The sequence below is a fragment of the Phocoena sinus genome, chromosome 3, assembly GCF_008692025.1.
Source record: "Phocoena sinus isolate mPhoSin1 chromosome 3, mPhoSin1.pri, whole genome shotgun sequence".
NCBI classification, from domain to species: Eukaryota; Metazoa; Chordata; class Mammalia; order Artiodactyla; family Phocoenidae; genus Phocoena; species Phocoena sinus.
This window is the reverse complement of record NC_045765.1, coordinates 71,126,281-71,270,459: the sequence shown is the minus strand read 5'-3', so window position 1 is coordinate 71,270,459 and position 144,179 is coordinate 71,126,281. Positions and strand designations below refer to the sequence as shown.

The 144,179-nt window shown below is 37.5% G+C and overlaps 1 protein-coding gene across 1 annotated transcript; it reads left to right on the top strand.

Annotated features, from left to right (window-relative positions):
* The first annotated feature begins 69,375 nt into the window (after positions 1–69,375).
* Positions 69,376–130,522, top strand: SNX2 (sorting nexin 2). Its single transcript, XM_032627922.1, has 15 exons — positions 69,376–69,582; positions 91,289–91,406; positions 103,826–103,989; positions 105,350–105,416; positions 105,751–105,794; positions 107,494–107,635; positions 111,592–111,670; positions 117,361–117,436; positions 118,368–118,481; positions 118,738–118,831; positions 120,142–120,347; positions 126,681–126,824; positions 128,031–128,111; positions 128,236–128,307; positions 130,037–130,522. The coding sequence occupies exons 1-15, from the start codon at positions 69,475–69,477 to the stop codon at positions 130,085–130,087; spliced, it is 1,560 nt and encodes a 519-aa protein (XP_032483813.1). The 5' UTR covers positions 69,376–69,474; the 3' UTR covers positions 130,088–130,522.
* The last annotated feature ends 13,657 nt before the right edge of the window (positions 130,523–144,179 follow it).

Here is a 144,179-nt window from a genome sequence, read left to right as displayed (position 1 = left end):
TACCAAGAAAAAAAGAACAAGAACTCAAAATAAAATTATAAATGGAAAATGAAACATTACAACTGATACCATAGAAGTACAAAAGATCATAAGAGACTGCAATGAAGTATACATCAACAAATTGGACAACCTAGGGAAAAAATGGAAAAATTATTAGAAACATACACCCAATCTACCAAATCGGAATCATGAAAAAATAGAACATCTAAACAGACCAATAAGAAGTAAGGAGATTGAATCCCAAAAAAGAAAATTGCAGGACCAGATGGCTTCACTGGTGAATTCTACCAAACACTTGAAGAAGAATGAATGCCAGTTCTTCTCAAACTCTCCCCAAAAATAGAAGAGGAGACAACATTCCCAAACTCATTTTACAAGGCCAGCATTACCCTGATACCAAAGCCAGCAAAGGACACTACAAGAAAAGAAAACTACAGGCCAATATCCCTGATGAATATAGATGCAAAAATTCTCTATAAAATACTAACATACCACATTCAACAGCATATTAAAAGGACCATACACCATGGTCAAGTAGGATTTATCCCTGGGATGCAAGGATGGCTCAACATACATAAATCAATAAATGTGATACACCTATTAATAGAATGAAAGACAGAAGTTATCTGATCATCTCAATAGATGCAGAAAAAGCATTTGACAAAATCAACATCTTTTTGTGATAAAAGCTGTCAACAAATTGAGTATAGAAGAAACATACTTGGGAATTCCCTGGTGGTTCAGTGGTTAGGACTCTGCACTCTCACTGCCAGGGGCCTGGGTTTGATCCCTGGTTGGAGAACTAAGATCCTGCAAGCCACACAGTGCAGCCAAGAAAAAAGATGTAACATACTTCAACATAATAAAAGCCATATATGGCAAACCCACAGCTTACATCATACTCATTGTGAAAGACGGAAAGACTTTCCTCTAAGATCAGGAACAAAACATGGAGGCCCACTTTCACCACTCTTATTCAACATAGTATTGGAAGTCCTAGCCAGATCAGTTAGGCACCAAAAAGAAATCATAGGCCTCCAAATCAGAAAAGAAGTAAAATCGTTTCTCTTTACTGATGATATGATCTTGTACATAGAAAATCCTAAAGATGTCACCAAAAAAATGTTAGAACTAATAAATTCAGTAAAATTTCAGCATACAAAATCAGCATGCAAAAATCAGTTGAGTTTCTACACAGTAACAATGAACTATCTGAAAAATAGAGAAAACAACACTATTTACAATAGCATCAAAAACAATGAAATATGGGTAAATTTAACCAAAGATGTGAAAGATCTATACACTGAAAACTATGAGACACTGATAAAAGAAATTAAAGAAGACATAAATAAGTGGAAAGCTATTCATGTTCATGGGTCAGAAGAGTTAATATTGTTAAAATGTCCATACTACCCAAAGCCATCTATAGATTGAATGAAATCCCTATCAAAATTCCAATGGCATTTTTCAATTCTAAAATTGTATGGAACCACAAAAGACCCCTAATATCTAAAACAATCTTGAGAAAGAATGAAGCTAGAAGCATCACACTTCCTTATATCACAAAGTAATAGTTGTCAAAACAGTATGGTAGGAGACCTTCAAGATGGAGGAGGAGTAAGATGTGGAGATCACCTTCCTCCACACAAATACATCAGAAATACATCTACATGTGGAACAACTCCTACAGAACACATACTGAATGCTGGCAGAAGACCTCAGATTTCCCCAAACCAAGAAACTCCCCACATACCTGGGTACGTGGGCAAAAGAATAAAGAAAAGACAGAGACAAAAGAATAGGGACAGGACCTGTACCTCTGGGAGGGAGCTGTGAAGAAGGAAAAGTTTCCACACACTAGGAAGCCCCTTCACTGGCGGAAACAGGGGGTGGCCGGGGGGAAGCTTCGGAAACACGGAGGAGAGCACAACAATGGGTGTGCAGAGGGCAAAGTGGAGAGATCCACACACAGAGGGACGGTGATTACCAGCACTCAGCAGCCTGAGAAGCTTGTCTGCTCACCCACCAGGGCGGGTGGGGGCTGGGAGCTGAGGCTCTGGCTTGGAGGTCAGATCCCAGGGAGAGGACTGGGGTTGTCTGCATGAACACAGCCTGAAGGAGGCTAATGTGCCACAGCTAGCCAGGAGGGAGTCCGGGAAAAAGTCTGGAACTGCCTAAGAGGCAAGAGACCATTGTTTCAGGATGCGTGAGGAGAGGAGGTCCAGAGCACCGCCTAAATGAGCTCCAGAGACCAGCGCGAGCTGTTGGTATCAGCACAGATACCAGAGATGGACATGAAATGCTAAGGCTGCTGTTACAGCCACCAAGAAGCCTGTGTGCAAGCACAGGTCACCATCCACACCTCCCCTCCTGAGAGCCTGTGCAGCCCGCCACTGTCAGGGTCCCGTGATCCAGGGACAACTTCCCAGGGAGAACACATGGCATGTCTCAGGCTGTTGCAAAGTCATGCTGGCCTCTGGCGCCACAGGCTCACCCCACATTCTGTACCCCTCCCTCCCCCTGGCCTGAGTGAGCCAGAGCCCCCTAATCAGCTGCTCCTTTAACCCCGTCCTGTCTGAACGAAGAACAGACACCTCCAGGCAACATACACGCAGAGGCGGGGCCAAATCAAAAGCTGAACCCCAGGAGCTGTGCAAACAAAGAAGAGAAAGGGAAATCTCTCCCAGCAGCCTCAGGAGCAGCAGATTAAATCTCCACAATCAACTTGATGTTCCCTGAATTTCTGGAATACCTGAATAGACAACGGGTCATCCCAAAATGGAGCTGGTAGACTTTAGGAGCAACTGTTGTCTCGGGGTTTGCTTTCTGCATCTAATTTGTTTCTGGTTTTATGTTTATTGTAATTGAGCATTTAGAGTTATTATCACTGGTAGTTTTGTTTATTGACTTGTTTGTGTTCTTCCTTTATTTTTTTATACATAAATTTTTTTTTCCTTTCTCTCTTCTGGTGACTGTGTATGTGTATGCTTCTTTGTGTGATTTTTGTCTGTATAGCTCTGCTTTTCCCATTAGTCCTATGGGCTCTGTCTGTCTGTTTTTTGTTGTTGTTGTTTTATTTTTTTGTATAGGTTTTAGGTCCTGTTATCTTGGTGAATTTGTTTTTTGGTATGGTTGCTCTCTTCTTTCTTCCTTTTTATTACTTTCTAATTTTTTTATTTTTAATAGTTTATTTTCTATTTTTTTTCTTTATTTCTTTCTTGTTTTCTCCCTTTTATCCTGAGCCATGTGGCTGACAGGACTTTGGTGCTCCGGCTAGGGGTAAAGTCTGAGCCTCTGAGGTGGTAGAGCCAAGTTCAGGACATTGGTCCACCACAGACCTCCTGGTTACACATAATATCAAATGGCAAAAGCTCTCCCAGAGACCTCCACCTCAATGCTAAAACCCACCTCCACTCAACGACAAGTAAGCTACAGTGCTGGACACCCTATGCCAAACAACTAGCAAGATAGGGACACAACCCCACCCATTAGCAGAGAGGCTGCCTAAAATCATAATAAGCTCACAGACACCCCAAAACACAACACCAGATGCGGTCCTGCCCACCAGAGAGACAAGATCCAGAATCATCCATCAGAACACAGGCACCAGTCCCCTCCACCAGGAAGCCTACACAACCCACTCAACGTACCTTAGCCAGTGGGGGCAGACACCAAAAATAATGGGAACTACAAACCTGCAGCCTGTGAAAGGAGGCCCCAAACTCAGTAAGTTAAGCAAAATGAGAAGACAGAGAAATACACAGCAGATGAAGGAGCAAGATAAAAACCCACCAGATCAAACAAATGAAGAGGAAATAGCAGTCTACCTGAAAAAGAATTCAGAGTAATGATAGTAAAGATGATCCAAAATCTTGGAAATAGAATGGAGAAAATACAAGAAACGTTTAACAAGGACCTAGAAGAACTAAAGAGCAAACAAACAATGATGAACAACACAATAAATGGAATTAAAAATTCTCTACAAGGACTCAATAGCAGAGTAACTGAGGCAGAAGAATAGATAAGTGACCTGGAAGATAATACAGTGGAAATAACTACTGCAGAGCAGAATAAAGAAAAAAGAATGAAAAGAATTGAGGACAGCCTCAGAGACCTCAGGGACAACATTAAAAGCACCAACATTCAAATTATAGGGGTCCCAGAAGAAGAAGAGAAAAAAAAGGGACCCAGAAAATATTTGAGGAGATTATAGTTGAAAACTTCCCTAACATGGGGAAGGAAATAGTCAATCAACTCCAGGAAGTACAGAGAGTCCCATCCAGGATAAATCTAAGGAGAAACATGCTAAGACACATATTAATCAAACTATCAAAAACTAAATACAAAGAAAAATTATTAAAAGCAGCAAGGGAAAAGCAACAAATAACATACAAGTGAATCCCCATAAGGTTAACAGCTGATCTTTCGGCAGAAACTCTGCAAGCCAGAAGGGACTGGCAGGACATAATTAAAACGATGAAAGGGAAAAAGCTACAACCAAGATTACTCTACCCAGCAAGGATCTCATTCAGATTGGACACAGAAATTACAACCTTTACAGACAAGCAAAAGCTAACAGAATCCAGCACCACCAAACTAGCTTTACAACAAATGCTAAGGGAACTTCTCTAGGCACCAACAATAACAAACTGAAAACAATTAAGAAAATGGTAATAGGAATACACATATCAATAATTACCTTAAACGTAAATGGATTAAATGCTCCAACCAAAAGACACAGGCTGGCTGAATGGATACAAAAACAAGACCCGTATATATGCTGTCTACAAGAGACTCACTTCAGACCTAGGGACACATACAGACTGAAAGTGAAGAGATGGAAAAAAAATATTCCATGCAAATGAAAATCGAAAGAAAGCTGGAGTAGCAATGCTCATATCACACAAAATAGACTTTAAAATAAAGACTATTACAAAAGACAAAGAAGGACACTACATAATGATCAAGAGATCAATCCAAGGAGAAGATATAACAATTGTAAATATTTATGCACCCAACATAGGAGCACCTCAATACATAAGGCAAATGCTAACAGCCAAAAAATGGGAAATACACATTAACACAATCATAGTAGGGGACTTTAACACCCCACTTTCACCAATAGACAGATCATCCAAAAATGAAAATAAATAAGGAAACACAAACCTTAAATAATACATTAAACAAGATAGACTTAATTGATATTTATAGGAGTTTCCATACAAAAACAACAGAATACACTTTCTTCTCAACTGCACATGGAACATTCTCGAGGATATATCATATCATGGGTCACAAATCAAGCCTTGATAAATTTAAGAAAATTGAAATCAAATCAAGTATCATTTCAGACCACAATGCTATGAGACTAGATATCAATTACAGGAAAAAATTAGTAAAAAGTACAAACACCTGGAGGCTAAACAATACACTACTAAATAACCAAGAGATCACTGAAGAAATCAAAGAGGAAATCAAAAAATATCTAGAAACAAATGACAATGAAAACATGACGACCCAAAACCTATGGGATGCAGCAAAAGCAGTTCTAAGAGTGAAATTTATAGCAATACAATCCTATCTCAAGAAACAGGAAACATCTCCATCTCAAATAAACAACCTAACCTTACACTGAAAGCAATTAGAGAAATAAGAACAACAACAAAAAAACCCCAAAGTGAGCAGAAGGAAAGAAATCATAAAGGACGGATCAGAAAGAGATGAAAAAGAAATGAAGGGAACAATAGCAAAGATCAAGAAAACTATAAGCTGCTTTTTTTAGAAGATAAACAATATTGATGAACCATTAGCCAGACTCATCAAGAAAAAAGGGAAAAGACTCAAAATCAACAGAATTAGAAATGAAAAAGGAGAACTAACAACTGACATTGAAGAAATACAAAGGATTATGAGAGATTACTACTAGCAACTGTATGCCAATAGAATGGACAACCTGGAAGAAATGGACAAATTCTTAGAAAAGCACAACCTTCTGAAACTGAACCAGGAAGAAAAAGAAAATATAAACAGATGAATCACAAGTACTGAAATGGAAACTGTGATTAAAAATCTTCCAACAAACAAAAGTCCAGCACCAAATCACTTCACAGGTGAATTCTATCAAATATTTAGAGAAGAGCTAAGACCTATCCTTCTCAAACTCTTGCAAAATATAGCAGAGGGAGGAACACTCCCAAACTCATTCTACGAGGCCACCATCACCCTGATACCAAAACCACACAAAGATGTTACAAAAAAGAAAACTACAGGACAATATCACTGATGAACATAAATGCAAAAATCCTCAATAAAATACTAGCAGACAGAATTCAACAGCACATTAAAAGGATCATACACCATGATCAAGTGGGGTTTATTCCAGGAATGCAAGGATTCTTCAATATATGCAAATCAATCAACGTGATACACCATACTAACAATTGAAGGAGCAAAACCATATGATCATCTCAATAGATGCAGAAAAAGCTTTTGACAAAATTCAACACCCATTTATGATAAAAACCCTCCAGAAAGTAGGCATAGAGGGAACTTACCTCAACATAATAAAGGCCATAATGACAAACACACAGCCAACATCATTCTCAATGGTGAAAAATTGAAACCATTTCCTATAATATCAGGAATAAGACAAGGTTGCCCACTCTCACCACTATTATTCAACATAGTTTTGGAAGTTTTAGGCTTAGCAATCAGAGAAGAAAAAGAAATAATAGGAATCCAAATCAGAAAAGAAGAAGTAAAACTGTCACTGTTTGCAGATACATGATACTATGCATAGAGGAACCTAAAGATGCTACCAGCAAACTACTAGAGCTAATCACTGAATTTGTTAAATTAGCAGGATACAGAATTAATTCACAGAAATCTCTTGCATTCCTATACACTAATGATGAAAAATCTGAAAGAGAAATTAAGGAACTAATCCCATTTACCATCGCAACAAAAAGAATAAAATACCTAGGAATAAACCTACCTAAGGAGACAAAAGACCTGTATGCAGAAAACTATAAGACACTGATTAAAGAAATTAAAGATGATACAAACAGATGGAGAGATATACCATGTTCTTGGATTGGAAGAATCAACATTGTGAAAATGACTATCCTACCCAAAGCAATCTACAGATTCAACGCAATCCCCATCAAACTACCAATGGCATTTTTCACAGAACTAGAACTAAAAATGTCACAATTTGTATGGAAACACAAAAGACCCTGAATGGCCAAAGCAATCTTGAGAAAGAAAAATGGAGCTGGAGGAATCAGGCCCCCAGACTTCAGACTATACTACAAAGCTACAGTAATCAGGACAGTATGGTACTGGCACAAAAACAGAAATATAGATCAATGGAACAGGATAGAAAGCCCAGAGATAAACCATGCAAATATGGTCACCTTATTTTTGATAAAGGAGGCAAGAATATACAATGGAGAATAGACAGCCTCTTCAATAAGTGGTGGTGGGAAAACTGGACAGCTACATGTAAAAGAATGAAATTAGAATAGTCCCCAACACTATATACAAAAATAAACTCAAAATGGATTAAAGACCTAAATGTAAGGCTAGACACTATCAAACTCTTAGAGGAAAACATAGACAGAACACTCTATGACATAAATCACAGCAAGATCCTTTTTGACCCACCTCTTAGAGAAATGGAAATAAAAACAAAAATAAACAAATGGGACCTAATGAAACTTAAAAGCTTTTGCACAGCAAAGGAAACCATAAACAAGATGAAAAAACAACCCTCAGAATGGAAGAAAATATTTGGAAATGAAGCAACTGGCAAAGGATTAATCTCCAATATTTATAAGTAGCTCATGCAGCTGAATATCAAATAAACAACCCAATCCAAAAATGGGCAGAAGCCCTAAATAGACATTTCTCCAAAGAAGAAATACAGATTGCCAACAAACACATGAAAGAATCCTCACCATCACTAATCATTAGAGAAATGCAGCTCAAAACTACAATGAGGTATCATCTCACACCGGTCAGCATGGCCATCATCAAAAAATCTACAAACAATAAATGCTGGAGAGGGTGTGGAGAAAAGGGAACCCTCTTGCACTGTTGGTGGGAATGTAAATTGATACAGCCACTATGCAGAACAGTATGGAGCTTCCTTATAAAACTAAAAATACAACTACCATATGACCCAGCAATCCCACTACTGGGCATATATCCTGAGAAAACCATAATTCAAATAGAGTCATGTACCACAATGTTCATTGCACCTCTATTTACAATAGCCAGGACATGGAAGCAACCTAAGTGTCCATCAACAGATGAATGGATAAAGAAGATGTGGCACATATATACAATGGAATATTACTCAGCCATAAAAAGAAACGAAATTCAGTTATTTGTAGTGAGGTGGATGGACCTAGAGTCTGTCATACAGAGTGAAGTAAGTCAGAAGGAGAAAAACAAATACCATATGCTAACACATATATATGGAATCTAAAAAAAAGAAAAAGTGCTTCTGAAGAACCTAGGGACAGGACAGGAATAAGGACACAGATGTAGAGAATGGACTTGAGGACATGGGGAGTGGGAAGTGTAAGCTGGGACGAAGTGAGAGAGTGACATGGGCATATATACACTACCAAATGTGAAATAGATAGCTAGTGGAAGTAGCCGCATAGCACAGGGAGATCAGCTCGGTGCTTTGTGACCACCTAGAGGGGTGGGATCGGAAGGGCAGGAGGAAGATGCAAGAGGGAGGAGATATGGGGATATATGTATATGTATAGCTGATTCACTTTGTTATAAAGCAGAAACACACCATTGTAAAGCAATTGTACTCCAATAAAGATGTTAAAAAAAAGAAAAGAAAACAGTATGGTACTGGCATAGAAACATAGACCAATGGAAGAGAATCCAGAGCCCAGGAATAAACCCATGCATACGTGGTTAACTAATATTTGATAAGGGAGCCAATAAGAGTCAATGCGGAAAGGATAGTTTCTTCAATAAATAGTGTTAGGAAGACTGTATAACCACATGTAAGAGAATGAAACTGGAACCCAGTCTTACCCCACTCACAGAAATTAACTCAAAGTAGATTAAGTACTTAAGCATTAGACCTGAAACTATAAACTCCTACAAGAAAACATGTGGGGAAAGTTCCTTGACATTGGTCTTAGTACACAAGCAACAAAATCGACAACTTGGACCAATTCAAACAGAAAACTTCTGAACAACAAAAGAAACAGAATGAAAAGGCACCTATGGAATGGGAGTAAATATTTGCAAACCATCCATCTGATAAGGGGTTAATATCCAAAAATTATAAAGAACTCATGCCACTCAATAAAAAATCTAATTAAAAATGGGCCGAGGGCTTGAATAGACATTTTTCAAAAGAAGACATACAAATGGCCAACAAGTACATGAAACGGTGCTCAACATCACTAATCATCAGGGAAATGCAACTCATAGTCACAATGAAATATCACCTCACACCTGTTAGAATCAAAAAAATAAGAGATAAGGAGTGCTGGGGAGGGTGTGGAGAAAAGTGAACCCTTGGGCACTGTTGGTGGGAACGTAAATTGGTGCAGCCACTGTGGAAAACAGTATGGAGTTTCCTCAAAAAATTAAGAATAGCTACCATATGATCAACTATCTCAATAAAGCTGAAATTAAAAAAAAAAAAGAATTACTTGGGCAAACAACAAATTCTCCCTTTGTTTGAGGAGACAAAAAAAATTCTGATGGAAGAGCATAGAGGTAGGAAAAAACCTACTTGGAAATGAGAAAAGTACTTAGTAAGATTAGAGAAAATAGTGCGAAGCCCATGGCAAGGAAAGAGTCTCTAAACTGACTGGTGATTGGGGAAGGGGAAGGAAGAAAAGGAGAGCAAGGCTATTCCTAAGAGGGAGTCGTGATGGAAGCTCATTAAGAGAGCCGAGCCAACTACATAATTGAAACCAGAACTGGTTGGGATAAAAGTAGAGGTTTAAAAAGTGAGATCATAAAACCAATCCCAAGTAGGCACAGTGTTTATACATAGAGATGGAATGTGTCCTAAGAGACTTCAGAGGTCTCTTGCCTGTTTTCTAAGCAGGACTTGAGCTATAATGCCCAGAAGGGAGACTTCGGGGCAACAAGTAAGCACATTCCCATTTCACAGTCCTCTTAGATGGGAAATTCCTACATGCTTTATATGTGGGAAGCTTTCTTTTAAAATGCAACAATGTAAATGAAATTAGGATGAAAAGCAGCTATTAAAGCTCCTGCAATAGAAACATTAAGTTCTACTTGATTAGGGAGTTTGTTTAAATAATATGATTTGTACTTACCTTAAAAACACATGGGGCTCCCCTGGTAGCGCAGTGGTTGAGAGTCTGCCTGCCGATACAGGGGATACAGGTTCGTGCCCTGGTCCAGGAGGATCCCACATGCCGCAGAGCGGCTAGACCTGTGAGCCATGGCCGCTGGACCTGCACGTCCGGAGCCCATGCTCTGCAACGGGAGAGGCCACAGCAGGGAGAGGCCCGCGTACTGCAAAAAAACCCCAAAAAACACATGAAGCAATATGGTCCCTTCATGGACTTACGGGCCTGTCATCTATTTACAAACTGAACTAAAACTAGATATTCACCATATTGGTAAATATTTCTTTCTTCTTATTCCCTTGAAACTCTTCTCCTGCTGAACACAGTCCGTTACTCATTTTAAAGAATACTTATTGCCAATATCCTAAATGTAATATTATTTAAAGATGAAAAGAGGCAGTAATTAAAACAATGGTTATAAAATAAAATTGTAACTGAATTTTAAGAATATAAAATGGAGTAGTCTAGGTAAATTTTGTATATTGATTTCTAAAAATACTTTCTTACCAATGTATGCTTCTCAGTTATAAGTTTCAGCGTCCTTTTCTCTATAGTAACTGGGGAATTAGCGCAGTCAATTTACGTATTGCAATGTGAATTTTGAAAATGATCACCATAATTAGGTCAGAAAGCCTGGTTTTGTGATTTGCTCACCAGAAATTAATTCTAAGACCACTTCCTCTCTATATGACCTTGCACAAGCCACTTAACTTCTCTGTTTTATCACTTTTAAAATGAGAATAAAAATATCATTTTTACCTACCCACAGAATTTGGGGAAGCAGAAGTGAGAGAATATTTGTGAAACTGGACTATAAACTGTCAAGTACTTGTGAGCTTCAGGGTTTCAGTTTAGGTAAAGCTGCTTCTAAGAGCTTGGGATCTCCAATTCTTTTCCTTGCTCAGTCCTGTTCCAATAATGCCAGGCTCCCTTTTGCCTTTTGGGTTCTTACATTCTATCTCCCTCAACTCTGTGTGAAAAATGGGGATTCTATTATCTACCTTTTGAAATTAGCATAAAGACAACCTGGAAAGTCCCTCGTGCAGTGCTTAGCACATGGTAGACTCAAGAAACTCAACTAGAGATGGCCAGGAGCCTCAGAGACCATGTAATCCACTTACCTCTTTTGCACTTACCTCTTTTTGCATTCACTTCTGGAAAGTGAAGTCCAGAGAAGTAAGGAAATTGCCCAGAGTTATACATTGAGCTGTGGATTTAGATTCAATCCCAGGTCTCTGGAGTCTCAGAGCTCTTTCTGCAGCAGAAAGCACCTGCAGACTGTGGCAGCGTAAAAACAAATGCTTGACAAGGGGCAATCATCAAGGAACGTATCCTACTGGAGTCTTCCAGTGAAACTAGTATGAGGATAAATTGGGGGGGGGGGAAGAAGAGACATAAAATAATCTCCTTTACCCATGTATTCAGTGATATATTATAGGTCCCCTCCTGCCCAAGTCTTCTAATTAAGGGTTTTTATTTTTTGGTAAAATATATTCTGATACATTCGCATAACAGAAAAGTTTCGACCACCAAAAAGAATGAGATAGAACTGAATGGGAAAAATATTTACAATGATATGACCAACAAGGGGTTAATATCCAGAAATGTATAAACAGCTCATACACCCAACATCAAAGAAACAAACAACCCAATTAAAGGATGGGCAGAAGACCTGAATGGACATTTTTCCAAAGAAGACATGCAGATGACCAACAGGCACAAGTAAAAGATGCTCAACATTGTAAATCATCAGAGGAAATGCAAATCAAAACCACAATGAGGGGCTTCCCTCGTGGCACAGTGGTTGAGAGTCTGCCTGCCGATGCAGGGGACACGGGTTCGTGCCCCGGTCCGGGAAGATCCCACATGCTGCGGAGCGGCTAGGCCCGTCAGCCATGGCCGCTGAGCCTGCGCGTCCGGAGCCTGTGCTCCGCAATGGGAGAGGCCACAACAGTATAGACCCACGTACCACACAAAAAAAAACCACAATGAGGTATCACAAATAAAAATGTTGGCGAGAATGTGGACAAAAGGGAACCCTTGTACACTGTTGGTGGGCATATAAATTGATTCAGCCACTGTGGAATGGAGGTTCCTCAAAATACTAAAAATTGAACTACAACATTATCCAATAATTCCACTCCTGTATATATATCTGAAGAAAATGAAGACATTAATTTGAAAAGATACATGCACCCCAACGTTTATGGCAGCATTGTTTACAACAGCCAAGATATGGAAGCAACCTAAGCGTCCCTTAGCAGATGAATGGATAAAGAAGATGCAGTATATATAGCCGATAGAATACTACTCAGCCATAAAAACAGAATGAAATTTTGTCATTTGCAACAATATGGGTAGACTTGGAGGGTATTATGCTTAATGAGATAAGTCAGACAGATACAAGTACTACATGATATCACTTATATGTGGAATCTAAAAAATAAAACAAGCTAGTGAATATAACAAAAAAGAAACACATTTACAGATATAGAGAACAAACTAGTGGTTACCAGTGGGGAGAAAGAAGGAGGGAGAGGCAAGACAGGAATAGGGGATTAAGAGGCACAAACTACTAAAAATAACATAAATAAGCCTCAAGTATATATTGTACAGCACAGGGAATATAGGCAATGTCTTATTATAACTATAAATGGAGTGTAACCTTTAAAAATTGTGAATAACTATGTTGTACACCTGAAACTTATGAAATATTATACATCAACTATACCTCAATAAAAAAAGAAAAAGAAAGAAAACAGAGCTAGATCAACAAGCACTAGCATAGAAAGCTGTGCCTAATATATTTGGGGAAAAAAGAAAACAGCTGCATAGTATCCACAATCCTGGTCCTATTTTTGTTTTATGTGTATATAAACATGGTAATAAGTCTGGAAGGACATCTTCCAGACCATTAGTAGTGGTTATCCTTCCACATTTTAAAGACTTTTCCCCTTTTATTTTATCTCTGTATTGTTTAAATTCTCAGGAGTATCTATGACTTTGATCATTAGGGAAAAATAAAGCTTTTATTTAAAATTTTAAAATGCTATTGAAACAATTAATGATTAATTGCATAAAAGTGCAATTATCCATATTTACACTAAGCCAGAATGGAAATGAAATTAAAAAGTACAATGAAAGATTAGAGCTTTAAGAAAAATAGAAATATTCAGCCCCTTCCTTTCTTAAAGATGATTGCTATGTAATAGCATTTCCTTTATATGAGGAGAGAAAATTAAACAACAGACGAAGCACATTTAATACTTCTAGTGGAACATCTTTTCCCCATATCTCTGATTTAACCAAAAAAAAGCAAAGCAGGCTATCTTGGAAGCAGATATGAAAACTTTCTCTGGCCCCAGATCTAAAAAGGAAATAAACCCAAATTATGCCCCACAGCACATGCACAGCTGCCCCGCAGTGTTTTCATCTACTGTTACTCTGTGTTTTAGTGCTAAGGCTCTTTAGCTCGTCTGGAAATCCCTTGAAATGGTCGTCCAAAGAGTGTACATAAGTGCATGCATACATTTTTCTGTGGAGAAGGACTGTAACCTTCACCAGTTTTGCAAAGTAGTCTTTTTACATTTTTTTCACACCCACAAATATTAACCACAGCATTTATCTATTCATACATATCCAAATATTCAACAGACATTGAGAGTTTTCCCTTCCCTTTATTGTTATACATGTAATAGGAATGTTATTACCCAAATTACATGGCTCATTTCTTACTCTCACAACAATACTGTAAGTAAAGATTATCCCTGTTTTCCCAGTGAGGAATATGGAGACTAAAAGGTGATCACATTTTTTATATTCCTGCCATTGAGAGTTGGGGGTCTATGCCCCTTCCCCTTGAATCTAGATGGGCACTCTGACCATGCTGATCAATTGAATATGATGGAAATGAGACTGTGTCTTAAGAGAAAGCAGCTTCCATTTCTTGTCCTTTGGAATCATAGTCCTTATAAGCCAGCCACCATGTTGTGAGGAAGCCAATGCAGCTCCATAAGGAAGCCCACATGGAGAGGAGCTGAGCTCCCAGTTGACACTCAGCACCAACCTGCCGGCCACATGAGTGAGCTGTCATGAAGTGGACCCTCCAGACCCAGTCCATCTGACCCAGCTAATGCTGTGTGGAGCAGAGAAGGGCCATCATCTCCATTGAGCCTGTAGTAAGCAGAATGATGGAGAAGTATTTACTTCCTAATCTTCAGAACTTATGAGTATGTTATCTTACGTGGCAAAGAGGAATTAAGGTTGCAGATGGAATTCAGATTTCTAATCAGCTGACCTTAAACTAGAGAGATTCATCCTGGAGTTTTTTAGGTGGGTCCAATGTAATCATGAGGATCCTTGAAAGAGAGAAGCAGCAGAGAAGGTCAGAGTGATTCACTGGGAGAATGACTTGACCTGCTGTTGCTGGCTTTGAAGATGGAGGAAGGGTCTTGAGCCAAGGAAGGGAGGCAGTCTCTAGAAGCTGGAAAAGGCAAAGAAATGGATTCCCTCTTAGGGATTCCAGAAGGGAATACAGCCCTGCAACACTTGATCTTACCCTACTGAGAACTGTGTTGCATCTAACCTCCAGAACTGTGAGACAGTAAATTTGTGTTGTTTTAAGCCATCAAATGTGTGATAACTTGTTATGCCAGACATAGAAAACTAATACAGACCCCCTCCCAAACTGCACCTTTGTGAACAAAATAATGTTTAAATCTAAACATATAATTTCTTTAAAATGATGACTATTTTAACAGTTAATAGTGCATAAAGAGAGCAACTAAAAGACTCTTTAGTAGGCTATTGAACATTTTATGGGATGCCCAGGGCCTTTTTTTTAACCTGTTTGAAGATGGTTTATAGATTTAGTTTTCTATGTTTAAGTATCTTTTTTCAATGTGGCCATAAATGCCCTTTTAAATTAGTGACAGTGAAAATAGTTATCCTGGAGATATTATATCTAGTGATTAGGTTTACAATAAAGCTATTTTAATCAGTTTAAATACACTCTTTACTGATCATTATAGTACCAGATAAGAAGAGTTAAGTTTTTCAGGTGGAGATGAGACGCAAGAGGGAAGAGATATGGGAACATATGTATATGTATAACTGATTCACTTTGTTATAAAGCAGAAACTAACACACCATTGTAAAGCTATTATACTCCAATAAAGATGTAAAAAAAAAAAAGGAAAAAAGAAAGTCAACGGAAACACCCCATTCCAAGAACAGTTGGGGAAAACTATCATTATACAAAGATGTAAAATTCACTGGGTGACAGAGTGACTGGTCTTTGTTTCCCTAGAGGCTGCCCATCAAAATAGCTTCAGCAGCAAGTTAATAAGGACACATTTAAGTCACAGGAAGAACTTTCATTGTAACCCAAAAAGAACTTACAACTGTGATGATTTAAAATCATTCTATAAGTTAGGACTCTTTCCATTGCATATGATGGAAAATCCAACTCAAGCTTAATTCAGAAAAGGAATTTGTTGGTTCATTTGTTTGCAGGCTCAGGGACTGTCTAGCTTCAGGGATAACTTGCTCCAAGGGGTTATACAATGTTCTGTATGCTCAGTTCATCTCCAAATGTTAATTCTGTCCTCCTCTGTGTTTTGGCTCCATCCTGAGGTTATCTCCCAGGATATAATGGAACAGGGGAAATGGTCCTTCCAATAAAATAAGGCTGAGCAGAGGGGAGAGGCCCTAGATAGGGTGGGAACGTACATTGGGCAGCATTGTGTTCACTATGATAGTACTGGCATAACATGTTAGTAAGAGACATTTTCAATATTGTTTATATTTTTTTAAACATAGAATCATTTAGGCTCATAAGCATTTATGGTCTGATATACAAGTATATAAAATATCAAGCCCAGCCATTTGGATACCTAATGAGATAATGATTTCAGTCCTCTGTAAGTCAGTTTATGTTCTTTCCAACCTTGTCTCCCACATCTGTCCAGGCAAACTTTGCTCCAGCCTCACAAATCTGCTCTTCTGGATTGCTTATCTCTATTCCGTGATCTTCCAGATTCCTACTGCCTGGAATGTCCCTTCCCTCTTCATTCTTTGGATCTAAATTCTCCTTTTCCAAGGCTAATTCATAGTTATTTCTTCTGTGAAACAGTTGAGAAATAATGATCCTTTCTCCTAAATTTTCTCATAATTTTTATATTAAAATTTGCAATTTTACCACCAATTTCCACTATCTAGACCATGGAAGATATCACTTTGATGGTGGCAGTTCTGTCTGCTGACCTTTAATGTGGCCCTAGATTTCTTTTCCATATAGCACTCCTGGAAGTCCTAAATAACCATCAAGTTTGTCATAAAATGAAACTAATTGGCCATTTTGAATGCACTGGTTACTATATCTTCACTCTTTCACATTTGTAACTCTACCAACTCATATCTTATGAGCATAAAGCTTTTGCCTCTAGAAAATATTCAATAAATGTTTGGGAAATAGAACTTAACTGAATGGAGGGCAAACCCTAAAAGCAAGTTGACAGCGGTAACTGGTCAAAGCTAATATGAGTTAAGGATATACACTTCTAACATGAACATTTAAAATGTGAGAACTCAGTCTCCTTTCCCAAAAAGTGTGTTTTCACAAAATGTGAAAATAAAATCTTACTATATAGAAAAGTTTTCCCAGAGGGAAATGGTTGAAAACCATTTAAAGCAAAATACTGGCATTTAACTCTTCCAATCCTAAGAATAAAATATTGTAATAGATTTGCTTATTTAGAAAATATAATATGTGGCAGGTGATGCTTTTAAAGAGCGGGGGAAATCCATTCTCATAACTAGAGCTTGCTGGGAATAATTTCTGGAGTTGTGGAAAGTTATTGTGTATATTTTTAGCCATAATTTTAGATGACCATATAGCTTTGGGAAATGCACCATTTTATAGCCCAGAAGTGATTACATAAAATCGTATTAAGTGATTACAATAAGAACTACATAGGCAGTAATGTTTGCTGCTTTGCAAAACACTTAGCCCAGGAGACTCTTTAAAGCTGAATGGAACAGAAAGTGCTGGTAGTCATATTAGACCTATTCATCCAGTAAACATCAGCACTCACTGGCAACTACAACCCAGCACTATTTTCTCTGAATCTCACATCTCATTCACCACTGAACATCAAAGCAGCCAGTTGCATCCTTGAAAAAACAGAACAGATTATTTAGCATCATTTCATAAATCTCCCCTCACCTTACCCCCATGTAATTTAATTTTAAATGTTTCTAGTTTGAAGGCACTATTTCTATTCATTTAGGCCACTATGAAGGAGATATAAAAAACAACATAATATTTTAAAAATTTAAATGTCTCTTAATTTAGCCTGCATAAAACTTCCAAGTTTTTAAGAATCTCAACTAATAAATATGGAAGAAATTTTATACAACCCTCAATAAAATAATAAATCTAGTCAGTGAACATCAATGACCATTAACACCATTAGGTGAAATATTCATGGAGAACTTATAATGGATAGGTCAGGTTGACAACACCTGAAACCATTGATCAATCTTAGTGTCATTAAAGGTATGTCAAGCAAACTGTGACACATTGGTGATTTTTTTTCTTCTATTACTGTATAACATATTACTGCAAAGCTTAGTGGCTTAAAACAACAGTAAACATTTATCATCTCACACAGTCTCTCTGATCGAGAATTCAGCAGTGGTTTAGCTGGGAAGTTCTAGCACAAGGAATCTTGAGGTTGTAGTCAAGACATTAGCTAAGGTAACAGTCATCTGAGTGCCCGCCTGGGGTTGGAGGGTCCACTTCCATGATGCCTCACTCACATGGCTGTTGGCTGTTAGGGCCACTGGAGTGTGTGCATCTGCCTTAGCATCTGGCTGCTCCCAGATTGATTGAGTCATCCAAAAGGAAGAGAAGAAGACTCTACAAAATCTTTTATGTCACATAGCATCACTTCTGCTGTGTCCCATTGGCTCACAAGTCAGTTCTTCTATTCAGTGTGGGAGAGAACTGACTACACAAGGACATTAGTATGAGAAAGTAGGGGTCAATGGGGGCCATCTTTGTGGTCAGCTACCACAAATGCGAAGCAATCCTCTAAAGTATTCTTGCCGCCTCCCCTGTAAAACCATTCCAGAATCTAATCAAATACCTAGGTCTAACTACTAATTTATAGGAAATTAGGGAGGGGTGAGGAATGGATAGAGGAACAAATTAAACAACACAACAAGGGAACAATCAGTCAATTCCAGAATGTGGGACAATCTAAAGAACAAGATTTGATTTCTTCAGTCAATAAATGGTGTAGGGATAGAGTTACAGATTAAAAGAGATGAGATATCATCTCACACCAGTCAGAATGGCCATCATCAAAAAATCTAGAAACAATAAATGCTGGAGAGGGTGTGGAGAAAAGGGAACACTCTTGCACTGTTGGTGGGAATGTAAATTGATACAGCCACTATGGAAAACAGTATGGAGGTTCCTTAAAAAACTACAAATAGAACTACCATATGACCCAGCAATCCCACTACTGGGCATATACCTTGAAAAAACCATAATTCAAAAAGAGTCATGTACCAAAATGTTCATTGCAGCTCTATTTACAATAACCAGGACATGAAAGCAACCTAAGTGTCCATCAACAGATGAATGGATAAAGAAGATGTGGCACATATATACAATGGAATATTACTCAGCCATAAAAATAAATGATATTAAGTTATTTGTAGTGAGGTGGATGGACCTAGAAACTGTCATACAGAGTGAAGTAAGTCAGAAAGAGAAAAACAAATACCGTATGCTAACACATATATATGGAATCTAAGAAAAAAAAAAGGTCATGAAGAACCTAGGGGCAAGACAGGAATAAAGACACAGACCTACTAGAGAATGGACTTGAGGATATGGGGAGGGGAAAGGGTAAGCTGTGACAAAGTGAGAGAGTGGCATGGACATATATACACTACCAAACGTAAAACAGATAGCTAGTGGGAAGCAGCTGCATAGCACAAGGAGATCAGCTCGGTCCTTTGTGACCACCTAGAGGGTGGGATAGGGAGGGTGGGAGAGAGGGAGATGCAAGAGGGAAGAGATATGGGAACATATGTATATGTATAACTGATTCACTTTGTTATAAAGCAGAAACTAACATACCATTGTAAAGCAATTATACTCCAATAAAGATGTTTAAAAAAAAAGAGAGATTAGGGAGATGTTAACAGCTAAATGATAATGATTCCAACATATCAATTATAAAAAGACTTTTTCCACAGCTGTGAAAATTTCAAGGACTGGGTATTAGGTGATATTAAAGAATCGTTGTTAGGCACATTCAGTGGGACAATGACATTGTGGGTGAGTATATGTATGCCCTTACTTCTTACAGTTACATGTTAAAGTATTTACAATTGAAATGCTATGGTATCTGGGATTTGTTCTTATTTTTTAATTTTTTTGTTTTGCTTTTTTAAATTTTTATTTTTTATTGGACTATAGTTGATTTACGATGTTGTGTTTGTACAGTAAAGTGGTTCAGTTATACATATACATATATCTATTCTTTTTCAAATTCTTTTCTCATTTAAGTTAATACAGAATATTGAGCAGAGTTCCCTGTGCTATACAGTACATCCTTGTTGTTTATCTATTTTAAATATAGTAGTGTGCATAAATAATCTAACAAAAGTAACCAAAAGTTGGGGGGATAGATAAAGCAACATTGGTGAAAAAGTTGAAAATTGCTGATACTAACTGTTGGGGTTATGGGAAGGAAGGAAGGAGGAAAAAGGTAGCAAGCTTCAGTCTCCATAACTGAAATAAAGTTAATCACATAGCCAACTATTCAGAACATAGAAAAACACTTCATTATGTATATAATGCTTTTGTTTGGGGAATTTCTTTAATTTCTTTCTATACCCTCTACATAGGGATGTCACAGTGATTTCAAATGAAGAAGTCAAAACCTGCACCTCTAATAAAAAAAAAAACGCATTAATTGTGAAACTTAAAATTCTGTCAAATTGATCACTTGGGGTTATGTAGAACCATATAACCTGATTTAATTAAAATGTGGTGTTCAATAAGGAATAATTAAGTAAAAGAACACATGTTTTCTTACCAAAGGGACCCTGTTTCCTAACCCATTAGTGAGCTCAAATATGTGTGTTCATATAAGACCAATGGCTGGCTTCTTTCTAGGCTGCAACAAGGATTGCATCTGTCTCTTGATACTCCCAATGTGGTCCCCAGCACCTTCTGTACTGACTGGCAGCTTGTCACATATGCAGACTTTCAGGCCCTACCCAATACCTACTGAATCAGAAACTATATTTTAACAGGATTCCCAGGTGATTGATATGAACAGTGTGTGTGTGTGTGTGTGTGTGTGTCACACTCCGCAGCATGTGGGATCTTAGTTCCCTGACCAGGGGTCAGACCTGTGCCCCCTGCAGTGGAAGCACAGAGTCTTAACCACAGGACTGCCAGGGAAATCCCTGAACAGTATATTTTGAGAACCACTGCTCTAGAATTCATGAGAATGCTTCAGATTCCTATTCTCATCTTTCACGTCAGATCTTACCACTGGATGTTTTCCTCTCCATATCTGACCTAGGCTTTCAGGATGTCAGATATAGCATCCTGGCACAGACCCTAGCACCTCAAAACTGTAAGTCCCTCAAGGGCAGGAAACAGGTCCAAAATCATGTTTATATCCACTTTAATTCTTGCCACATAGTAAGGACTCTAGTACTTTTTGGAAAATGAATAAAATGGATGGCTAAAAATCTGTCTTTTGATATCAAATGAAGGAAGTATGAAGCTTGACTCCTCCACTTACTAGCTGCACTAAAAGGGAATCACAATCCCTATCTCAAAGAATTATTTTGAAGATTAAATGAAATTAAATGTACCTGGCATTATGTATGCATTCCATTATAAGGGCTCTGGGGCTTTTTAATGTATTAATAAAAATAGTACTGTATCTTTTCCATTTTTAAGTATTGTCCTCTGTCTTAGTCAGCTTGAGCTACCATAGAAAATGCTGTAGGCTAGGTGACTTAAACAACAGAAACTTATTTTCTCACAGTTCTGGAGGCCAGAAGTCCAAGATCAACATTCCAGCAGGGTTTGGTTTCTGGTGAAGACTCCTTTCCTGACTTGGGGACAGCCATCTTCTCACTGTGTCCTCACATGGTAGAGAGAGAGCTCTCTGGTATCTCTTCCTCCTTTTATGAGAATAAGAATCCCATCAGGTAAGGAATGCACACTTCTGACCTCATTTAACCTTAATTACCTCTAAAAGGCTCCCATCTCCAAATACAGTCACATTGAGGTTTAGGGTTTCAACATACAAATTCTGGAGGGACATAGTTCAGTCCATAGCATCCCCAGTACATGGCATTGCAGTATTCATAACAAATATTTTCCATGTTAGGTATATCTACATTGATTATGGCAACATGATTTCTGTTTCTTTGGCTCTATAATGTCTTAATGTTTCCCTCATTCTAATTTTTGTGTTTACTTAGTGTTATTTGGATCTCTTCTCTAATAATTACTCTTTCTGCTAGGTTCCTCAGAGTTCTAATAACACAATTCAGCTATTTATGCTTCTTAAAACTTTAAATCTTGGATTAAGTAATACGATGTCAGAAGTGCAAGTAATATTATGCACATTTTCCTATCCTACATCAAGATAAAAAGTTTAAATATATAATTAAGACATTCTAAAATTTTACTTTCATAAAGAATATACAAACTAAAATTCCTCCTTTAATTTTTGAATTCATCTCTGACTATTCTTCTGCTCCCTATTCTGATCTAAAAAAATCATAAAATTCTTTAAAAAGAGGTACTATCCATCTGTAACTGGCAACATTTATTTTTCAAATGGACAAGCTTTTCACCTAATCTCTAAATACTGATGTGTTCTATAACTGCTGTGATCATATGAATACCATTCCCATTTGAACTCTTAAATATTCCCAAGAACTGCATAGAAATAGATAAAACTCAGAGAAACACTTAATGAAAGATGGTTATTATTCAGTAAACCTCTATTTCATGCATTGTGCTTGGCAAGAAAAGAAAGATAAGAAAAACAGGTTCTCTCTGGGAGCTGGTTGGCTAGTAGGAAAGGCATACATATAAACAAAAATTAAATAAAATGTCATCCTTGATTCTTTAATGAAAATGTCTATAAGATACAAATGATTCGTGGTGTTTTAAGTATACATTGACTGTGGTTATAAATCAATATTAATGAAAGGAAAACTCCTCAAGAGCATTGTCAAGGTTTGCTATCTTTTTTTTCCTATTTTACCACACATATATTCAATACTTGAAGCAAAGCAGTGTGTGCTGATTATGGGATGTACAATGGTGAGTAACAGCAGTCTTATCTCTGAAGGACAAGGAGATAAAAACGTGTGTCCAAATATTCACAACCCAAGGCACTGTGGGTTACCTGCCACAATGATGGTCTGAAAAAGAATGTGTAGGGGAAGAGAGCTTACCTGAATTCGTCTCTAAGGGAAGCTTTCCTAGAGAAGGTAGACTTCATTTTTTTTTTAATTGAAGTATAGCTGATTTACAATACTGTGTTACTTTCAGGTGTACAGCAAAGTGATTCAGCTATACATATACCTATATACATAAATATATATATACATAAATATGTATATACATAAATATATATACATTCTTTTTCAGATTCTTTTCCCATATAGGTTATTACAAGATATTGAATAGAGTTCCCTGGACTATACAGTAGGTCCTTGTCATCTATTTTGTATATGGTAATATGTATCTGCTAATGCCAAATTTCTAATTCATCCCTCCCCTCATTTCTTGTTTGGTAACCATAAGTTTGTTTTCTATGTCTGTTTCTGTTTATAAATAAGTTCATTTGTATTATTTTTTAGATTCCACATATAGGTGGTATCATATGATATTCATCTTTCTGTTTCTGACTTACTTCATTTAGTATGGTAATCTCTAGGTCCATCCATGTTGCTGCAAATGTCAGTATCTCATTCTTTTTATGGCTGAGTAATATTCCATTGTATATACATACCACATTTTCTTTATCCATTCATCTGTTGATGGACACTTAAGTTGCTTCCATGTCTTGGCTATTATAAATAGTGCTGTTGTGAACACTGGGGTGAATGTATCTTTTTGAATTTTCATCTTTTCTGGGTATATGCCCAGGAGTGGGATTGCTGGATCATATGGTAGTTCTATTTTTCATTTTTTAAGGAACCTCCATACTGTTTTCCATAGTGGCTGCACCAGTTAACACTGCACCAGTTAACACTGCCACCAGCAATGTAGGAGGGTTCCCTAAGTTTTCTGTGTTCAATTCCTTGGCTCCTATTTTCTCTTATATACATGGAACTAAGCTTTGATCCCCACTACTCCACTGAAATAATCCTTATCAAGGTCACCAGCTCCCTAGGTAATCTCAGTCTGCCCCATGGTTTAAATTCCACTACAACACGTCACAGATTTATTTCTCCAGCCTGGATCTCTCCTCATCTGAACTCTAGACCATCCACTTGAATGTGAAATAGATGTTTCAAAATTATCATATCTAAAACCAAATCCTCAATTTTCTCCCGCAAACCCTCTTCCCTGACCATTCCCCCATCTTCCTATTTACCTAGGTGCTCAGGCCCAAAACCCTAGAATTATCCTTAATTCTTCTCTTTACCTTACATTCTTCATTAAAAAAATCACCAACAAGGGCTTCCCTGGTGGCGCAGTGGTTGAGAGTCCGCCTGCCGATGCAGGGAACACGGGTTCGTGCCCCGGTACAGGAAGATCCCACATGCCGCGGAGCAGCTTTGCCCATGAGCCATGGCCGCTGAGCCTGCGCGTCCGGAGCCTGTGCTACGCAACGGGAGGGGCCACAACAGTGAGAGACCCGTGTACCGCAAAAAAAAAAAAAAAAATCACCAACAAATCCCATTGACTCCACCTGCAAATAATATCCAAAATCCAATGTTTTTCATCACCACTAATGCTCACCCTGTTCCAAATCATCATTATCTCTTGCCAGAATCCTGCAATAGCCTCTTAACTGGTCTCGCTGCTTCCCACTCTTTCTCCCTTACAGTTAATTCTCCCCACAGCTGCCAGAGGCATCCTGCTAAAATTTCAGGCAAATCAGGTCACTCTTCTGCTCCAAAAACCTCCAATAGCTCCCCATCTCCCTCAAAGTAAAAGCTAATGCATTCAGTGGCCTACAAGGCTCTACACAACCAAGTGTTGCCCCTCTCCCTCCCCTTTACCTCTCTGAACTCATCTCAGCTCCTCTCCCTACCCTTATTGTGATCCTGCCTCGCTGGCTTCCTTACTGTTTCTCAGTCACACCAGTCACAGCTGCTCCTGCTTTAGGGCCTTTGCTTTGCTCCTCTCTCTGCATGGAAATGCTCTTATGCCAAATACCAGTATGCACAGCTTGCTCTCTCACCTCTTTTAGATCTTTGCTAAGATACCAGCTTTTCAGTTAGGCCATCTGTTTCAGACAGGGTTCAATTAAATGAGCATAATCACTTGAAACTAGATAGATAGATGATAGATAGATAGACACATGTAGGAGGGGGGAGAGAGAGAGATTGATTTCTTATAGGGATTTGACTTTATACAATTGTGGGAGCTTGTTAAGGAGTCTCTCTAAGATTGTTTTCTTTACATCTGGTGTTGGGGCTTGATGTCCACAGATCAGAGAGCGGGAAGGAAAAATAAATATAAAACTGGAGAGCAGGGGGACCTTGAAGATGGCGGAAGAGTAAGACGCGGAGATCGCCTTCCTCCCCACGGATACACCAGAAATACATCCACACGTGGAACAACTCCTACAGAACTCCTACTGAAGGCTGGCAGAAGACCTCAGACCTCCCAAAAGGCAAGAAACTCCCCACGTAACTGGGTAGGGCAAAAGAAAAAACAGAGACAAAAGAATAAGGACGGCACCTGCACCAGTGGGAGGGAGCTGTGAAGGAGGAAAAGTTTCCACACACTAGGAAGCCCCTCCGCGGGCGGAGACTGCGGGAGGCAGAGGGGGGAGTTTCGGGACCGCGGAGTAGTGCACAGCGACGGGTGCGGAGGGCAAAGCGGGGAGATTCCTGCACAGACGATCGGTGCCGACCGGCACTCACCAACCCGAGAGGCTTGCTGCTCACCCACCGGGGCGGGCGGGGCTGCGAGCTGAGGCTCGGGTTTTGGTTTTGGACGGAGCTCAGGGAGAGGACTGGGGTTGGCGGCTTGAACATAGCCTGAAGGGGTTAGTGCACCACGACTAGCCGGGAGGGAGTTCGGGGAAAAGCCTGCACCGGCCGAAGAGGCAAGAGACTTTTTCTTCCCTCTTTGTCTCCTGGTGCGCGAGGAGAGGGGTTTAAGAGCGCTGCTTAAAGGAACTCCAGAGACGGGCGCGAGCCGCGGCTAAAAGCGCGAACCCCAGAGACGGGCGTGAGCCGCGGCTGAGGGCGCGAGCCCCAGAGACGGGCGCGAGCCGCGGTTGAAAGCACAAACCCCAGAGATGGGCGCGAGCCGCGGCTAAAACCGCGGACCCCAGAGATGGGCGGGAGACGCTAAGGCTGCTGCTGCCGCCACCAAGGGGCCTGTGTGCGAGCACAGGTCACTCTCCACACCCCGCTTCCGCGGAGCCTGTACAGCCCGCCACTGCCAGGTTCCCGGGATCCAGGGACAACTTCCCCGGGACAGCGCACGGCGGGCCTCAGGCTGGTGCAACGTCACGCCGGCCTCTGCCGCAACGTCACGCTGCCTCTGCCGCCCGCAGGCCGGCCCCGCATGCAGTGCCCCTCCTTCCCCCACCCCCCAACCCCCGGCCTGAGTGAGCCGGAGGCCCCGAATCAGCGGCTCCTTTAACCCCGTCCTGTCTGAGCGAAAAAACAGACGCCCTCCAGCGACCTACACGCAGAGGCAGGGCCAAATCCAAAGCTGAGCTCCTGTGAGCTGTGAAAACAAAGAAGAGAAAGGGAAATCTCTCCCAGCAGCCACAGAAGCAGCGGATTAAAGCTCCACAATCAACTTGATATACCCTGCATCTGTGGAATACCTGAATAGACAAGGAATGATCCCAAATTGAAGAGGGGGAATTTAGGAGCGAAATCTATGATTTTTTTCCCTTTTCCTCTTTTTGTGAAGGTGTATGTGTATGCTCCTGTGTGACATCTAGTCTGTATACTCTAGCTTCCACCATTTGTCCTAGGGCTCTATCCGTCCATGACCTTTTTTTAAAAATTCTTTTTCTTAATAATTAAGTTTAATTGTAATAACTTTATTATACTTTACCTTCGTTCTTTCTTTCTTTCCTTCCTTCCCTCCCTCCTTTAGACAACGAATCACCCCAAATTGAGGAGGTGGTCTCAGGGAGCAGGATTTATGATTTTTCCCCCTTTACCTCTTTTTGTGAAGGTGTATGTGTATGCTTCTGTGTAAGATTTTCTCTGTATAGCTTTGCTTCCAACATTTGTCCTAAGGTTCTATCCGTCCCTTTTTTTTCTAAATATTTTTTAATTCAATAACTATATTATACTTTATTTTATTTTTACTGTATCATCTTTCTTTCTGTCTTTTTTTCCTTCTTTCCCTCCTTCCTTCCTTCCTCCCTCCTTCCCTCCCTCCCTCCTTTCTTTCCTTCTTTGCTTCTTTCTTCCTTCCTTCCTTTCCTCCTTTCCTTCTTTCTTTCCTCATACTTCTACTAATTCTCTCTACTTTTTCTCCCTTTTATTCTGAGCCGTGTGGATGAAAGGCTCTTGGTGCTCCAGCCAGGAGTCAGGGCTCTGCCTCTGAGGTAGGAGAGCCAACTTCAGGTCACTGGTCAACAAGAGACCTCCCAGCTCCACATAATATTAAACAGCGGAAATCTCCCAGAGACCTCCATCTTAACACCAGCACCCAGCTTCACTCAACGACCAGCAAGCCACAGTGCTGGACAACCTATGCCAAACAACTAGCAAAACAGGAACACAACCCCACCCATTAGCAGAGAGGCGGCCTAAAATCATAATAAGGCCACAGACACCCCAAAACACACCACCAGACGTGAACCTGCCCACTAGAGAGACAAGATCCAGCCTTATCCAGCACAACACAGGCACTAGTCCCCTCCACCAGGAAGCCTACACAACCCACTGAAACAACCTTAGCCACTGGAGACAGACATCAAAAACAACGGGAACTACGAACCTGCAGCCTGCAAAAAGGAGACCCCAAACACAGTAAGATAAGCAAAATGAGAAGACAGAAAAACACACAGCAGATGAAGGAGCAAGATAAAAACCCACCAGACCTAACAAATGAAGAGGAAATAGGCAATCTACCTGAAAAAGAATTCAGAATAATGATAGTAAGGATGATCCGAAATCTTGGAAGTAGAATGGACAAAATGCAAGAAACAGTTAACAAGGACCTACAAGAACTAAAGATGAAACAAGCAACGATGAACAATGCAATAAATGAAATTAAAATCACTCTAGATAGGATCAATAGCAGAATAACTGAGGCAGAAGAACGGATAAGTGACCTGGAAGATAAAGTAGTGGAAATAACTACTGCAGAGCAGAATAAAGAAAAAAGAATGAAAAGAACTGAGGACAGTCTCAGAGACCTCTGGGACAACATGAAACGCACCAACATTCGAATTATAGGGGTTCCAGAAGAAGAAGAAAGAAAGAAAGGGACTGAGAAAATATTTGAAGAGATTATAGTTGAAAACTTCCCTAATATGGGAAAGGAAATAGTTAATCAAGTCCAGGAAGCACAGAGGGTCCCATACAGGATAAATACAAGGAGAAACACGCCAAGACACATATTAATCAAACTGTCAAAAATTAAATACAAAGAAAGCATATTAAAAGCAGCAAGGGAAAAACAACAAATAACACACAAGGGAATCCCCATAAGGTTAACAGCTGATCTCTCAGCAGAAACCCTACAAGCCAGAAGGGAGTGGCAGGACATACTGAAAGTGATGAAGGAGAATAGCCTGAAACCAAGACTACTCTACCCAGCAAGGATCTCATTCACATTTGATGGAGAAATTAAAACCTTTACAGACAAGCAAAAGCTGAGAGAGTTCAGCACCACCAAACCAGCTTTACAACAAATGCTAAAGGAACTTCTTTAGACACGAAACACAAGAGAAGGAAATGACCTATAGTAGCGAACCCAAAACAATATATAAAATGGAAATAGGAACATACATATCGATAATTACCTTAAATGTAAATGGACTAAATGCTCCCACCAAAAGACACAGATTGGCTGAATGGATACAAAAACAAGACCCTTATATATGCTGTCTACAAGAGACCCACTTCAGAACTAGAGACACATACAGACTGAAAGTAAGGGGATGGAAAAAGATATTCCATGCAAATGGAAACCAAAAGAAAGCTGGAGTAGCAATTCTCATATCAGACAAAATAGACTTTAAAATAAGGACTATTAAAAGGGACAAAGAAGGACACTACATAATGATCAAGGGATCGATCCAAGAAGAAGATATAACAATTGTAAATATTTATGCACCCAACATAGGAGCACCTCAATACATAAGGCAAATACTAACAACCATAAAAGGGGAGATCAACAGTAACACATTCATAGTAGGGGACTTTAACACCCCACTCTCACCCATGGACAGATCATCCAAAATGAAAATAAATAAGGAAACACAAGCTTTAAATGATACATTAAACAAGATGGACTTAATTGATATTTATAGGACACTCCATCCAAAAACAACAGAATACACATTTTTCTCAAGTGCTCATGGAACATTCTCCAGGATAGATCATATCTTGGGTCACAAATCAAGCCTTGGTAAATGTAAGAAAACTGAAATTGTATCAAGTATCTTTTCCGACCACAACGCCATGAGACTAGATATCAATTACAGGAAAAGATCTGTAAAAAATACAAACACATGGAGGCTAAACAATACACTACTTAATAATGAAGTGATCACTGAAGAAATCAAAGAGGAAATAAAAAAATACCTAGAAACAAATGACAATGGAGACACAACGACCCAAAACCTATGGGATGCAGCAAAAGCAGTTCTAAGGGGGAAGTTTATAGCAATACAAGCCCACCTTAAGAAGCAGGAAACATCTCGAATAAACAACCTAACCTTGCACCTCAAGCAATTAGAGAAAGAAGAACAAAAAAACCCCAAAGCTAGCAGAAGGAAAGAAATCATAAAAATCAGATCAGAAATAAATGAAAAAGAAATGAAGGAAACAATAGCAAAGATCAATAAAACTAAAAGCTGGTTCTTTGAGAAGATAAACAAAATAGATAAACCACTAGCCAGACTCATCAAGAAAAAAAGGGAGAAGACTCAAATCAATAGAATTAGAAATGAAAAAGGAGAAGTAACAACTGACACTGCAGAAATAAAAAAAAATCATGAGAGATTACTACAAGCAACTCTATGCCAATAAAATGGACAATCTGGAAGAAATGGACAAATTCTTAGAAATGCACAACCTGCCAAGACTGAATCAGGAAGAAATAGAAAATATGAACAGACCAATCACAAGCACTGAAATTGAAACTGTGATTAAAAACCTTCCAACAAACAAAAGCCCAGGACCAGATGGCTTCACAGGTGAATTCTATCAAACGTTTAGAGAAGAGCTAACACCTATCCTTCTCAAACTCTTCCAAAATATAGCAGAGGGAGGAACACTCCCAAATTCCTTCTACGAAGCCACCATCACCTTGATACCAAAACCAGACAAGGATGTCACAAAGAAAGAAAACTACAGGCCAATATCACTGATGAACATAGATGCAAAAATCCTCAACAAAATACTAGCAAACAGAATCCAACAGCACATTAAAAGGATCATACACCATGATCAAGTGGGGTTTATTCCAGGAATGCAAGGATTCTTCAATATACGCAAATCTATCAATGTGATAAACTATATTAACAAATTGAAGGAGAAAAACCATATGATCATCTCAATAGATGCAGAGAAAGCTTTCGACAAAATTCAACACCCATTTATGATAAAAACCCTCCAGAAAGTAGGCATAGAGGGAACTTTCCTAAACATAATAAAAGCCATATATGACAAGCCCACAGCAAACATCATCCTCAATGGTGAAAAACTGAAAGCATTTCCACTAAGATCAGGAACAAGACAAGGTTGCCCACTCTCACCACTCTTATTCAACATAGTTTTGGAAGTTTTAGCCACAGCAATCAGAGAAGAAAAGGAAATAAAAGGAATCCAAATCGGAAAAGAAGAAGTAAAGCTGTCACTGTTTGCAGATGACATGATACTATACATAGAGAATCCTAAAGATGCTACCAGAAAACTACTAGAGCTAATCAATGAATTTGGTAAAGTAGCAGGATACAAAATTAATGCACAGAAATCTCTGGCATTCCTATATACTAATGATGAAAAATCTGAAAGTGAAATCAAGAAAACACTCCCATTTACCATTGCAACAAAAAGAATAAAATATCTAGGAATAAACCTACCTAAGGATACGAAAGACCTGTATGCAGAAAATTATAAGACACTGATGAAAGAAATTAAAGATGATACAAATAGATGGAGAGATATACCATGTTCTTGGATGGGAAGAATCAACATTGTGAAAATGACTCTACTACCCAAAGCAATCTACAGATTCAATGCAATCCCTATCAAACTACCACTGGCATTTTTCACAGAACTAGAACAAAAAATTTTGCAATTTGTATGGAAACACAAAAGACCCCGAATACCGAAAGCAATCTTTAGAACGAAAAAAGGAGCTGGAGGAATAAGGCTCCCTGACTTCAGACTATATTACAAAGCAACAGTAATCAAGACAGTATGGTACTGGCACAAAAACAGAAAGATAGATCAGTGGAACAGGATAGAAAGCCCAGAGATAAACCCACACACATATGGACACCTTATCTTTGATAAAGGAGGCAGGAATGTACAGTGGAGAAAGGACAGCCTCTTCAATAAATGGTGCTGGGAAAACTGGACAGGTACATGTAAAAGTATGAGATTAGATCACTCCCTAACACCATACACAAAAATAAGCTCAAAATGGATTAAAGACCTAAATGTAAGGCCAGAAACTATCAAACTCTTAGAAGAAAACATAGGAAGAACACTCTATGACATAAATCACAGCAAGATCCTTTCTGACCCACCTCCTAGAGTAATGGAAATAAAAACAAAAATAAACAAATGGGACCTAATGAAACTTCAAAGCTTTTGCACAGCAAAGGAGACCATAACCAAGACCAAAAGACAACCCTCAGAATGGGAGAAAACATTTGCAAATGAAGCAACTGACAAAGGATTAATCTCCAAAATTTACAAGCAGCTCATGCAGCTCAATAACAAAAAAACAAACAACCCCATCCAAAAATGGGCAGAAGACCTAAATAGACATTTCTCCAAAGAAGATATACAGAATGCCAACAAACACATGAAAGAATGCTCAACATCATTAATCATTAGAGAAATGCAAATCAAAACTACAATGAGATATCATCTCACACCAGTCAGAATGGCCATCATCAAAAAATCAAGAAACAATAAATGCTGGAGAGGGTGTGGAGAAAAGGGGACACTCTTGCACTGCTGGTGGGAATGTGAATTGGTTCAGCCACTGTGGAGAACAGTATGGAGGTTCCTTAAAAAACTACAAATAGAATTACCATATGACCCAGCAATCCCACTACTTGGCATATACCCTGAGAAAACCAAAATTCAAAGAGAGTCATGTACCAAAATGTTCATTGCAGCTCTATTTACAATAGCCAGGACATGGAAACAACCTAAGCGCCCATCATCGGATGAATGGATAAAGAAGATGTGGCACATATACACAATGGAATATTACTCAGCCTTAAAAAGAAATGAAATTGAGCTATTTGTAATGAGATGGATAGACCTAGAATCTGTCATACAGAGTGAAGTAAGTCAGAAAGAAAAAGACAAATACCGTATGCTAACACATATATATGGAATTTAAGGGAAAAAAATGTCATGAAGAACCTAGGGGTAAGATAGGAATAAAGACGCAGACCTACTGGAGAACGGACTTAAGGATATGGGGAGGGGGAAGGGTGAGTTTTGACAGGGCGAGAGAGAGTCATGGACATATACACACTAACAAACGTAGTAAGGTAGATAGCTGGGGGGAAGCAGCCGCAAGGCACAGGGATATTAGCTCGGTGCTTTGTGACAGCCTGGAAGGGTGGGATGGGGAGAGTGGGAGGGAGGGAGACGCAAGAGGGAAGACATATGGGAACATATGTATATGTATAGCTGATTCACTTTGTTGTAAAGCAGAAACTAACACACCATTGTAAAGCAATTATACCCCAATAAAGATGTTTAAAAAAAAAAAAAAAAAAAAAAAACTGGAGAGCAAGGACCAACTGGAATCCAACAGGACGCATTGCAACCCATATCAGTTCTCACTGCCTCCAACCTGTTGATGTGGGTGTCCTACATGAGAAACTGGTCCCCTTCATCACAGAACTAAACACACACCTGGCCCAGGAGACAGAGAAGCTGAAGCAGAATGCAGTCCTGGCCACTGCCCCCTATTAATGAAGTGAGCCCCCAGATAAGCTGCAACACACCTGAGCTACAATAACACCTGTACAGACCTTTCAAGCATAAAAAACAGTGTGGTAGCTCTTTCACATCTTCCCTCTGAATATTACACAAGAAACATACAGGGAAGGGGAAAATTCAGCCTAGCTGAGTCACATTACAAAGCTGCCTCCCCTTAGTATAAAATCACAATCTAGCCTTCAGCACTTACTGTCCTTCTCCTCTGCAATATTTTTCTCTATGGCACTAACATTCTATATATTTTACTTTATGTTTGGTTTACTGTCAGTCTTGCCCCACTTAAATGTGAGCTTCGTGAGGACAGGGATTTTGTTTGTTTGTTCACTGTTCTCTGCCTACAGCCCAGAAGAGTGGCTGGCACGTAATAGGCCCTCTGTAAATATTTGCTGACTAAATGAATTATGTAAGCATTCTGATGAACATTTTTAATAGAGCTGTAATTATTATTGTCTATCGGACAGTCACAGACAGATTTTCTAACTGAGCAAATGAGAATTAGAGGTATAGATGATAAATTCACAACCTGTGGGCTATAACTTATTTCCATTCTCTACCCCTTAGGAACAAGGAACAAATTTATAGAAAATAGTGAAGGAGCAAAAAGATGCTTTTTAACATCTTTCAGGTAATATGAGGAATAGTGAAGATAAGAGTTTGTTAATGTAAAAAAGAATGCTTATCACCAGATTTCTCACGTTAAATTAGGCACTTGATAAATGTACTTGGCTGCTACTGACAACTTTCTTTAACATCTTGCCTTGTCTTCCACTCTTTTTTCAAAATGCGCACAGTAGATGGAGACCCGTGCTCAAACATGATCATGAGAAACAGAGATCAGTGCTTCATTTTCCCCTGCACATTTTACAAACGCCCCTCCTCAAGGAAAACTCCTCCATCACCCAATGGTAGCATGAATTGCTCCTTTTTATAGAATCCTATTATATTGGTTCACCTGCACCTTTTATCTCTTTATGAATCTCTGTCTGTATGTCTCACAAGCCCACTATAACAGTCAGGACCCCAATACTACACTGATGGCACACACACACGCTGGGATAATTCACAATGAACTTGTTACATGGGTCTGGGCACCATATAGAGGAACCACAAGAGATAGCCTAGAAACCTGGGCTAGCTAAAGGGTGCTGTCACACCATAGGCTCACAGGGAGAAATGGTTACCAGAAGGAGAGAGAGTTATAAACAGGGAGCCTCTTTGGGAGGAGCTGAGACTTTCTGTTACAGCCAGCCTAAGGTGACTTCACAGGGAGGTCACCAGGGTCATACCCTGACCTCTTCTCCTCCCTTCCTCTAATTTCTTGTCAGGACAACCCATTGGCTAACCCCAACCAGGAACCAGGAACCACAGGAACTCACTGACGGAAGCCCTACCAGTCAGCTTCTTGGGACAGACAGCATGTTGGAGAAGAGTGTGGAACGAACCTAGAATGGCACGTGGAAGCTATTCAGCTTTCACCCAGTGAAAGCGGGGACTGGGTCTCCTGCTTCTCTTTTTATCCCCCAGAGCACCTTTCACAAATCACTTGGTCTGTACATTGTATATGCACAACAGATACCAGTGGGGTCCACTAACCTATCTCAGAACAGTTGGGCAAAACTTCCATATCTGTAGAAGGGATCATAGTTTTATTTTAAAGACTGCAGTGAGTCCTGACATTACCTCTGAAGGATCAGAAACAGCCTGAAAGGCAAGAATCTTCCACTAAGAGGCATTTGTGACATGATCAGAGCAGGATTGAAGAGTAAGGCCCTGAAACACCTTCAAAAATATTATTGGTTAAGTTAGTTGGTGTGGTGACCTGGAGGTGCCAACACTGCTCTCTAGGTGGGAGTCATGGAAATGATGCAATGAACTCTAAGAGCAATAAAAAACTCAGTTCCTTCCATAGCATGCCTTATGGTCTAATTCAAGAGGGTATGAATTCATGGACTGGGCTCACAATACAACATCAGTCACTGGAAAGCAACTCCCTCACACAAAGAGGTTTTTAACCAGAGTCTAGCAGGTTTATCTTATTACTTGTTCTATTACTCTTTTAGCCTTGTAACTTTATATGTATGATTTATGTCTCGTGTTTAAATCTTGGTCAGTGACAGATATAAAGGAAGATCAATAAGGGAAGGAGAAAGGTGCCTTAGAACATTAGAACTTAATTTTTTAAATGTCAAGCTAAGGAAATCAGAGAAGGCAACTAGGAACATGGTATATATCTTAACAACCAATTAATATTCTACATGCCTTTTATTAAATGGATACCTCTTTTAACTAGCTATATTGCTTTCACTCAGCAGCCTAATAACCCAGAAAGTAGTAAAACTAAATGCCTACCTTATTGATTAGCTGTCAAAAATAGTATAATATTTCACCTTTCTCATAAAATATGTGCTAAAAAATTTATTTGGACATTAATATACAAATTTACCTCTTGAGTGGGATGTGCTATGAATCCAAAATAATATGCTTCCTTTGGTCTTTTCAAAGGTAACATTCTTGTACAGAACTTCAGAAAATACATATATATATATATATATATACACATAGCAATTTTCATAAATAAGAATTTGTCTTTGAGCCTTTCACATATGTTCTTAGTTCTCTTTCTAGGGTTTTAAAATAGCATAATTTCTTTATGATCACATTAAATATCTTTAAAAAAGAAATAAACTGCATTAACAAGTATTAAGCAAAGCTCATTTTTTCATTCCTGGAGACATATGCTAAAAATAAAAAATACTGGGAAACAATCGTGTTTTTCTCCCAGAGGGAAAGGGCCCTGTTTTACTTTCCTTTGCGTTCCCAAAGCTGAGGCTAATGCCTACCATATTATAAGTGTTTTATAAACGTTTTAACCAACTGTAAACCATATCTGCTAAATATATAGCTGTATACATCTATTGTCATTAAAACTCATGCTCTAAGAATTATCAAATGGCTGTAATTGTACCACACATGACTTACTCCAAACTATTTGGAATTAATTAGAACACTTTCCACTTCTGGGAACAGAAGGCCTTGTCTTAATGGTCTGAACAATAGGAAAATTGGAAAACTTATTCTCATGTGATAGGAAGTCATGAGATAGGATGGGCTCAGGATTGGTAAAGTTAGCAGCCCAAATACATTTCCAAGGACCCTTATTCTTTCCATCTTTCTGTTTTGCCTTCTCAGCACATCAGCCTCATCCTTACACTAAGTCCCTCCACGGATCATTCTAGAAATGAATACAGTATTCAGAGACAGAAAAGAAGAGGAAAGAGAAAAGAAAAGAAAAGACCTTTTTCTTCCCTGAGTCTCTTTTTAAGATCAAGAAAAAGTTTCCCAGAATCCACCCCTTACACACCTAGCAAGCTTCTCCTCAAATCTCATGGGCCAGAAGTGTGTGTGTGTGTGTGTGTGTGTGTGTGTGTGTGTGTGTTTAAGGAGACTACAACATCTTAATTCTTTCAAAAATAATTTTCCTCCTACAGATTAATAGAGCAATCAAGAATATAACTAAAACTTAATTGTAAATAGCATGTTTATTATAATTCAAAATTTAAGAAAACTATGATTTTACTTGTGCAGCAGACATTGTTGACTGCCTACCCAACAGCCATTCCCTTTTCTCCATTTTTATAAAAATCCTCATTTTGTCCAGATGTCCTTTTCTGAAGTAGTTAAGATATTGTAAAACAATATCTTAAAAACAAACAACACTTGTTCCTTTTTTTCTCAATAAATTTCTGTATTGTTAGCAGAGGTCTTCAAAATCATCTCACTGCTCTTGGTTCATACTAATATGTATTCACAATATTATTTTGTTTCCTTCACTGAAAAGCAGGGTGTTTTTGTTCACACTGCTCTATAGACCTAGGATACAATTGTGAACAATACAGACCAAAATTCCTGTCCTCCGGAGATTACATGCCGTTACTAGTGAGATACACCTCATATGAGAGGCATTTTAACATTAGGTAACTATTTTAAAATAATTAACATTACTTTTTGATACTCTTTTACAGAACAACCCAGTTTCTCAAAATTTATCCTGAAAAAAGTCAAACATGGGTACAAACATGTTTATTAAGTGAACTACTGAGTTCACAATAGTCTACAAAACAAGAAAATTGGAGATAGCCTAAATGTCCAAAATCAGAGAACTTGTTAGGAAGGAATTATTGTGCGTCTATAGAGGTAATCATTAAAAATAATTATGCTGTTTATTATTTAGAATAGTAGGTAGCCAGTAAACATAATTGTGTGGAATAATATTTATCTGTAAAAATGTTCATGATAGAACACGAAATGAAAAAGTGAGCCACATAGCAGTATGGAAACTATAATAATGTTTTGTTACACATGAATATGAATAACACCAAAGTGTTAACAGTAATTTTCTCTGGGTGATATGATTTAGAGGGAGGTTTTCATTTTTGAATGTGCTCTGCCTTGATAAATAAAAAGGGAGAAATTAGTTATCAGTGCTGATTTTAAAGTCTCCTGTAATAGCATCAACCATTTATCAAGTGCCTCCCATGTGCTAGCCAATGCACTCAGAACTCTACATGTGTGCTCTCACTTAATGCTTTCAACAACTCTGTAAGTTAGGCATTGCTACTTTCTCCATTTTCTCCTCAGGCTGTAAAAGGGTTTGAAGGAAGTTAAATATCTTGGCTGAGACATACACTAGTAAGTGGTTCACCCTGAATTCAATTCAAAGTAGTCTAACTCAGAGTCCAGTCTTTTAACCATTGGTGATCGTCTACGAATATAGGCAGTTAAAAGCAAGTTAAGGGACTTCCCCGGTGGCACAGTGGTTAAGAACCCACCTGCCAATGCAGGAGACACAGGTATGAGCCCTGGTCTGGGAAGAAACTCTAACATGCCATGGAGCAACTAAGCCCGTGCACCACAACTACTGAGCCTGCACTCTAGAGACGGCAAGCCACACTACTGAAGCCTTTGTGCCTACAGCCTATGCTCCACAACAGGAGAAACCACCACAGTGAGAAGCCCACACACGGCAACAGAGAGTAGCCCCCGGTCGCTGCAACTAGAGAAAGCCCGCATGCAGCAGCGAAGACCCAACACAGCCAAAATATTTTAATTAATTTAAAAAATCAAGTTGAATATGGCAGAAAATCAATGAATTAGATCACAAAACTTAGGGGGAAATAAAAAAGGATAAACAGAACTGTATCAAGAAGGCAGATTAACTGCAAGAAACGATTTCCTTCTCCAAAAGAATATCTTGGAAAAGAACAGAATAAGAACAGAATTGTATACACAAGAAGTAGTAGTATATCTTTAGGAAAACTGGAAAACAAAATTAATTGCTAGCAGTGAAATATTTATGATTCCCTGTAAAAAGGAGAGCAGACAGTATACAATTCAAAGTATGTCCATCCTGAAATATGTACCAAAGAGGGACTACTCAGAAGAGTGGGTGTGGATCTCAATCACACTAACCCCATAGGCGAAGAATATAAAATTAAAGGAGAAGCGTTAGCTACTAGATAACCACCAGAGTAAGTGGCTGGAGACCAGCATTCTTCAAAATACTTTGAGGTATTTCCCCCCATTCCAGAGTAGCAGATACTCAGATGCAGGGCCCTGGGCCCCTGGGGATACCCAGGAGGACCCCTCATCCAGAAGACAACTGCTGTTGCACCTGGATGTTTCCATTTCCTAACACTCTCTAACAAACCACCCCAAAATTTAACAGCTTAATCATGATTCTTTGGTTTGACTGGGCTCAGTCAGGCGGTTCTCCTGATGATCTTGTTTGGAATCTGCAGTCAGATGGTAGCTGGGGCTGGAACATGCAAGATGATTCAGTTACATGTCTGGTGCCCAAGCAGGGATGTTTGCAAGACTGGGATCCCTCTCATTTATCACCCTTTACTGGTCATTCATGAGGTCCTGCTAGCTAATTCTCTTACAAAACTATACACAGCTTCAGTCAAGAACCAAGTCTGGTTTATCATCGGATACTGAATATAGTTCTCTGTGCTATACAGTAAGGCCTTATTGTTTATCCATTCTCTATATAATAGTTTTCATCATCTGGGAACCCTAACCTCCCACCCCACCCCTCCCCCAACTCCCTCCCCCTTAGCAACCACAAGTCTGTTATCTATGTGAGTCTGTTTCTTTTTTGTAGATAGTTTCATTTATGTCATACTTTAGATTCCACATGTAAGTGATATGATATGGTATTTGTCTTTCTCTTTCTGAATTATTTCACTTAGTATGATAATCTCTAGTTGCATCCATGTTGCTGAAAATGACATTATTTTGTTCTTTTTTGTAGCTGAGTAGTATTCCATTGTATATATGTACCACATCTTCTTTATCCGTTCATCTGTTGATGGACACTTAATTTGCTTCCATGTTGTGGCTATTGTGAATTGCGCTGGTATGAACATAGGGGTGCATGTATCTTTTTGAATGAGAGTTTTTTCTGGATATATGCCCAGGAGTGGGATTGCTAGATCATATGGCAATTCTATTTTTAGTTTTCTGAAGAACCTCCATACTGCTTTCCACAGGGGCTGTACCAACTTACATTCCCACCAATAGTGTAGAAGTGTTCCCTTTTCACCACATCCTCTCCAGCATTTGTTATTTGTAGAGTTTTTAATGATGGCCATTCTGATCAGTGTGAGGTAGTACCTCATTGTAGTTTTGATTTGCCTTTCTCTAATAATTAGCGATGTTGAGCATCTTTTCACGTGCCTATTGACCATTTGTATTTCTTCAATATCCTATGATAAACCATAATGGAAAAGAATACATTGAAAAAATGTATATATGTATATATACATATATATGTTTAACTGAATCATTTTGTTGTACAGTAGAAACTGACACAACATTGTAAATCAATTATACTACAATAAAAAAGGGAAAAAAAGGAGAAAAACCTTTTGTAAAAATTAAACTCCCTATGCTATATCAAAATTAAACTGAAACAAACCAGAATTAAAAGTTTGCAAAAAGAAATATGACAGACAGGGGATTTGTATTCTTAATATATAAAGAGACTTTACAAACAAACATGGAGAATATGAGCAAGTGACATAAATACACAACTCATACAAAATACATGTATATGGGAAAATTTTAACCCACTAGTAATTAAAGATAACAAATTAAAACAATAAGACTTTTTTTTCTGCCAAACAAAACACAAATATGTCTGGTTCTTTTTATTCTTTTATTCCCCAAATAGCTAGTACATTACCTCCAACCTAAAAGCTGCTTCAAAATAATAATAATAACAACAATGACAAACAAAACACCTAAAAGCTGTTCCATAAAAATTTATTGGATTAATTAATACCTGAAACAGAACTGGTGTGTCTAAAAATTATAAAAAAGATAACCAATTTTTCAGCGTATTATCCCCCTGTAGAGAAATACTATCCATTGCTGCTTTCTTTCTTCCTGTCTACTGCTGAGGTTAACTCTTTAATAACTGAAGATGAAGCACAATGAATTTATGTGTTCTGCTAATTAACTTCTGTTCTACTGTAATGGTTTTATGAGGTGAAGGTTAAAACTATCCTAATAGAGAAAACTGTTTTTTTGAGATTACTTGTGGTTTTCACTCAATGCAAGAAATCATGAAAAGACAAATGGGGTATATACACTGATAAGTAAAGCAGACGTGACCCTTCCACTCACACCATCTACCATAGTTTAGTTGGGAAGAAAGACCAGAGCTTATGCTCAGTGCTGTTACAGAATTGTACCAGACACCTCCTGTGCACCACTGCTCAGCCTCTTAGCCCCACCTCCTAATCCTGGCGCAGCTGTGGTGACCAGTGACAGTTCCACCAGCTTCCCGTTCAGCCTGTTAGGAACAGCACCTCACCTCAGTCTGTTCCAAGTATCTCTTGCTCCCTATTCTGGGGCTTCTCGGACACTGTCCCAGGGGTGCCCACAGAACCCGCTTAGTGCTCACACATACACAATTGCACATGAGTGAGTCCTCTGCCCCCCAGCAGAGCTGCCCTCTGTAGACTGCATCACCTACACCCCATTGTCCTCTCGCTGCTAATGGGGCTTAGCCAATGAGGGGGCATTGGCAGGAGATCAGTGAGCAGGAGAAAAAGGTGGACTTTTCTTCCTTCACTCCTGCCCTGCTTCAGTAGAAAGTTCTGGAGGAGGCTTCGTCCCTTTACAGCTACAGCTCCTGTTGGGCGACTCCTCTTGCTTGGTTCCAGCACCTACCAGGCCATTTCCTCCCCTGTTCCCTTCAAGCCTAGGGCAGTAATTACTTTGAATTGTGGCTGGTCCCTGAGTGCTTCAGCATTTCTTGTTGGTTCCCGTTGCCCTATCTTCACCTCTGTAAATGGCCCCTTCAGTAAATTATCTTCAAAATCCCAGCTGGGGGTGCCTTCTGTTTCCTGCTAGAACACTTCTGATAAAATTATGCTTACTGAGAGTCTTATCTAAGAGCTAATTAGCTACCTCTTTTGTAAGAAAAGTACAGGCAAGAAGAACACGGACAGTAAATTGGCGTAATTTAATAAATAATGAAGTCTATGCTGGAAAGCTGAAAGAAGGAAATCAGGATGAAGAAAGCATAGCAGAAGGAAAAGGTCTTGCTCTAACAAATACAAACCACAAGTTTGATAGGAAAATGAGAAGAAGACCATCCTTATTTGTAAAACTAAAGATACAATTACAAGGCTAGTGAAAATAAATCTAAATACAAGAAATGCACAACTTGTATTTATTGTTTTTGATATTTAACCAAATTAAGTTAGCTTATCCATATAAACAGTTTCCAAATATGTTCATAGGAGGAAGTACAGGGGACCAGCAATGCTATTCACTCTAAAAAAATGTGTGTCAGCTATTCACATGTTTAAAATGATCATAAACAATGACTTCAAGTCTCAATACTATTAGCGCAGGTCACTTGATTTACAAACACAGTGATAAATAAATGAGATTTTAGTAAACACTAACTGTGGGCCGGGTCCTGTACTGACATGTTCATGTATATCATCTCCATTTATTTTCTTAAAAACTATACTGGAATATGTAGTTGTCAACTTGATTTATTTAGGAGCTTTCTTTCTCAGAATCCCCTTCTCTGTATTGTTCCAAGTTAAAGCTGAGCAAAGAAGAACCTCTTGGGAGGTTGTCAGATACAGTAACAGACATGCAGAGGCACCTGGCGGGTCCCAGCTTGTCCTCGCTGTCCTCTGTGCCGCGTCCTGCTCAGCTGTCTGACCGTTGGCCCTGCTGACCACCTATGGACCCAGGCTCACCACAAAATGCGTGACTGTGGACTAGTACTACGCATACCTTGGATGAGAAAACATTTTCCTTTCTTTTTTTTTTTTTGCGGTACATTGGCCTCTCCCTGTTGTGGCCTCTCCCGTTGCGGAGCACAGGCTCCGGACACGCAGGCTCAGCGGCCATGGCTCACGGGCTTAGTTGCTCCGCGGCATGTGGGATCTTCCTGTACCGGGGCACGAACCCGTGTTCCCTGCATCGGCTGGCAGACTCTCAACCACTGCACCACCAGGAAAGCACCACATTTTCCTTTCTTGCACCACCTCACTTAAGAATCACATTCCCCAGAGGTAAAGGTTGGGGATCCAGTCAGTCTAGCTTGGATTACTTGCCTGCCCATGAGGACAAGCACCTATATTAGTTCCACCAAGGGTACTGCACATTGGGAAATGGGTAACTTCTCAAAAAGGAAATCAAGACTTGGGAAGGGAGAATGGACACTAAATGCCCCCAAAAAATAACGAAGACATCTGTTGTCCACGCTGTGCATATACCTAGGATGTTCTGACATTGACCAGCTAATAATAATAGATAATATTTATGCAGCACCTTCTCTGTGCCAATAACAAAGCCATTTACATGTACTGCCTTACTTAATCATCACAGCAGTCGTAGGAGGTAGGTCATTTTCTTTCTGTTTTACAGTGAAGAAAACAGATAAAGTTAGCATTTTGTCAGCTTCGATTCTGTGAAATATAACCGGCCTGAGTTGGTACCAGTTAAAGTTGTTGACTCTAATTTCAGAATTACTAGATTTTCAACCCCAATTTTGCTGGAATTTTTGTTAATCCATCATACAGAGATCTCAGTACTGCTAATTTATGTTGTAATGACGAAAGGATCCTATAAATTTCATCCTCTTCACTCCATAGGGAAGTTCTAAGCATGCATAAGATATTCTGTTTTTTATTATTATTCAATTTATTAACATTAAATTTTAAAAACCTACTTTTGCCTTAAACTTTAATTATAATTTATAAATCCTATTATTCTATTTGGCAAATTTTAACAATCAGTTTTAAGGAAGCTTTTATAACTTAGTTAATCTAATGCTTTTAAATATTCTGACACAGAAACGGGAAAAAAATATTCTGACACTGAATTTATAAACGTATTATATTTTATTTTTCAGTATTACAATGGACTCACAAACAAACCTTCTCAAGAAGTCAAGTGATTCTTTTCTTCACAGCTTTATTAGATATGAGTCATACCACACAGTTCACCCATTTAAAGAGTACAATTAAGGTATGCAATTTAAAGTGTATAACTCAGGGTATTCACAGAGCTGTGCAATCATCATCACAGTCAACCTTAGAACATTTGCATCACCCCATAAAGAAACCCCACGCTCCTTAAGTGATTCTTATAAAAGAATCAAATAAGTTACATTTATAAGTAAGATGAATCTTAAATTCTCTTAAATGTTCTAATTGTACTCTTTCTAAACTTAAATTTTAACTTAACATCACAAATGTAAAACTGTTATTCAATTACTCTCTTTAAATTGGAATGATAGGGCCCTTCTAACAGGCCAAATTATCTAAAATGTTTTAAATATCTAAATATAGATTATTCCTTAACAAAAATATATTAACAAGGGCTTCCCTGGTGATGCAGTGGTTGGGAGTCCGCCTGCCGATGCAGGGGACACGGTTTTGTGCCCTGGTCTGGGAAGATCCCACATGCCGCGGAGCGGCTAGCCCCGTGAGCCACGGCCGCTGAGCCTGCGCTCCGGAGCCTGTGCTCCGCGACGGGAGAGGCCGCAACAGTGAAAGGCCCGCATACCACAAAATATATATATGTATATACATATATATATATATTAACAATATGGATTATCTACTTCATCACTTCCATATTTAATTCCAAATTTTCCCCGAGATAAAAATACTCCTGCCCCCTAAAGAAAAATTGTAGTATAAACATAATTTGCAATTTGCTCCTTAGAGCAAGTTTGGGGAAATATTTTCTCAGCTAGATGAAGTTGCATATCAATAAGAGATTTTGGCCAGGGTTTGAGAGCTAGAACAAGATACACTCAAAGCAACTTTTCTCATAACCTAGCAGACAAGCTAAGCCTACTGTCATAGACACTATATCAAGAGACTTGGGTATTGTTGCCTTAGTGGCAGCTGAAGGAGGGGAGTTCGGGATAACCTAAAAGAGAGAGGGACCCAAGCAATATGATGGCAGGCAGAGGCTGGAAAGAAAGTTATTTGAGAAGAGATTGTTATATGTTGAAGACAGCTGAGAAGTTTTAGGACAAGAATGTCTAATACCCTGAACTGCAATTATCCTCTGTTGTCTCCCAGCCTTCAGCAGAAGTCTAATAGTCCTATATTTGAAACATAGAGGTAGGAGAACAACGAGCTAAGAGTAATGTAAGGAACCAGTAGTCTGTAGGAACAGACAGCAGTGGGAGTGGATGCAGAATTGACCTGGGCATTCCTCTCTTCAGGAGGATTTATTAAGACGTCTCCAGACTGCAGCGAATGGGATGGGAGCTTGGGAGTGTTCTTTGGTTATGAAAGAAAAGGGTGATTCCAGAAGGACAGAAGGTTAGGGAATTACCAGGCAGCAGAGGCTTGGGTTAAAGGAGGATGTAGTCACATGTTTTTTGTTTTTTGTTTTTTTTAACATCTTTATTGGAGTATAATTGCTTTATAATGGTGTGTTACTTTCTGCTTTATAACAGAGTGAATCAGTTATACATATACATATGTTCCCATATCTCTTCCCTCTTGTATCCCTCCAACCCTTCCTATCCCACCCCTCTAGGTGGTCACAAAACACCCCGAGCTGATCTCCCTGTGCTATGCGGCTGCTTCCCACTCACTATCTATTTTACGTATTTACAATAGCCAGGACATGGAAGCAACCTAAGTGTCCATCAACAGATGAATGGATAAAGAAGATGTGGCACATATATACAATGGAATATTACTCAGCCATAAAAATAAATGAAATTGAGTTATTTGTAGTGAGGTGGATGGACCTAGAGTCTGTCATACAGAATGAAGTAAGTCAGAAAGAGAAAAACAAATACCATATGCTAACACATATATATGGAATCTAAAAAAAAATGGTTCAGAAGAACCTAGGGGTAAGATGGGAATAAAGACACAGACCTACTAGAGAATGGACTTGAGGATATGGGGAGGGGGAAGGGTAAGCTGTGACAAAGTGAGAGAGTGGCATGGACATATAGTCACATGGTTTTCTAAGGAAAACTCTTCTCTGGAGAAGAGATGATGGGTTATTTCCTATCATTGTTCTAAGACCAAATCACAGACTATCTCATTTGTGCAGAGTTCCAGAATTCTACAGTTACATTCAGCTACTCAGCACCTCTGCAGCCAGAGAGTACTTCCCAGATCCTCTTTTTCAACCAACGCTAATGGAAGAAGGTGTCAGCCTCTCATATTCTCATATCATGAGGAAGGAAATGAATCATGTGACTTCTGTGGCACCAAGTGCTCTTGAATTGTCTCAACACCTCCAAGAAGTTTGAATTTTGATCTTTCTAAGTAAGCAGAATGTTTTGTAATATTTTCGTTCGGGTTGTTTGTCTATCTTCATAACCCTCTGATTTGACTTTAAAGATTTTTAAATAGTCTTTTATTTGGGACTATGCTTATGTGTCTCCAAACAACTGATCTGTTTGAAGCGAGTCAAACCATGGGCTAATAGGAAACACACAACAGTTAAACTGACAACTTGCCTTCATGAACACTCAAACACTGGGCCTTTTTTCCCACTCCTAATAACGATTCAATAGCCCTTTGTATCTAAATCAGTCCACCGGGGTTTGGCTCTTTGAGCTCCCAAGCATATTATCAGCAGAGTTTTGAGAGCTCGGTGTTACTGTACCTCCTTTCACTGTGTTTTATTAGCGAAGGGATGCAAGAGAGGAAGGGTGTGCCTTGGTTTGTGCCATCATGCCCGGCTGCTGCGAGCTCTTTCATTCAAGCCACTGTGGCCTGTCCTGGCTGTCCCAGGCCCATGTCTCCACCCAGAAAGGCCCCCATGCCCCCTCAGAGAAGTCAGTGAATGCTTTGGTGAGAGAAGTTGAAAAAATGAGAACGGCAGTTAAGGAACGCTTCCACTTAACGTCAGTAAACAGTTCAATTTACCACAACTGAACTTTGGCGACATTTTATAGCTTGCTCTGTGGGGGAAGTCCTGTTACTGAAAGACTTGACAGCCCACTGGATATGTGTGGTAGCTTCACAACTGCTTTGGGGATAGGAGGTGTGGGTAGACGATTACATGAAAAGGAACATATTTTTCTGCCTGGGAAAGAAGAAAAGTTCATGCAAGTTTGAGCAGAGCTATAGTAATAAGTTTGCTTCTTTCTTTTGTCAAGGAACACAGTGTCAACTAAAAAAAAATGCACAACATAAAAGTTGAGAATTATGTTTTATTTGGCAGACTTTCTGAGGACTGAAGCCTGGAAGGCAGCCTCTCAGCTAGCTCTGAGGGACTGCTCCAAAGAGGTAAGGGAGGAACCAGGATATAAAGGAGTTTTTGCAACAGAAACCAGGTAGTTGGAACATCAGAAGATTACTGTTCGTTAAAAGAAAACCAGACATCTCGAGTTAATGAATTTAGTGCTTTTCTATCTATGGGGAGATGCAAGAGTCTGGGCTCATTGAAATCATTCCTTTAATAGGCACCTTAACTATCAGGGGCCAGTGTCCTGCTTTTCTCCATCCTGAATCCATCAGGGTGCACAGCTGGGGATGGCTGCAGTGGCTGCCGGCATGACGGCCCCAACATCTTTTGTTTACTGATGTGACAGGCGACCTTCTTCATCCACAACAGCATCCTTTGCACTGCCCCTTCCCATATGAAAAAGCCTTTCCCCATGCAATGGAGAGATTCTTCTGGGCCTCAGAATAGACCATGTGAGCTGCACAGTGAAAACCAAAAATGTGGCATTCCTTGCAAAGAAATTAATTTCAATATTGCATCTCAACTCTCCTGTAAAATATACCAAGATTTTGTTTTCAACACAGTGGTATAGGATGATCCATTTTCTAGTTGAGATTATTTTGAGGGTTTTTTTTTCTCTATGTAATCATGAAATGCACATGAAACCAAGTGAGTAAATAGGGTATTACGAGTTGAACTGTGTGCCATCCAAATCCATATGTTGAAGTCCTCACTCCCATCTCCTCAGAATGTGGCCTTGTGTGGAGATAGGATCCTTACAGAGGTATTCAAGTTAAAGTGAGCTCATTAAGGTAGGCAGGCCGTAATTCAATATGACTGATGTCCTTATAAAAAGAGGAAATTTGGACACAGAGATACACATACAGAGAAAATGCCATGTGAACATGAAGATGGCCATCTACAAGCCAGGGAGAGAGGCCTGCAACAGAACTTTCCCTCATAGCCCTCAGAAAGAACCAACACTGCCAACACCTTGATATGAAACTTCTAGCCTCTAGAACTGAACATTAAATGTTTGTTGTTTAAATCATCCAGTTTGTGGTACTTTGTTACAGTAGTGCTGACAAACTAATACATTGGGCAAAGCAAGAAGCTCTCCTCCACCTCCAGCCACGCCACACCATAATTTGGCTTTCTGCTCCAGAAACACAAATGCCAGCAGTGCCAAAGCAAATAATCCAAAACAGCGAAACTAGCTGGATCGACTAACTGGGATTGCTAAAGGGGATTGAAGCAGACTGGAAATTACACAGGATCCAGCTATAGTCATTTGTTACCATGCATAAATATAGGCCTGGCTTTGCCAGAGAATCTGACTTTTTTTAAGAGAAACCCAAAATGTAGACTTTTTAAATGTTGAAATCTCCATATTTTTAAATATTGACAACTAACTGAAAAGATTTCTATATTGTCCTGACCAACAATCTATGGGCCACATAAAATTTGTGGGAGGACCACTTCAGCCAAGAACCTAATGGAATTTTAAGGAGAGATTACACAGGATGCTGCCAGAGTCTGAGAGGAAAGAGTCAGAGACTTCATTTCAGCCAAGGACCCCATTTCAAAGCCTCTGTGCGTGTAACTGGGGCCGTGTAACAAGTTCTGACCAATGGAAATGTCGCTGCTATGCTGTTGCCAACTTGGGTCCTTGGACTCTTTAATCAATAGAAATTGATAAGAGGCCAGAAGAAAAATTCAAGCAAGTCTTTATTGGGACTTTATTGCTACAGTACAAGGGAGCAAAAATAAGAAACAGGTGCTCTTGCTCGCTCTCTGAGGAGGGCGGCTGGTTCCTTACATGGGGTGAGGTTGGGGGGGTGGCTTAGGGGGTCTGTCCACCCCCTTGGTGGTGCTGTATGCAGGATCATGTGCAGTACCCTCCAGGTACCTCAGGAATGGCAGTTGGTTTGTGGCCTTTTTGTATCTCATTGTTCATAATTGCACTGACTGAGCATGCGTGCAGTTATTTTTAGTCCCTTGCAGTTTCTTTGTATTCTGTTGCTTGAGGAGATATTAGTCCAGGTGCAAGTACTCCAGTAAAGGGTCCCAGGTCCCAGGTCCTAGCCTGTCTCAATGTCGAGATTGGCAAATATCTGGGATGCATCCCCTTCCAGAACAACTTTGGTGGTACAGACTGACTGACCTTGCCATTTTTTTTTTTTTTTTTTTTTTGCTGTATGCGGGCCTCTCACTGTCGTGGCCTCTCCCGTTGCGGAACACAGGCTCTGGACGCGCAGGCTCAGCGGCCATGGCTCACGGGACCAGCCGCTCCGCGGCATGTGGGATCTTCCCGGACCGGGGCACAAACCCGTGTTCCCTGCATCGGCAGGTTGACCCTCAACCACTGCACCACTAGGGAAGCCCGACCTTGCCATTTTAAGAGATCAGATTTAATTTGACAAGGGTAAGGACCTGGAGTATGAAGAAAATTACAAGCTATTCACATATAGGATACTTCTCCCTGACCCTGACCATAGAAAAGAATGAGAAAAGAGACAGGGAGAGAAAGTTGCCTTGCATTAAGATAATCAGGGTGCACAGTTCCAACCTCCTCTCCACAATCTGGAGGAACAGGAAAAACATGACATAGGGTCAAATTCCCAACTTCATCTGTGAATGGCACACAGTAAGTAATGGGTGGTAGGTAGAAATTGTTCCTTACCTGAGAACATCTAGGAAGAATTTGCTACCCTTTCTTCATTCATTCCCTATAAGAGGTCCGCTCAGAACCACACAGTACATATACTGATGGCTAAATTGTCCATTTGTCTTTTGCCCACTCCTCTTTCTCACTAGAAATGGTATGGGATAATGGCTACTAAGTGAAATTTGTACTTCCCTTTTTTACTCCAAAATTATACCATCAACATAATCATTATAAAACTTTGCTTGAATAATCTTATCAGTCATAGTTATACTTCCAACATCTACTTGGTTACTGAATTTAATGAAGTAGTGACATTCTTTGGTCTTGCAACTTGAACTTTGGGCTCTTTCAAAACTCTCATTCTCACTTAGTTGTAAACCCCTGAGTCTTGTGACTCAGATGAATATATATTAACCTCCTTTTGCCTACTTATCTAGTAGCCTTTACTGCTAATGTGAGTTTATGACTATCATTTCTCCTTCTGTCACCCTTAAGGCTTTTGCTGACTACTCCCTCCATCCCCCCTCCCATCATTTCTTCTCCCCAAACCTCCCTGGACAAGCCTTTATCTCATTAAGCTGAGTATCCCAGTATCATGCTTACCATGATACTTTCCACAGTTCTACATGTCAAAAATAAACCTTTTGTAAGGAAATAAACTCATTTAGTTAAGGACTGGCATATACACACATAGAAACATTGACCTTTTGTGTCAATATCTGGTAGTTGATTTTGATTTTTTTATTGTAACATTTAGCAAACCTAATGGCATTAGAGGATTATATTGTTCAGGTCTTTTAACCATGTGACTGCTTATCTCACATGTTTACACTTGAGAGCTAGTAATTGTAAAGTCAAATAAGCAAGTAAGGTAGATGTTATCTACAGAAAGAATTCACCTTTCTTCTATAACAGAAGAACACAGGCTGTTATAGAAGCAGAAGGTGAGTACATTTTTATTGTTGTAGACTTCAGTCACTCAGCCAGAAATATTTTTTTTGGTCATTTAAAGGTTAACTTGAACAGACTGCATTTTGCATAAATGTAAACATGTTCATCTTCATCTCTGAATCAACTCAAGGACATAGTTTTTCATACATCACTGCACTATTCTCAATACTTCTGAATAGATTCCCTGGTGAAAAATTGATCGTAGGGCTTCTGTTTGTTGTGTGAACTTCACTGATCTAATGTGTATCATGTTTTTGTTCTTTGTACTTTTGAGTTTCTAGACTTATGCTCCAGGGATTATTTCCTAATGGGTATTTTTGCCAGCAAGTTAGGCACAGACTCATAATTCTTTTAGCAAAATGTCCTGCAGTGGTTTGGGAGTGGCTGTAGAGACCTCAAGGTAGGCAGGTAATTGGGAAGCTAATGGAAGGGTAGGAGCAAAGGGTCTGATCTAGGATCAAATAAGAGGCACACCTTCAGGGGTTGCAGTCGGGGTGCTGGAAGGTCATAGAGAGCTGGGGAAGTCAGTGGAAAAATACACCCCGTGAAAGAGGTAGGTCAGGGCCCAGTTCCCAGGAAATGGCTGAAAAGAATGACACAGAAACCTGGCTAGCAGAGGTTCGAGGTGAGTTTCCCCTTTGTGGAAAAGTAAGGGACAAACATGAGCCCTGGAGACCTGAGCATAAGGACACCAAGCAATCCTTCTGCCATCTCTCCAGAAGTAATTAAGGGGACCTGACAACAGGACTGATAGCCAAGAATAGCCCAGCCATAGTACTCAGGGCTTCAAAACTTCAGTAAAAGCTAGAGCAATTTTTCATTCCGTATTAGCAAGGAAAAATCTAGTGTCTAATCACCCTTGTTTACTGCAGAGGAACAGAGCAATCTGCAAATGACAGGTGTTAAAAAAACAAAATTCAACTGAGTACATTTGAAGATCTAATTGACTTTATTCAACTATTTATGAATCAGGTAGCATCCCATCTAGCAACCAGAAGGGTGCTCCAAGGAGTTATACAAAATGGAAGGTTATTATAAAGGCAAAAGGAGTGTGGGGCAAAGAAGTTATTAGCAAAAGAAAAGAAAGGATTATTTTGGGCCAGGACATATTTTTTTGGGGGGGGAAGAATATGGTGGACCGGGTTTTATTGTGCATATTGCCTCTTCTTCCTCTAGGGGATAAAGAGGACCCACAGAGCAGATTACCTTATAGGTGCTGACCAGAAAATTCCAGACTGGTTGATTAAGATTAGCTTTCTGGTGAAATTCAAAACTCTAATAGGTTAGGTATTAAATAGGTTTGGTATCATGGTTTGGCACCAGTGACGCCATTTGATGCCTGTGGTTTTTCTCTTTAACACAGAGTACTTAGAGCAAACAGCTAGGATAAAGTTAGAAGTAGGAAAGAGAACTGGTACTTCTCATGCTAGTGCTTACCTGAGTAAAAATGCATAGCATACCTTTCCACTCAGTAAGACTTTAACAAAAATTCATTGAAAGTATGAAGTAATATTTTTAAATACTATACATGAATACAGCAATAAAAGTCCTACACACCATCAGATGCTTCACTCACTGTAACTGTCCTAAATAACTGCTTACTTTAAATCCAGTTTAACTTCCAGGTTTGAGTAAGACACACTTTTCTATTTTTAAACAATGATTCCCAGGCAACTGATTACGTTTATTCACAAAGTTCCATTCAAGCTGCTGCCATTTTTTCCTTTGAACTTAACTCTGGCAGTGGAGATTTGACTGCTTTCTGCTTTCAGGTCACCAACCCCATGCTTCTTCTTATCTTACCTTATGGTCTAAGGGGGGAAAAATATATATATATACACACATATATGTGTCTATATACATATATTATATATTTATATATAATATATATTTACAGTCTACCTTTATCTGCATATACCATTTCTTCCTGTTGAAGTGGAAGGAACATTTCTCCCCCTACCTAAAATCAGACCTTCCCCTCTGTGCTGAGTTCCATCCACTTCCACCTGCTCAGATTTTAAGTAATCATGGTGGAGCCTTAGAGTGGAAAACTCCACAGGTGATAAATATTCATTTCTAGAAAACTATTGACATGGGAAAATGTTCACAATATATTCCCAAATGAAAAAAAATCAGGTTACACAACAATACGAATAGTAGAACACCATTTTAAATTGGTAGATTGATAGGTAGGTGATAGATAGATATGAATGAGAAAATGTGTATATTAGAAGTGATTATTCTTCAGTGGATGAGTGGGGCTGGAGGTAGGGGCTTTGTATTTTCTAATATGTATGCACAGAGTTGAATTATGTTTGTAAATTAATGGGTTTTTTAAGGAAGATGTTGGGGTAGGAGTTAATTAATTTATTTATTTTTGCTGTGTTGGGTCTTCGTTTCTGTGCAAGGGCTTTCTCTAGTTGTGGCAAGCAGGGGGCCACTCTTCATCGCGGTGCACGGGCCTCTCACTATCGCGGCCTCTCTTGTAGTGGAGCACAGGCTCCAGACGCGCAGGCTCAGAAGTTGTGGCTCACAGGCCTAGTTGCTCCGCGGCATGTGGGATCCTCCCAGACCAGGGCTTGAACCCGTGTCCCCTGCATTAGCAGGCAGATTCTCAACGACTGCACCACCAGGGAAGCCCTGTAGATTAATTTTTTTAAGTTATTATTTTCAGGTAAGTCTAGAGGAAAATGTTATAAGGAAGTAGTACAGAGGTGAAATGCCATGAGATCCGGTACATTTCCTAGAGAGGGCCAGCCAGTTAATCTCTGAGCTTTCTAGAAGACAACACAGAGGACATTCAGTTAGTTACTGATTCATAAATTCATAAGATAAAAACAGGTCAGTATACTAGTATGTTATTAGTCCCATTTTTCAAGCACAGAAACAGAGATACTAATTGCTCAAAGTTCCATAGCCAATATGTGGCAAAAATCAGAATGAACACCTGCTATTCCATATCCAAACACATTCACCTCTTCATTATATATGACTGTTAAAAAGAAGATGAAGTGAGAACAGAAAACATGGAGGAGGTGTCATTTGAATTTGACCAGGAGCAGAATTTCAACTATGGGGGAAAGGAATAGAAAAGACGTTTGAAGCAGGAGTGAAAATGCAGCAGTAGAAAAGCAAGATCAGGAAACAAGAGGCTATTTGTTTAGAGTTATGGTTCTGGGTATCCAGCTTATGTGAAATGTAAACCTTCCTTACCCTGTGATTTAATATATTAAATTTTTTTTATTAAAATCTGGTTCCGAATGTGATTCAACATCAATAAAAACATTTTCAATGCAAATAGCAGTCTTCATAGGAATTTTGTGAAGATGAAATGATATAACATATAAAATATTTAGCATTTACTTGATATAACATATGAAATATTTAGCATGAGTAAGCACTCAATAAAAATTTTAGTGGTTATTATTATTTTAATTATTATTAAGTCAATATAGATCCTTCCAGGCATTCTCTAAATGCATCATCTTAAAAACATATTTGTTTGTTTTTTCATTTTCTTTTTTTTTAACACCTTTATTGGAGTATGATTGCTTTACAACGGTGTGTTAGTTTCTGCTTTATAACAAAGTGAATAAGCTATACATATACATATATCCCTATATCTCCTCCCTCTTGTATCTCTCTCCCAGGCTCCCTACCCCTCCCCTCTAAATGCACCGAGCTGATCTCCCTGTGCTATGTGGCTGCTTCCCACTACCAATATTTACAATTGGTAGTATATATTAGTCCATACCACTCTCTCACTTCGTCCCAGCTCACTCTTCCCCCTCCCCGTGTCCTCAAGTCCATTCTCTACATCTGCATCTTTATTCCTGTCCTGCCCCTAGGTTCTTCAGAGCCATTTGGGTTTTTTTTAGATTCCATATATATATACATATATATATATATGTTAACATACGGTATTTGTTTTTCTCTTTCTGACTTCACTCTGTATGACAGACTCTAGGTCCATCCACCTCACTACAAATAACTCAATTTTGTTTCTCTTTATGGCTGAGTAATATTCCATTGTATATATATGCCACATCTTCTTTACCCATTCATCTGTCGATGGACACTTAGGTTGCTTCCATGTCCTGGCTATTATAAATAGAGCTGCAATGAACATTGTGGTACATGTCTCTTTTTGAATTATGGTTTTCTCAGGGTATATGCCCAGTAATGGAATTGCTGGGTCATATGGTAGGTTCTACTTTTAGTTTTTTAAGGAACCTCCATACTGTTCTCCATAGTGGCTGTATCAACTTACGTTCCCTTTCCTCCACAAGAGGGTTCCCTTTCCTCCACACCCTCTCCAAAATTGATTGTAGATTTTTTGATGATGGCATTCTGACTGATGTGAGGTGATACCTCATTGTAGTTTTGATTTGCATTTCTCTAATGATTAGTGATGTTGAGCATCCTTTCACATGTTTGTTGGCAATCTGTATATCTTCTTTGGAGAAATGTCTATTTAGGTCTTCTGCCCATTTTTAGATTGGGTTGTTTATTTTTTTGATATTGAGCTGAATGAGCTGCTTGTAAATTTTGGATATTAATCCTTTGTCAGTTGCTTCATTTGCAAATATTTTCTCCCATTCTGAGGGTTGTCTTTTCATCTTGCTTATGGTTTCCTTTGCTGTGCAAAAGCTTTTAAGTTTCATTAGATTCCATTTGTTTATTTTTGTTTTTATTTCCATTTCTCTAGGAGGTAGGTCAAAAAGGATCTTTCTGTGATTTATGTCATAGAGTGTTCTGCCTATATTTTACTCTAACAGTTTGATAGTGTCTGGCCTTACATTTAGGTCTTTAATCCATTTTGAGTTTATTTTTGTGTATGGTGTTAGGGAGTGTTCTAATTTCATTCTTTTACATGTAGCTGTCCAGTTTTCCCAGCACCACTTATTGAAGAGGCTGTCTTTTCTCCATTGTATGTTCTTGCCTCCTTTATCAAAAATAAGGTGACCATAGGCATGTGGGTTTATCTCTGGGCTTTCTCGCCTGTTCCATTGATCTATATTCCTGTTTTAGTGCCAGTACCATACTGTCTTGATTACTGTAGCTTTGTAGTAAAGTCTGAAGTCCAAGAGCCTGATTCCTCCAGCTCTGTTTTTCTTTCTCAAGATTGCTTTGGCTATTCGGGGTCTTTTGTGTTTCCATACAAACTGTGCAATTTTTTGTTCTAGTTCTGTGAAAAATGCCATTGATAGTTTGATAGAGATTGCATTTAATCTGCAGATTGCTTTGGTTGGTGTAGTCATTTTCACAATGTTGAGTCTTCCAATCCAAGAACATGGTATATCTCTCCATCTGTTTGTATCAACTTTAATTTCTTTCATCAGTGTCTTATACTTTTCTGCATACAGGTCTTCTGTCTCCTTAGATAGGTTTATTCCTAGGTATTTTATTCTTTTTGTAGCAATCGTAAATGGGAGTGTTTCCTTAATTTCTGTCAGATTTTTCATCATTAGTGTATAGGAATGCAAGAGATATCTGTGCATTAATTTTGTATCCTGCTACTTTACCAAATTCATTGATTAGCTCTTGTAGTTTTCTGGTAGATTCTTTAGGATTCTCTATGTATAGTGTCATGTCATCTGCAAACAGTGACAGCTTTACTTCTTCTTTTCCGATTTGGATTCCTTTTATTTCTTTTGCTTCTCTGATTGCTTTGGCTAAAACTTCCAAACCTATGTTGAATAATAGGATGAGAATGGACAACCTTGTCTTGTTCCTGATCTTAGAGGAAATGGTTTCAGTTTTTCACCATTGAGAATGATGTTGGCTGTGGGTTTGTCATATATGGCCTTTATTATGTTGAGGTAAATTCCCTCTATGCGTACTTTCTGGAGGGTTTTTATCAGAAATGCGTGTTGAATTTTGTTGAAAGCTTTTTCTGCATCTATTGAGATGATCATATGATTTTTATCCTTCAATTTTTTAATATGGTGGATATTATCTTTCATCACTTTAATATGATGGATATTTAATATATAATCTTTCATCACTTTAATATGCTGGATATTATCTTTCATCACTTTAATTATGTCCCACCACTCCCTTCTGGCTTGCAGAGTTTCTGCTGAAAGATCAGCTGTTAACTTTATTGTGATTCCCTTGTATGTTATTTGTTGTTTTTCTCTTGCTGCTTTTAATATATTTTCTTTGTATTTAATTTTTGATAGTTTGATTAATATGTATCTTGGCATGTTTCTCCTTGGATTTATCCTGTATGGGACTCTCTGTGCTTCCTGGACTTGATTGACTATTTCCTTTCCCATATTAGGGAAGTTTTCAACTGTAATCTCTTCAAATATTTTCTCAGTCCCTTTCTTTTTCTATTCTTCTTCTGGGACCCCTAAAATTCGAATGTTGGTGCGTTTAATGTTGTCCCAGAGGTCTCTAAGATTGTCCTCAATTCTTTTCATTCTTTTTTTTTATTCTACTCTGTGGTAGTTATTTCCACTATTTTATCTTCCAGGTTACTTATCCGTTTTTCTGCCTCAGTTATTCTGCTTTTGATTCCTTCTCGAGTATTCTTAATTTTATTTATCACATTGTTCCTCATTGTTTGTTTGCTCTTTAGTTCTTCTAGGTCCTTGTTAAACGATTCTTGTGTGTTCTCCATTCTATTTCCAAGACTTTGGATCATCTTTACTATCATTACTCTGAATTCTTTTTCAGGTAGACTGCGTATTTCCTATTCATTTTTTAGGTCTAGTGGGTTTTTACCTTGCTCCTTCAACTGTTATGTGTTTCTCTGTCTTTTCATTTTGCTTAACTTCCTGTATTTGGGGTCTCCTTTTCACAGGCTGCAGGTTCATTGTTCCTGTTTTTTTTGTTGTCTGCCCCCAGTGGCTAAGATTGGTTCAGTGGATTGTGTAGGCTTCCTGGTGGAGGGGACTGGTGCCTGTGTTCTGGTGGATCAGGCTGGGTCTTGTCTTTCTGGTGGGCAGGACCACATCTGGTGGTGTGTTTTGGGGTGTCTGTGACCTTATTATGATTGTAGGCAGCCTCTCTGGTAATGGGTGGGGTTGTGTTCTTGTCTTGCTGGTTGTTTGGCATAGGGTGTCCAGCACTGTAGCTTGCTGGTTGTTGAGTGGAGCTGAGTCTTATCGTTGAGACTGAGCTCTCTGGGAGAGCTTGCGCTGTTTGATATTACGTGGACTGGGAGGTCTCTGTTCAACCAATGTCCTGAACTCAGCTCTCCCACCTCAGAGGCACAAGCCTGACACCTGGCTGACGCACCAAGACCCTGTCAGCCACACGGCTCTCAGGAGACTCCACAGCAGCCTCTCCAACCTAATATTCTTTGCATCTTCCATCCATGTTAGGCCCACAGACAGCTGGCCCCATGGAGCTTCTTAATGCCCTTCTTAAAGAGGCACTCCTTAAATTACTTTCAGGCAAGTCTAAAAACATGTTTTTAAAAATGACTAAAGTATCATTTTAACTTTATTTCTTTATTTTGATTAATTAATTAATTAATTTCTTTATTTTTATCTGCGTTGGGTCTTTGTTGCTGTGCGTGGACTTTCTCTAGTCGCATTGAGCAGGGGCTACTCTTCGTTGTGGTGTGCAGGCTTCTCATCACGGTGGCCTCTCTTGTTGCAGAGCATGGGCTATAGGTGCACGGGCTTCAGTAGTTGCAGCACTCGGGCTAAGTAGTTGTGGCTCGTGGGCTCTAGAGCTCAGGCTCAGTAGTTGTGGCCCACAGGCTTAGCTGCTCCACGGCATGTGGGATCTTCCTGGACCAGGGTTCCCATGTCCCCTGCATTGGCAGGCGAATTCTTAACCACTGCGCCACCAGGGAAGTCCCTGGCCTTTGTTATTTAAACTGGAAAGTGACTGTAGAAATTTTAGATCACACTGGCTGAAGAACCAAATGAGAATCAAGTGAAAAAGGAGGCAAATCATGATGGAGGCTGTTTGCCTCCCCTGCACATAAACTCAGGTCTCTATCCACAGCCTTAGGTTTTGAACATCATCAAAGAGCACTTATTTGATTAACACAATAAGAATCCCTAAGATGTATATTATGACAACACACTTAAATACTGAAAGATCTGATAGACATAAAACTACATATCAGTTGGTTAAAGAACTAACTTTCTAGTTCCAGAGGCAGATCCAAAGGCTTTTATCCTCTAGATCAGTGGTTCTCAAAGTCTGATACTCCAACAATAGCACCAATATTATGGACAACTGTTTAGAAAAGCAAATTCTTGTCCCCACCTCAGATTCTTTGAATCAGAAATACTGAGGGTAAAGCCCAGAAATCTGTGTTTTGTTAAGCCCTCCAGGGGATTCTGGTACTCAGTGGAACTTGAGAATAACTGCTTTCCATAAGTCAACTTTTACACAAGGACATAGTACCACAGAGTGTGGAAAAAGTATAAACAGATTGTTATCTCACCATGCTCTCATGACCAAATGAGGGAGAAAGAAAATGATCTTTAGTGATCTTTAGCCAAGAGTTAGTTTCTCTAGCCACTTAGGCAAGTGGAGGAGGTAGGTGGGTGGAGACATTCAGACAGCCAACAAGTCTTCAGGGGAATTGAGTCTGACTTTGCCCCAACAAACAAGGTCAATTTAAATTAGCAAGTAACTGTGACACTGGCAACATGAACTGGGTGTGTGCTCTGTTGCATTATGCTATCCCAAGAGATGGTCATTGTTCCCTCCCTCTCACTGGGCTGGCTGGCTGTAGTCCTCTTATTGACAGAGGCAGGAAACAGGGACAGGACTGCCCATCACATCAAGGGAAGCCAGGCATTCAGGGAAGGGGCTGCCAGGCAAAAGAGACTCTCCAAGCCTTTGAAAACATATATCCAAAAGTCAATCACACACTAAAATTTAGATAGAACTTTGGTACTTAAACAGCTGTATTTAATCCCATACCATCAGCCTATTTTATATCTAAAGTCTATGGCTTCAAATACTTTGAGAATCTGGCCTCAAAGATAGAAAGCCTCATTATAAATGGTATTTACCTGGAGGGTCTTGGCCCCATACCAAGAGATTATCCTAGGGAATTCTCACAAAAAGAAACTGACAACTATAATTTTTAAAAATGTCCCCACAATCGCATTTTCAGGGAGTTTAAAAAAATTGTTGGAAAAAAAATTATTAGTATAATCTCTACCAGTTAAAATATGGTTTCTCAGATCCTTTTCAGGGCAATTTTATATAACTTATTCATGAATCATTATATCACAAATATAGAGAAGATTTAGGTTTTTTATTTAAATAGAATATTCCTTTAAACATAGAGGACAAGGAAATGATATGTAAAGACTGCTCTTTCACTGGTAAAATGACAACTTTCATATAAAACACACTGAAGAATAAGATATTTTCACTGTGGACACTGAGTAATGAACAAAAATGTCTCAATCTAACTCTGTGTAAAACACACTGACTCTATGTATAATATTTTTTTTCCATCTATGCAAATATTTTCCACTTACACTCTGCCGAGATAAAACCACTTTTCAATTACTTCCTTAAAACGGCACCACCTCCTTTATTTCTTCTAAGCCCTATGTTTACTTTCAACTAAAGATATTTTTAAAGTTTCAGGCTTCACTGGAGAGTATTTTAGAAAAGGGTTAGATATTGGCTTAAGGAAAATTTTTTTTATTTCATAAAAACTACCAAATGGATGGAATTTCTTCTGATTCTAGTTTACTGGCACACTGGTTTCCAAAAATACAGAGATATTATGGAAATATATGGAAATTGCTCTATTGATTGAAGGAGAAATATCTACTTTTTGTACGTACATTTTTCTAGTTCATGAGAACTTTTCTGACCAGGAGCTCACTCCAACAGCAGGAATTAAGTTTCTTGGTAAACTCAGAGCTCTTTTGAGGATTTACTTGTCTAATCATGGTGCTTTGATCAAGAAAATATAATTCCCATTCAAATGTCATCAGATTCACTGCTTTTAGGGATGATTTAAGTGTGATATTAAAAACAACAATATTTGAGATTTCCTCATTAGTCTGAACTTTATATAGATCGTATACTGTCTTGAAATAACAACACACTGAGCTCTTCTGTGGTCTGATGAAAACTTTTCACTATCACTCCCACCGTCTTTAATACTTCTTAATGTGAAAAGAGCAGTGTGCGCAGGAAGTGAAATGTGTGTCTCCATATCCTTTGCCATCTCCAGGCCATCATTCTGTCTCATCTGCCTAGAATTTAAGGAATGAGACTTTTCTGTTTGGCTGTGTACATTATCTCATCTAATCTTTCCAAAAAACCATTAAGGAAGTTCCTATTTTTATTATCCTCCTCTTATAGATGAGAGACTCAAAGCATAGAGATATTCAGAAACTCCAAAGCCTGCGTGCTTCACCACCACACAATATTAGCAAAGACAGAGGAGCCTCAACCAATTTGTATTCATGAAATGTACAAGTATCCCTCCCAAATTATGGGATCTACTGCACACATCCTTCTTTCCAAAGACTATGATTTTTCATAGCGTTTACTTTTTAATAATAGTAGTCATGATAAAGAAGAAAAATCCTGCTTACCAGAGATGATCTGTAGTTGTATTATTTGGGATTAGGTTTGGCTGTATGTGACAGAAATTCCCAAACAATGATGGCTTAAACCAAGTAGAAGTGTGTTTCTGTCTGATATAAAAGCCTGGAGGTAGGCCGCCCTGAGTTGATACAGCAGATTCTCAGAGCCAGGGACTCAGGCCCCCTCTAATTGATTGCTCTACCAGTCCCAAGTTTACTTTATGGTCCCAAATGGCTGTTGGAATGCCAGCAATTACATTTAAATTCCAGCCTGCAGAAGGAGGAAGTGGGGGAAAGGGCACATTTTTTTTTTTAAAGAAGTTGTATATATTACAACTGTTTACATTATATAGGATGGCCAGAACTTAGTTATATGGCCACCCTTGGCTGTAAGAGGAGGAAAAGTTCTCTTTATTCTGAGTCACCATGATGCCTGCTGAAACCTGAAGCTTATTATTAAGGAAGAATGGGGTATGGTTGGATTTGAATTTAGGGGATCAACTCACAGTCTCTGCCACAGAGAGGTGGGGGGATTCATCCATGTTCGGAGGACAGCAGGGTGAACTGGGGACTGTGAAGAACAGGATAGCTTATGCCTATAGAGGTCTCGACCATATGTAGCCAGATTTTTTAAAGAGAAGCCAGAAATCTGGATTTTTATGTGAAATCTCCTGAATTTTAAATCTTACCAGTTGATTAAAATATAAAAAACGGTGTGGGCCAAATAAAACCCATCTGTGTCAAGGCTGCAGGCTGAAAGTCTGCTTCCTTTGATCTAAAAGAATTGGCTTTGTTTCTTTTGTAGATTTGTTTTCAATTAAACAACAAATATTGATTGAGGAGTACAATGTGTAAGGTACCACGTGAAGGACGATGAAAGACAAAAAGATATAATCTTTCATTGGCACAAGAAAATATCTGATGTAGGAGACAAGGTTCATGACTAGAATTGGAAAAATTAAAAAAAGAGGTTGCAGTAACTCTTTTTTAGTTTTGTTTTATTTCGTTTTGGTTTTGGCCCAGTTTCTTTACCTGACCCCCAATGCTATATCCTATTTCCTTAGATCTTTTCTCCACGTTTAATAGTTTCCGTCCCCATTTCAGCTCAACCAGGTAAATAACTCTGTCCCTCGAAGTCTGTATTCATAAATGCATCTCTTAGAAATATCAAATATTATCCTCCTTATTTTGTTGCCAATGTTTTATTGTACTGAAAAGTTGCTTTAAGCCTTTCTTTATATGCTCTAGTTCTTGTAAAGTTAACCATATATACCTACATGACATAACTTATGTCTGAACTTGACTTCTTATCCTCAGAAGAACGTATGATGGGACAAAAATTATTAATATGTAAGTGTCTACAACATTCACTACTGCTCCTCCCAGCAGTAGAGAGCTGAGAGGCCTGGGTGAAGCCACCAAAGCCACTCAGGCAATTCTCTTGACTTGAGAGTTTTCCCCTGCCCTGGGGGACCTGGGACACCCAATCCTCCTGCTGTCCTCTGGTGCTGTCATAACTGGCAGACTGGTGCCAGGAACAGCTATATAATCTGCAGGGCCCAGTGCAAAATGAACTTGTTGAGAATTTCAAGACCAGTGACAGCAAAGCATTAAACTAAACATGAGGTGCTTCTGAGTGCAAGGTGCCGTGTTGGCTACATAGCTCTCATGGCCATGAAGCTGGCCATGACTGTGGTAGTGCACCTGTGGACACTTGGAGCCAGGGAAGTGGGTGGCAGGTGTATAGCAGGAAAACACAGCCCAGAAACATAGGGTGAGGGTTTTTTCAGGGGCATTTTGGGGTGAGAGAGGGTCGTTTACAGTATGAGAAAAGGGAGGGAGGGAAAAGGATAAAGGCTTTTTGTTTGTTTGGAGTGTTATGATTTGGGTGTCTCCCTTTAGGGTGTTCAAGAAATAGAACTGAAAAAAAAGAAGAAATATAGCTGAAGAGGATGGACCTAGAGATTATCATACTAAGTAAAGTAAGTCAGACAGAGAAAGACAAATATCATGATATCACTTATATGTGAAATCTAAAATAATGATACAAATGAACTTATTTACAAACTAGAAGTAGACTTACAGACATAGAAAAATTTATCGTTACCAAAGGGGAAAGGAGGGGAGGGATAAATTTGGAATTTGGGATTAACATATATACACTACTATATACAAAATAGATAAACAACAAGGACCAACTGTATAGCATAGGGAACTATATTCAATATCTTGTAATAACCTATAATGGAACAGAATCTGAAAAAGAGTACATATATATGTATATACGTATAACTTTGCTGGGCACATGAAACATTGTAAATCAACTATACTTAAATTAAAAATTAATTAATTATTTTTGAAAAGAAATAGAAGTGAAGAAACAATTTTGAAAGGATATTTTATTCCATAGGACTCTGTGACATTCAAGGACTGAGACATAGGGGTCGTAACTATATAATCATTTTACAGCTAGTAGCAATGTCACTGTTTAGGGAATCACTGATACTTTCAGAGTAATGGTAGTTTGTTGGCATGTATGACCTGTGAGAAAGAAAACACTATGCTTGACTTCCTTCCTTCCTTCCTTCCTTCCTTCCTTCCTTCATCAAATGTGAAGTCTTTCATTATCTTTCAAAAAGAAGCTTAAATATCTTCACTTAACTATTGTTAAAGTTAAGCAACCAAATGATTACTCTCCCAATATAATTGCAAAGAAGATCATAATGAATCTTATTTTATCATAGCTGCTACCCTGTATGTCACACCACTCACCAGAAGCTATGTTCAAGGACAAGGTCTCTCCAGGGTCTTCTCGACTTGTTCCCCTCACCTCACACGCATCCTTCCATCTATGCCTGACTGCTGTCTTCACTCTCACTATGCCTCCTAGATGCCCAATTCCCATCCAAATGTTCTTACATTGTGAATTTCTGCCCAGAAAGTTCCTTCAACCTCCTTGCCTTGACTAATATGTCACTTTTCACCAAAAATATAGCTCATGCTGGGTTCTAAATATCACTTTAATACTATCACTTTTTAATCCCCTCGGAAAAAAATGTCTTCTTTGGAATACACGCCACCTGCTATCCCTCCTTGTCATTGGAAAGCATCTATTTTTGGTCACTCCTCCCTGTTGAGGGGGCCCCAAAATTCTTAGCTGCCTTTTCCCTCCACCAAGCTCATCCTCAAAATATCTAGCCTTGAATCAATCCTATCATCCTCTTGCACTCCTACACCTCCAATTCCACACTACAGGAGAAAATCACACAAGTGTTGGGATTATTGCTGCCAGAAACATATGGCTTCTCTCTCAATAGGCTTCCAGTACCGTCTGCCAGTTCCTTACATGTCCCTGGTGAATGTCCTCGCTAAATCTTCAAAAGATCTACTGAAAATACTTCGAATTGCCACCTGTGCTGGTACTGACTTCTTTTCTCTTAGAAATTAACCTTTCCTGCCCCAATAAATAAATAAATAAACTATGAATTTAAATATATGTATAAATATCTATGTACCTATATGTATATATAAATATATAGATATCTTGAGTGTGGACTTCTGCGTTTCCTGCGCCTATATTTATAAACAAGTCTGTAAATGCATCCCCCTGTGGTAAACTGACTGCACTAATGGCCCACATTAATGGCTTCCTTTTTATACACCCTTTGCCCTACAACTTTACAGCCCCTTCCCATTCTGATCCTGGGCTTGGTTATGTGACTTTCTTTTGTGAAAGCTTGAAAACGTACTTGTATGTGTCTACCTTCTTTTTTGGAACCCTGCCATAGACTTGAAAGGAAGCCCAGTCTAGGAGAAGGAAAGCACATGGAGCAGGGCGAAACTGTCCTACCCCAAACCAGCCTTGTCTAGTCAGCCCCCAGTCAACCCCTCAGCTAACCACAGATACATGAACAAACCCTACAGAAAGATTTGCCAAATCCGGTCCAGCAGAACTACCCTGCCGACCTGCAGACTCATGAGACATAAGAAATGGTTGTCATTTTCAATGACTAAGTTTGGGAATGGTTTGTTATTCACAATAGCTAGAACAGGCTCTAAATGGCCCTTTCTCTATTCATAAAGGAAGACGTATACCTTCTCTTTTTTAAGGCACATTCCTCTGCTTGCTCTTTATCCCATTCCTGCCTGCTTTCAGACCTCATCCATTCTGATTATTTCTCTATATTATATTCTCAACCTACTGTTCTCTGTTCACCTCTTTCCCTAATATATAAACGTTTAAATCTAATTAAAACATGCAAAAAAATAAACCTGTGTCTTCAGCAAGTTACTGACCTATTCTGCGTTGCTTCCATTTATATATTTTAAAAGAATAGTCTATACGTGTGTATTTGTCTGGATCTGCCATAGAGACAGAACCAACAGGGTGTGTTACATATATAGAGAGAGATTTATTTTAAGGAATTGGCTCATGCAACTGTAGAGGCTTAGTGAGTCCAAAATCTGATGAGGTAGGCCAGCAGGCTAGAGACTCAGCAAAGGGTTGCAGTTCAAGTCCAAAGGCAGTAGTCTGCTAAAATTCCTTCCTGCTTGTGGGGAGGTCAGTCTTTGTTCTATTAAGGCCTTCAACTGATTGTATGAGGCCCACCCACACTATGGTGGGTAATCTGTGTTACTAAAATGCCACTGATCTACACGTTGATCTCATCCCAAAAACACTTTCACAGAAACATCCAGTATAATACTTGACCAAATATCTGGGCACCATGGTCCAGCCAAGGCAACACATAAAATTAACCATCACAACTTGTTGTATTCTTTTTTTGTACTCATTAATCATTCACCTTTTCAGTTACCATCTTATTAACATACCCAAGGCAGTGGATACTGCTAAACACTCTCTTCTTTGTTCTTTTGCTTCCTTTTGCTCTCTCTCCTACATCGCTTCCTATCTCTTTGTTGCTTTTTAGTTTTCTTTATGGCACCTCTTCCTTTACCTGCTTTTTTAATGATCCTAAGCGTTGTGCTTCCCAGACTACCTGGGCCCTATCATGTACTAGTGGCTTAAACTACCAAATCTGTATCTTCCACTTAGCCCTCTCTTTTGAGTTTCATATTCACTCATCTATTCATTGAAGGTGTTAATCGCATACTATTTTATTGAGCAATAAATACTATTGTGGTTTGTGGCAACCTCTAAAATGGCCCCCAACATCCCTGCCTCCTATTAGCCGCACCCCCCGTTTTATTCCTCTCCTTGAGTGTGAGCTTCTAATGAACAGAATACAGCAAAAGTGATGAGATGCCACTTCTGAGACTAGGTTACGGAAGGACTCTGGCTTCTGTCTTCTTCACCCTCTCTGTCCTTTCTTGGCTCACTCTGTCTTTCTTAGAGTTCTTACTCTAGGGGAAGCAAGTGGCATGTTGTATGAAAAGCCTTCTGGAGAGGGCTGTGTGCCAAGGAACTCAATCTCCAGGCAACAGCCAGCAAGGACCTAAGACCTGCCACCAGTCACGTGAGTGAGCACGGAAGCAGATCCTCTCCCAGGTGAGTCTTGCTTGAACTGACTGCAGTTCTGCTAGATACCTTTACTGCAGCCTTGTGAGAGACTCTGAGTCAGAGGCACTCAGCTAAGTTGCACCTGGATTTCTGACCCACCGAAATCATGAGAAAATAAATATTTGTGTTTTTAAGCTGCTAAGTTTGCTATAATTTGTTTTACAGTTATAGATCACTAGCTGAGGGCTACCCAGGATCCAAAGTCAAATAAGAAATAGCCCTGGAATGCAACAATCCTGCAGGCTATCAGGGGTGATAGAAAAGTGGCCATGATCACAGTACAATATAATAGGTGTTATAGAAACATACACAGTAAGTGATGGGAGCACAGAGAGAAGAGAATTTCCATCCTACTTGAAGGCTGAAGGATTCAACTGGCAGATTTTATTTTGTCATTGAATGAGCAGGCTAAGTCATTTGATGAAAATGAGGAGAAAAGGTGATGGGTTACTTCATGATAAAAGAGAACCTTTACTGGTAAGAATAGTTGAAGGATTTGGAAAAGAAACAAATGGTGGTATCTAGGCAGTGGGGAGTTGCTGTTAGAAATCACGGACTTACAGGCTCTCCAGTTGAGGTTGGGGTTTACTTTTCAAATGCTCTTAGCAATATGGATATAAGATTAGAGAAGCTGATGACTGAATTTGGGATTTCAGAAAAGATATAACAGAAAAGCAAAGGACCGAGGAAGAAAATGAGGCAAGAAAAAGAGCAAGACAATTCTTAAAGTCCTGGTAGAATTTAGGTTGAATAGGGAAAGAAAGACAATCAAAGCTGCTAAGAGTTTGGGGAAATGAGGCTGAAACTGACCTCCCACCAATCACTAGGGCCAAGGGAGTCAATGCTAGGTTTGGCTTAAGCCTAGGTCATACACTCCATTCCTGAGCTGGAGGAGACTTCCAGGCTAGAGTAGGAAAGAATGGTTACCCAGAAGGAAATTCAGATATGCTACCATAAAAAGAGTGAATAGATGCTTTATAACAGAGACTGCTGGTTTCCTACAATAGTCTTCATTTCTTCCAGAGTAAGGGAACCCCTAGTTTTTTGGGGGTGGCATAATGATGGCATTTTCTAGTCTCCTGTATCTAGGATGGCCATGTAAGTAAGGACCTGATCAAAGGGATGTGGAGAGAAGTGGTGCATGCAATTTCTGGACTATGCCCTTAAAGTAAAGGGGATGTCATTGCATTTCCCTTTACTCCTTTTGTGCCTGCTGGAATGTGGTTTGTGGTGGTTAGCCAACGTGGACCATGAGGAAGAGATTACACCCTAGGGAGAAGAGGACCACAGAAGGAGCCTGCAATCCCTGGATGAGCTCATGGAGCCTTCATCTTCCCACATGAGGGATAATTACACTGCATTTTTCTAAAGCCACTTGGAATGTGGTTCTGTGTTACAAGCAGCTGGACCTATATTTCAACTAATTCAAATGTCCAATAAAAAAGACATGCTGGGAATATAAATGACCATAGCATAAGACAGAAAGTAGTAAGCAATAAACAGAGGCACAGGCAAAAAGGATACAGAGAAGAATCACCTCAAGCCACAATGTGAGCTTTCAAAAGAGATTAAAGTTTCTGATCAGTGACAGGCCACAGACTGTCCATAGGTGGTGGAATGCAGGCCAGGGAATGTGCCTCAACATCTGATTCCAGACAAGCTGACGGCAGTGGCAATGGTGATGGGAGCATGACAGTGACAATTGGCCCATGCATCCAACTCACCCAGGCAACATTTGATACCAAGCAATGACTTGGTATACTTACTTAAATTTGTTCTGGTTTGGGTTGATACTTCTTGACAATAATCATAGAAATTCAGAAACTTAGGGGTGGAAGAAATCCTAGTGACTAGAAAATCTTCTGCTCCAATACCCTTAAAAAAATAATAATTACAGTGATGCTAAGTAAGTCTGGCACATAGCCAGTAGAACCCAGGCCTTCTAACTCCCAGGTCAGTGAGGGCTGAGGGCTTCTATATACTTAATTTGTAAAGAATCCCTGTGAAGATTTCTTCTCCAGCAAAATTGTAACTTCAGGTTGCTACCTGCAATGCCTTTTTATTTTTCCATGAACAAACCTTGCATTGGCATAGCAATCTTTAGCTTTCAGAATAACTTCACATTTTTTCTCATTTGATCCTGACAATAATCCTATGCGGTGAGGTGAGGTAATTGAAGCTGAAGGTCTTCAAGAGACCCTCCGACAATGAAGATCTATTAATTGGCAAAGGGAGTTGTGTATGATGCTCTAACCATCCACTAATTTTCCTAATTGTCATTTTTCCAGCCTTTCTGACTCTTACTTTATTGAGGAAAAATATTGTGTGCTGCCTTGTGATGAAATTGGAGTAAACCTCAGACAACAAGTTATTCAGGGTGGGTTTTGTTATTTGGAGCTGCATTGTCCAATAGGTAGCCTCTATCCACATGCGGACTATTTAGATTTAAATTAATTAAGTACAATTTAAAACTCAGTTCTCAGTCACACTAGTCTCATTTCAAGTGCTTGGCCACCGGCTACTCTACTTGACGCTACTGATATAGAACATTTCCATCATGTCAGAAAGTTCTATGGGACAGCCTAGAGATCTAAGAGACACGTCTCTTCCGCCAATCCTCAATCTTGCCCTCAGTCTGTGCATAATCCAAGCCCAAAGACTGGTGCCCAAGCTCTCCCACTTCCTAAAGGAGATTTTAAAACTGGTAACGACAACAGAAATCGTTTGGCCTAGTCCTGCTAAGAAAGGGACGTGGCAATAAAAGTCCAAGATTCTTCCACAAAAGTCAGTACAGCAAGTGGGCGGTGAAAAGGTGGCCGCGACCCAGACGTGGAGGTGGAAGGAGAGGCAAATGGGCGGGGATGAACGCGGCGCGCGCCGAGCGGGCGCAGTCTCGAGGCCGGGGGCGGGGCCGCGCGCGGCGGGCCGGGGAGGAGGGGGAGCACAGCGGCCCGCGCGCCAGCCCAGCCGTGCGTGCTCACGTGACAGGTCCTCGAGGTCCCGCTCGCGCAGTAGTCTGGGCGAGCGAAGATGGCGGCCGAGAGGGAGCCTCCTCCGCTGGGGGTCGGGAAACCCACCGACTTTGAGGAACTGGAGGACGGAGAGGACCTGTTCACCAGCACTGTCTCCACCTTAGAGGTGAGACCGCGTCGCCGTGGGTGCTGCTCTCCGTCGCTTCCGCGCGTCTCACCTTTCGGTGCCTTTGCCGTGCCCCGACTTGTCCCTCCCCACCCCCCGGGATTTGCAAGGACCTGGTTGGGGCAACACCTGTGACGCGGACCCCGCCTCGGGGACCTGTCATTGGGCTGGAGTTGGCCTGGGCGGCTAGGCCTGCTTAAGAGAGCAAACTGCGGGCCGGGGGGCCGACCTGAACCCCTGAGGGGCCGGGACCGGACAGAGCATCGCAGTGCCCTTTCCCCGTTCAGCTGGCCCTCGTCAGTGTCACTTGCACCTCTTCTTCCAGTGCAGAGAAGGTTTTGCCCTGGGTCCCCGCAAACCTCACGGCGCTGCCGGGCGACCTCCGCAGCCCCTTTTAAGAGGTGCTTGCTTTTCCCTTACCAAGGAAGGGTGTGCCTCCGAAAGGGGAGAGCAGTGAAGAGAGTGCTCAGTGGCCGAGGCGCTGGAGGGAGCGTGTGGATGCACTTTTCCCGGTCCTGGCCCTTTATGGACTGCTAGTTCCCCTTGAGGGAGGTACTTGTTTTGGACTGTTAAATAGGTAAATGCATTTGACCGGTCTTGCTTGTCTTCTTTAGTTCTTAAGCTTTTTAAGGAACATAGTGTTGATAAAATATAAAGTTGAAGGGAGGGAATAGTTCAGGAAACTGCTGGGCGGTGGGGGAGGTTTTTTTTTTTTTTTAAGTTACCAGGGGAGAAATAAAAACAGATACTCACTCCTTTTTCCTCTTTTCTCGCATGATCAGCGATCTCTGAAGCTAAGTCTTCCTGTTTTTGTCAAAGGAAACGCCCTCTGTGAACTTAACTGTATTGGGCCTCCTGTATCCAGTTCATATTTGAATTGCTTTGCCTTTGATGAGCGCACACACACCTCATAGCCCAACTTTAAGTGTGTGTATGTGTATTAAAATATAAGCAAATTTCCCAGAGAATTGTTTATCTTGGGCTGTACTTCTTTATAAACTGCTTTTTAGTAAGCTTTCCTAGCTTGTTGAACTCTGCAGCAAATCAATTGGAAATTACTGTAAAATATCCATTATTTGGCATTCACTTAGCTGAAACTGGAACTTCCGGCACCCGTTTTAGGTACTGACCACATTCTGCTAATTGTATATGCAGGTTCCTGCCCAAACCCCACCTGTCCTCAGGATTATATGTTTCTTGGGCCTAGGGATAGTGCCTTGATCATTTTTGTTTCCTCATAAAATCTTGACCATTGATTGTATTTAGCAAATGTTTGCTGAATTAATTGTCAAAACCAGCATCCCCTAAGAATTAGTAAAAATTATCTTGCACAGCAAATTACATTTTGGGGCGAATATCCTTGTAGTCCTTTATGTATACCCTACAGCTACCTTAACACGTATTGAAAGTTAGTGTCTATGCATGATCCTAAGACCTGTATTCCTTGTGAGAGCTACAAAGGTTTTCCACCAGCAAGGATCAGAATAAACTTAATTAACATAGTTTAAACTAGAATATTGTGAACACTAAGCATTCTGTTTAATTGAAGTCTTTTAAAGTTGAGTAAAAGGAACTATAACTTATATTTCCCATTTGGATGGGACTTTTTAGTAAGGTATTTGACTTTTCAGTAGAAGTCTACAGAATTTTGAGTCTGAATAAATTTATTTTGGTTACTGCATTATGAAAACGTTTTAAAAAGTTGGTTTTGATCATCTAAACCCCTTATTTCATGAGACTCATTCAGTGTATTAATTTTAAGGTAGTATAACTGTGAGACTTAAAAATTCAGAAATTTTTTTTTGCTTTTCAAACTATTTGGGGAAGGATATATAGCAGCATTTATTAGTATACCAAAGCTGCTCTAAAGGAATGTTTTTTCAGTATGCCCCTTTTCTTTTGAATAGTGCTTCTCAAACTTCAGTGTGTAGGGGAAACCATAGGATTCTTGTTTAAAATGCAGATGCCTTTGCCTCACCAGAATCTGCATGTTTTATAAGTGTTCTAGATCATTATTTTTCAAACATTATATATAAGTTACCTAGAGATCTTGTTAAAGCAAATTCTGATTCTGTAGGTCTGGGATAAGCCAAATTCTGCATTTTTAACAAACTCCTCATGACATTGCTTCTAGTCCCAAGGACAACAATGAGTTGCAAAGCCCCAGGTGATTCTGATACAGGTCATCTGCTTTGAATAGTTCTTACCTAAGCCCTAAATTGTAAGAAAGGCATAAAAATTAATGTCTTTCTATTTAAAAAAAAATTAAGTCAGAGTTTTAAAAATATTACGCATGTAGAAACTTTTTCATTTGAGGGCATTTGAAGGAAAAAAACCAGTTGAAATCCATATAAGTGAAAATCAAATTATACACAGCTTCCATGTCATAATTGTTAAGCTTGTAATGACTATACAACTTAGTGTATATGTATGCTATGAGTATGTTTTTATCCCAATATTAAACTTTCCTTTCAAAATTAAGAACAGTCACATAAAGCTATGTTCAGTAGCTAAAGCATATTTAAAACCCCTAGTGTATGTTTCTGTTGTGACTATGAAACAGAGTGGAGAAGGGCTGGCATGGGGGCAGGGAAGGGACTGAAAAGGGAAAATATCTGGCAAAAGCTTGTTCTTCTTTTGTACCTGAGAGGCTTTACATTGTTTAGGAATACCACTTTTACTGCCTTTTTTTTTTTTTTTTATGATATAGTCCTAAGCTTAAAAGGTGCTTGCCCTAAGGCAGCATGAAGTAGTAAGACAACACCTTAAAAAGGTCAGGAAATTTATATTATATGCCTGTTCTTTTTTTTTTCTTTATTGGATTATAGTTGATTTACAGTGTTGTGTTAGTTTCACCTGTTCTTTTTTTAAACAGCTTTATTGAGTTATAATTCACGTACCATATAACTCACGCATTTAGTATGTACAATTTTATGGGTTTTAGTATATTCACAGATACTACAACATTTTCATCACCTCAGAAAGAAACCTCGTACCCTCTCACCCCCGTCCCCATTCCCTAAACTCCTTTGCTCCCAACCTTAGGCAACTACTAATTCACTTTCTGTCTCTATAGACGTCCCTATTCTAGACTTTATATGAATGAAATCATGTAACATGTGGTCTTTTGTGACTGACTTCTTTCACTTGGCATAATGTTTTCAAAGTCTATACTTAATTCTTTTTTATGCCTGAATAATAATCCATTGTATGGCTATACCACATTTTGTTTATCCATTTTGTCGTTCATTGGACATTTGCATTGTTTCCCCATTTTGACTATTATAAATAATGCTGCAATAAACATTTGTGTACAAGTAGAATTGCTGGGTTATATGGTGACTCTACATTTAATCATTTGAAGAATTGCTGGAGTGGTTTCCCAAAATGGCCACACCATTTTACATTCCCACCAGCCATGTATGAGGGAACCAGTTTTTCCACATCCTCACCAACACTTGTTATTATTCGACTTTTTTATTCTATCCATCATAATGCATGTGAAATGGTTTCTAAGTGTGGTTTTGATTATATTTTCTTGAAGACATCTTTGCATATGCTTATTGGCCGTTTGTACATCTTTGGAGAAATGTCTGTTCAGAGCCTTTGCTCATTTTTCAGTTGGGTTATCTTTTTATTTTTTATTTTTATAAATTTATTTATTTATTTTACTTTTGGCTGCATTGGGTCTTCGTTGCTGTGTGCAGGCTTTCTCTAGTTGCAGCGAGCGGGGGCTACTCTTCGTTGCGGGACACAGGCTTCTCATTGCGGTGGCTTCTCTTGTTGCGGAGCATGGGCTCTAGGTGCACAGGCTTCAGTAGTTGTGGCGTGTGGGCTCAGTAGTTGTGGCGCAAGGGCTTAGTTGCTCTGTGGCATGTGGGATCTTCCCAGACCAGGGCTCGAACCGGTGTCCCCTGCATAGGCAGGCGGATTCTTAACCACTGCGCCACCAGAGAAGCCCTGTCTTTTTATTTATAAGAATTTTTTTGTATATCGTAGATACAAGTTCTTTACCAGATACATGATTTGCAAAAATTTTTCTCCCACTCTGTAGATTGTCTTTTCATGTTCTTGACAGTGTTCTCTGAAGCACAAATTTTTAAAAAATTTGATGAAGCCTAGTTTATCTGTTTTTTATTTTGTTGGTCATGCTTTCAACATCATATATAAGAATCCCCTACCCAATCCAAGGTCATGAAGATTTATATCTGTTTTTTTAAAATTTATTAATTCATTCATATTAACAATAATCAACCTATTACGTGTCAGCATAAATCACATTTTTAACAGAAAATATATTTTCCAAAACAAGAGAAAATATGTGAGGAGTGGCATTGTTTTACATTGTTCTTTTTACATAAATTTATGTCACTTTTTTTTTATTCAAAAAGAAAGTCACAAAAATTATAATCATCCTCATCAGTTCACTCAGTCCCATGTAATTAATTTTTTTTTCATCTTGATCTTTTGTTAACACTTTTATGAATTCATCAGTTTTCCATTAGAGTTCTGAAAATGCTTATTCATTCAGTTCAGCAGTATAGTCAGTTACCAGAAACCTGTACTTGTCAGAGTCTTTTCCGTGAATTCCATGAATATCTATTTTCTTCTAAGAGTTTTATAGTTTTGGCTCTTATATTTAGGGGTTTGATTCGTTTTGAGTTAACTTTTGTATATGGTATGAGGTAAAGTCCAACTTCATTGTTTTGCATGTGGCAATCCAGTTGTCACAGCACCATTTGATGAAAAGACTGTTTCTCCATTGCATGGTCTTGGCATCCTTTCTGAAAATTGGTTGACTGTAGATGTTTACACCTGGTTCTTGTACTAACCTCAAATCTTAAGGTCAGCTGAAGTTAAGTTGAGAACCACAGTTTCCCCAACACTGTCACATGATGGTTTATAGTGCATTTCAAATGAAATTTCCAGATGGGAGGTTCACAGGTCTTAGAATTCCTTTCCCACCATGTAACCCTATGCCATAATTGCTCAGAAGGTACTGTACTTAGTTGACTTCAGTGAATACTTGAGTATTTACTCTCTACCATACTTTTTAGATGATAACAGGAGTGCAGATATTAGCAAGATAATGCAAATCTTTGAGGACAGAAAATCTCCAGTGGAGAAGAAAGATATACAGAAAGCTCTGATACAGACAGATTGTGACTATATGATCTGAAAACACTGAAAGTACCAGTGAAATGGGAGCGATTCTAACTCCTATCAACATTCCTGACACATAGTAGATGAACAGTAAGTGTTTCTGTTGGCTAGGAAAAGCCATTGAGATGGTAATATTTAAGAGAGACTTCGAAGGGTGGAATGAAATTCCAGTGTGGGAGAATGGCACGTGTCACTTAAGGTTCAGTCTATATTTTAGGGAACCATAAATAATTCTGAGTGGCTGAATATAGGATGTTACAGGTTAATGTGGTGAGATTGTGAACAGCTTTGAAATTTGTTTTGTAGGCACGTGAGAGCTCTGGAAGATTTTCAGGGCAGTAACATGATCACCTAGGAAGCTTAATGTGCTAGTGGTCTGAGGGATAAATTTGAGTGCGAGGTATCATTGGTAGGTTGATGAGCCAGAGGTTATTTTAAATCTGAGGTTAAAAGCCTCAAGAAGAAAAGTGCAAATAATAAAGGAGAGAAAGAAGTTGATGCAATAGCAGATTAAAAGATAGACATCTTAAGACTTACAATGTCTAGGGGAAGGAATTATAAGTTTATTTCATTTGGGAATAAGTTACACCAATGCAGATACTATCAGACAGCTAGAAATACTGGGTGGCTAGAGATACAGATTCAATACAATTTATTGAATGGTGACACTAAACCAAACTAGTTTAGTAGAAATCTAGTCCTTGCCCTTACAGAGTATATGAACCAACAGGAGTCAACATAATAAACACACCTGTGTGCACAAGCATCTGCAATACCAGGTGATATATGTGTGATTGAAATATGCACATGGTACAGAAATAGTATAGAAAACTGGAATGACTTAATTGCATAGAGATGATCTTTGAAACCCTGAAAAGTGGGTGACATTATCAAGAGAGCAAGTAGAGTAAGACTAAAGAGTCTTTTGATAAAGAACTGAAGTTAGTATCTATTGTTCTAACACAACAGGTAGTGACAGCATATATCTTGTTTTCCTAATTCTGTTTTCTTTGGGTTGGCATCCAACTTGAAATGTTTTAATTTTTTTGAAAATTTCATCATGAATTACCTATGTTTAAGAGGAAAGACATTTCGTGACCAGGTATTTAAAGGCAACAGCATGGAAAATACTAGAAAGAGATTTATGACGAGGTATAACTCTAATTGACTACTTTCCCTGGAAGCCATTAAATATAAAGGTTTTGGAATGAACTATTTTTAGTACCTGTAAAAAATGTTATTCTATGTAGTTGCTTGAGGCAGAGGTGCTCAGTTTTTTCTTAAAAAGAATAATTTTTTTTTTTTTGCCATGCTGCACGGCTTGTGGGGTCTTAGTTTCCTGACTGGGGATTGAACCCAGGCCCTCAGCAGTGAAAGATCAGAGTCCTAACCACTGGACTGCCAGGAAACTCCCTAGATTTGTCCTTAATGTTACTTTTCAAACGCCCACTTTCCTATAAAATTGAACTCTGGTGTTTTTTTCCTGTGATGATAGTTTTTAGTTGTGATAAAATTTACCTCAGTAAAGTTCACTACCACCTCAATCAAGATATAGGACACTTCCATCACCTCCTAAAAATTCTTTCATGTAGTTAACGCCTCCCACTCCCAGCCTCTGGCACCCACTGATCTGTTTTTTGCCTATAGTTTTGTCTTTTCCAGAATTTCATATAAATGGACTCATATAAATGGAATTATATTTTTTATAAATAAAACAGTATGAAATTTCCTGAATGTAGCTTCTTTAACTTAACCTAAAGTATCTAATATTTATTGATGTTGTTGCATGTATCAGTAATTCATTCCTTTTTGTTGCTGAATTTAGTATTCCATTGTATTGTGTATCACAGTTGTTTGTTGTTGAAGAATGTTTATGTTGTTTACAGTTTTGGGCATTAATGACTAGAAACGACATAAACATCTTATGTACAGATTTTTTTTTTTTTTTTTTTTTTTTTGTGATACGTGGGCCTCTCACTGTTGTGGCCTCTCCCGTTGCGGAGCACAGGCTCCAGACGTGCAGGCTCAGCAGCCATGGCTCACGGGCCCAGCCGCTCTGCGGCATGTGGGATCTTCCCGGACCGGGGCACGAACCCGTGTCCCCTACATCAGTAGGCGGACTCTCAACCACTGCGCCACCAGGGAAGCCCTATGTACAGATTTTTGTATGAACGATTTTCATTTCCTTTGGGAAAATACTTAGAAGTAGCATTGCTGGTTGTGTGGTAAATACATGTTTAACTTTCTAAGAGACTGCCAAACTTTTAGCCAGAAAGGTTCAAGGGAGATAAAGCATAGGGAGATGAAGTTAATTACTTTTAGTCTTGCAAGTTAATGGCTCTAGTAATGATATAACTCAAGTTATAATAATAACTAGTAATAAAACCCAAGACCATGTCCATTAGGACAGTGTTCTCCAAGTCTGAGAATTGATAATATATGGTTTCATTAAAGTGAAAGCATGATGTTTCAAGACAAAAGTATGTTATGGTATTTCCTCCCATCATAAAAGTTATTTTAATATTGAAGTTTTAGGGACTTTCCTGGTGGCGCAGTGGTTAAGAATCCGCCTACCAATGCAGGGGACACAGGTTCGAGCCCTGGTCCAGGAAGATGCCACATGCCACGGAGCAACTAAGCCCACACACCACAACTACTGAGCCTGCACTCTAGAGCCTGCAAGACACAACTGCTGAGCTGGCATGCCACAACTGCTGGAGCTGCACGCCTAGAGCCTGTGCTCTGCAACAAGAGAAGCCACCGCAATGGGAAGCCCACGCACTGCAACGAAGGGTAGCCCCCACTCACCATAACTAGAGAAAGCCTGCCTGCGACAACAAAGACCCATTGCAGCCAAAAATAATATAAATAAATAAATTTCTTTAAAAAAATATATATTGACACTTTATTCCTATTCAAAGAGTCACACTTTGTATGTATTATTGAGTGCTTGAATCCTGAAGGCTAGTCTGAAGGAAACTAAGTGCCTCTGGATTTGCCTGTTTTAGTCTCTGGTCAGGTTTTCATTCATTTTATCTCTGAAATATAAAAAAATTGTAAAACATTCTAAGAAAGAAAGGGAAAGAAGAAAAAGATAACTGCCAGACTGTTTTCTTTCATGATGGAGAATTCAGTTGTTCCACATCCTTGTCAGCAGTTGTTAGTGTCAGTTTTATTTCAGGCAGTGGCACGCTTGGGGCTGGCTTATACTGGCTTAAAAGAACTAATGTTTAAATTTTCAGGACTTTTGTAAACTGTTTAGTAAACAGCCATTGTTAAAAATTAAATTATATAAACATAAATAAATTATATTAAAAAAACAAAGGTAATATATAAAACTTGTCGCTTCCTAATTACTGTGTTTTACTAGTTTCTGTATTATGTCTGTTGTATCCGTATGGTGGAAAGTAACATATCTTCCTAGCTCCACATTCAGTCGGGAGAAATCAGCAACAGAGGGTATGTTTATGCCACAGAAATAAGCAAAAGCTAAAATTCAGGGTCTTCTCTCCCAAGGACCCGATTGCTAAACATATACCAGCATACCAGTGATTTTTAGCCAGTCTAAAAGGTATGTAGTGTTATCTAATTGTGGTTTTAATATACATTCCTTAATGGTTAATGATGGTGTGCATCTTTTCACATACGTGTTCACTATCTGAAAATTGTCTTCTTTGGTGAAGTGTTCTTTTGTATCTTTTAGCCATTTTAAAATGGGTTTCCTTATTGAGTTTTGAGAATTCTTCATGTATTCTGAATACACGTCCTTTGCCAGATGTGTGTTTTGAAGATATTTTTTCCCAGTCTGTGCCTTGTTTTATCCTTTTTTAATTGATAGTACTTCATATGTTACATATGAAATCCTGGGCTAACATTAACACAAGGTCACAAAGGTTTTGCTTATGTTTTTTCTATAAGTTTTTGCTTTTATATTTGGACTTCAGATTGATTTTGAGTTTATTTTCTTATGAGTTGAGGTTCATTTTTTTTTTTTTTTTTTTTGCGGTACGTGGGCCTCTCACTGTTGTGTCCTTTCCCGTTGCGGAGCACAGGCTCTGGACACGCAGGCTCAGCGGCCATGGCTCACGGATCTAGCCGCTTTACAGCATGTGGGTTCTTCCTGGACCGGGGCATGAACCCGTGTCCCCCGCATTGGCAGGCAGACTCTCAATCACTGTGCCACCAGGGAAGCCCAAGATTCATGTTTTTGAATATAAATATCTTGTTGTTCAACCACCATTTACTGAAAGATAATCATTTTACAGTTTGTTTTATGGCTCAATATGGTCTTCTGTGGTAAATATTATGTGTGCACTTGAAAAGAATGTATTTAGTCTGATATTGGGTGGAATGTTCTATAAATATTGTTAGTTGATAGTATTTTTCAGTACATGCAACAAACATCAGTGAATTTCAGATGTTTTATATTAAGTTGGAGAAGCTAGACTTTAAAAGTTCTTCATTGGGTTGTCTTTGCATCTTTGTCAAAAATCAGTAGAGCATATATATTTCTGGACTCTGTTTCATTGATCTTTTGACTATCTTTTTGCCAGTTCTATGCTGTCTTGATTACCTTGATTAACTGAGTCTTGAAATCAGGTAGTGTGAATCCAGTGACTTTGTTCTTTTCAAAATAGTTTTGTCTATTCTAGTTCTTTTGCCTATCCATATAATTTTAGAATCTATTGATTTCTATCAAAAATTCCTGCTGAGATTTTAATTGAGATTGTAATGAATCCATTAATTAGTTTGGGGGAGAATTAACATATTAACAATATTGAGCCTTTAAGCCATAAGTATACTATTTCTCTCTTTTTTTTTTTCTTTTAGGTCTGTCTTGATCTTTTTCATCAGTGTTCATAGTTCTCAGCATACAGATCTAGTACATATTTTTATTAGTTTTACCTATTTTATGGTTTTTTGGTGCCTTTATATCTTTTACATTTGCTCATTGGTGGCATATTTACCCTGTTTTCTGCAACTGTTGCTAAACATTCTAGTTCTAGTAGGTTTTTTTCTAGAACCTTTGGGATTTTCTATGTAAACAGTCATGTCTCTGATTAGAGTTTTATTTCTTTCCAATCTGTATGTCTTTCTTTCTCTTGTCTTAATGCACTAGTTAGAACCAATATTGTAATACTGAACAGAAATGGTGAGAGTGGGTATCTTTTCCCCTTTCGTGCTAATAGGAGGAAAATATTCATTTTTTTCTCCCTTAAATATGATTTTTTTTTGGTAGATGACCTTTATTGGGTTAATGAAGTTTCCTTCTATTTCTAGTTTTCTGACTTTTGTATCTCTGAATGATGTTGATGTTGGTAAATGAGTTTTCTGCATCTAATAAGATGTTCATATAATTCTCTTTAGTTTATTGATAAACTGGATTATATTGATTGATTTTCAAATGTTGACTAAACCTTGAATTCCTGGCATAAACCCCACACAGTCATAATGTGTTTATACTTTTTATATATTGCTACATCCAGTTTGCTAGCGTTTTTCTGTTATTGTGTCTGTGTTTGTGAGAGATACTTGTGTGTCATTTTCTTTTACTCGTTATGTCTGATTTTGGTATCAGAAATGCTTACCTCATTAAATGAGTTGGAGAGTGTTTCCTCCTCTTCTATATTCTTGAAGAGGTTGTGTGGAATTAGTCATATGTCTGCCTTAAGTGTTGACAGAACTTGCTAGTAAAATCATCTGAACATGTTTTGTTTGCTGGATGATTTTTAACTTCAAATTCAGTGTATCTGATAGATACAGAAGTATTTCTTCTTGTTGAACTTTGGTGGTATGTGACTTTCAAGGAATTTGTCTGTTCAGTGTAAGCTGTGAAATTCATGGGCATAGGTTTTTCATAATAGTCCATTATCCTATTACCGTATCTGTGTAGTCTGGGTAATGCCCCTCCTTTTTCATTGCTTATATTGGTAATTTATGTCATCTCTTTGTTTGCTTATTTATTCATTCATTTTAATCGTGCTAAAGGTTTGTCATTTTATTAGAATCTTTCCAAAGAATCAGGTTTTGGTCTCTTGGTTTCTTGTTTATTTTTTGTTTTGTTTTTTAGTTTCATTAATTTCTTTCTGCTTGCTGTCTGTTTAGTTTGCTCTTCTGTTTTGTCAAGCTTTGATCATTGGTTTAAGACTTTTTTTTTTGAGTGCTAGTATTTAGCTATGTATTTTGCTGTAAGCACCGCTTTAGCTGCATCCCACAAATTTTGATACTGTGTTTTTGTTTTTATTCAATTTAAACTATTTTCTAGTCAAAAGTTTCCCTTGTGATTTCCTGTTTGACTTATAGGTTATTTAGAAGTGTGCTAATTTCCAAAATTTGAGGATTTTCCAGATAGTTTTCTGTTGCTGATACAGCTTTATTTTATTAGTGTCAGAGAATGTTTTATGACTCCAGTTCTTTTACATTTGTTAAGGTTTGTCTGATGGCCCAGAATGTGATCTGTTATGGTGAACAGTCTGTGTACACTTGAAAAACATGTATATAGTCTAATGTTATTGTTGAAGTGTTCTCTAAATGTTAAGTCAAGTTGATTGATAGTATTTTCCAGGTCTTCTCTATCTTCCCTTATTATCTATTTATTGTATCAATTACTGTAATTTAGTATTATTATAATTTCTTGGTAAATTGATCCTTTTATCACATGATACCCCTCTTAATTGCTGATAATACTCCTTATTCTTAAGTTTATTTTATCTGATGTTAATGTAACACTACAGCTCTTCTTTGGTAGCATGACATGTTTTTTCCATTCTTTTACTTTTAACTTACCCATGTCTTTAAAGTAGGGTTTTATAGGCAACATATTGTTGTGCATTGTTATTTTTGTACACAGTATGGTCACTTCTGTCTTTTAATTAGTGTGTTTAGAATATTTACATTTAATGTGATTATTGGTGTGATTGCATTAGATCTAGCATTTTATTTGATTACTGTTTTTATCTTCTGTTTTTTCCTCTGAAAACAGAGGGAAATATGTATCTAAACATTTACAGTCCAATTAGAGTTAATATTGTACTTTGACAAACAAAATTCAGAGCCTTACAACCATATAGGTCCATTTATCTTCCTTCTTTCATGTTGTATTTCTCATGTGTATTACATTTCCATTCATTGAAAACTTTGCCATTGTTATAATTTTTGCTCTCATAGTTATACACATTTTAAATAACTTTTAAGAAAAGAAAAATGGTCTATTTTATTTCCACAGTTACCATTTCTTTGGTTCTTTTTTTTTTTTAAACATTTTTATTGATGTATTTATTTGCCTGCCTAGGGTCTTAGTTGTGTCATGTGGGCTCTTTGTTGTGGCATGCGAGCTTCTCTCTAGATGCAGTGTGTGAGCTCCAGAGCGTGTGGGCTCAGTAATTGTAGCACGTGGGCTCTGTAGTTGTGGTACGCAGGCTCCAGAGCACAGGCTCAGTTGTTGTGGCACGCTGGCTCTCTAGTTGTGGTGCATGGGCTCCAGAGCCTGGGCTCAGTAGTTGTAGCACATGGACTCTCTAGTTGTGGCACGTGGGCACAAAGGCTCTCTAGTTGTGGCATGCGGGGTCTAGAGTGCCCAGGTTTAGTTGCCCCACAGCATGTGGGATCTTAGTTTTCTGACCAGAAATTGAACCCGTGTCCCCTGCATTGAAAGGTGGATTCCTAACCACAGGACCACCAGGGAAGTCCCACATTGCAGCCATTTTTAATAATGAGGCTGCATCTAGTTTTCTCTGAAGTTGTCCTGTTTGGAGTTTTCATTTTCTTGGATCTGTAAATTAATGTCTTGCACCAAATTTGGAGAGTTTTTAGGCATCATTTCTTTAAATATTGTTTTGCATTGCTCTTTTTCTAGGACTTCAGTAACATGAATGTTAGACCTTTTTATACTGTTTCACAGATCCTTGGGGTTCTGTTCATTTTCTTCATTTCTTTTTTCCTCTCTATTACTCAGATTGGAGATTTCCTAATGATTTATCTTCAAGGTCACTACTTTTTTCTTTCAAGAACTGTAAAGGGTAAACTTTACCCTCCTGGTAAGGTAACAGATTAACTTGTTTTATGGTTGCTGGAAGTTGACATGGTAAAGGACTTTCTTACTCAAAGCATAGCAAGTATTGGGTTAGCCAAAAAGTGCCTTTGGTTTTTAAGTAAAAATAAAAGACACACTTTTCATTTTCACCAAGAACTTTATTGAGCAATGTATTCACCCTTTTGTGCCACTACCTTCTGCCATTTTCCAGGCAACTTCATAATTCCATCTTCCCAAAACTTTTTGTCTTTTTGAGCAAAGAATTGTTCTACATGCTTTTTTTTTTTTTTTTTTTGTGGTACGCGGGCATCTCACTGTTGTGGCCTCTCCCGTTGCAGAGCACAGGCTCCGGACACACAGGCTCAGCGGCCATGGCTCATGGGCCCAGCCACTCCACGGCATATGGGATCTTCCCAGACCAGGGCACGAACCCATGTGCCCTGCATTGGCAGGCGGACTCTCAACCACTGCGCCACCAGGGAAGCCCTGCCTATTTTTTACTTTTAGATCATTGTTTCTGTATTCTATCCAGAGCTTTTAGTGTTAATCAGTGGGAGAAAGAGGCTTAGGTGGGCTTCTTTAGTCTTCGTTGCAATCCAAAGCACTAATTGTTTTGGTTTGTTTTTTTGTTTTTGTTTTTTTTTGAAGAGATATTAGCAACCTTGAAACTTTTAATAAAAATAATCTCTAGAAAACTACTAAATGATGATATGGGGAAGAAAAGAATATATATTTATTAAAAACACTGATGTCTACTCATTGCCTGTCTCGGACAACTATAATTCTGATCACCCAGAAGCTGTTACTGTACCCTTCCACCATCACTTTCTTGTTTGATGGACCACTCTCTCACTCCTTTCCATCCAGTGGAGAACAACTCTTCCTGAACTCACTAGGAAACTGAAGGAGACATGGAGAGGCAGGGGCAGAGATAAGTGAGTCCTGAGAGCCTTTAGTGAGTGACTGCTCCATGACTGCTCTGTGAGCAGTGGAGCAGGGCACTCTATGCTGCTGATGGATGGGCACCAATAGAAAGTGCATGCCTCATAGTCTCCCCACAGTGGGGTGACTGCTGCCACCACAGCCATTACTGGAGTTGCTCACCCGTCCACACCATTCCCATGTTGTTCTCCACTCTCAGGCACTGAACTATGATATAAAAGAGTCCTTTTTGTTACATCAACATGCCAGTTTTTCATTCTCTGACTTTGATGTCAGACAAAAATGAATACCCAAGATATTAGAGTAGTATAAACATTCAGTTATGATAAGAATACGTTATAGGTTGTTAATAGTCTACATGTATTATAACTATGGACTGCATTACAATTTTTACTTTGAATAGACGTATCTATTTTAGAGAATTGAAGAGGGAAAACGTAGTTTCTTTTTGTTATTCAGATATTTAGCATTTCTGTTGCTTTTCCTTCATTCATTGTTTCCTCTTGGATCATTTTTCTTAAGCGTAAAGAATTTCCTTTACTGTTTTTTTTAGACCTGGTTTATTGATGATGAATTATTTGTGCTTCATCTGAAAACTGTTTTACCTTTATTCCTGAAGGGTATTTTTGCTGTTTATAGATTTGTGGGTAGACAGTTCTTTCTTCCATCACTTTGAAAGTATTCTTAGACTGTTTTCTTAGTCTTTGTGATTTCTGATGAGAAATCTATGGTCATTTTAATTGATGTCCCCCTGTAAAAATGGGTTTTTTTCTCTCACTACTTTCATTTGTTTCTCTAATACTTTTATTTTTAGCTGTGTGATGATGTGTGTAAACATAGTTTTCTCTGGTTTTATCCTCTTTGAGGTTTGCTCCTATAAATTTATATCCTTCAACTTCAGGAATTTTCAACCATTTCTTCTGTAAATATTTGTGCAAAAATTTTTCATCTGTCCAGGAACTTTGGTGACATGAGTGTTAGACTTTTTGATATTATCTTACAGACTCCTGAGGCCTTGTTCATTTTTTTCTTAATATTTACTTTTTTATTTATTTGGCTGCATTGGGTCTTAATTGCGGCATGCAGGATATTTTGTTGTGGTGCGCGGGCTCAGTAGTTGCGGCACAAGGGCTCTCTACTTTTGGCACGCAGGCTCTAGAGCACATGGGCTTAGTTGCCCTGCAGCATGTGGGGTCTTAGTTCCCCAACCAGGGACTGAACCTGTGTCCCTGCATTGGAAGGTGGATTCTTAACCACTGGACCACCAGGGAAGTCCCCCTTGTTCATTTTATTCAACTTTTGTTTCACTGTTATTCAGATTGGATACTTTATATGAATTTATTTTCAAGTTCACTGACACTTTTTTCTGTCATCTTCAGTCTTTTATTGAACCCATTATGCGAACTTTTTTTGTGTGTGTGTGTGTGTGTGGTATGCGGACCTCTCACCGCTGTGGCCCCTCCCATTGCGGACTACAGGCTCCGGACACACAGGCTCAGCGGCCATGGCTCACGGGCCCAGCCGCTCCACGGCATGTGGGATCCTCCCAGACCGGGGCACAAACCCGTGTCCCCTGCATCGGCAGGCGGACTCTCAACCACTGCGCCACCAGGGAGACTGAACTTTTTACTTTAGATAATTTTTTTCTGTTCTGAAATTTTCCTTTTTTTTTTTTGGTAGTTTCTATTTCTTTGCTGTGAACATCTTTCTTTTCATTCACTTCATATGTATTTACCTTTATCTCATGGAGCATAGTTAGAAAAGCTTTTAAAAGTTTGATTAATACTTCGAACATGTGAGCTGTTTTGGGGTTGGGATCTGTTGATTGTCTTTTCTCTTGAGATTTGGTCACAGGTTCATTACACAGGCATTAAATTATAGCAGTGAGTTGAGACTGACTATTTTTAAAGTTGCGTTTAGTTTTTACAAATTTTGGTGTTTTGTTTTTTCAAAATTATTATCAAGCTAGGTTAAGAAATGCAAAAAGAAATCGAATTAGGTGATTTTAGATTTAGAAATTGTGAAATAGTAAAATGTGTAGGTAAAAAAAAAAGATTGTTATAGCAATTCTGATATACTTCTCATTAAATAGACAAAAAAAATGGTACTCAAGGAAATTTATGTAACCATAGACAAGTTAGTGTGCAGGCAGAACTACAATCCAGAGCTTTGATCTCCAGGAAATTTTGGTATTCAAAAATAGAATCTTTGTTCAAAATGAAGTTGAGGGTACAGGTATATTATATGTAGGTCCTTAATGCCTGTATCTTATTCAAAACAAGTACAGTTCTCCCTCAGTATTCACAGGGGATTGGTTCCAGGACATCCCACAGATACCAAAAATCCCTTTTATGGATGTCTCTTATATAAAATGCCATAGTATTTGCATATAATCTATATACAATCTCTCCCATATATTTAAAATCATTTCTAGATTATTTATAATGCCTATGTCAATGTAAATGTTTGTAAATAGTTGTAAGTACAAGGTAAATGCTGTGTAAGTGGTTGCTGGTGTGTGGCAAATTCCAGTTTTGCTTTTTGGAACTTTCTGGAATTTACTTTTTTAATATTTTCAATCTTCAGTTGGTTGAATCTGTTGGAACCCCAGAAACAGAGGGCCAACTGCTGAAAACATTTATTTTTAATGAGTAGTGTCATGAAACCGGGTCACATGTGTAACTATTTCTCGTATATAATGGCATATTAAAAGCATCTTTCTGTGTCAGTAAATGCCACTCTGCTACTACATTGTTTGAAAAATAGACTACTTTTTAGAGCAGTTTTAAGTTCACAGCAAAATTGAATGGAAGGTATAGAGATTTCCCATATAATGCCCCTACACATGCATTTTCCTTCATTATCAACATCCTCCACCATAGTGGTACTTTTGCTACAATTGGTGAAACCACTTTGACACATCATAATCACCCAAGATCCATAGTTTACATTAAGGTTCACTTAGTATTGTACATTCTCTGGGTTTGGACGAATGTATAATGATATGTGTTCACTGTTACAATATCATACAGAGTAGTTTCACTGTCCTAAAAATCCTCTCTGCTCTGCCTGTTCATCCCTTCCTTTCCCCAACCCACTGATCTTTTTACTATCTCCATAGTTTTGCCTTTTCCACAGTGTCATATAGTTGTAATTATACAATATGTGGCTTTTCCAGACTGGCTTCTTTCGCTTAGTAATATTTAAGTTTCTTCTGTATTTTTTCATGGTTAGAAAGCTCATTTCCTTTTAGTTTGAATAATATTCCATTGTCTGGATGTACTGTAGTTTATTTACCCATTCACCTACTGAAGAACATCTTCATTGCTTCCAAGTTTTTGCAATTATGAATAAAGCTGTTGTAAACATTATGTGCATGTTTTTGTATGGGCATAAGTTTTCAGCTCCTCTGGATGAGTACTAAAGTTCACAGTTGCTGGAACGTATGATTAGAGTATGCTCATCTTATAAAAGTACTGCCAAATTGTCTTCCATAGTGGCTGTACCATTTTGCATTCCCACCAGCAGTGAACGAGAGTTCCTGTTGCCCCACATCCTCATCAGCATTTGGTGTTGTCAGTGTTCCAAATTTTGACTACTTTAATAGGTATATAGAATGTACCACTATGAGGTATAACGGTGTCTCATTGTTGTTTTAATTTGTATTTCTCTAATGATATATGATGTGGGGCACGTTTTCATATGCTTATTTGCCATGCGTTTATCTTTGGTGAAGTATCTTGAAGGTTTTTGTCCTGTTTTTAAACCGAGTTGTTCATTTTCTAATTGTTTAATTTTAAGAGTTCTTTGTATATTTTGGATCACAGTGCTTTATCAGCTGTGTGTTTTGCAGATATTTTCTCCCAGTCTACAGCTTGTTTTTCCGTTTCTTGACACTATCTTTTGCAGAGCAGAAGTTTTCATTTTAATTTTAGTGGAGTCTGTCTTATCAAGTCTTTCTTTCATGGATTGTGCCTCTGTTGTATCTAAAAACTCATTATGAAACCCAAGGTCATCTGGATTTTCTCCTATGTTATCTTCTAGAAACTTTATACTTTTGTGCTTTACGTTTAGGTCTGTGATCCATTCTGAGTTGATTTTTGTGAAGGGTGTAAGGTCTGTGTCTAGATTCTTTTTTCACATGTAGATTTCCAGTTGTTCCAACACTATTTGTTGAAGAGACTAATTTTTCTCCATTGTATTGCCTTTGCTCATTTGTCAAAAAATCAACTGGCCATATTATGTGGATCTATATCTGGGCTCTCTATTCTGTCCCATTAATCTGTTCTTTCACCAGTACCACACTGTGTTGATTATTGTAGCCTATGGTAAGTCTTGAAGTCAGGTAGCTTCAGTCCTCCCATTTTGTTCTTCTCCTTCAGTAATGTCTCTTCTGGGTTTTTTGATTCTCCGTGTAAACTTTAGCATCATTTTATCGATAGTCACAAAATAACTTGTCAGGATTTTGATTGGTATTGCATTGAATCTGTGGATCAAGTCAGGAAGAACTGACATCTTGACAATATTGAATCTTCCTATTCATGAATATAGAATATCTCTTCATTTATTTAGTTCTTTAATTTTGTTCATTAGAGGTTTTTAGTTTTTCTCATATGGATATTGTATTGATACATATTTTGTTAGATTTATTCCTAAGTATTTAGTTGTTTTGGGTGCTGATGTAAATTTTTTTTTTTAATTTCAAATTGTTTGTTGCTGGTATATAGAAGTGATTAACTTTTGTATGTTAACCTGTATCCTACAGCTTTGCTATAATTGCTTATTAGTTCTGGGAGCCTTTTTTGTCAGTTCTTCTGGATTTTCTACTTAGAGGATCATGTCATCTGTGAACACAGTTTTATTTCTTCCCAATCTATATACCTTTTATTTCCTTGTTTTGTCTTACTGCATTAGCTTGGACTTGCGATATGATGTTGAAAAGCAGTAGTGACGGGGAGATCCTTGCCTTGTTCCTGATCTTAGTGAGATAGCTCTGAGTTTCTCATTAAGTGTGATGTTAGCTCTAGGTTTTTTGTAGCTATTTCTCAAATTGAGGAGGTTCCCCTGTATTCCTAGTTTACTTAGAGCTTTTATCATGAATGGGTGTTGGAGCCACTCTGCTACATTTTTATGTAGCTGTGCTTTAGGGTATTTCAAACCTTTCAGTATTGTAGACAATCTGGTTGACAAACTTGTGACCAATTCTTACAGATATTTGTAATTATTTTCTTAGAATTCAGTTAACAGATAGTCATTGAGTGTTTGTGGCCAGGAACCTGATAAAAAGTAATAAGCAAAATAAGACATTCTTCTTTCCTTACAGAATTTGTAGTCTATAAACAGATAATAATTATAATATAGTGTGGTAAGAGAAATTATGGCAAAAGAAATAGATATGCTGTGGAAGCATATATATCACTCACCTAACCAGACTCAGCTAGAGATGAGATTGAGGTTGTCAGGAACATCTTCTAGACGAAGCTTATAATAAAAGCTTATTTATTTCCAAATTTCTTCAAGAAAAAATGCTAAGGTAAATAGAGGCATACCATTGTGAGAGTTTGGTCTATATGCATGAGCTCCTGAGAGAAAAAAAACTGCTTTTTAAAATTTTCCCATAAGGAATTTAAACTGTTTTTGAAAGCTCTTAAGAAATGTCCTCATGCTGTAGAGGATAGTTTACTCAAAAAGCTGATCAGAAAATCTTATGAATTAGGAGTGGCCTTAAAAGATTATTCATCCTTGGGGACTTCCCTGGCGGCGCATTGGATAAGACTCCACACTCGCAGTGCAGGGGCCCCAGATTTGATCCCTGGTCAGGGAACTAGATCCCACAGGCATGCTGCAACTAAGACCTGGTGCAACCAAATAAATAAGTAAATATAAAAAAAAAAGAAGAAGAGACATGTCTCAGTGTTCCCTGGACAGTGTTTAAAAAAGAAAAATTGTTCATCCTACAAAAAATTTACTAATCTTAAAGTTGATAATTTACCCTTACTAAAATTACGAACTTCTATTCATCAATACCTACCATTAAGTAAGTGGAAAGGCATTAAGTACGGACTGGGAGAAAAATATTTGTGATACATATCTCACAAAGAACTTGTATCTAGAACATGTAAAGAATTACAAATCAATAGGAACAATAGAAAAAAATAGGGAAAATATTTGAAGAGACCCTTCCCAAAAGAAGATATCCAAATGTCCATTAATCATATGAAAAATTGCTCAGCATCATTATTCATCTGGGAAATGCAAATTCAAACCACAAAAGATACACTCTATACCCTCCATAATAGCTAAAACGAAAAAGATGGAATATAGTAAAGTGTTAACAAGGGTATGGAGCAACTGAAATTTTCATATATTACCGGTGGGAGTATAAATTAAATAACCACTTTAGAAGAATGTTTAGTGATATCTTCTAAAGAACATTCACCTACCCTATGATCCAGGTATTTCACTCCTAGGTACATACCAAACAGACATTTGTTCACTGTTTGCTAAAAGATATATGTACTAGAAAGTTTATACAGTGCTGTTGGTAGTGGTATAAAACTGATAATGAAATTTGAAAACCCAAATGCCCATCAACAGTAGAATGGATCAATTGTGATGTATTTACACAGTGAAATATTTACAGAAACGAAAATGAGTGTCCTATTATTACATACAATAATATAGAAGAATCTCGTATATATAACATTAAGATAAAAAACCAAATACACAGCAATATATTTTGTATGATTCCAGTTCCATGAAGAGTGAAAACAGGAAAAACAAATCCATGTTGGTAGAAGCCTGGGTGGAGAGAGGGTAAAGAATGGGAGGGAGCATGAGTGGAGCTTCTAGAGTTGACGATAATGTTCTCTTTCTTGATCTGGGTGCTGATTACACAGGGATGTTGGGTTTGTAAAAATATCTAGCTGTGCACTTTTGACGTATTCAACTTCCTTTTTGTTATTTTTTTTAAAAAAATAGTATTGGTTTTAACTATTACTATAAGAAAACTGTGATAAAACTAAAGCTTTACAATCTTCATTCCATTTTGCTGACCTTTGTACTTTAAAAAGTACAAAAATAGTCCCTTAGCTTAGTTGAAATGTAAATATTTGGGAGAGGGCATATTTTTAGCTTGAAACTATAGAAATTTTAGAATAATTGTAGTCTCAATTCAACTACTGTTAAAGCTTCCTCTTACAGTAAAGTAGTAGTTGGAACTTCTTGCTCATGCAACATGTTTTCAAGATATGATATTTATTATTATGTCATAATATTATATACTATGTAAATCATTAAAATTTGTTTTTGTTAATTATAAGTCAACATGGCAAATTAGTGTATCTAACTGGGTGACTAGAGAAGATTTTATTTTTAAATCTTAAGTGACTTCTTGTTAAGAAAAGAGAAAGTGAATAAAAGTATGTTTTTGATTCATTCTTACCCTCAAAGGAGGAACTATAAATAGCGGTTCGTCTTCTTTTCTTATCAAGAGAATATTCTATTTCTGTAGTGTATAGAGATATAACAAACATGGCAATCCATTGTCAATTATTGTTTTTTTGACAGTCAAGTCCATCATCTCCAGATCCAGCTAGTCTTATTACAGAAGATATTAGTACGAACTCCAATGGTCCAAAACCTGCAGAAGTTGTGCTGGATGATGACAGAGAAGATCTTTTTGCAGGTAATTATAAGTACCTTTATTTTAAAAAAAAATTGTCAATTATAGCATATATTCTGTTAGAAAATATTCTCTAAAGCAGAACTGACATTTTCTGTAAAGTATTAATGGTAGCTCTTCTTGTTACCAACTGAGGAGGATAGGAAATTTCAGTTAATTTGCTTTGTGAAAAATAAAGACTGTTGAAAGAAGCACAAATGTGATCCTTTCTGGTTTTAAGCATGTGAAAATAAGTCACACTGATAATATTATTTTGACCAGTACTTGGACTCAAACTAATGGTTGTGGCATTCATACTTTGAGAAATAGCAAGTGATTATATTTTCTTATTACTTACAAGTTGTCACAAAGCAAAATTAAACTCTGGACTTAAAAATCACTTAATTTAGGGACTTCCCTGGTAGCGCAGTGGTTAAGAATCCACCTGCCAGTGCGGGGGACATGGGTTCGATCCCTGGTCCGGGAGGATCCCATATGCTGTGGAGCATCTAAGCCCGTGCACCACAACTACTGAGCCTGCGCTGTAGAGCTCGCAAGCCACAACTACTGAAACCTGCATGCCTAGAGCCCATGCTCTCCAAAAAGAGAAGCCACCGCAATGAGAAGCCCGTGCACCGCAAGAGAGAGTAGCCCCCGCTCTCCACAACTAGAGAAAGCCTGTGTGCAGCAATGAAGACCCAATGCAGCCAAAAATAAATAAATAAAAATTTTTTAAATAAAAAAATAATTTAAACCAATCACTTAATTTATAGTCTACATATATTTGAAATCTGTTTTAATAAAATGCTTCAGTATTTACCACATGTTCCATTTTGATTGAATTTTAGGTGAGTAAATTGATATTTCAGGAATTTATTTTTGATGTGGGGGCAGGATTTGGTGTAGTCCATTCTACCTTTTAAAAAATTGGACTCTTTAAAACAGTTATCTGTTTTAAGATTAAAATTTAGGTACAAATTAATGTTTGGATATTAAAAAGCAATATCTTCCTTAGAATTAGTGACACGAATAATTAAAATAGTAAATCTTTGTGTATTTAAGGGCTTAATTTACGTAAACTGGCTTTCATGAGTTAAAACCTAATAATACATCCTCAGGTTTTATAGTGGTTGAATATTCAAACCATCCTGTATTTTTTTTTGGCTGCGTTGGGCCTTCATTGCCGCACGAGGGCTTTCTCTAGTTGTGGTGAGCGGGGGCTACTCCTTGTTGTGGTGCTGTGGCTTCTCTTCTTGTGGAGCATGGGCTCTAGGCGCACGGGCTTCAGTAGTTGCGGCACACGGGCCCTAGAGTGCACGGGCTTCAGTAGTTGCAGCACACAGGCTCAGTAGTTGTAGTGAGCAGGCTTAGTTGCTCCGCAGCATGTGGGATCTTCCTGGACCAGGGATCGAACCCGTGTCCCCTGAATTGGCAGGTGGATTTTTAAACACTGTGCCACCAGGGAAGTCCTGGCAGGCAGATTCTTAAGCACTGCACCACCAGGGAAGTCCCCTACAAATATGTTTAAAGATACAATCCTCCATCACAGAGGTCCATATAATTTCCTGCTTGATATATGAAAAGTTTTCACTGCAGATAAATTCATGTATTTTATGAATTCACATCAGAAAGTTAAAAATGTGATACCAAATTCCAATCATTTTCCTACCCCCACCCCCCTTTTTTTGTAGCTGCCTTACAAGTTAGAGTATAATGACAGTTAACCAAAGTTGTAATATTCCTTTTTCTTTCCTTTCATGGACTTTTTTCCAGGCAGTCCTTAAAAGTTTTTTCATGGCATTTATGTTTTAATCTGAAAGATGACACAAGTTCTTTCTCTGCTAAGTAGGTGCTAATCTAAAATTGTGCCTATTCCTCTAATAGTAGAGGGTCATACATAGAACACTTAGATTATCCATTTTATTAAAGGATCTTTCACCTTTAAGTCTCAGAATTCTGTTAATGAGTGTGCTGAAACTCTAAAAACAGAACTCTGTGTGTGTGTCTGTGTAAGGAAAGAGGGTTTTCTTGTTTACAGTGTGCCCAGCTGATCAAACAGTTTGCCACATACGGATTATACAGTGATATTTGCCCACTAAGCTTGATTAGAAAAATCTTTGTGTTTTAGTCTACCTAGTGCAGCCTATACTAAATATAATGATACAAATATGGTCAATGTCAGTGTTTGTTTTGTTTGTCTTTGTTTTTAAGGAGAGACATGGACTAAGCAGTAAAAATAGTTATTTGTTTCTTTTGTTACCTACAGACACTTTTTTATGCTTTATCTTTTATCTTAAACGCAGCTGCATTTCATAATGACATCATTAGGTGTTCTAAGACATGTATCAGAGGAGAAACTGTAGGTATTGCTCTAGTGATTTAGCCATTTGGTTTTAAAACCATAAGAAGATTAGATTGTAATTGGTACGTATGCTCATGTATTTTGGGTAGCATTTCAAATACTATTATGTCAGAAGTGGTATTAGAAAAAGTTCAAGTGTGACTTTTGTTACTGTTACTAGCTTACTTACAGAGTGTTCACCAAATATGGGTGACTACAGAGCCCTTTTCCACCATTACTTACATCCTGCACTAACATACTAGGAAACTGTCCTAAAAGAATAAGGGAGGGTGAGCAAATTGCCAATATTGAAATTGTCCTAGACTTGTAGAATTGTTTCTGCCAGGGGATTTAGCTTATTTCACTTACACTTTTCAGCAAATGATACCAAATCTAAGTTTAATGAGTATTCTTTTGTTTAAAAAATTCTCTGGTGTCTGTGGTATGAGTGAAATATTACTTAGCTGACATTGACATAATCAGTTTATACTTATCTGCAAAGTATCTCTTCCAAGGAAATGCTAATCTTTGTACTTACATATGGGGCATTTTATGGAATCTTTAGGTCTGGTTTTAATTAATTTTTGTTAATTTGTAGTATGTTAGATCACTTTTACTAAAATAATAATTTTTCATGGGAAGAATTTAAAGCAAATTGTACATTGGTCTGCTGAACCTAAATTTCTGTCCATTTTATTTTCTTTTTTAAAAAATTTTTACTTTTTTTTTTATTGAGGTATAGTTGATGTACAATATTGTGTAAGTTTCAGGTTACAACATAGTGATTCACAATTTTTAAAGTTTATACTCCATTTATAGTTATAAAATATTGGCTGTATTCCTTGTGCTGTACAATATACCCTTGTAGCTTATTTATTTTATGCATAGTAGTTTGTACCTCCTAATCCAAGAGGTAAGATACCACTTCAGGTAAATAACATGTTACTAGTGATATACTTTTTGAGGTATTAAAATGACTCACTATCATTACTACCTTCCCACACCTCAAGGAATGTAGGAAACTCAGGTTAGAAACGGCTGATCTGATCCTGTTTCCTTTATACTCCTGCCTGCCTTTTCCTGGTAGCATTCTATAAACCAACAGATTATCATTTTGGCCACTGATTGTAATTTTCACTTTTCTGGCTTTGCTTTTAGCTTATGCTGTTATGGTTGACTCCTGAACAGTATGAGTTTGAACTGCTCGGGTCCACTAATGTGCATTTTTTAAAATTAGCAGATACTACAGTACAACTTGATCTGAGGTTGATTGAATCCAAAGATGTGGAACCTCGAATACAGAGGAGCCACATATATGGAGGGCCCAACTATACGTTATACTCAGATTTTTGACTGTGTGGAGGGTCGGCAGCCCTAACTCCCACGTTGTTCAAGGGTCAACTGTATTTCATTTTCGTGGAATGCTTCCCTCATTTTTTCTCTAAACTCATTCAGATCTTCTCAATTCAGTTTCATAAAATATTCCTCATTTTCCCCAGCCTAAATTATTCTGTCCCACTTAACTCAAATTATAGCGTTTATTCTTTAGTTCATACAGCAATTAAATGTCTTGTAATTTTCTTTTTCTCTTGGCTGTTATTTTTCTTTTATTATTATTTAACATTCCACATGCTTATGTCTTGTTTTCCCAACTAGATTATAAACTCCCTGAGGGCAGGTATGATATTTTACATTTCTTTATGGTTCTCCATTGCATTTAGCACATGTTACATAGCTTGTAGACATTCAGTTTATCGATTTGATTTGTTTTTTTTTTTTTTTTTTTTTTTTTTTTAACATCTTTATTGGGGTATAATTGCTTTACAATGGTGTGTTAGTTTCTGCTTTACAACCAAGTGAATCAGCTATACATATACATATGTTCCCATATGTCTTCCCTCTTGCGTCTCCCTCCCTCCCACTCTCCCCATCCCACCCTTCCAGGCTGTCACAAAGCACCGAGCTAATATCCCTGTGCCTTGCGGCTGCTTCCCCCCAGCTATCTACCTTACTACGTTTGTTAGTGTGTATATGTCCATGACTCTCTCTCGCCCTGTCAAAACTCACCCTTCCCCCTCCCCATATCCTTAAGTCCGTTCTCCAGTAGGTCTGCGTCTTTATTCCTATCTTACCCCTAGGTTCTTCATGACATTTTTTTCCCTTAAATTCCATATATATGTGTTAGCATACGGTATTTGTCTTTTTCTTTCTGACTTACTTCACTCTGTATGACAGATTCTAGGTCTATCCATCTCATTACAAATAGCTCAATTTCATTTCTTTTTAAGGCTGAGTAATATTCCATTGTGTATATGTGCCACATCTTCTTTATCCATTCATCCGATGATGGGCGCTTAGGTTGTTTCCATGTCCTGGCTATTGTAAATAGAGCTGCAATGAACATTTTGGTACATGACTCTCTTTGAATTTTGGTTTTCTCAGGGTATATGCCAAGTAGTGGGATTGCTGGGTCATATGGTAATTCTATTTGTAGTTTTTTAAGGAACCTCCATACTGTTCTCCACAGTGGCTGAACCAATTCACATTCCCACCAGCAGTGCAAGAGTGTCCCCTTTTCTCCACACCCTCTCCAGCATTTATTGTTTCTTGATTTTTTGATGATGGCCATTCTGACTGGTGTGAGATGATATCTCATTGTAGTTTTGATTTGCATTTCTCTAATGATTAATGATGTTGAGCATTCTTTCATGTGTTTGTTGGCATTCTGTATATCTTCTTTGGAGAAATGTCTATTTAGGTCTTCTGCCCATTTTTGGATGGGGTTGTTTGTTTTTTTGTTATTGAGCTGCATGAGCTGCTTGTAAATTTTGGAGATTAATCCTTTGTCAGTTGCTTCATTTGCAAATGTTTTCTCCCATTCTGAGGGTTGTCTTTTGGTCTTGGTTATGGTCTCCTTTGCTGTGCAAAAGCTTTGAAGTTTCATTAGGTCCCATTTGTTTATTTTTGTTTTTATTTCCATTACTCTAGGAGGTGGGTCAGAAAGGATCTTGCTGTGATTTATGTCATAGAGTGTTCTTCCTATGTTTTCTTCTAAGAGTTTGATAGTTTCTGGCCTTACATTTAGGTCTTTAATCCATTTTGAGCTTATTTTTGTGTATGGTGTTAGGGAGTGATCTAATCTCATACTTTTACATGTACCTGTCCAGTTTTCCCAGCACCATTTATTGAAGAGGCTGTCCTTTCTCCACTGTACATTCCTGCCTTCTTTATCAAAGATAAGGTGTCCATATGTGCGTGGGTTTATCTCTGGGCTTTCTATCCTGTTCCACTGATCTATCTTTCTGTTTTTGTGCCAGTACCATACTGTCTTGATTACTGTTGCTTTGTAATATAGTCTGAAGTCAGGGAGCCTTATTCCTCCAGCTCCTTTTTTCGTTCTAAAGATTGCTTTGGCTATTCGGGGTCTTTTGTGTTTCCATACAAATTGCGAAATTTTTTGTTCTAGTTCTGTGAAAAATGCCAGTGGTAGTTTGATAGGGATTGCATTGAATCTGTAGATTGCTTTGGGTAGTAGAGTCATTTTCACAATGTTGATTCTTCCCATCCAAGAACATGGTATATCTCTCCATCTATTTGTATCATCTTTAATTTCTTTCATCAGTGTCTTATAATTTTCTGCATACAGGTCTTTCGTATCCTTAGGTAGGTTTATTCCTAGATATTTTATTCTTTTTGTTGCAATGGTAAATGGGAGTGTTTTCTTGATTTCACTTTCAGATTTTTCATCATTAGTATATAGGAATGCCATAGATTTCTGTGCATTAATTTTGTATCCTGCTACTTTACCAAATTCATTGATTAGCTCTAGTAGTTTTCTGGTAGCATCTTTAGGATTCTCTATGTATAGTATCATGTCATCTGCAAACAGTGACAGCTTTACTTCTTCTTTTCCGATTTGGATTCCTTTTATTTCCTTTTCTTCTCTGATTGCTGTGGCTAAAACTTCCAAAACTATGTTGAATAAGAGTGGTGAGAGTGGGCAACCTTGTCTTGTTCCTGATCTTAGTGGAAATGCTTTCAGTTTTTCACCATTGAGGATGATGTTTGCTGTGGGCTTGTCATATATGGCTTTTATTATGTTTAGGAAAGTTCCCTCTATGCCTACTTTCTGGAGGGTTTTTATCATAAATGGGTGTTGAATTTTGTCGAAAGCTTTCTCTGCATCTATTGAGATGATCATATGGTTTTTCTCCTTCAATTTGTTAATATAGTTTATCACATTGATAGATTTGCGTATATTGAAGAATCCTTGCATTCCTGGAATAAACCCCACTTGATCATGGTGTATGATCCTTTTAATGTGCTGTTGGATTCTGTTTGCTAGTATTTTGTTGAGGATTTTTGCATCTATGTTCATCAGTGATATTGGCCTGTAGTTTTCTTTCTTTGTGACATCCTTGTCTGGTTTTGGTATCAAGGTGATGGTGGCTTCGTAGAAGGAATTTGGGAGTGTTCCTCCCTCTGCTATATTTTGGAAGAGTTCGAGAAGGATAGGTGTTAGCTCTTCTCTAAACGTTTGATAGAATTCACCTGTGAAGCCATCTGGTCCTGGGCTTTTGTTTGTTGGAAGGTTTTTAATCACGGTTTCAATTTCAGTGCTTGTGATTGGTCTGTTCATATTTTCTATTTCTTCCTGATTCAGTCTTGGCAGGTTGTGCATTTCTAAGAATTTGTCCATTTCTTCCAGATTGTCCATTTTATTGGCATAGAGTTGCTTGTAGTAATCTCTCATGATTTTTTTTATTTCTGCAGTGTCAGTTGTTACTTCTCCTTTTTCATTTCTAATTCTATTGATTTGAGTCTTCTCCCTTTTTTTCTTGATGAGTCTGGCTAGTGGTTTATCTATTTTGTTTATCTTCTCAAAGAACCAGCTTTTAGTTTTATTGATCTTTGCTATTGTTTCCTTCATTTCTTTTTCATTTATTTCTGATCTGATTTTTATGATTTCTTTCCTTCTGCTAGCTTTGGGGTTTTTTTGTTCTTCTTTCTCTAATTGCTTGAGGTGCAAGGTTAGGTTGTTTATTCGAGATGTTTCCTGCTTCTTAAGGTGGGCTTGTATTGCTATAAACTTCCCCCTTAGAACTGCTTTTGCTGCATCCCATAGGTTTTGGGTCGTTGTGTCTCCATTGTCATTTGTTTCTAGGTATTTTTTTATTTCCTCCTTGATTTCTTCAGTGATCACTTCATTATTAAGTAGTGTATTGTTTAGCCTCCATGTGTTTGTATTTTTTACAGATCTTTTCCTGTAATTGATATCTAGTCTCATGGCGTTGTGGTCGGAAAAGATACTTGATACAATTTCAGTTTTCTTAAATTTACCAAGGCTTGATTTGTGACCCAAGATATGATCTATCCTGGAGAATGTTCCATGAGCACTTGAGAAAAATGTGTATTCTGTTGTTTTTGGATGGAGTGTCCTATAAATATCAATTAAGTCCATCTTGTTTAATGTATCATTTAAAGCTTGTGTTTCCTTATTTATTTTCATTTTGGATGATCTGTCCATGGGTGAAAGTGGGGTGTTAAAGTCCCCTACTATGAATGTGTTACTGTTGATCTCCCCTTTTATGGTTGTTAGTATTTGCCTTATGTATTGAGGTGCTCCTATGTTGGGTGCATAAATATTTACAATTGTTATATCTTCTTCTTGGATCGATCCCTTGATCATTATGTAGTGTCCTTCTTTGTCCCTTTTAATAGTCCTTATTTTAAAGTCTATTTTGTCTGATATGAGAATTGCTACTCCAGCTTTCTTTTGGTTTCCATTTGCATGGAATATCTTTTTCCATCCCCTTACTTTCAGTCTGTATGTGTCTCTAGTTCTGAAGTGGGTCTCTTGTAGACAGCATATATAAGGGTCTTGTTTTTGTATCCATTCAGCCAATCTGTGTCTTTTGGTGGGAGCATTTAGTCCATTTACATTTAAGGTAATTATTGATATGTATGTTCCTATTTCCATTTTATATACTGTTTTGGGTTCGCTACTATAGGTCATTTCCTTCTCTTGTGTTTCGTGTCTAGAGAAGTTCCTTTAGCATTTGTTGTAAAGCTGGTTTGGTGGTGCTGAACTCTCTCAGCTTTTGCTTGTCTGTAAAGGTTTTAATTTCTCCATCAAATGTGAATGAGATCCTTGCTGGGTAGAGTAGTCTTGGTTTCAGGCTATTCTCCTTCATCACTTTCAGTATGTCCTGCCACTCCCTTCTGGCTTGTAGGGTTTCTGCTGAGAGATCAGCTGTTAACCTTATGGGGATTCCCTTGTGTGTTATTTGTTGTTTTTCCCTTGCTGCTTTTAATATGCTTTCTTTGTATTTAATTTTTGACAGTTTGATTAATATGTGTCTTGGCGTGTTTCTCCTTGTATTTATCCTGTATGGGACCCTCTGTGCTTCCTGGACTTGATTAACTATTTCCTTTCCCATATTAGGGAAGTTTTCAACTATAATCTCTTCAAATATTTTCTCAGTCCCTTTCTTTCTTTCTTCTTCTTCTGGAACCCCTATAATTCGAATGTTGGTGCGTTTCATGTTGTCCCAGAGGTCTCTGAGACTGTCCTCAGTTCTTTTCATTCTTTTTTCTTTATTCTGCTCTGCAGTAGTTATTTCCACTACTTTATCTTCCAGGTCACTTATCCGTTCTTCTGCCTCCGTTATTCTGCTATTGATCCTATCTAGAGTGATTTTAATTTCATTTATTGCATTGTTCATCGTTGCTTGTTTCATCTTTAGTTCTTGTAGGTCCTTGTTAACTGTTTCTTGCATTTTGTCCATTCTACTTCCAAGATTTCGGATCATCCTTACTATCATTATTCTGAATTCTTTTTCAGGTAGATTGCCTATTTCCTCTTCATTTGTTAGGTCTGGTGGGTTTTTATCTTGCTCCTTCATCTGCTGTGTGTTTTTCTGTCTTCTCATTTTGCTTATCTTACTGTGTTTGGGGTCTCCTTTTTGCAGGCTGCAGGTTCGTAGTTCCCGTTGTTTTTGATGTCTGTCTCCAGTGGCTAAGGTTGTTTCAGTGGGTTGTGTAGGCTTCCTGGTGGAGGGGACTAGTGCCTGTGTTGTGCTGGATGAGGCTGGATCTTGTCTCTCTAGTGGGCAGGTTCACGTCTGGTGGTGTGTTTTGGGGTGTCTGTGGCCTTATTATGATTTTAGGCAGCCTCTCTGCTAATGGGTGGGGTTGTGTTCCTGTTTTGCTAGTTGTTTGGCATAGGTTGTCCAGCACTGTGGCTTGCTGGTCGTTGAGTGAAGCTGGGTGCTGGTGTTAAGATGGAGGTCTCTGGGAGATTTCCGCTGTTTAATATTATGTGGAGCTGGGAGGTCTCTTGTTGACCAGTGTCCTGAAGTTGGCTCTCCTACCTCAGAGGCAGAGCCCTGACTCCTGGCTGGAGCACCAAGAGCCTTTCATCCACACGGCTCAGAATAAAAGGGAGAAAAAGTAGAGAGAATTAGTAGAAGTATGAGGAAAGAAAGAAGGAAAGGAGGAAAGGAAGGAAGGAAGAAAGAAGCAAAGAAGGAAAGAAAGGAGGGAGGGAGGGAGGGAGGGAGGAAGGAAGGAGGGAAAGAAGGAAAAAAAGACAGAAAGAAAGATGATACAGTAAAAATAAAATAAAGTATAATATAGTTATTGAATTAAAAAATATTTAGAAAAAAAAGGGACGGATAGAACCTTAGGACAAATGTTGGAAGCAAAGCTATACAGAGAAAATCTTTCACAGAAGCATACACATACACCTTCACAAAAAGAGGTAAAGGGGGAAAAATCATAAATCCTGCTCCCTGAGACCACCTCCTCAATTTGGGGTGATTCGTTGTCTAAAGGAGGGAGGGAAGGAAGGAAAGAAAGAAAGAACGAAGGTAAAGTATAATAAAGTTATTACAATTAAACTTAATTATTAAGAAAAAGAATTTTTTAAAAAAAGTCATGGACGGATATAGCCCTAGGACAAATGGTGGAAGCTAGAGTATACAGACTAGATGTCACACAGGAGCATACCCGTACACCTTCACAAAAAGAGGAAAAGGGAAAAAAATCATAGATCTCGCTCCTAAATTCCCCCTCTTCAATTTGGGATCATTCCTTGTCTATTCAGGTATTCCACAGATGCAGGGTATATCAAGTTGATTGTGGAGCTTTAATCCGCTGCTTCTGTGGCTGCTGGGAGAGATTTCCCTTTCTCTTCTTTGTTTTCACAGCTCTCAGGAGCTCAGCTTTGGATTTGGCCCTGCCTCTGCGTGTAGGTCGCTGGAGGGCGTCTGTTTTTTCGCTCAGACAGGACGGGGTTAAAGGAGCCGCTGATTCGGGGCCTCCGGCTCACTCAGGCCGGGGGTTGGGGGATGGGGGAAGGAGGGGCACTGCATGCGGGGCCGGCCTGCGGGCGGCAGAGGCCGGCGTGACGTTGCACCAGCCTGAGACCCGCCGTGCGTACTCCCGGGGAAGTTGTCCCTGGATCCCGGGAACCTGGCAGTGGCGGGCTGCACAGGCTCCGCGGAAGAGGGGTGTGGAGAGTGACCTGTGCTCGCACACAGGCCCCTTGGTGGCGGCAGCAGCAGCCTTAGCGTCTCCCGCCCGTCTCTGGGGTCCGCGGTTTTAGCCGCGGCTCGCGCCCGTCTCTGGGGTTTGTGCTTTCAGCCGCGGCTCGCGCCCGTCTCGGGGGCTCGCGCCCTCAGCCGCGGCTCGCGCCCGTCTCTGGGGTTTGCGCTTTCAGCCGCGGCTCGCGCCCATCTCTGGGGTTTGTGCTTTCAACCGCGGCTCGCGCCCGTCTCTGGGGTTCGCGCTTTTAGCCGCGGCTCGCGCCCGTCTCTGGAGTTCCTTTAAGCAGCGCTCTTAAACCCCTCTCCTCGCGCACCAGGAAACAAAGAGGGAAGAAAAAGTCTCTTGCCTCTTCGGCCGGTGCAGGCTTTTCCCCGAACTCCCTCCCGGCTAGTCGTGGTGCACTAACCCCTTCAGGCTATGTTCAAGCCGCCAACCCCAGTCCTCTCCCTGAGCTCCGTCCAAAACCAAAACCCGAGCCTCAGCTCGCAGCCCCGCCCGCCCCGGCGGGTGAGCAGACAAGCCACTCGGGCTGGTGAGTGCCGGTCAGCACCGATCGTCTGTGCAGGAATCTCCCCGCTTTGCCCTCCGCACCCGTCGCTGTGCACTACTCCGCGGTCCCGATACTCCCCCCTCTGCCTCCCGCAGTCTCCGCCCGCGGAGGGGCTTCCTAGTGTGTGGAAACTTTTCCTCCTTCACAGCTCCCTCCCACTGGTGCAGGTGCCGTCCTTATTCTTTTGTCTCTGTTTTTTCTTTTGCCCTACCCAGTTACGTGGGGAGTTTCTTGCCTTTTGGGAGGTCTGAGGTCTTCTGCCAGCCTTCAGTAGGAGTTCTGTAGGAGTTGTTCCACGTGTGGATGTATTTCTGGTGTATCCGTGGGGAGGAAGGCGATCTCCGCGTCTTACTCTTCCGCCATCTTCAAGGTCCCCCTAGCATATTCTGATTTGTTTTTAAATATATTTAATTTTAGATTTTTCAAATGAACGAACACTTTAAATGAAAACCTAAGCACCTGTTTGTTTTGCGTCATATTTGTGTATTCAGCTAATATCCAGTAATCTTTAGTGGTTAATTGCTTTAGATTACTAACATTGTGGACTTTCCATAACGAAGTTTTAATCCCAGTTGGGATAGTTCTGGGCAGTTTTCTGCCATGAAATTTGTGTTCATATGTATAAAAGAATAGAAATGTTAGCCTGAATACAAGATATTGGAAGGTAAGTTACCACAAGTATTAGATATATTACAGATCCAAACACAAATGAATGTGGGATTATCCACGTCATTGCTTTCCTACTGGCTTTATCTCTACCACTAGTATAGACAGTTATGCTGACTTACTGGGATTCTTCCTAAAATCAACAAAGTCACTGTTGGTTTTAAAGTTTTGATAAACAATTAAGGAAGGATTCATAAATTATTTATAACAGTTATTTTAAAATATTTTGATATTGTGGATCATATAAAAATATTTTTCATAATTTATTGACTGCTCTGTAGACTCTTGGGAGTTTGTTACCAGTGTCCTCAACTAACTTGTTTAATTTTTATCTAGAAGCTACAGAAGAAGTTTCTCTGGACAGTCCAGAAAGGGAACCTATACTCTCCTCAGAACCTTCTCCTGCAGTCACACCTGTGACCCCCACGACACTCATTGCTCCCAGAATTGAATCAAAGAGTATGTCTGCTCCTGTGATCTTTGACAGATCCAGGGAGGAGGTATGGAAAAATGTTTATATTCTAAGTTAATATGTAAATAATACATTTTTTGTCCCCCACCCAACATTTCTTTACTGTTAGTCATTTGTAATCAAAGCCTTTTAGAAATGTTTGGAAAAGAACACTGAACTAAAGAGGTCAGGTGATTTGGCTTCTAATTTTATCCCACCCCTTTTTCATCCAGTAACTTGGGCACATCACTTTTCCTTCTCAAGTCAAGCAGTTTGTCATTTGTGATCTCATGATGGTAATGTGTGCCTCTCAGTGTTCCTCTCTTGGTCAAATAAGGTAATGTCTGAAAGTGCTTTGAAAACTTAATCACAATAAAGTGGTATCTTGAGTAATTTTATTTGATAAAAGTATAATAAATGTTAATGGTTATGTCAGCAGAGTAAGAGATGTGTTGTGAGTGGAGAGGAAGCATGAGGACCTTCTAAGGTGTAATGATGGTGTTTTTTCTTAATCTACATTCTGGTTACGAAGATGTATTTACTTTGTAAAAATCATTGAGCTCTTTACCTAGGATTTATATACTTTATGTGTGTTACAGTTCAAATAAGTCTTTTAAAAAATCTGTACAGGAGGGCAACTTTGAAAAAAATTATCATTAGAAAAACATCCCTTTATTTTTGGTAGCTTTAGACTATTAATATTGCTTTTAAAATTTGCAAGATTTAAGTTTCTGTGTTTTCTTCTTGAAAGTAACAAAACTTTCCCTCAGAACTGCTGTTAATAAGGATTGCTTATTTACAATGGATAAAAAGTGCTTCTCTGTAGTCCCGTAGGTTTATCATTTTTCCTACTTCTTTTTTCAGTGAGCTTTATAGTGCTTTCATTGGCTTCAAGAACATGTGTTTACTAGGTAATTGGTGAAATCATGGTGCTCAAGTTGCTTATAATTCCTGCAAGTGTGTAGGATTCTACTGGCAAAAGTAATGGCTACCTCCTGGTTTTTAAAGAGGAGAGATACAACCTTGAAAAATACTAATATTAAAAAAAATCAAGGAATTAATTATTTTCATAATCTGAATCTGAAGATTGAGTATATAGAACAAAAACATTCCACAATATTCCTACAGAAGACTACAACGTTTTCTCTATATCTGAGGAGTTGGAGGAAAACAAGATTTTCTGTTCCTTCTCCCAGTGATGCTTTTCCTGTTGTCTTTGTGTGTGTGTATCTTTTACATAGTCAGGAAATGTGAAAGCTTTTATTGTTTTTCATAAATGGAGTGCTGAGTGACTTTTCAAATTGAAGTGACAGTGACCCTAATAAAAGATAGATGGTAAAAATTATAGTTATTAGTATTATGACAGTAATATAAACTGGAATCTTTAATAACAAAAAAAATTTTTCTAGATTGAAGAAGAAGCAAATGGAGATGTTTTTGATATAGAAATTGGTGTATCAGATCCAGAGAAAGTTGGTAAGTTAATATTTATTATGTTTTGTACTTGCTTCTTTTTGATAATTAGCTTGGTTGTTAATGTGCTATTTTTCTTAACTAAATGCATTGTTACAATATTAAAATGGTGCTTTTATTTTTAAACTCGTGGCAGCTTGTTTTGTTTTTTTCCCAGCTTTATTGAGGTCTAATTGACAAATAAAAATTGTGTGTATTTAGGATGTACAGTGTGATGACTTAATATATGTTATAAAATGATTACTACAATCAAGTTAATGTATTACCTCATATAGTTACCTTGTGTGTGCGCATGTGGTTAAGCTTATGATTTTTAATAGTTTGACTTTTCTTGTAGGTGATGGCATGAATGCTTACATGGCTTATAGAGTAACAACAAAGGTAAGTCTTTTGCTCCTTTAAAAAACTATTGAGCCCTCACCATGTGTAGTATGAGGATACTACAGTAAGTAGTATAAGGTGTAAGTGATCACTGTCTTTACAAAGGTTATCATCCAGTAAAAGTTGCATATAAATAGCTACAACGAGTTCTGAGTGGTTTGGTAGGTAAAGTATTCCGGGAGAGTATGTGGGAAGGGATCTAATCTAGGCAAAGGTAGGAGAAGTGATTTGGGTGGGAGAGGGACAAAGGGATTTGCTTGTGTAAGAGCCAGAAATCAAGAAAGCATTGTTCTTTCTAGGATCTGCAGGAAGTGATGCCAGATTAAATTGTTTGGCAGTAAGCCTTCCTATATTATGAACAGCCACATTAGGAATTCAGCCTTCATCCTTAGTATATATAATGGAGAGCCATTGAAGAGGTTCAAACAAGAATGTGGTACAATCGATCTTTGTTCTAGAAAGCTCTCTCTGACTCAGTATGGATTGGGAGGATCAAAGTAAAGGTCAAGATTTCGAGTTAAAGAGGCGGTTGCAATCCTTAAAGGGATTGTAGGCCTTCAAATCTTAAAGAGAGAGGATCTGAAACAGTCCTAGCTGTGAGAAGCGATTCTTAATACTAAGGAATTAGTTCTAGGGATGAGTGAAATAAATGGCTTCTTGTGATGTATAGGAGGTAGAATCAGTACAGCTTGGATGTAAGGAGTGAGGAAGGGGGGGATGCCTAAGTGTGTGTGTTTTTTTTTTAATCTTTATTGGAGTATAATTGCTTTACAATGTTGTGTTAGTTTCTGTTGTACAACAAAGTGAATCAGCTGTAAGTATACATATATCCCCATATTCCCTCCCTCTTGAGCCTCCCTCCCATGCCTGAGGTTTTTTTTGGTTTTTTTTTCCCCGCGGTACGCGGGCCTCTCACGGTTGTGGCCTCTCCCATTGCGGAGCACAGGCTCCGGACGCGCAGGCTCAGCGGCCATGGCTCACGGGCCCAGCCGCTCCGCGGCATGTGGGATCTTCCTGGACCGGGGCACGAACCCGTGTCCCCTGCATCGGCAGGCGGACTCCCAACCACTGTGCCACCAGGGAAGCCCCTGAGTTTTTGTCTAGAGGAACTTTGTGGTTGTTGGAGTGATCCTGGAGAAGAGGCAACACAAGGGGAGGAACACAGTATGGAGTTAGATTTGTTAATTCATTGAACAGATACTTATTTATTAAATACCTTGGGGTCAGGCTATTTTCCAAGGACTACAGTATAGTAGTAAACAACACAAAGAAATGCCCTTCACTCATGGAACTTATGTTGGAGCAGGGAAAAATATGGTGAAATTGAGGTGGCAGTGAGATTTAAGTGGAGGTTTCCCTTGGGCTATGTTATTGGACTGAAGCTCAGAGGAGATCTGGGCCAGAGGTAAAGATTTAAGAATCATTAGCATAAATACAGGTAGAGTCAATGAGATAAGGGTAGAATAAAGCAAACATTTTCTGTCCTCTTAAGTTTCTGTAAAAAAAAAAAATTCTATGATTTGGGTGTTTTTCAGTTGTTAGAAATCTTTACATCACATTCGTTAGCTACTCTGCATTTTTTTCAGAGTAGATCAGTGTGTGTGATATGTATATATGCATGTTCACAATTATGTATTACATTAACTTACAAAAAATTGTTTGGTATTCAAAGTTTGAAATACCTCTTCTTCACTTGTAGACTTCTCTTTCCATGTTCAGTAAGAGTGAATTTTCAGTTAAAAGAAGATTTAGTGACTTTCTCGGTTTGCATAGCAAGTTAGCAAGCAAGTATTTACATGTCGGTTATATTGTGCCACCAGCTCCAGAAAAAAGTATAGTAGGTAAGTATGAATTTTTAAAAATTTATTGTTGTTACTCTTACTAGTTCAGTTTTAACTGTATAGATGTGTATATTCCATGATCATTCACTATCATGACATCTCAATATCTAGAAATACTGAATTTAAGTATTCTGTTTTTGATAGTCATTCATCAACTGAAGAGTGTATAGCTAATTTTTATTTTCTAACACTTGAGGATTCGATTTGTATAATATGATGTTAAATATTTGACAAGGTGAAAGCAACTAAAAACCCTTTTAGAGTCATTAGAGTATCTTATTATTGAGTAACACTTAGAGAATATTCAATATTATTAGTATATTAACATTTTTCTAAGGGTTTGGAGGTGTCTTGTGCTTAGCTATACATTGTACAAAAAGATTTGATCTAGCCTTGCTCACACAGGAGCTATTTAAACTCAGTTTATTACATACTTCAATTTAACATTTAAAAACATTTGTACTTTTACAGGTAATAAAGGCTTACTTAGTTAAGAATATGCAGAATATTACAAAAGAGGAGGAGAACCTCCATTTTCCCACCATTAAAAAACATCTGTCGTGTCTTAAAATTTTGTAGTATATTTTCCAAGCTTTTCAGTCATAGGTTTTTATTTATCTCTATTTTTTTATATACATGATTATTATTCTGGAAAGTATTCAAAATGAATTTTACTTATCTTTAAGTTATTGTTTTTACTTTTTTAAACATTTGATTTGAAAAGCAGTTTTATCCATATCTTTTATGATTTTTTGAAACCTGATATATTTAAATGTATTTATTATATTCTTTCTCTTTTAATTTTTTTTTATAAATTTATTTAATTCATTTATTTCTGACAGCTTTGGGTCTCTGTTGCTGTGCGTGGGCTTTCTCTAATTGCAGCGAGCAGGGGTTACTCTTCATTGCAGTGCGTTGGCTTCTCATTGTGGTGGCTTCTAGTTGTAGAGCACAGGCTCTAGGCACTCGGGCTTTAGTAGTTGTGACATGTGGTCTCAGTAGTTGTGGCTTGTGGGCTCTAGAGCGCAGCCTCAGTAGTTGTGGCGCACAGGCTTAGCTGCTCCGCGGCATGTGGGATCTTCCCAGACCAGGGCTTGAACCCGTGTCCCCTGCATTGGCAGGTGCATTGGCAGGGAAGTCCCTATTATATGAGAATTTTAAAATTGTATTTATTAATGCACTTAAAAATAATAAACTCAGGGCTTCCCTTGTGGCGCAGTGGTTGAGAGTCCGCCTGCCGATGCAGGGGACACGGGTTCGTGCCCCGGTCCAGGAAGATCCCACATGCCACGGAGCGGCTGGGCCCGTGAGCCACGGCCACTGAGCCTGTGTGTCCGGAGCCTGTGCTCTGCAACGGGAGAGGCCATAACAGTGAGAGGCCCGTGTACTGCAAATAAATAAATAATAATAAACTCATTACCTGTTAACAAATTAAAAAATTTTGTGAAAAATAGTTTTTATAAGACAAAAAAATTTATTAAGAGTGGCTTGCTTTTGTTTTTTACATTTTTGCAAAGTCTCTTTAAATTGTGGTTTAATAGAAAATAGCTGTATTTTCGTATCTGTTTCTACACTCTACCTGTTGTGATACAACACATCATATAACTTTTGGAAAACTCCACTGAGTTCTCATGAAAGAATGGGAGCAAAAAAGACACAAATAGCAGCTTAGTATTATGAAGGTCGATTTTTGTATACATCCCCCATCAGCCCAGAGGGTCTCAGAAACCTTACGAATATGCTACCCATACTCTGAGAACTGCTAGTCTAGTTAATAATGTTATTTCTCTGTCCTCTAAACTGTTGCAGTGGTATCTTTTGGCCTCCCATTATCTATGTAGTGAGCTTGAGTTTCATTTATCATAAATTATTTGTTATTAATATCCTTTTTCTTTAAGTTGTACAGCTATTTTTATATATCAAAAGAGAAAAAAACAAAAAATAGTTTTTCTCATTTTGATGGCTAGATGCACTAGTTTAGTCCTTAAACATTGAGCCAGAAAAAAAATTTTTTTTAACTAAATTTTTATGCCCAAATTTGTTGTGTTTCAAACTAATATTTTGCCCTAATAATCTTCAACCTTCCACAAATTATTGAATTAAAAGGAGATTGAAAGAATTTGAGGCAACCATATAAAATGCAGTTTTAAAAAAAGATATAAATAAAGAAATTAGCAGGAAAAATAATTGTAGTTAAATAAAAGATGACGCCAAGTTAAACAGTTTCCTCTAAACGTGTGCATAAAGTCTGAACTTCAGTTTTTGAAGGCGGGTAACAAGTTGTTCTGTGAAGTTCCTGGCAGAAAATCAAGTAGAGAAGCAGTCATTAAAAAAATTTCATATTGTCCATCAATTTTTAAAAATAAAAATGAATATATTGTCTAAGAAAAATTTTAAATATGAGAGGCCCTTTTAATTATATACCCAGTGGTTTTCAAGTAACAAACACAGTGGTGTAATAAGAATAGTAACTTCTCTTTCCTGGGAAGCTGTAACTGCCACTGAAGGAAGAGGGGTCTTTTCATTAGCATATAACTGTTACTGCTTTTATAGAACCTTAGTTGACTAAAAAGCACTATTTTTGTGAAGCTTTTAAAAAAGAGCAACAAAGAAATTGAAAAGTATTAAGGAGTAACTGCTTACAGTTAGTTTTTATTTACCGCAGTGGCGCATAATGGTTACTTACCTCTAGGAAGTAGCATGAGCAGATCACAGAATTTAAAAAAGCAAAAAATTATATGGTGGTAAGGTTTTTTTTCACAAAAACAGAATATGTGAAATAACATCCCACACCTAGTAGTCCACTCAAGGTAGGTAATTTTAAGTGTTTGAATGAGTTTTCCTTTTCAAACTATTGTATTTCAGAGGAATTATGTTAAAACATTCATAGGTGATATATCGTTTTTCACCAGGTGTACCAACCTGAATAAGAATTACATGGTTTTACATGATCTATTTTTAAATGGCTCTATTGAGATATAATTCACATGCCATACAATTCATCCATTTAAATTGTATAATTCATTATTAGCTTTTCATATATTCAGACTTGTGCATACCTCACCACAGTCAGTTTTAGAATATTTCTATTACCCCTTAGCCATCGTCCTCTAATTTCCTCATCCACCCCCAGTCCTAGGCAATCACTAATTTACTTTCTTTCTCTATAGATTTTCCAATTCTGGACATTTCAAAAAACAGGGAATCATATAAGACATGGTCCTTCGTGACAAGCTTCTGTCAACGTAGCATAATATTTTTAAGGTTCATCCATGTTGTACATATGTCATTACTTCATTTCTACAGAATCGAATTTTGAGGGTGAAAAGAACAGGGAAAGAAGAAAAATCTGCAATCTGATAGTAGTGTTAAAATTGAAATTGCTAATACAGAAATGATTAGCATGATTTTTATTCTCTAAATTTGAAGAGTTCTAAATGTCTCTATGAAAGAGCTCATTATTTCAAACTGTTATAAAACCAGCTATGATAAATAAACATGTTCTTAGAATCTGCAACAGAGGAAATACTTAGCATATTAATGGATTACACTTATTTTTATTTTTCTAGTCCCCAAAGTAAAGAACGTTAATTATTGCTCATATGAGATGAAAATATCAAATGTGCTTAAATTTACTAATTTGAACTCCATTATGCATATTGAAATGCAAACACATTTTAACTTACCAAGAGTTTAATGTATGTCAGATAAAGAGTCCAAACGGTTATAGGTTAGAAAACTACAGACACAGCTCAACCTCTGCTTTAGCTGTACTCTTTTAAAACTTACCTTATAAGTGCTTGCCAAGTACAGATGTTAATTTTTCAAAACTATGATACTAGTTATAATTTTAGCTTTTTTGTCAAGTTCAAAATATATTTTAAATTATGCAGAAATGATTATAAAAGAATGTTTCTCAGTAATAGAAAATCATGAGTCTTTCAATTTTTTCAAAGGCATGACCAAGGTCAAAGTGGGTAAAGAAGATTCATCATCCACAGAATTTGTAGAAAAACGAAGAGCAGCTCTTGAAAGGTAATTCTAATCAGCTGTGTTTTATTACTCTAATACTTCAGTAGTATAAGTCTAATTCCATTAAATGGCACAAGTATATTTTAAGTATTAAAATTCTCAAAGTACCACTTGATTACTCTTATTAAGTGCTATAAGCTTTTATTAAGAAAATTGATTCATTCAGAAACACAGTACTGTATACTTGTTCCATTTTTATTCTCATTATAGTCTAACAAAGTAATACCTATTTTCATCTGAATTATTTCCTTTGAATTATTACTTGGTGATACTGAAATGTTATTAAATACAATGAAAAATAAGGTTTGTGCTCCCTCCTTCAATTCTTTATAATTGATTTTGACTTGAGTGTACAGAAGTATTAGTCATTGCTCGAGTTGACTGTATAGTTAAAGGCTGATAGATATATATGCTGTGCCTTGCTTTAGACTTCTTGACCTGACACATTTCCTATGGCTTTGAAGACTTGTGTTCATTGTGGCCGACTAAACGGGAAATGGATGGGAGGAATCCCACTCCCAGAATCTTAACATTTCTTCCTTGCTATGCTGAAAATGTGAGAAAACAAGTTCAAAACTATCTTAAAGCCCAATTTGTAGTACATAAGTTGGTAATTACCTGCACTTAATACATTTTCTAATTTCATAGTTTTTGTTTGTTATTTTAATTGAATGTGCTTATTTGTTCTCTGTCTTATTTTCTCTCTTGGCTTAAAATTAGTGGTTGGCATAGATAGGAAAGATTTTAGGAAATAGTATATATATCTATAGGGTACAAATTATTTTGTAAAACTCTTTTTGAGTCAGTGAATTTCTGGGTTTTAGTAATAAATTGTTTCAATTTTAAGAAAATACCACAGTAAAGTCAGGTTTGAACAATTTGCAATAAGAAAAGCTGGTGTGCAGCTTAAAATCCTAGAGACTTAAAAGATGAGATTACGTCTATGAGACTCAGCAGTTACTCAGGAAAAGGATTTAAATTGCATTGAAAGAAGTTTAATTTAGGCATTAAAATTGATTCTCTTGTGAAAGAGGTCATAGAATGAGTGTTTTTAAGAGTAAAGGTAGATAATGTGCTGCCTTGATTTTGCTTAGTCCTTCCTGAAAGTATAACCATGACCTTTTGAGAAGCCTTTCTAGTCCTATTTTTCTGTGAGTAAATTTGAAATATTTTGGATGGCATTCTTGATAAGGAAGTTAATGAAGATTTATTGTACCAAGGGCATATAATTTGATTCTACATTCACCTTTCTTTTAACTTGAATGCATTGCATAGTACTTAAACCATATCTTCATTCACTGTGTAACACTGAGGAGAGTTTTAAGGAAATATTGAAGCTTGACCTAGTGCATATGTGAAGATAGTTTCTTACTGATAAATGTTACTTGTTAAATACTACCTTAGTGGAATTTGCAGTAGTGGCGGGCGGGGGGGGGGGGGGGAAGGAAACAGTGTACTGTGAGTTCATTTTGCATTAGAAAAGATAACTAAAGAAAATATAGGTGTAAAGATACAGAAGCAAAGGAGCTGGAATGATTTTTCTCAAGTGATTTTTCTGTGGCATTTCTTAAAGTTTAAACAGAATAGGCATATTTGTGGATATATAACCTAGTTGGATCTGGCGGGTCAAGGAAGTATTTCTTTGTTTACACTCTGGTATTCATTTACATATTTATTTGTTTGTACAACTTAGAGAATCCAGATAACTATCTTGAACAAAAGGATAAACATCTGGTATTGAAATATGGGAAGAGAAAGGGAGTGGTTAAGAACCCAAGTAATTTCCCTGTGCCACACTCAGTAAAGTAAGCAGAAATTACTTCTAAGTATCCCGAAGATCGCTCACTTGATTTTCTTAAGAGTGCTTCATATCTTACCTACAAGCATATTGAATTTATTTTATAGTAAGGATACACTTCTGTAAATATAAACTAAAAAATGTAAAGTAGCATTATACAGTGTGTAGGGTTTTAGAATCCTTTCTCTGTTGAAGCCTGCACTCCATTACACACTACACACTATCTGTGAGGCCTTGAACAAGTTATTTAACTTAAATTCATTGTTCCTTTTCTCTAAAGTGTAAGTGTATCATAACAAGCACCTGAAAACCCAACTGGCAAAGCCTAAACAGTTAGTGTCGGTTGATTGATCCGTTCGTTCATATCAGGAAGTTTGGAGGTAGGCAGATGTTTAGTATTATCAAATCCATCAGGAAATCCTATTGCTTCCTTCTGATATCTGGACAACCATTTTTTCACCCATCCACTACTAGTCCAAATGTCTGAATTAACTGCGGTAGACTCCTCATTGGTCTCCTTGTTTCCATCCTTGTACCTCTACTCTTTTTTCTAATATAGCAGCCAGGGTCATCCTTTTAAAACATGAGTCAGATCATCTTCCCACTCCTATTCGTCCACCCACCCAGTTTCAGTCAGTAAAAGCCAGAGTCCTTATAATGACCTATAAATTCTTACATGACTTGCACTGCTCACTCTGTTACCTACTTGATCTCCTACCCTCCTTGATCACTTTGCTCTAGGCCACACTCACCTTTTTGCTGCTCCTCAAAGATCCCAGGCATCTTCCCACCTGAGGGTTCTACCCCCTACCCTGTCCTCACTGCCTAGAAAGCTTTTGTTCCCAGGTATCTGTGTACCTAATTCCCTTACCTCTTTCAGATTCAAACATTCAGATGTCACCTTGCCAGTGAAGCCTATTTTGATTATTGGTTTCATTCTGACCTATTCTGTTTACATCGCCATCAACCACACCTTACACCCTTGATCCCATTTACTTGTCCTTTCTCCACTTGTCCTTTCATTTTTCCACAGCATTTGCCACCTTATCACATACTACATAATTTTTATGTTTATGATTTATTGTCCATCTTCTGTTAACTAAAATTAAAGCTCCAGGGACTTCCCTGGGGGTCCAGTGGTAAAGAATCCGCCTTATAATGCAGGGGATGTGGGTTCAATCCCTGGTCAGGGAACTGAGGTCCCACACGCCACAGGGCAACTAAGCCCACGTGCCACAACTACTGAGCTCATGTGCCTCAACTAGAGAGAGCCCACATGCCACAAACTACAGAGCCCACACGCTCTGGAACCCACAAGCCACAACTACCGAGCCCACGTGCCCTGCAGCCTGCGCGCCACAACTAGAGAGAAGCCCACGTGCCGCAAGGAAGGATCCTGCATGCCTCAACAAAGAACCTGCGTGCCGCAACTAAGACCCGATGCAGCCAAAAATAAATTAAATAAATAGTAAATAAATCACTTAAAAAATAAATTAATTAAAACTCTACTAGAGAAGGAATCCTGTTCTCTTTGTTCACTGGTACATTCTGAGTACTCAGAACGGTAACTGATGTGTAGTAAATGCTCAATAAATGTTGAATGAACAAATGAATGTCATCAAAGACCCAGGCTCTTTCTACCTGTCTATTCTCTCATTCTTAGCACACATGTCTGAGTCTTAAGCGAGAGAAATATCTTTAACTCTGTTCCTCTCAAGCATTTTGTATAACCTGCTTTATTTTGTTTTGGTAAGTAAGTAGGAATTTGAAAGCCCTAAGTGATTCTAAATGTACCAATAACTTTTCCTTAGCACAATTCTCAAGAACAACTACTGACTACCTCTTGTTGAATCTTATACTTATTTTTCATCAGTTCCATTGCATCTTCCACTTCTGTCTTCCTCAGTGTCTCTGCTTCTCTCCATACCTCTTTTCATGTACTTTTCTCACATTCTTTTCCTTTTTGTTCTGTATCCTTCCTTTATATATCTACAACCCTCTCTGACCTTAATTCTGAATTGATGACTATTTACAAATACCTTTTTTTAATGGTTAATTGCTCTTTATTTTCATGTAACCCTTAAGAAGAAAAGTTTTACCATCTCTTTTTCTAGAATATCATTTTCCAAAATGGATTCCTCAGATTGCTAGTATGCGGTAGGGTGAAAAAAGGAAATCTGTTGTTAGTTGAGGTTTATAAATGTAGGGTGTAGCAAAGTTAAACCAGGTTTTTTTCCTGCAGTACTTCTCACAGCATTTAATATGCTGCTGTTCATTATAGGTCTTAAAGAAAGGAATATGTATGTAATATATTTCAAACTTTCTTGATTGTAGAACCAGTCGTTTTCATGGAATATTGTATGAGACTAGTATTCTGCAGAACTCACTTTAAAAAGCTATTTTAGAATATAAATAGTATTAGGTATTTCCATTTAGGTAGAAATATTAGAATATTTCTTAAAGGTTTGGGTACTAGATGTTTTGTCTTCCTGCTTGTTCATTTTACAAACATCTGAGTGCTTGCTATTTATCAGCTGTTGTGTGCACTCAGATGAACAACTTACACAGACTGCTTTAAGCAGTGCACAGTCTAAGTAACTAAATAACTCACCTGGAGTAGCACTGGAGAACTTCAGTGTTAAAATTGTAAGTAAAATTCCAGTGGGAAAATACCAACATTTCTTATACTTACAGGATTAGTGTTCCTGCTGCATCTCTTTTATACCTTTATAAAGTAAGCCTCAAATACTTTTTAAAACCACAGTGTAGATTGCATTGTACATATCTATTAAATGCTCTGTTTCTGTTATAATGACTTCTTGTGTGGGCTGTTGACTTAAAGTGAAGTTTAATATGGTGTGTATTTTATTTAAATATACAAAAACAGAAGTTAACATTTAAGCAGCGATTAGTCACTTTAACCATTATATATAGTGTTTGACTTTAGAAAAGATTATCACTGTTTTTAGAAACTATTTTAGGCATTCTTTATAATCTTATAAAGAGATAGAAGTCATCACTGACTACATTTATGCTGCAGAAATAAAGGTATATTAACTGTTAGGCAAAATATTATAATTGAAATATTATTGCATGTTACTAATCTGGGGAAAGAGCAATTTTTAAAAAATGGGATTAGTTAAGTAATCAATGATCATCAAATAGTGAACCATTTTTTTAAGAAAGATTGGTAATTTATTATGAATGTCAGGGCTATACCTTTTCTAGTAAAGGAAAATTACTAAAGTTAGGCTAATAGTGATTTAATAATGATGTTTCTCTTTACTTTTTATTTTATGTGGTGTCATATAAGGAAGACATTTATCAAAAATAGCAGAACCTTAAAAATAACAATATTGAAGAAAATTTAGTCCTTGTCAAATAAGGACCAAAACTTACTTGATAATTAAAATCTGTTGCCAAGGAAAAAGAAATTGGTAGGCTGTTCTCCATTTTGGTAATGATGACAATTAAAAAAAAAAAAGTTTAACTGGACTATATAGTAATATATATATTACTAGAATATGTATAGTAATAACTGGAAATATAATGACCCACCGAAAGATAGCATTATTTGATAAATTTACCTATATACCCTTTTATAACTCTAATACTTCGCAGTGAAAAGTTTGGTAAGTTATTTAACCTCTCCCCATTCCTACCCCCACCCCCACCATGTCTCTTTTTACATAATTATGAATTTTCAAAAGATGAACGAAAAGCTTTTTAATCATTAAATTGCTATAAGATTCTACATAATTAGAGTGAAGGCAAACTGATATGACAGGAGGCAAACAGAGGACATCTTTTTTTTTTTTAATTTTTATTTTGTTGAAATAAGATTTAAAATAAGATGGTACTGATAAATAAAGGAGCATTTTATTCTTAAATCTAGGTATCTTCAAAGAACAGTAAAGCATCCGACTTTACTACAGGATCCTGATTTAAGGCAGTTCTTGGAAAGTTCAGAGGTATTATTTCTACTTTAAATTTTTATATGTAAATGTTCTCATTTATGATTATCAGTGTAATAATTTGTATAAGAATAGGTGTTCAGTAAACAGTTAATGAATAGATGGAATAAAGCAAAGATTTTTTTTTTTGCTTAATGCTTTAATTAGCTTTAATTACTTTAAATTACTAACAAAATATCTTCTTTGCGTCGATAATTGTAGGATGATCATTCCCTTTTTTGAAAAATTAAAACCAGATTTAAAAGAATGGCTTATAAATAGTCTAATTCTGAATTCCCTAAGTTGTTGCTTAGGCATTGTGTTGAAATAAGTTTATTCAGACCTCATTTTAGAGATAGTTGAATAATGTGTGTTTGTGTGTCTACATTCTAATCGTCTTATTAAGGTTTTGAAGTGCAAATTTATGATTTGAAAGAGCTATAATTATAACCATGCTGCTCTTTATATTTGGCACATTTTATCCTCTAATTGTTACCGCTTGAGATTTGTTTTTAAATTTACTTGAACCCCAGAATTGTTAAAAAATTCAAAATCACACAGTTCTAACTAAACATAAGGAGACTTTTCTCAAGACTTTCTTCTTTTTTTCTTATAAACAGTTTATTTCTGCTAGCAAACAGGTGGCCAGTGTTAAAGTGCTTGGCAATTTCTTAATATATTTTGACAAACAGAGTGTTGTTCCATCTAAATGTAAACGTGCAGAAGAAAAACAAATGGAAAGTCTATTTTTTAAGTTTTCCTTTGAGAAGTAGTGTATTTGAGAAATTACATCTCACTATTGAAATATATGAGAGTGAAGAAAATACAACCTCCTTTTTTTCTTTTTTTTCTTTTTCGGGGCTGTGTGTGGGGGCAGTCCCTTCTGTGGCCAGTTAAACCTCCAGGCTTTTAACCGGTTTGTTTGCCCTTATTTGTCATTCAATTCCAGCTGCCTAGAGCAGTTAATACACAGGCTCTGAGTGGAGCAGGAATATTGAGGATGGTGAACAAGGCTGCCGACGCTGTCAACAAAATGACAATCAAGATGAATGAATCGGATGCCGTAAGAGCTGATTTTTTGACTTGAATAATGAGATGAATTAATGAGCCCAACAATTGCATTTTAAAGCTGTACAAGTAGAAAATAGGATATTAATTTGCTTATTGAGTTTAGTTCTCAGCACATCAGTTGACCACCATGGTTATACATGGTTAATTTGTTGCTTTAAAACAAGGAATGTAGCTTGCTATTTATTGGTAACCTAATTTACAGTGGTTTGTTCTGGCTAAATTAGCTCCATTTTTCATTTTTTTCTTAGTGGTTCGAAGAAAAGCAGCAGCAATTTGAAAATCTGGATCAGCAACTTAGGAAACTTCATGCCAGTGTTGAAGCCTTGGTCTGTCATAGAAAAGGTTTGTTTGTCTTGTTATTTATATGTTTAACGCTGTAAGTTAATTCAGATATTTTATTTAAATTTTATTAAAAAATGAACATTTTAAAGTTATGAATATTTTAAAGAGGATGTTTTCTGTTTCAACTTTGTTATTTAATGTTTTCTGTTCCATTTTATGTAATTTCTAGTTTAGAAGGAGAAAAATCTTGAACTTGTAAAAGGTATATTTTGAATTTTGGATTAAAACTGATTAACTCTTCGTTAAACATGTTTAATGAATGAATGAAGATGTCTTATTAGTAACTCTTATATAATTAAGGAATGAAATTCAATAATGAATGATGAAATTTTTCTTTAAAATGTTAGTTTTGTACCTATATTTCATAGAGAACTCTGGAGTATTTTCTTCAAATACCATATTTAAAAACCTGGAGGGGGTGTTAAAAATTCATAGAAAATTTTAGTTGTAATTTTTTGATTCCATGGTGAGGTTTTTGGTTTTATTTTTGAAGAATACATGGCTTTTACAATCATCTTTCTAAAACAATAAATAATTTAGTATGTGCCATTCCCAGCAATACATTGCAAAAAATAATTACAGAAAATCTACTGGTGCATTTATTATTGAAAGTAACTTATAACAGTTTTTGCTTTTTGTATTCTTTCTCTTAGGGAACATTTTATGGTTCTTTAAGAGAACTTTACATAATGCAGAGCAACAGAGCAATCCAAGCAATATAATAGTTAGTCCTTGACATCTGTTTTTCTTTATTTGATGTATCTGAAATAATCACATTGAAAAATCTTTTCAAAAATTCTTAATATTTCACTACGCATTGTTGTTGCACACAAAGAAGAAAAGAGTAAGATTTATGTGAATTGCATGTACAATTTTACTTTGCTTTCCTCCTGTGAGCTAAATATTCTTATCAAAAATTATAGACATTGTTTAAAGGCCAAATAATGTAGTATGAATCAATTGTGAGTGTTCCCAGTGCTTTCCATATGAAAAATATATTTTTTGTCTTTTTTAGGACTAGACAGAGAAACAGTGAGGACTTTAGGGGAGAAAGGGAAGGGAGATTATTATATTATTAAACATAGTTCATCCCCTGGGAATATAGGCAGTGGTTCTTTTAAATTTTCAGTAGAGCTCTGAGCAGTTAACATTTATCTGCCCAAGGCATTTTAGTGACTGATTGTTGCATGTTAATTATTTTAAAATATTTGAGCAGTTTGTGAATAGATAAAATTTAGAACGACATTAAAAAAATCAATATTAAAAAATTTCACTAGTGAACACTAAAAGTGCATACTTTTTTATTTCAGAACTTTCAGCCAACACAGCTGCCTTTGCTAAAAGTGCTGCCATGTTAGGTAATTCTGAAGATCATACTGCACTGTCTAGAGCTTTGTCTCAGCTTGCAGAGGTTGAGGAGAAGATAGACCAGTTACATCAAGAACAAGCTTTTGCTGACTTTTATATGTTTTCAGAACTACTTAGTGACTACATTCGTCTTATTGCTGCAGTGAAAGTAAGCCTTATTTTGTAATCTTCCTTGAATTCTCCATACTTCAGTGTTTTGCTTATAACAAGAATATGGTATCCTATTAGGCATGCATTTAAGTGTGTAAATTACATACTATATAAAATGGCTTCAAGATGGTTATTCATAGCTTAATATTCTCTTCCCCTATGACTTAGACAGTACAATAGACAGAATTGATGTTTTTAAGAGATCTAAGGATGCCAAATAAAATAAAACCATTACACACTTACTTATATATAGAAGTTTGCAGCCAACTGATAGCATTTGTTTACTCCTTCTAGCATAAGCTGAAACTACCCAGTGGATCTGTTATCATTAGTAAAGTTATAATAAGAAGCAGGAAAAAACCAAAACTGATTATTGCATGAATATGTTTAACGGTGGCTTTGGCATGAATTTGGACTATAAGCAAACATTCTGTGTATATGTCACCATCTAATTATAGACAAGATGGGACTAGATTAGATAAAAAATTGTGTTACCTAGTGGTAATGTTTAAGGATGAACAGTCTTAAGTTTCTGAAGAGTTAAGAAAGTAATCCCATTAACTAATGAAAATTAGTATTTTATAGATAACTCCAATATTCAGATAATGAAACTGAACTGACTTATGTTACATGTTTTGGAATATACTTTTTAAGATCTTACGGTGTCTTTGAATTACTGTTAGGAACATTAGTTCTCATGGAGTCGGGGGGAACTGGAAGTTTACATTGGATTCAAACATCTAGAAAGTTAAGTTAGTATTTATAATCAGAACATTGATGCGTTGCATATTATAGACGATTCTGTTCTCAGGCTAATGATGACAGTTATTACTAGAGGGTTCTTAGCATTTCAGAGTGGTACTTTCTTAGGTTTAGGTTTGTCTACATTACCAATTTTGTTTGTATTTATTCTTAGGTGTTACTCTTTCAGTTTTTATTGGAGTGTAGTTGATATACAGTGTTGTGTTAGTTTCAGGTGAACAGCAAAGTGAATCCGTTATACATATACTTATATCCACTCTTTTCTTTTTTAGACTCTTTTCCCATATAGGCCATTACAGAGTATTGAGTAGAGTTCCCTGTACTATACAGCAGGTCTTACTACTTATCTATTTTATATATAGTAGTGTGTATATGTCAGTCCCAGTCTCCCAGATTATCCCTCCACTCCCTTATCCCCTGGTAACCGTAAGTTGTTTGCTACATCCATGACTCTACTGCTGTTTTGTAAATAAGTTCATTTGTACCCTTTGTTTTTAGATTCCATGTATAAGCAATATCATATGATATTTGTCTTTCTGTGTCTGGCTTACTTCACTCAGAATGACGATCTCTAGGTCCATCCATGTTGCTGCAAATAGCATTATTTTATGGCTGAGTAATATTCCACATCTTTATCTATTCCTCTGTTGATGGACATTTATGTTGTTAGATGTTACTCTTTATATTCCTGGCGGTTAATTTTTCTTTTCACCTATTTAAATATATTAATATAGATAGTTATCAGTTCATTTTATATAGGCAACTTGTGATATACAGAAATTCAGTTTACAGATAATGGTTCCTGTTTCTCACCTGCTCTCACCTCATTCCAGAGCTCCCACTAGCATGAGAGCTATTATTAAAAAGTATAACACCTGCAAAAAACCTGTGGGTTCAGAAAGGGACACTAGGCACTCTCTGTGAGAAGTAGTACCTGCTGAGAAGAGCTAACCTGGGACAAGACTCCCTGACAGGGTTGGCCTCCCTGTGTGTTGGATGCTCATCCCTCAAAAACAGCTTTTCTCATACTGCCTCTGCCTTCTTACTGTTTTTTTTTACATTCCATGAAATTACAGTTATATCAGTGTTTCCCGGAATGTTTTCTACATAACACTTGACACCGAAAGATGTGCCACAGTCAGCTGAGTTTTGGAGATAATGTATGCAGTATCCCTGTCTTGCAGATTCAGAGTGCATTTAAAAAGCTCAGGACTGTCTAGCAGTAAAAAAAGACATTTAACTTTATTTAATCCAGAGGCTTCCAAATTCATATGAACAGGAATTCTTTTCCACTTAATATATTTTTACATATATGCAACACACTTTGGGAAATACTGAATTAGTGATTCATTGACTAAAAGAAGAGTTAAAGAGCTATGGTCAAGTTATACCTTAAGATGAATTAAGCTCTTTCAGATTGATTTTCTACTGAAACCTAGCCCAGGTCAACTTCATAAAGGAGTTGAGAAATTATGGAGTAAGATGACAAGGCATTTTTTGTGGTCTTTATTTTTTGTTTGTTTTTTATTTTAAACTAATTCATTTGTATTTGAAAGAGTAATTCATGCACAGAATAATTCTAACAGCCCTAAAAGGGAAAATTTCTTTTTACTAAAACCTCTGGTTTCTCTTCCCTTGGTGAAATTCTGTTAGATGTCTTTACAGAATTAGCTGTGCACATTTATGAAGCTAATTTTCTCTTTGTTTTTCTTTCCTTCTTTCTTTCTGTTTCTTTTTCTCAGCCCCCTTCTCCCTCCCTTCATCTCTTCCTTCCTTCTTCAAAAAGGCACATATTATATCATGATTCTTTGCCTGCTTTTTTTTACCCACTCTATTTTAAAAAGGTCTCTTTATCAACTTATGTAAATATGTGTTGCATTCTTTTAAATGGTTGTATCATATTCCATCATTTAGTATATAGATGGACCTTGAATTATTTGATGAGTCCAATATTAAATATTAAGTATTTTGATAATAATTCTTTGGGCATAAAATTCCTAGAAGTAGAATTACTTGGCCAAAGGATATATGAAGTTTAAATTTCAATAAACATTGCCATATTACTGTCTGAAGAGGTTATATCTCTTTATACTCTCACACCAATATATGTGTTGCTTCTTCTCCCACCCAGTGTGGTTTTTTTTGTGTGTGTGTAAGTTTTAATTTCTTTAGTTATTGTGAATTTAAGCATGTTTACAAATGATAAGCCATTTGCACATCTACGAATTGTTTATGTTTATGCCCAGTTTTATTTTTTGTCTTACTGATTTCTAATACCTGTTTAATACTATTTAATACTTAGCTCTTTCTTTTATCCGTATTAAGAGTACTTTTTAAAATGATGGTAATTTTGAAACTAGGAGTACTTTGGGAATTAGAATTTAGGGCCAAAGTAGGGGTACTGAGAACATGAGAAACTGGGGCCTTAAAGAAAGTGATGAAGTTCATCCACTCAGAATACTGCCCAGGCCTGGCCTTGTAGCCAGGGAACTCCTATTTCCCTCTTTTGTATAGGCTCTGACATCTGGGACTCTATATTTTGGATAATACAGTTAGTTAGCTCACGTGTATTAAGTGGTAAACTCGTTAGATGCATTTTCATGTATTGGCCTTCTGTGAGCCACTAGAGTAGGGTCAGGGATTGAGGGTAATAGCTTTGAATGTTTTTAGCACTAGAATCTTCATAAGGAATTCTTACAGAGAATGCAGATCTATAAAATACATAAAATAATTTTTTAAAAAACCCGTAGATAGATTCCCCAAGGAGTTTAACATCTTCATCGTTTGGCTGTAAGTAATCAGCATCCTTTCAGGACTCCAGGAATCTAGGCAGCATACTTTCAGATTCACTGAATTAGAATATGGTATTAATTAAATTAAAATTGCAGCCTCAAATTTCCTGATTGGCCAGGAAAACTCCACAACTGCAACTTTGTCTAACCTAGATGAGCTTGCATACAATTGCGTACCATAAATTGGCAGGGGGTGGGGGATGTCTAAAGTGAATCATCAGTGTAAATGTATCCCTCTTGTAGAAGAAGCTGGTTGTACCAGAGTGGATTAGTATCTTGACATGCAGAGGCATACATTAAGTTATGATTTGATATTTGGGGATTGACATATATACACTAATATGTATAAAATAGATAAATAATGAGAACCTGCTGTATAGCTCAGGGAACTCCACTTCGCTGTACAGTAGAAACTAGCACAACATTGTAAAACAGCTATACCCCAATGGGAAAGAAAAAAAAGATAGCATTTTTAGAAGATCAGGTATGGTTCTGATTCTTTTTTTCTTTTATATTCTGGTGTTACAAGGGTAGGAAACCAAATGAAGAAAAAGTTAATTCTTACGGAGTTAAGATTAATTTTTTTATCTAAAATAACCTGACTTTAGTAGCTTTGCCTTTACCATAGCTCCTATGTCTGTACCACAGTGAACATGTGATTTTTGGAATATTATGAGATAATAAACCGGGCAGAGACCAAATTAGTTTAAGTTGGTGTATCACTGAAAAGACCAGTTGATATATACTAAGAACTTAAGCAAATATTGAAATTAAAGGGCATTTTGGTTCGCTGTTGCACTGTATTGGTACATATTCTAAATAATCAAATTGTTATTGAACAGAGGAATTTATAAATGAAGAGCTGATATGGCCATGTTCCTTTAAAGGAAAACTAGGCCTAGAGTCTTAAATTACTTTTAAAATTTGTGTATGTGTAGGGGGTGAGGCACAGGGATTGTTTATTTGTTGTAAGTGATAGTGACTTTTTGAATGTATTTGTGTTAGATGTATTACTTTTGTGATTTTGGCCCAAATTAATTTGGCTGAAGCAAAATCAATTCATAATGAGAAATGTTTTAAGGAGAATGTAGTCTTTTAAACATAAAAAAAGCAAACAGAGAACAGTAAGACTACTGAGAGAAGAGAAATTATATGAGATGACAAATCTAGTAAAATGCATTTAAATGCCTATAGAGTGCGTTTAACTTACCAGTTTGCCTGGGATGTCTCGTCCTGGCTAATTAAAATGTGTACGGTCTTTAAGAACTCTGGATTTGGAGTTTTTAATATTCTTGCCCACATTTTCAAAATATGCTGTATGCTGTAAAATACAGTCCAATTATGTTTTTTTTCTATTAAGTTATTATTATTTGCACTTCTGGTAGAAATCTAAGAGTTAATCAACTACGTTTATATGTGTATGTTATCTAGAAGTAATCCATAATAGTACTTACTAATTATTAAACATCCACTAGGTTAAGTCACCATGCGTGCTATATACTTTTAATTTTATTCCTAGTCCATAAATCTAGATCTCATTTCACTCTTGTATATTTGGAAGAACTGTGGGTTTTAGAAATTAAATGAATTTCCCCAAGATCATACAGTGACAAAACTAGTATTTGAATCCAAATTTGATTTGTTCCAAAGCCTACGTCTTGAAAATACACTATCTACGTGCTTTCTTCTTCATCAGGTTCCTATAACAGCATGTATTAATTTACTGTTTCTTGATCCAAAAGCTCTCTATTTGGAATAAATGAAAATAACTCTGTTTCACCCATGTTATTAATGCTTGCTTCATTTGTTCAATTAATAAATACTAAAAAAAAGTGAATATATCCCCAACATCAAGCTAGAAAAGGGATTATTGTTGTATTCCAGTCTGTCCATCAGTTTTTTTTAAATGAAATTTCTAATTACTGTCTTACATTCATATTTCATTTCTTTCCTCCATTCACTTGCTTTTGCTCTACCAAACCCCTTGAAAGAAGTCATGGAGTTGGGTGAATTGTTCTGTTATGGTCTTTTTGTCTATTCATTTAATTCTGCATACTAGATACATATATCCATTTGCGTTTTTTACCTTGTATAGGACTATCTCTCCCTCCTCCCCCGGCATTTTGTTATATCTTTACATTGTTTTGCCTTTTCATTTATTTGCTGTTGGTAATCTCTTCCACCACATCTTTACTTTACTTTCTGTTATCTTATGGCTTTTCACATTTCCTATTTTTAATTTTTTGGCATATTTCCAACACTTAAATCTGCTTTTGATATTTTAGTAGGAAAACTTTCAGTTGTAAATATGACACCAGCATTTTCCTATTAAATCTTTCTTCAAAGCATAAAACTCTGTTAGAAATCTTATTATAAGCCACATTTTAAACCCTAAAGATGGGACTTCCCTGGTGGTCCATTGGTTAAGACTCTGCACTCTCAGTGCAGGGGGCATGGGTTTGATCCCCCTGGTATGGGAACTAAGAAAAAGAAAAAAACCCTAAAGGCTAGTGACATGGATTTTATATGTAGTTTTGTTTTTTGGTTTTTTATTCTGAGCTCTTATATTTCATCCAATTACCAGGTTTTTGTTTTTAAGCAAATGAATATGGACCTCTATTTTCTTTGATATTGGTGTGTTTATTTTCAATATCTCATTATATTAGAGTAGTATGTAAGTACTTGGTTTTATTGTTTTTAGTACTATAGCACTTCTAGTATTTTGAAAGTATTTCAGTGTTAATTCCCAGTAGTAATGTTATGTCATTCACTTATAGGGTGTATTTGACCATCGAATGAAGTGCTGGCAGAAATGGGAAGACGCTCAAGTTACTTTGCTCAAAAAACGTGAAACTGAAGCAAAAATGATGGTTGCTAACAAACCAGATAAAATACAGCAAGCTAAAAATGAAATAAGAGAGGTGATTAATACAAAATGCTTTATTTATCTCTTTACCCAAAGTTTCCATGACTCATTCATATATGCATAATTTTTCATAAATTTTTTTCTGAACCATTCAACACTTAGCTATTTTTCATAACTTATGAACTGTTTTATAATTACTTTAACATTTTGATCATCATTAAAATCTCCAGATCCCTTTGTTACTTTCACATAATTATGGAATGGATAAAGAAACATACAAGGAAAAGATTTAAATTAACTTTGAATTAATGATCACACATTTCTTTTGAGATGGTTAATTTGATTTCAGATAATTACTTATTTTGTGTCTAAAATTGGTTTTAGAGATAGACTTGTCCCACATGTAGCTGTCCAGGCGACATTATCCCCCATATATATGTATTATATATGGTATTTTAGTAAATTTGTATAAGTTTATTATAATTTATACACTTTTTTTGCCATGCTTCAATAAGGAAATTGAAGAGGTAGGACAACCTTTATATTACTTAAAGTAAATGTACCTGCTCTTTGAAGAGTATGTACCAGTGTTTTGGTTACATAGTGGGAAAATATCATTTCATTGCTTAAGTCTTCATTTATTTTATTTTAGCTGTTCCATTGGTCACTAATCACAACGTTCATTGTTTCTGTAGTGAATTTAATGTTTACCGATAGGTGTTCAGTAGACCATAATTGCACAATTTTTTTTTAATCTGTATATTTCACCATTACAAAAATGTTTTTTAAATGTTTGTCATATAATTTTTCTAATTAATTATTTCCATGGGCATATAAATTGTGATGAACATGTATTCTTGAAATTAGCCAGTATTATTGATATATTTTGAAATAATTTAAAGGTATATAAAGAAATGAGAAAATTACACTCTAGCACTGCTAAATTATTTGATGGTGAATTTTATACTCAAAATCTTTTCATCTATATTAAGGTGTGGAGACTGTAGTTCATTAAGCACTAGAATATCCTAATCGTAAGTCTGACAGTAAAATATTAATGGAAATTAAGCTGATGTGCATTTCCACTACTGGAAAGTTACATACAAGTTTGAATGATGCCAAACTGGACTTTGCCAGTATTGAGCTTTCAGGATTTTTAGGCACTGCATTATAAATCAAATGAGTGGTCATGACAGCTAGTTCTATAAATTTTTCCCAGACAAGGTTAAAAAATTTGTACCTTTTTTTTTGTTTTTGTCAGTGGGAGGCAAAAGTGCAACAAGGAGAAAGAGATTTTGAACAGATCTCTAAAACAATTCGAAAAGAAGTGGGAAGATTTGAGGCAAGTATAATAATTTCACACTTTTCTTAACAACTTGGTCACATTTTGCCACAATATCATGGTAAAATCAAGTTTGGTTTTGTACTAATGGACCTTTTTTTCCCCATGTATTGTACTTTAACAGAAACAACGAGTGAAAGATTTTAAAACTGTTATTATCAAGTACTTAGAATCATTAGTACAAACACAACAACAGGTAAGGTAATTTTTTATAACTTAAAAACTTCTAGAATTTGTTGTTGATAATGCTTTTTTATTTTAAAGATGATAATCAATGAAATGAGCTTTACTTGAGAAGTAATAAATGGAGTAGAGAAAACCAAAGACAACAAAGGAAGAATGGTAGTAAAAGTAATTGGAAATTCTCGGGTCCTTTTTACCCCTACTGCTAACTTCTAGGAAAGATATACTTTACCCAGTTTTAGAATATGAGAAACACTCTGGACCACTTTTCCCTTTTTCTCAGTCTTCCCAGTTTTACTTCCCTATTGATCATAGCTGTTTGAGTACATTCTTGTAGTAAGTTCTTCTCTTCCATACCAGCTAGAGCTTAAACTAAAAACTAAATTTTAAAGGTTTTTAAAAAAATGTTGTCTTGATTTTTCCTTTAGTTTGTGTGGGTTTGGTGTTGATTGTGTACCACAAGTGGCATTTGTCTCCTTAAATAGAGAAAACCATGGATTTTAATGTTATATTAAAGAAAAGTCTGTAACAAGATAATATCAGAGGTTTGTTCCTGTGTATTTTAATATAAATTTGAGTAATAGATCAAATTATTTATTATCTTGAATAGAAGGATATCTTCCTCCAATTCTTTTTAAACTATATAATATCAATAGATTAAATTTTTAAATTAGGTGATAATATTATATCTTCAAATTATATTTGTTTTTTATTTTAAATACTTAGTTCATAAAGTCAGATTCTTTAAATATAAAAAGAAATCAGGGGCTTCCCTGGTGATGCAGTGGTTAAGAATCCGCCTGCCAGTGCAGGGGGCATGGGTTCAAGCCCTGGTCCGGGAAGATCCCACATGCTGCGGGAGCAACTGGGCCTGTGCAGCACAGCTGCTGAACCTGCACTTTGGGGCCCACGAGCCACAGCTGCTGAACCCTGTGCACCTAGGGCCCGTGCTCCGCAACAAGAGAAACCACGGCAATGAGAGGCCCACGCACCGCAACAGAGTGGCCCCACTCGCTGCAACTGGAGACGGCCCACACACAGAGCAAAGACCCAACTCATCCAAAAATAAATTTAAAAAAAATTTTTTAAATGAATAAATAAAGCAACTATCTGTAAAAAAAAAAATAGGTTATATAAGCTTGTTTTTAAAGGAATTGTTTTAAACTTAAACTTAGTTAGTTTATATGTCAGTCTATTCTGTTCTATTCTGTTCTCTGGACTCTGGACTATCCAGGAAAGACTGGCAGCTAATTCCTTCCAGTCTCTTTTATATTTGCTTGGATATTTTCTTTTCTTCCTCCTTTTCTCATTGTTTTTGGCTAGCAGTAACATAAAATGTGAATATCCTCTGAATTAGGAGATGTTATCACTTTATATTGGAAAAGCTCATTGCAGTTTTATTATTTAAGGTAATCTTATTTAACTTATACTAACAAACTGTTTCTATATATACAATTCATAAAGAAATCTTAAGTTTTTCGGTATTAAAAAATTTTTTTTCTTACATCAAAAACTAAAATTACCCAGGAGTAATTAATATTTTAAAATAATTTATATATGAATTATATTGACAGACTTAATAATAAGGGAATTTAGATGATCCCTTTAAGAACCAGACTTTAGTAAATGTTAATCATTGTTAGCTATTTGTATAGATTTTTTTTTAAATGCTTCACAGGATATATTATATAAACGACAGAAAGATTATGAGAATGTCTTTTATTTTTTATTATCATCCACAGCTGATAAAATACTGGGAGGCATTTCTACCTGAGGCCAAAGCCATTGCCTAGCAAGAAGGTTATTCCTGTTAAGAAGATCTTGGATGCTTGTTCCAGTTATGCAGAATTCCATAGTGAAATCATCTAAAACCATCTAAATAAACCACTCTATATTTTATGAATTACATGTGGTTTTTTATAAATATATATTCTGACATTTTATTACAAGCTGCATGTCCTGACCCTCTTTGAATTAAGTGGACTGTGGCATGACGTTCTGCAATACTTTGCTGAATTGAACACTATTGTGTCTTAAATACTTGCACTAAAAAGTGCACTGCAAGGCCAGAAAATTTTACAATATTTTTTTCTTTACAATATGTTCTGTAGTGTGTTCGCCCTCTTTATGAAGTGAATTATCAGTGCGTTGATTAATGTTCACTTATACATTCCTGTACAGAAATGATGATTTTGTGATTACAGTAATAAAATGATATTCCTTGTGAAGTATTAGTAACAGATTATTTGGGTATGTAAACATATTAGGGATCTTTTAAAAGCATTTTAATAGGAAGAAACTTTTTCTTTTAGATGTATATAGGTGATGCTATGATCACTAATTTTTTTAATTCACAAAAAACTGAACTCTTTCATTATTAAATGACTCCGTGAAGGTTAATTAAGTTTTTTTATCTCTTGGTTCAACTTTGGGGAGTGCTCTTGTCTTGAATAAGGGAGTAAATAATTGTGTGTGTTTGTTTTTATCCATTCCTATTATAAGTGCCCAACTTAAGAATTAGGAAAAAGTAGATGTTTCTGTTACAGGTCCTGTGGATTTTGCTCATTTTCTATTATCTTCAAAGTCCAAGACTTTGCATATATTTAATTTATTCCTTGCCTTTCCTTTGTTTTTCGTTTTAAACTAAAAGTAGATCATCTGTGGTCATCATTGACAAAGAATAGTGCCATGCTAAAATACCCTGTGATTTGATGAATAATCAAGGATAGTGCAAAGGAAATTTGAAGTAAAGTGAAATTTGTCTTTGGCAGCCATCTCACCTATTTCTGTATCCTGTTTAGATGGCAATTATATAACCCTTAATGTTGATGAAAGTTTAGTTGTAACTGGGATCAGAGTTATTTCCATTTTTTAAAAAGTATTCTTAAAGATGCCCCTCTTCTCAGGCTTAACAACTGTATCTCCCTTCCAGAAGAGTAGGATGTTGTATGTGTAACTGAGTCCTTTCTAGCAGTGCACTGGATACAATTAATATATCAGAGTATCCTCAGGATATGTTTGCTTCCACTTATTTTAGTTGAAATTTTAGGCCTACTGTAGGTGTTGTTCATATTTATGATCCTGGTACCCAGAAGAATGCTTGATACATAATAGGGAATAATAAAGACTTGATGAATTGAACAGGAAAAAAAGAATCCTGGGTGATGCAAAATAATGTTTGCTGTCTTGGGAAGAAGGAGAAATTGAAGCAGAAATAGTATAGTCTTCTGTTGTTACTTCTGTTGGAGGTAACTTAGATATGTTTAAGAAATGAGTAGTTCCTATTAATATGTATCAGATCCTATCTTGTTGTCCTGTTAATACTGAGCAAAATATAGGCTTACTGGGAACATGAGCTAGTATTAGGTACATAGGTTACGTTTACACATAGGATAATTTAGTTATTCAAGCCCAAATCGTCCATTCTGCTGTGGTACATGTGTAATAACAGTCAGTACCTCCAAATAAAATAATAAATATTTTCAGACTTGATCAAGCTGAAGAGAGTAACAGACCTGAATCCATTCCAGATTTCATTCCCCTTAACAAGCTTTACTAAAAGATAAAGAGGCTGTTGGAAATTTCAAGTAAATTTTATGAACTTCTGATACCTATGTACATTTTAACAGGATTTACTTTCTTCAACACTACACCTATCTCCACCCATCAACCTTCACATCTCTTATTCATCTTACTAGAATACTTTCATTCTAAATAAATAGAACAACAAGAGCATTAATAGTGCTGATAACATAATCTTTTAGTTATAAAGGTCTGAATTTTAATTTTTTTTCTTTAACCGGATAAAAGTTAAAGAAGGACTAAGGCAGCATAGTACAGTGGAACAAGCTGAACTTGGAGTCAACATACTTGTGTTCAGTCTCTTATCACTCAGTAGCTGTGTGACACATCTATAAAACAAGAATATAAAACTGATTCCTGAAGTGCCTTTCTACTTTAAAATATGTTGTTTAAAATATCAAACTTCAGTATAAATATTCTATTAGAGAATCAAATCCTAATCAAAACCACCTTCTATTAATAAAGTAAAACAAGGCTAAAGCAAAATAAATGTGTGTAAAAATATGATTTCTAAAATGTAAAGTAAGTTTTTTTGTATTTTTTGATGAGGTATGTTCAACTATCCATCTTGTTTTATACATATATATATTTATACTAGTGTCAAAATACCCTGGTTTCATTGTTGCTATTCTTTAAGCCTTTTTATTTTATTATTCAGATATAGCAAAGTTTTACAAATTCCTTGTACAAATTGTTTCATAAGTGGTTTTTAAATATAAAATAACTAAACCTCTTAATAAATCAGGTTTCTTTAAAGGAAGGAAATCAGATGAGTAAAGAAGGAAGATGATTATATCCCTTTAAAAAATATTTCTTGGGCTTCCCTGGTGACGCAGTGGTTGAGAGTCCGCCTGCCGATGCAGGAGACACGGGTTCGTGCCCCGGTCCGGGAGGATCCCACATGCCGCGGAGCCTGCGCGTCCGGAGCCGCTGAGCCTGCGCATCCGGAGCCTGTGCTCCGCAACGGGAGAGGCCACAGCGGTGATAGGCCCGTGTACTGCAAAAAAAAAAAAAAAATATTTCTTGATGTCTAAGGGAATTATAAAGACTCTTTTTTTTTCCCTAAAGCATGTGACTAGTTATAAAGCTAAATGTCTACTTCACTTTCTTGTTATGGCTCCCTGCATGGATAGTCATGTGATTAACAAGAGTCAGAACTATATAGGATGAGCAGAAGTCATCCTGTTTTAAAGGAAGGAAGGTCAAAGGTCGCTGGTAGGCGAGAAGATAACATGCGAAAAAGGAAGTGCAGTCACTAGCTTGAGATCTTTGGTTGCATTTCCATATCCACTAGCAGGAAATGTATATGTTACACTATCTCTCTCTTTGTGATGGAGTCTCTTTCAAAGTATTGAGAAAAAGAATAGAATCACCATCACTTATCCAAAATCCAGAATCAAATAAGTTTCATTTCTAATCCTCATAGTGAAGGATATAGTTTCAAGTAATAATGAAGGTAAATGGTTGGCCAGACACAGAAACAGCAAGAAGAGGGGAATTAAAAGAGTAGTATTAAAATTGTTGCTTACTCTGCCTTTGTAATCAAGGCCATGAAGAGACGTCATGGCGATCTGTGGATGTGGTCCTTAGAGTTTAGACCAATAGAAATATAACGTGAGCCACATACATAATATAAAATTTTTCTATAGCCAGATTTTAGAGTAAAAGAAACAGGTAAAATTAATTTTAATTTTTAACCCAGTAGCTCCAAAATATTTTAACATGTAATCCAATATATTAAAAATTACTGTGATCTTCTACAGTCTTTTTTGTACTAAGTCTTCAATATCCAGTGTGTATTTTATACTTTCATCATATATGTGTTCGGACTAGCCACATTTTAAGTGATCAGTTGTCACGTGGCTACTGGCTATAATTTTGGACAGTGCAGATGTAGACAATGCGTGGAACTGGAAATGGGGAGTGAATCCAACAGCTGTTTATTATTTACCATCCCAAATCCTGTGAAGAACTCAAAACTGAATAAAAGGGACTAGTAGGTGTTACTCTCAAAAGCAAGTACAAAAAAAAAAAAAGCAAGTACAATTCAGGTGCAAGACTTTATAGCACAGTGCTCTGCAAGCAGTGATCACTCAGTACCTACTGTGAACAAGTGGTAGCACTTTATTGCCTGATGGAAACACAGAGACTATAGTACCACTTCCTTATTTTACAGATAAGCAAATTCAGAGCTTAAGTCATTATGATCTGATTTTTCCTCTTAAATCTGTTAATCGTCTGTGAACATTCTTCCTTGAAAATGTATGATAAACTTTTTGAGATTCCTCTTCTAATCATTAACATAGAATTCTAGGAAGTCCTTTGGTATACAGAGAATTTATTTCTTCAAACTGTTACTTCAGAAGTGGCTAAGAATAGAAGATTATACAAAACAGGAAAGTTATGGCTTGCTCTAATCTTTTAATGCACATGAAGAAATTAAAAATCCTCATCTTCCTTTCTCTTGTCACATAGTCTTTTTTTAATTCTCAAAAAACTGAATATTTTAAAAGTATTTTTTCTTAATTAACTGGGTCAAATGGAAACTTTGTAATTAAGGACAATTAAGGTGAAGCTGCCCCCATGTTAATAAACAGAAAACTTTTTTTTTTTTCAGAAAACTTTTTTTAAGACCAGTTAATGGGATAAACTGCCTTAAGGGACTACTTTGAGAAAAAAAAAAGTTCTATTTTAAATTTATATATATGTAACTGTTTAATAAACTAAAATCAGACAAAATTTAACAAAACTGAACAATAAATTGCTACCTTATTGCTTCCATAGTCAAGTCTCAAGTTATCTTGATTTTAACCTGTATTTATTTCCTAGATCTTTATTTCAACTCTTCCCACTATATGTGTGTATAAGTGTGTGTGGATTTATGTATGTACATAAACGTGCATGTGCATGCATGACAGGAGGCTTTTTAACCAACCTTAGTTTCTAAATTTCTGTTAAAAATGTTTCTCAGCCTCTTGTAACTGGGACAAAGCAAAATGCTTATGTTTTCAGTTACATTGCTTAGGTGTCATTTTTTTGCCAAGACCAACTTGAGTTGATTATGTTTCTGAAATCTATTCCCTTTTCATTTCTACTTTTCCTCTCCACAAGATCTTGTGATCGTGATAAAGTCCAAATTATCCAGAATCTGGTTTCAAACCACTTTTCCTGTCTTGATCCTACCCCCTTGCCTTCACCCACCCTTGGCTCTAATCAGATGATGCCCCTGTCTTGTGAGCATGCTCTGTCCTTTTCTGGCTCAATGCTGTTGATGTTACCTTGTCTGAGTTATCTTTTTCCCCTTTACCAGCAATTGGTTAAATCCTATCCAGTCTTTAAAGTCCACATCTTCCATATATCCTTTTTAGTCTCCTAACTAGAAGGAAGCAAGGAACCTCTGGGTTTCTCAGCTGGACTCTAGTACTTTGCACCTTTCCGATTGGGCTTACCAATGTCTACCTTGCATTATAGCTGTCTTTCTGCTTTGAGGAGTCTGTATGCTTCTTGAGGAATGACTCTGCCCTTGTTACTTCTTGTAAAACCTAGTATGGTACAGCCAAGAGAGCATAATGGGGAGATTAAAAATAGTTATGCATCTGCCTGACAGTTTGAACCCTGGCTCAAGAATCTACATCATTGACTTTGAGCAAGTTATTTTTCTCTAAAACTTAGTTTCCTTATTTGTAAAATGGAAAGTAATAATAGTACTGTTCAGGTGCTCCTCAGGTGATTAAGCTAATTGACGTGAATTTCTCAGCAATAACACGTGCTTAATAAATATTAGCTGTTATGCATCCAGTAAGTGTTTACTGAATACTTAGTCTGTACAAAGTACCTGCGTTTTGATTATTTTACCAGTCTTTATGGCTTCTTCAAAGCGATGGGTGTATATTTGACTGGGGTCTAGTTGGGCTTACCAGAAGGGTTCCTTCTAAGAACAGTCTGCCCCTGAGACCTGCTCTTAGAGCCCTGAGGCTGAGGATCGGAGGTGGAGGGGAAGAATGCTTGCAGTCAAAATCCGTTTTTATTCAGCCAGCAAAAGTTTAGAACTACCCCCCACTACAAAGATACTCTAGTTGAATGAGCCTTGTCAGAAACCTAGAGACGTTTAAAGAAGCTTGGGGACAAAGGAAAGAAGGGTGAGATAGAAATGTAGCAATTGCTTAGGGAAAGAAGTTTGTTTCCACACAACAAACACATATAAGAACCTTGAATATGCTGCAGACTAGGGGAAGTAGTAATCAAGAAAAAACATGGAGAATAAAAAGATCATGACAGCAATTGATGGAACAGCAATCATACAGCCAACTGATGGTGAGGGCCTGACACTGCAGTGGAAGTAGGAAAAGATACTTTAGGGAGATGGAAATAAGAATGGACAAGCGTCACTCATTCCTTCACTCATTCAGGAGATATTTGTTCAGTCTCAACTGTGTCAGGCACTGAAGCAATGGATTGGGTATCAGGAAAGAACAAGAAAGTTGTCTAGGATAATGCCCCGATTTCTGGCTTTGATGACTTAGGATACTGCTGCTTTGATTAACTGAGATAATATAGGAGGTACAGATTTGCAGAAAGCTATACAGGCATGTTGTAGTTTTAATCGAAGTATAGTTGATTTACAATGTTGTGTTAGTTTCTGCTGTACAGCAAAGTGATTCAGTTATATATAGTCTTTTGTATTCTTTTCCATTATGGTTTATCACAGGATATATCACAGGATATATCACAGGAATATAGTTCCTTGTGCTATACAGTAGGACCTTGTTGTTTATCAGTTCCGTACGTATGTAATAGTTTGCATCTGCTAATCCCAGCCTCCCCCCATGTTGTTTTTGATGTACCTTTGGACATTCAAGATGAAAATGTATGAAAACATAGGCAGGGCTAGGTATTGCACCATCAACTTAGAAATGTGAACTTGCTTGATCCCTTAAAACCATGATTGTTAATGAATGCCTTCTCAGAGAACAAATAGAATGTGATCAGCCTACTGAGGACAAAATTCCACATACAACTAACATCTAAGGGAAGAATGGAAGTGAAGAAGTCAAGTAGATGGAAGGAGCCTCAGGAAAAAAGTATGGATGTTTCTTCCTCCGAACAAAAAGGAAGGGAAAGAAAGATATATTTGGAAACAATGCCTGAATGCTTTTATTTTCTTAGTGAAATAGGAAATTAAGCCATCATCAGGGAATGATATCAGCAAAAAAGCCAGAGAAGAGATTGGGGGCCAAAGATGTTTAGAAAACACAAAGGAAAATGGTAGATGTTAGAAAACAAATCGAGAAGGGTAAGAGGGCTATGGATGAGTACTGACTTTCAAATAAGTGTGGAAATCAGGAATTTAAAATGAAGCCAAGGGACTTCCCTGGTGGTCCAGGGGGTAAGACTCTGTGCCCCCAATGCAGGGGGTCCAGGTTGGATCCCTGGTTGGGGAACTAGATCCCGCATGCTGCAACTAAGAGTCCACATACCACAACTAAGAAGTCTGCATGCCACAACTAAGAAGTCTGCATGCCACAACTAAGAAGTCTGCATGCCACAACTAAAGATCCCATGTGCTGTAACTAAGACCTGGTGCCGCCAAAATTAAATATTTTAAATAATAGAATGAAGCCAACCAAGGGACTTCTGTGGTGGTCCAGTGGTTAAGACACCACACTCCCAATGCAGGGGTCCGGGTTCAATCCCTGATCAGGGAACTAGATCCCACATGCCACAACTAAAAAAGATCCCACATGCGGCAATGAAGATCCCGTGTGCCACAACTAAGACCCAGCACAGCCAAATAAATAAATATTTTAAAATAAATAAAATGAAGCCAACCAAAGTATCAATTTTTTTCAGCCATGAAAAAGCAGGACTTAAAACAGATGGTTGGATTCATTCAAGATTAGGGATTGTTGTTGTGTGTGAGAAAAGTCAAGGGGGAAGGGATTTTGAAATAATTTAAATGACTAAAAAGAGATGAAGGCAAATGAGGTGACAGGCACAAATTGGGGAATGTAGATGTGAGGTGAAAGAATCGTTTTTCTGGTAATGAGGAAATAAGAATGAAGAAAATGGTCAAAGGAGGAAACCTAAGTTTCAGAAATGACATTAATATTTAGTGTACTGCCACTTTTTTAAAAGAATATCAATATGACAACTGCGTAGAGCTCTTTGTAGTGCGATGAAGCTAATTTCTGTGGATTCCTTTAATTTACTTTTTGATTTGCTAAAGTATTGAAAGCTTTTTGCATATCAGCAGATAAAACTCGACTTTAATCTTCTGATTTTTAGATTAATGTTTATCTCATCAAATCACTACATGGACATAGTCTGAAAACTAAACTGGCATTGGAAAGGCTAATTAACAAAATACAGTGTTTCTCTGCCCCACAAACTGCAATTTCTCCAGTCCTTTTCCTCAAAGATAACCTCTTTCTACTCTTAGCTGTTTCTTCTGCCATTTAAATACTTCACATTTCTAAGTAAAATACATATCCTGCTATGATTTGAATCACCAATTTTAGACATCATCCACTTATCTTTTTTATGGGAAATGAGAGTTTATTTCTCTTAGTCTGCCATCCGTCTGCTTCATACACTCATCTCCCACTTCCAATGCAGTCAAAATTTTTGGTTAAATCAGTAATCAATATTTGCATTTTTATGCCTTTACAAATATTGTTCACTGCTGAGAGTGATAATATATTTAATCGTGATTTTCTTCCTTTTTGAAAAAATAAACTATTTTTAGAACAATATTAAATTTACAGAAAAAATTGTGAAGGTAGTACATACAGAGTTACCATACACTCCATACCTGGTTTCCCTTATTATTAACATATTAGTATAGTACATTTGTTATATAATTAATGAACCAATACGGTTACATTATTATTAGCTGGAGTCCATAGTTAATTCAGATTTCCTTTGTTTTTGCCTAATGTCCTTTTTCTCTTCCAGGATTCCATCCAAAAGACCACATTACATTTAGTTGTCATGTCTCCTTCTGCTCCTCTTGGTTGTAACAGTTTCTCAGAGATTCCTTTTTTTCAATGACTTTCCTATTTTTTTTCCCTGAGGTAGAACATGCCTTGATTTTTTTCATTTGGTTGGTGCTTTTTTATTTTAATCTTGCTAATTTTTTCCATGTCTTCCTACAGTCTCTTAGTACATTTCCCACAAGATCACTCAGATCAGGTAATTTAACAATTCCAATTGCTTTCCTTAGGACTCTCTCTACTGAGGACTTCTGCTTTCTCTGAACTGGTGCTCTGGGTCTGTTGTGTCTCTGGATTTGCCTTGCTCTCAGCTGTGGAACTGACCTTACATTTCTCCTGGGATCCATTCCCTATATCCTGGGTTTCATGCCTTCCTCCTTCTTGGTTTATTCTCTTGTGTTGGAATAGTATATTCTCCAGTAGTTTCTTAGGTTGAAAAGAAGATATGGCAGAAAGCATTGTGAAAGTAGCCCTCAGAATGTCTGCCTCTTGAGTCAGTTTGCTCCAGTCTGGACTGGTTACTTTTTTATGCCTGTTGCACAGACAATCCTGAAGATTCCCTTTGCTTCTCCCCAGGGTTGTATTTGCTGTTCTGTATACCCCACAGTTTCCTCCTTCTTGATTTATTCTTTCATTTTGGTAGATATACAGAGTAGGTTCCTGAAAATGATGCATAGAGACTATACTCAAGACTTAAATTATCAAGGATTAAGGAAAATTAACTCATTATATGTTTGAAATCATTTTCTCTAGAATTTTGAAGACATTGCTCCATTGTCTTGTACCTTCCAGTGTTGCTGTTCAGAATTCCAAAGCCATTCTGTTTTCTGATCTTTTGTATATGAATTGTCCCCTCACCATCACCCCTTTCCAGAATATAGGATCTCTTTTATCTCCAGTGTTCTAAATCTCATACGGATTTGCTATAGTATATATCTGTTTTCATCGTGTGTGGGTGCTTTCAGTCTGCAAACACGATATTCAGTTCTGGACGTTTTCTTGAGTTATTTCACTCATGATTTCCTCCCTTCTATATTCTCTCTTCTCATTCTGGAAGACTCATTATTTGAATATTGGATGTCCTCGACTGATGATGTTATTGTTCTTTCTTATTTTGCATCTGTTATTTTGTTCTACTCTCTGAACTTTGTTCTACTCTCTGAATGTACTCTTATTTTCTGATCCTATTATTAAGTAGCTTTCTATTCTTGTTTCATAGATGCAATGTCTTCCTGTATCTCTCTGAGGATATTAGTGATAGTTTACTTTTTTAAAGTTTTTTACTCCTTGTTTCTGTTATCTCAAAATTATTTTTCTATTTTTATTTCTCTCCCATGTTAGATGTTTTGCTCAGCTATTTGTTACTCCTTGGATATCTTCTCAACATTAGCAGTGGGAACTGAAAGCTGATTGGAAGCTCTGTCAAACTAAAAAAAATGTTTGTCCAGCTTTACTGAGGTCTAATTGACAAAAATTATATACATTAAAGGTGAATGTGATGGTTTCATATAAATATACATTGTGAAATGATCACCACAATCAAACTAATTAGCATCTATTACCTCACATAGTTACCTTTTTTTTTTCATCTCCGCATCCCCATCCCCTCTGGTAACCATGAGTTTGTTCTCTGTACCTGTCTTTTATTGTATTGTTATATTTGTTCATTTGTTTTCTTTTTTAGATTCCACATATAAGTGATATCATACAGTGTCTTTCCCTGTCTTACTTTATTTTCACTTAGCATAATGCCCACCAGGGTCATACATGTTGTCACAAATGTCAAGATTTCATTCCTTTTTATGGCTGAGTATTGCATCGTATGTATGTATATGTATACATATATATACACACATATATATACATATATGATATCTTTATTCATTAATCTATTGATAGACACATAGGTTGCTTCCATATCTTGACTATTGTAATAATGCTACAATGAACATAGGAATGCATGTATCTTTTCAAATTAATGGGTTTTTAAAAATTTTTATTCAGATATATACCCAGATGTGGGATTGCTGGGTCATATGGCAGTTCTATTTTTCATTTAAAAAAAATTTTTTTTATTGAGGTATAATTGACATATAAGATTGTATTAGTTTCACATCTACAATATAATGATTCTACATTTGTATATATTGTGAAATGATTATCACCATCAGTCACCATATATAGTTACAAAACTTTTTTTTCTTCCGATGAGAACTTCTAAGATCTATTCTCTAAGCAACTTTCACATTTGCAATACAGTATTATTAACTATATTGTTAACAATTATACGTCTGCATAACATTTATTTTGTAACTGGAAGTTTGTACCTTTTGACTTTCCTAACCCATTTTGCCCCCATGTCCAGCAACCGCTAATCTGTTTTCTGTATCTGTGAGCTTGGTTTTTGTTTGTTTGTTTGCTTTAGATTCCACATATAAGTGAGATTATATGGTATTTGTCTTTCTCTGTCTGACTTATTTCATAATGCCCTCGAGGTCCATCCATGTTGTCTCACTTGACAAGATTTCATTCTTTTTTTTTTTACATCTTTATTGGAATATAATTGCTTTACAGTGGTGTGTTAGTTTCTGCTTTATAACAAAGTGAATCAGTTATACATATACATATGTTCCCATATCTCTTCCCTCTTGCGTCTCCCTCCCTCCCCCCCTCCCTATTCCACCCATCCAGGCAGTCACAAAGCACCGAGCTGATCTCCCTGTGCTATGCGGCTGCTTCCCACTAGCTATATACCTTACGTTTGGTAGTGTATATATGTCCATGCCTCTCTCTCGCTTTGTCACAGCTTACCCTTCCCCCTCCCCATATCCTCAAGTCCATTCTCTAGTAGGTCTGTGTCTTTATTCCTGTCTTACCCCTAGGTTCTTCATGACATTTTTTTTTCTTAAATTTCATATATGTGTGTTAGCATACGGTATTTGTCTTTCTCTTTCTGACTTACTTCACTCTGTATGACAGACTCTAGGTCTATCCACCTCATTACAAATAGCTCAATTTCGTTTCTTTTTAAGGCTGAGTAATATTCCATTGTATATATGTGCCACATCTTCTTTATCCATTCATCTGATGATGGACACTTAGGTTGTTTCCACCTCTGGGCTATTGTAAATAGAGCTGCAATGAATATTTTGGTACATGACTCTTTTTGAATTATGGTTTTCTCAGGGTATATGCCCAGTAGTGGGATTGCTGGGTCATATGGTAGTGCTATTTGTAGTTTTTTAAGGAACCTCCATACTGTTCTCCACAGTGGCTGTATCAATTTACATTCCCACCAACAGTGCAAGAGGGTTCCCTTTTCTCCACACCCTCTCCAGCATTTATTGTTTGTAGATATTTTGATGATGGCCATTCTGACCCGTGTGAGGTGATACCTCATTGTAGTTTTGATTTGCATTTCTCTAATGATTAGTGATGCTGAGCATCCTTTCATGTGTTTGTTGGCAATCTGTATATCTTCTCTGGAGAAATGTCTATTTAGGTCGTCTGCCCATTTTTGGATTGGGTTGTTTGTTTTTTTGATATTGAGCTGCATGAGCTGCTTGTATATCTTGGAGATTAATCTTTTGTCAGTTGCTTCATTTGCAAATATTTTCTCCCATTCTGAGGGTTGTCTTTTGGTCTTGTTTATGGTTTCCTTTGCTGTGCAAAAGCTTTTAAGTTTCATTGGGGCCCATTTGTTTGTTTTTATTTCCATTTCTCTAGGAGGTGGGTCAGAAAGGATCTTGCAGTGATGTATGTCATAGAGAGTTCTGCCTGTTTTCCTCTGAGACTTTTATAGTGTCTCATCTTACATTTAGGTCTTTAATCTATTTTGATTTTATTTTTGTGTGTGGTGTTAGAGAGTGTTCTAATTTCATTCTTTTACATGTAGCTGTCCAGTTTTCCCAACACCACTTATTGAAGAGGCTGTCTTTTCTCCATTCTATATTCTTGCCTCCTTTATCAAAGATAAGGTGACCATAGGTACATGGGTTTATATCAGCTATCTATCCTGTTCCATTGATCTATATTTCTGTTTTAGTGCCAGTACCATACTGTCTTGATTACTGTAGCTTTGTAGTAGAGTCTGAAGTCCAGGAGCCTGATTCCTCCAGCTCCGTTTTCTTTCTCAAGATTGCTTTGGCTATTCAGGGTCATTTGTGTTTCCATACAAATTGTAAAATTTTTTGTTCTAGTTCTGTGAAAAATGCCATTGATAGTTTGATAGGGAGTGTACTGAATCTGTAGATTGCTGTGGGTGGTGTACTCATTTTCACAATGTTGATTCTTCCAATCCAAGAACATGGGATATCTCTCCATCTGTTTGTGTCATCTTTAATTACTTTCATCAGTGTTTTATAGTTTTCTGCATACAGGTCTTTTGTCTCCTTAGGTAGGTATTTTATTCTTTTTGTTGCAATGGTAAATAGGAGTGTTTTGGTAAATAGGAGTGTTCTTTTTGTTTGTTCTTTTGGTAAATAGGAGTGTTCTTTTTGTTGCAATGGTAAATAGGAGTGTTTCCTTAATTTCTTTTTCAGGTTTTTCATCATTAGTGTATAGGAATGCAAGACATTTCTGTGCATTAATTTTGTATCCTGCTACTTTACCAAATTCATTGATTAGCTCTAGTAGTTTTCTGGTAGCGTCTTTAAGATTCTCTCTATGTATAGTATCATGTCATCTGCAAACAGTGACAGCTTTAATTCTTCTTTTCCGATTTGGATTCCTTTTATTTCTTTTTCTGCTCTTATTGCTGTGGCTAAAACTTCCAAAACTATGTTGAATAATAGTGGTGAGAGTGGACAACCTTACCTTGTTCCTGATTTTAAAGAAATGGTTTGTTTTTCACCATTGAGAATGATGTTGGTTGTGGGTTTGTCATATATGTCCTTTATTATGTTGAGGTAAGTTCCCTCTATGCCTACTTTCTGGAGGGTTTTTATCATAAATGGGTGTTGAATTTTGTCAAAAGCTTTTTCTGCATCTATTGAGATGATCATATGGTTTTTCTCCTTCAGTTTGTTAATATGGTGTATCACATTGATTGATTTGCATGTATTGAAGAATCCTTGCATTCCTGGGAGACACCCCACGTGATCATGGTGTATGATCCTTTTAATGTGCTGTTGGATTCTGTTTGGTAGTATTTTGTTGAGGATTTTTGCATCTATGGTCATCAGTGATATTGGCCTGTAGTTTCCTTTTTTGTGACATCTTTGGTTGTGGTATCAGGGTGATGGTGGCCTCATAGTATGAGTTTGAGAGTATTCCTCCCTCTGCTATATTTTGGAAGATTTTGAGAAGGATA

What these genes read in the sequence shown, in the direction of transcription:
- SNX2 (XM_032627922.1), top strand. Translation starts at nt 69,475, where the DNA reads ATGGCGGCCGAGAGGGAGCCTCCTCCGCTGGGGGTCGGGAAACCCACC. An exon ending in CTTATAGAGTAACAACAAAG is followed by an intron (nt 105,795 to 107,493) that starts GTAAGTCTTTTG and finishes CTTCACTTGTAG; the next exon opens with ACTTCTCTTTCCATGTTCAG. An exon ending in GTCTTATTGCTGCAGTGAAA is followed by an intron (nt 120,348 to 126,680) that starts GTAAGCCTTATT and finishes ATTCACTTATAG; the next exon opens with GGTGTATTTGACCATCGAAT.